Consider the following 144,179-nt stretch of genomic DNA (forward strand, 5'->3'; position numbering starts at 1 on the left):
CTGGTACTGTTCTCCACGCTGATCCGCAAACACCCGCATACAGTCACATCTCCCAGGCAGGACTGAAACTTCCTGCTCTTGGGAGGCTTGAATGGTCCCAGATATTCATATGCTACTCTTTGGGAATTGTAACCAAAAAAAAGCTACCTTGTCATTTATCTCCTTACAGAGAAAGAATTCAATGAGGATATTAATGCTTTTTTTTTGAGAATTTAAGTTTTTTATTGTGACCCTCAGAAAGATATCTGTTAAGTTATAACCCAAGACAATACACACACACACACACACACACACACACACACACCTGAAATTAAAGTTACATGGAACAGTGTTAACCTCTACTAGATACATTCTATTTTCTATTTTACTCTGCAATTCCATCCCATCCCATCCCATTCTATTCCATTCCATTCTGTTTCTCTTTTTTAAATTGTTGGTCAGGGCTCCCTGCTCGGCAGGGAGTCTGCTTCTCCCTCTGACCCTCCCCCTCTCATGCTCTCTCTCTCTCTCTCATTCTCGCTCTCAAATAAATAAATAAAATCTTTAAATTGTTGGTCAGAACACACTAAATCGATTTCCCAACCCCTCCCCGCTCAGTCTGAAGAACACTAGGCTAAAGGAAAATGACTCTCCCCTTACCCTGACTCCCAAATTTAGAATAACTAATCATTGTACATCATAATGCATGTGAATGGACAATAGCCATTCAGATCTTTGAGGAAGGCTGATAGTATGGAAGAAAGAGACCAAATGGGAAGAAAATGGGGAAAGAAGTGTGTGTGCATGCATGTGTGTGTGTGTGTGTTCTGGAGGTGGTAAAATTCTTATAACCATAAGAATAACTAATAGTGAATGTCTAAAATTGATATATCAAGTATTAACAGCATAAACCCATTATTTAGAAATACAGAGAGGGGCACCTGAGTGGCTCAGTCAGTCAAGCATCCAACTCTTGATTTCGGCTCAGGTCATGATCTCAGGGTCCTGAGATTGGGCCCCACGTGGGGCTCCTCACTTAGTGCAGAGTCTGGTTGGGATTCTCTCTTTCCCTCTCCTTCTGCCCTTCCCCTCACTTATGCATGCTCTCCTAAAATAAACAAATAAAGTCTTTTTTAGAAGAAGAAATATAGAGATAAATGTGAGAAAAAATTGAAATTGGTTACTTCTAAGAAGCAAGACTGGTGGATAGAAAAGATATAGAAAAATGGACTACTTCTCAATAAAAGCTTTTTAGTATCCTAACTTTTGAGCTATGTACAATATGGCTGCAATATTTTTAAATTTGATTGTATTGTAGGAAAATTTTGCCATTGGTTCCAATAGCATTCTCTCTACCTCTTTCTTACCCGTTATGTCGCACATGTAGTCCCTAACTCTGACTTTCCTATAGCACCCCTCCTAGTTCCACTTAAAACCCCTGTCAGGTTCTGCCCCTGGGTGGGATTACATGGAATTAAGTGTGCAATACTGCACATACCATGTCAACTGTATTTTCTTTTCTGCATTCACTTACCGTTTACACTATCTCAAGCCAGGATAAAAAGCTGTATCAGCAATTGAAAGTATTGAAATGATAACTAAGTTGAGAAAGGAAACATTTTGGGGACTGAGGACACCTCTTCTGTCCTGGTGGTCTCTAAATATGTAGGTGGTTGTATTTTCACATTTTTGTCTCAGGGAGGGTTTTTCTTTGAACTAGCCCAAGCACCTGGAACGTCTCATGCACCCATCAGGAAACTCAACTTGCCATCTGTTTTGCAGTAATACTGGGGAGGACATTACTGATGAACACCCTGGCAGCCCCAATTCCCAAATACTTTTCACTTAAGAAACATTAAACATTTTGAAACAGACTCTTGGAGAAGAGCACAACAGCCTCTCTGGCAGCTTTCATGGTATTCCTCAATGGTTATTTTTGTTCCTCCGTCTAAAAACAACAGCACAGAGGGAGGAGGAGAACACATGGGCTCCTCATGGAGCCAGAACACTTCTTTCAAGTTGCCAAAAGATCTAGCGGCAGCTGTGCCCATTGGAAGACAACATCAACTTGTGTCACCTGCCCAGCCCCCCCAAATAACAAGGGGTCAAATGTAACCAGCCTCTCAAACGGTGACTTGGATTATTTTTTAGGAAATGACTGAGATGAGCCATCTTCCCTTTCTTCCCTTCTCTATAGAGACAGGGGTCTTTAGGGGGAGATAGATATATCTATCTATCTGAGTTAAAACCCAGACAGTAAAGGACTTGCCTACAAGCCCAACTTTCATATGCAAAGCAACCAATCCAGAGCCCATAGCCCAACCAGCCTGAGGGGCCAATTGCCCCTCGCCATCAGTCACCCCAGGGCCCAGTACCAGACAGCCAGAGACAGTCTCTATACATATATGTGTGTGTGTATATATATATACACACACATATATATCTTATGTATCTATCTATCTGAGTTAAAACTCAATCCTGAGAATTCCAGGGAAAAGAATATGGCAGTAACACCTTGAAAAGCAATCCCATTGGAGGGGTCATGGACCACTTAGACAGCTAGCATGTCACCTGCTCAGATGAGGGATAGCCCAGCTGCCTCCCTACTCAGGCCTTTCAATTCCTGTCCCTTGGGGTGAAACTGACTGCCCTCCCACCTCCTAGTCCCGTCATCAATACAGCGTCTTATTCTTGATTCCCTTTCCTGTCAATTCAGATGACAGAAGGACCGGGGAAGCGACATAAATGAGTGAACCAGCCTAGGCGTAGAGACATGTGGCCACCCACAGACAACCCATTCTATTGAATGCTCGCATTACTCAACATCCAAAGTTAGTGGGTCCTCCAGTCTTTTTTTTTTTTTTTTAAAGATTTTATTTATTTATTTATTTATTTGACAGAGAGAGACACAGCGAGAGAGGGAACACAAGCAGGGGGAGGGGGAGAGGGAGAAGCAGGCTTCCCGCTGAGCAGGGAGCCCAACGGGGGCTCGATCCCAGTACCCTGGGATCATGACCTGAGCCGAAGGCAGACGCTTAACGACTGAGCCACCCAGGCGCCCCGGGGTCCTCCAGTCTTTTAAGAGAAAATGGAAATCTGGTGTTATAAGAAATCTTTGAATGTTGAAAGGTTAACCGATAATTTTTAAATGTTTGAAACATCATGGGACCAAACCAGAAATATTAATGCACAAGCTGAAGGTCTGCAATCTCTGATGTAGGCTAACTCCTGTGTTTTGTCAAGTAAAAATCCCCAAGCCCTAAAAACAGCACAGTGTAGTTTGAAGACTCTGTACTCCGAGTCAGAGAAGATCAGGGCTCACATCTCTCATCTGCAGAGAGTTTACTGTATGATTTTGCGTAAGTTTCTTAGCCTTTTTACATCCCAGCTTTCTCAACTATGAAAGGGGGAAATTATATATCCTTCATAAAGTTTTAAAGGAAATAAATAAGATCATAGATAATACATAAAAATCACCTGGTGCATAATAAGTGCTCAGTAGCAGCTAGCAAGTTGATAAAACTATGCAAGAATCCATAAACGTTTATCTCCTGAATCCAGCCGGGTTCTTTCCCCCACTGTATTCCCCACTGTTTCCTTACCTCTATGGCTCCCATTTTCAGTTTGTTACTCAAAGGTCCCAAGAGGGAGCATACCATGCCATAGCGGCCACATAGGGAAATGCCATGGTCAGTCAAGAGGCAGAGGGAGTGAGGAAACATCAGCAAGAACCTTCATCGTAGTTTCCACAGGAAGGAACAAGCAAGACAAGGTAAGCAGGTTTAGGATTGGCTAGTTTGAATAATCTCAGTGGGCTCTCCGGGTATAGGGACTGTCCCTGGCTGTCTGGTACTGGGCCCTGGGGTGACTGATGGCGAGGGGCAAGTGGCCCCTCAGGGTGGTTGGGCTATGGGCTCTGGATTGGTTGCTTTGCATTGAAAGTTGGGCTTGTAGGCAAGTCCTTTACTGTCTCTAGGAATTGGCTAGCCCTGGGAGGGGCAGTCCCTCCTGGGTCTGCAAAGCCCCAGATGCCAAAGCATTAGGAATACAGAAAATATAAAGGCACGATTAATACAGAACGTTCTCAAATCAGTGAGTATTTGCCCCCTCCACTCATCACTGGACAGATTCCAGCATGTCGAAAAGAGGGCTTCCATAATAGGCTCCCAATATAAGGAAAAAAGAGGGAAAATGTGTTACTAAAAGTTTTTACAGGGAGAGGCCCCCTTGTGTTTGAATAGAAGAGAAGGTCAAGGTGCTCAGAGGGGAAAGGCAGCAGGAGATTAATGCACCCGTGAACCCAAAGCAGGGATAGTCATGCTGCTTTAAAAAAAAAGAAAAAAAAGGTAGTTTTGCAGGTAAGCGCAGTCCATGGCCTTCATCTCTGAATATCCTGGGTACTCTTTTTGAGGCTAAATGAAGCCCCACTCTCTCTGAGTGGAGAAATTAAATTTGAACGCTGAAATTGCAATGGAATGATGATGATTCTGCTTGAGTGCATTGACCTTTATCAACCATTTCATTAGGATTTCTGGAGCACAATGCTGGGCTAGGCTTTCCCTGCAACTGTCCATCTGAAGAAAAAGCCTTCTCTCCTGGCTCCAGCCCAGACCATATTCCCCAGCATCCTGAGATGGGGAAAGCAGTATCAAATCGGAAGAATTCTATAATCTAGTTAGCGCATAGTTGTAGTAGACAACGAACATAGCAGTCAGGCGGCAAAAGTCTCTAGAGAACGCTGTTTTTCTTCCTGTGACTGACTGAGAAAAAATTACATTTCTCAATATTCCTCCAACGGAGGCTTGGATTTCAGTCCTAGCTATCAGACAAATTGCCGGTCGGAGGCTCTTCTGTCAGTTCAACTAGATAATCAGAAAAGAATGGTTAGGCGCACATATACAAAAGCCACGCTCCTCAGAAAAGCAAAATGCTTTTAAAACCAGATTACCAGAATTTTAAAGACTGGACAACATTTTACTAATTAAGAAAAAATATTTTTATTCGCAAGAAATGGAAATACAAAAGCATAACAATTTCAGTTCATCTTTTTTTCCAAACTAAGTACAAGTACCCCTTTACAAAGCTTTTTTTTTTTTTTTTTTAAATTTTTGGCATTTACTTAGCTATGATAAAGAATAAAAAGCCATAAAAAAAAAAAAACCCAGCACAATATGACAGGTAATAGACTCACAATCCATTTAGACTTAAACACTGCTAGTCTATAGAACTATTACAAAAGAGAGGAGAGGTCCAGCCTGTCAGCACAGACATTAAAGCTCACGGTTGATTATAGTCTAGGGTCTGCTCAGCATTGTTTCAATAGGGTCCCTCACGATTCGTCAAGGTGTGCTGGTGTTTTCCATAGACTCACAAAGCATTTTATCTGCAAGGGAGAGGCTCTAAGCAGTGCAGGCCATGGGTCCGTGGTGCAAGAAGTTCACGTTCTCACTTAGCTGGTGAGCAAAGACAGGAGAGGAGGAACAGAGCTAAAATCCCTGTTTTTTCTTTTCCAGGATGCAAAGCCTGCTAGTCGGAATTCACAGAAGACTAGATGAACAAGACAGGACATGAGCGTCGGGTGGATACCTCCAGCAGGAAGCAAAGAACTAACATTGCACAGTGGGCCCAGCAGAGGGAATGGACACTGTGTTTCCTGCCTGGACAACCTTACAAGTTCCCGGAAAGTTCTGCCTAACCAAACCCACAAACTGCACTTCCCATACCACTTAGTGGTTTATCTATCTCCTAGTAGCTAGTTGCCCTGTTTTCTCGATAAAATTAAAAGCCAAAATGTATTAAGCAGAGTACGCAGCACTTAATAAGTGCTCAAGAAATATTATCTCCCTTCCTTCTCAAAACCAAGACAAAAATAAAGCGTTCCTGAATTATGATGCCCCAAAAGAACAAAATGAAACAATACCTAGATTTGTCCTGTGCTAAGTGCAGGCTCTTTGGCCACAGAGAGAAGGAGCATCAATCCCCGAATGGGCCAGATTCCTTGGCCCTGAGAACATGTTCTGCTGTGAGGATTTATAATAACTTTAATCCAGGCTGGCCAGTTTTAGATGTGACTGCAGCTCTACAAAACGGGATTTTCCTAATGGGCAAAACCTCATTTCTTTTCTCCCGATGTGCAAATCTGATCGTGGCTCACATTTAGGAAACCATTTTAGGGCCTCCGGAAAAAGTTCTTTCCCCACACCCACTTCAGTCTAATACTACAAGGCTATCTGTAACATCTCCCAGGTACAACAGAATCTTCAGTTATCCTGGAGGATATATAAAAGGCACATTTAAGGCAGACGAGTGTTTGAAACAAGGGGGAAATTTGTGTGTGTGTCAGAAAGAGGGAGGGAGAGAGAGAGAGAGACAGAGAGAGAGACCTAGCTCTTTTGTCTTTTGAATAGCTATTGATTGACGAAATCTCCTCAGACCCCTGACTCCCCAACAATCCCTAGGGCTCCATGCAGAACTCTGCCTCAGTAAAACTGAAAAGTCCTAGGACTGACTGACGGACTGACGGACTGACTGAATGGGAAATGTGAAATCCGTCTCTGGCTCCTTCACAGCCTCCCACTCGCTCCTGTAACTGGCCTCCCAGAGGGGCTCATGCTATCACATTTCTCCTAATTGTCTCAGTGGAAAAGCATTCAAATGAAATGGCTCTCACTAGAGCACTACCTCCTAATGGTTTCACAGGTCCCGTCAGCCTGGATTCGATAGAACCAAAGCAGTGACTCATGCAGACAAGGGGGAGGCCAAAAGCCCTTCTCCTCGGTCTCCAATCTCCCCGACGTGAGCAAGACCAGCACGGATGGTCCATTTCCTCCACAAAGAGCAGGAGGTCTCCATTTATGCGTCATGCTCAAGTACACGCCCCATAGGACATGTGTGCTCAAGAGCGGGCTCCAAGATGCCTCTGATGCTCTCTTTGTGGTTTTGCTTGGTCTGAGGCCATGGAGGAAAGGAGCCATAAGTGTTGAAAAATTTTAATGAAACACATGTGACCAAAATTCTGGACACCGCCTCAAGGCTAGAATAAAAATGAATCACTTCAACACTCCCGCTCTATGGGCACAGGAGATTCACCGCCCCCTTTTGGCATTCAGGCTAAACTGAGAGATTTAGGAAGAAAAAAAAACATGGTAATTATAGTTGGTTTGTAAATAAGTTGAGCTAAAAGCTGCTCTCACAACCTACAAATTAGTTCTCCAAATCAAAATCATTTTAATTAGCAAAAAGGTTATCTAATTTTGCCTGCGCTGGTGTCAAACCTCACCCCCCCACACACACACAAAAGGAGCAACCTAGTTCAGCTGTCAGATATTTACATAACACTCTCTTTATGTGACCGAGGCTCCAGAGTCCTAACACTTCACAGAAATTCTTTCTTAAACTGGCACCGAGGCCTTTCATCTCCAGCATCCATTTCTAAGCACAGAGTTAAGAGCTGTGGAAAGGGCCAAGCTGGTGGGGGGGTGGGGCGGGGGGGGGGCCTGGGTTACTCGGGGCTCAGCCAGTGAAAAAGTGCTTGTTCTCGGAATGTTTGCAAGACATCTCCTTCACCAGAGTAATCAAAGACAGGGGAGATGAAACACTCTTTACCTGATGAAAAATAGAATTAATGTCTTTATGAGTAGCCTATTTATTATTTATGGTTTACGGTGATGCTAACAGTCTCATAGTATTCAAAACTGAAGTTCAGAAGCCAATGTCTGCCTCTATTTGAAATCTTCAGGGTTAACCAGGCATTACTGACTGGTCTATGGGACTGCTCTATGGGGGAAAGCAAATCCAGCAAACGAGCACACATCCCTTAATTACTTGGCATTATCCGACTTTTCTGTGTCCTCTTGACCCCATGGCATCCTCCTAAAGGGATATGTGTTTATTCCCTTGACTTGCCCAAACAGGGAGTGGAGGGCAGAGGTTTTTCGCAAAATAGCAGCAAGGTTGGTTCTTGGAACCCCCTTAACATGGCCATTTGAGCTCCCAGGCTGATGTCTCCTGTCTCCAGATAGAGCTTCAGTTCTGGAAGAAGAGCTTCCCAGAGAAAACAGCCTGCTGTTTGGAGATCCAGAGATGGAGATGACAAGCAAAGGCAGGTAGGGGAGAAAATAAAATCCTCAAGGTACTAAGGACAGGTACTGGACTTTTGCTGGCCAGTTCCTTCTCCCGCCTCATTCAGAAGAGCAGGTTTCCCACCCCTGGCTAATCCAGCAGCCTTCAAAACCTGATCTGGTTCCACTGCAGCAGGTGGGTGGGCTGACCCATGCTCACACTTCTGCCCTTAAATATAAAACTTTCCTTTCTCATTGACCAAACACTACTTGAGCTCATTCTTTTTACCTTTGTAGGCCCCCACAGGTACCTGTGCTTGATACTTACATGGCATTTTAAAGAGAAGGATGGGTCAGCAGCGGCCCGTGGCTACCTGACACCAGCCAGGCCCAGGAAAATCTAGAGCTGAAGAGAAGGAGGGAATGGAGAGGAGAGAAGCAGGGGCAAGGGGCACATTAGTAAGCCCTCTTCCTACACAGCTCACACGGCTTCTGCTCTCCCTGGCCAATGTAAGGGGCCCTGAAACTGCAGACAGCGGCAGCCCCAATCCAGCTTTACACATGGATGAGAAGACACACTTGGCATCTCCTAGTCTTCAACTCTCTCCATCACAGCAGAGAGAGAGAGAGGGGAATCACTCACGGCGAGCCCCAGATGTACCTAGGCCGACAAAGCAGGGATCTCCTTATGAGGTATGATGGAAAAATGCTAATGACACCAAATCCTGCATCTACTATGGAATGGAAGGCCCAGGTATGGGCTTAATCACTTGTAAGTACAGGTTTCAATGACAGTGTAGACCAAAGAGAGAGAGAGAGAGAGGAGTTAAAGCTAAAGGTCCTTCAGCTACTACTAAATATAAAATACAAAATGTAAGCAAATTTCTTACACAAAATCTTTCACAAGCTAGGGAAAAACACTTAAAGTGAATCTTCTACATTATACAGTGAAAAGGCAATTTCCATTTCTTATTTGTATGAAAGAAGAAAGAATTTTTTAAACTACAAAAGTTACTTTTAATCATTAAACAAACAAACAAAAAAAAGTAGGTTGGGGGGTTAGGTTGTATCTCTTTGGGTAAGCTGCAAAGTAGCCAAACCTGACTATAATATAAAAGGTAAGACTGTGGATACACAAATGTCACCTACTCCAACCCCAGGCCTCAGGCCCCCTGTGTTGAGGCAGAAGAGGAGGGTAAAGCAGAAGTGGGGTGTGGGGGTGGGGAGGAGGGGGCTAGGAGCAGGTGTGGAGAGGCAAGCCAGCAAGGCTGTCCGAAATGCCTGTTGTCAGGGACAAGGATTCCCTTCTCTTATGGGAACAGGACAGAAAAAGCCTCTGACCACAGAGCCGCAGACCTGATTAAGGCATTTCCCTCTGACTTCATTCTGTAGGAGGACACAAGCTCTTAAGGGGACTTCCCAATTACAGTGATAGGCCTCCAGGTGAAGAAGGAGAAGGAAGAGGAAGAGGAAGAAAAAGAAGAAGAAAATGTAAAAAAAAAAAAAAAAAAAACCAAAACACCATCTGGAAGATTGGGGATCCCAGAGCTTAGGGTGCCCTCCTAGCTCCAAAGGCCACTTTGGAGGGAGGCATCGGATCTTTTCAGTGTGATTGCTAGTGGGGAAGCCTCAGCGAGCTAATAAATACTATTTACAAATGGGGAGGAGAAGCCAGGGAGGCAGACCTATGGGTACGTGGGGAAGCAGGTTGTGGGGATGCCCTACAAGCAACAAGATGGGGCAGGTTCGCCTGGAGTAGAAAAGCCTGATTCTTTCAGGCATTGCACTTGCGGCCTGAGAATGGGGAAGGGGGAGCCCTCGCTCCAGTGCGGGGAGGACGATCTGCGAGGGCTCTGATGGGGCAGAGTGTCAGGGGTGCTCACTGAAGGCACTGGCACCTCCGGGTTGTCGGGGGCAGACACACGGGAGCCCAAGGCTGAGGAAGGCAGGGCGTCAGTCAGTGCTTTGCCAGATCCCAGCAGGCATTCTGGTATTTTTGTGGCTGGAGTCTGGGGTCTCACACGAACAAGAGTCATCTCTTCTTCAAAGAGGTGGTCACACCCCACAATGAAAATCAGGCAGTATCTTTTTGGCACTATTGGTAGAAACGAGCCTGCTTGTCCCAGCCACGATCCTAAAATAATTTCCTATGGCAGTAAACAGGAGGGAGGGAGGGATGCCGGGCTCCCCTCTTCAGGGGGGCATGGAATGGAGGGGAAGGTGCTCTCTCACCGCAGGTGGAAATCCCAGGCTGTCCTCCCATCCAAAGCCACGACCGCTTGCCCATGTCTTTATCCAGATCAAAGGCAAAAAGGAAAAGCTTATGACAGAGGTGGTTTGGGGATGGGAAAGCAGAGTGAAGAGAAAGAGGGAGGTGGAGACAGCCTCTTTAGAAGGTGGCGTTCACTCTTCTGTCGAGTTCTACAACTTTTAGTGTCTCGTTCCCCTCCAGTTTGGCGCTGACCCTGGAAAGATACCAAAAGGAAAGAGTCTTAGCCACCAACTGACAACTATGATTCTCACGCTTGGGAGTACAATACCATCATTCCATGACTGCAACCTTGTCAACTTTGTGGGTGGGCCCAAGCGGGTTCTTGTTCTAATTGCTTTAACTGAATGTATCTACAGAGGATGGTTAGCCTTATGCTAGACTCTGGAAAGAAGAGAATAAAAGGATAAAGCCTGATCCCCGGTCTAGAATACTAATCATTCAGATAAATTAAAAAAAAAAAAAAAAAAGCTAAGTTGAAATAACACTAAACATATAACAGAAAATAAACATGTTATTAAATTGTGTAACAGCCTAGAAAGTCTCTAGGCACTCAGAGGGCTGAGGGCTTTGGTGTCAGGGAGACATCCCAAAACAAGTGAGGGTTTCAATGGGTCCCTGAACAGTTGAGCCAAGAGGGGAGAGGACTTGTGGCATGAGCCACGTAACCAAGCAGCTGAGTCTTCCATAGCTCCCAGTGGCACTTCTACAAATTTCTCTATAATGGAAATAATAATGCCTAGCCTCTTAAAGTATTTAAAAGGATTTATATATCACATTTGCATAGCTGCCAGTAAAAGTCCAATATGCGTGTATTATGTAAACATATAAAAGTACATGTAATTATGAACCTTCCCCACAGCTTTAGGGGAAAAAAGCTGCAGAATTTGAAGTAGAATCTTCAAGTGGGCGCACCTGCATTGGAATAGCATCATTTCTGGGAAGCACAGGGGTGAGTTCAGCGAGATCCCCACCCACGCCAATGCATTGCCAGGGGTGTGCACGCAGACCCTCCTTCCTGTGCTATTTGGCATTTTCAGGAACCACCCCCCCCCCCCCCAGCACAATAACAATATCTGGCCATCCTATAAGCCTTTATGTTTCCCAAAAGACTTTCCCCACTAACGATCTAAAAGAAACAACTCACGGAGAATTGGAACCCAGTGTTACTTTCAATATAGAAACATGTCTATGCACAGTGCCTCTCGAATGACGTCCCTCAATGTAAATATGTAATTATAATTAATACATGTTTATTTACATAAAATCATAAAACTCTATATTGGCAAACAGCATAACATATATGTATCTCTAGTTGGAAGGAAGGTAGGGCAGGTGTCCTAAGGCTGCATCTGCATGGCAAGCACACTGCTAAGGCCGTGCTGCATGGTTACCTACGAGGCTTTGAGGGGAGGAAGGAGGGAGTCAAGCCCTTTGCCCACTTCTTGGAGCCACCACCTCTCCAGTGACAAAGCAGACATGGGGGCAGCTCATCCTAGATCTCCCCCACCCCCCGTCTCTGCTAAGGGCAGCTGTTAGCAAGTAGTAGACTCTCCAGAGTCCCAGGGTCCCAGAAATAGGTCCTGAAAGAGCCCAGGGGCTGGACTGGGCCTATGGGAAAGTCTACACCCTACATTCCAGGTTGCTGACTCACAACCCATCATCAGTGCATTAGGGGAGTTGCATCTGTGTGTACTTGACTCACAAGTGCTGCTGTAGCTCCAACAGCACTGATTTCTCCAGGCTGGTCTCATTGGAGATAATGAAATGGGGGAGATCCACATCAGGCCTGGTCTCCAACCCTGATGCCCTGAGCAGAGAGGACCCTCTGTCCCAATGCCCAAGCTCCCCAGCTGAGGCTGGGCTGGACGGCTCCTCCAGGGGAGAATGTTCCTCGTAGATCAGCAGATTCCTGGATTTCACTGAGGACAGAGCAAAGTAACAGGTGTTAGGGAAAGACCATAGGGTTTATCCCATCCCCTCACTCAACGCCCAGGGCTGGGAGCAGATGAGAATTTGTGGGTTCTTTTGCCCAGAACTGAGGGTGCCAGCTGGAGTTGGCTTTCCATAAAGGCTTCAGGGTTTCAGAGTTGTGTGCATTGAAAAATTATACCAATTATACAGTGCTGGAAGAACAATAGAAAAGCAAATAAACATGAAGCAAACTGCCACCCCCACTGCTTTGAAAATAAAACTCCCCTCCTTGCCCACCCAAAACCATCTGGGGGAAACAATTCATGAAGAATGGGAGTCAAATGCTTGGAGAGGTCCAGACCAGCTAAAATAAGAAACATTTCCAATGAGTTGGTCTTGCATGGAGAGAAGGTACAAGGGCAGAAAATGGCATTTTCATTTAGAAACCGAAGAGAAGCCACAAAGCCAAAGCCATAAATCAAATGAGAGAGACAGTTTCTTTGTTTTATAGGATAGTTGCAGAGCTAGATGGCTCTGCAGCAATTTTCTACAACATAGAAACTCTACTCTCATTGGCTTCCATTTAAATTTACAGATCCATTCCCTTATGGAAAAAAAAGAATTTCCCAAGAGATCACTGAAATTATGTGGTTGAAATGCTAGCATTTCTGTCATAAACCTGGCAGAGATATAACCACCTGGTGAAGACCAGAGACCTTTCAGAACTGCAAAACTGTGCCTACCCCGAATCTGGTACCCCCAACTTCACACTTGTTCTTATTAGTGTATATGTGTATTCATGTATATATTATGATCCCCACAGGCCACTTCATTATTTCCTACATACTTAAAAGGGACCATTGATCTAGGTGAGGTTATCACACCTCTAACACTTGAATCTCTAAATTCTCTAGATCTTGGTCATAATGTGTTGTAAGACAGATTCATTTCACGAATTCTTACTATGGTAACATATAATTCCACTGAGTGCAAGTAGAAAATGTCACGGAAAGCTTAATGCCCCCCTCCATCTACTCCCCTCCCTGACCAAATCCACATCCCTCCCCCTTATCAGAGCTCAAAAGGAGACCTCAGAATTTGCCAGGGAACATAGTCTAGAGCAAGAGTTTGGAAACTGTACTCTTCTCTAGAGAATTCCCAGTGGTGCCTCAGGCCAGTGGGTGAGGGGTACAAGAAGGGGCCCAGACGCCTAGGAACCAGACCCCCCCCCGTGTCCTTCTTCCCTCCCTTCAATAGAGAAGCTACACTTTTACCACTTTTTAAAGATAAGACTTTCTCAGAAGGCTTCCTTCAGAAAGTTGAGCTTTCAGAAAGCTCCAGAGAACTGAAACAAAATGCTTTAGAAGTTGCCGAGTGCTGTCTTACCGACAGAGGCTGTATACGGCTCCTGCACAGAATGCTGGCTGGGCAGAGCCATCTTGGTGGCAGAAGGATAGGGCCCGTAGCCCTGAAAGAAGCTGCCAAATGCAACAGCAAAGCATAGCACAACCACCTGCAGGGGGAGGAGAGAGCACAGGGAGCTGTCAGTTCCACGATCCACAGAGCAAACCTCTAGCCCTACAACACCCAGACTCCCCTTCATCAGGCCAGACTGCACCAACAGGTCAACCCCTGTAACATCAGAGCAAAGGAACTGCCTCAGAGTGAGCTTCATCGCTCCTCCAACCCCATTTGGACATGGCAAATTGGGGAGAGACTGGAGACTTGGGAGAGGGAGGGCAGGGCACTTGCAGCACTGTCCCTTTGGGAAACTCACCATGAGGCACGTGCCAGTCTGCGTGCCCGCCAACTTGCAGGTGCGCGAAACCTTGCCCATCACCAAAGTCTGAAGCTTCTGTAGTTGCTGCAGGAGAGTTCTGCAAACACAGCAAATCAAAGCCATGAGGAGAGTCTGAATCAGGAGAGAGTGCTTTCAGGTGACGTCTGCCCCCGTGTCCCGGGGAAGCTGCTGTAGCTTCGTGTCTGAATTTGAACACACAGAGCCGAGGGAAAGTCTTGTTTGGAGGGAGATACGGACACCAGTGCCTTCGAGCACCAGTGGTGCAGAGCTCCCCAGAGTTTGGAATGAGCCCCCCCACTTTAATAGCCTGTCCAGTTCTTGTGCTGTTCTGAGTAAGAGGCAAATGCCCCGAATTATCCCTGACATGCTGGGACTTATCTGTCAGCCACCGAGACAAAACAAAACAAAACAAAACAAAAAACAAAAAGAACAATTCGATGGGCGGGTGATGGTGGTACCAGGAGAACTCATTTACCTACGTACGAGAAGGGAAACGCTGACGAAGACGTAACAAAGAAGAAAAGCAGAGAACTGAAGGAATGGCCAGAGGTGGTGGCTGTCATTGGAAATGGTGGAAGTATCCGTGAGCCACAGTCACTCAGATGGCAAACTTGAGGAGAAAGAGAGCAAGAACAAGAATGGCAGGGGAGGCAAACAGCCAGGGGCACCTCACACCCGTGGTCTTTGTAGGCTCACGGCATCTCTACAATCAGAAATGAAGCCAAAATATGACAGAGCAAAGAAGTCTGCTCAACTGGACGCATGCTCAGAGCCAGGGATCTCGGAAACCATCCTCCCTTATAGACTCTGATCTTTCTCCAGGAAGAGGCAGGGAGCAGGAGCAAAAAAGAGTTGTTCTCTCCCTAAAATTGGACAACTGTGCATACCCTTAAAAGGGAAGGGTTTGGGATGAGAATCCTATATTCTGGTCTGTGTGACATCAGGTCACAGAGAGAGCAGATGGTGACATTCTTTGCAAATTCTGAACACTGCAAGCCGCAGAAAAGGATCTTACAACACAGCCTCCTGAATCAGAGCCTCTGGGATAAATCCGTGTGAGCAGCCTAGAGCTGAAGCTCCTCTTCGTCTCACTCCTTTCCCCAAGCCCCATGCACATGGCAAAGTGGAACGATTTTATAAGCAGATGCTTTTTCTTGAGTCTTAGAAATTTTCAAAAAATTCATGCTGTGATGTCACATCAGAAAGCCAGACAAGCTCATTGGGAAACATCAGCAAATCACTCATTTGCAGAATTCTGGGCTCTCCCAGAGAACCTGCCTCTAGACACAATCTACCTCCTGAAGAGCTTTCAAGTACTAGAAGGACTAGCTAGTCTTTCCAGAGTTTGCAGCTTCCACCCTGACAAGCGCCAATGACACGAGTTCTCCTGGGGGTTAAGCCAAGCAGGGACAGGTTGGCCATAGGATGACACTGCTGTCAGCAGCTAGCTGGCTAAGAGTGGGGACGGAATTGGGGCAGCCCACAGCACTTGGGGCAGAAGCCTTCTGAACTCAAAAAACAAAACAAAACAAAACAAAACCCAAAAAACCAAAACAACAACAACAACAAAACCAATACTGTGTGGTCCTGGTAAACTTAAGCAAAACAAAATCATTCATCCCATTAATCAATATCATTAATTTAAATTCTATTAATATGGAGGTCTTTTTAGTACCTCGTACATTTTTTTTTTTTTTTTTTTTTTATTTATTAAAGATTTTTATTTATTTATTTGAGACAGAGAGAATGAGAGAGAGAGAGAGAGCACATGAGAAGGAGGAGGGTCAGAGGGAGAAGCAGGCTCCCTGCCGAGCAGGGAGCCCGATGCGGGACTCGATCCCGGGACTCCAGGATCATGACCTGAGCCGAAGGCAGTCGCTTAACCAACTGAGCCACCCAGGCGCCCCCCTCGTACATTTTTTTGTTCATTGTTATCTAGAAGTATAATCACAGTTGTTTGGACCTGGTTTCTGTATATTCAGGCAACATGTTCTTTAAAAGGTTCTGTATGTTACTCAAGGCTGAGAAATACTGATAGCATGATTATTTTAAATTCCTCTTGCAGAGAGCCTGTCATCTGTGACAATATGGATGATGAACCTGGAGGGCATTACACTAAGTGAAATAAGCCAAATAGAGAAAGAAAAACACCATATGGTATCACTTATATATGGAACCTTAAAAAAAAAAAAATTATTTTTTTTTAAGTTGAACTCAAGAGTAGAAAAGTAGTTGCCCAGGGCTGGGGGTTGGGAGAAATAGGGAGAGGCCAGTAAAAGAATACAAACTTTTAGCCATAAGATAAATAAGGTCGCAGGATCTAACATACAACATAGTAACTCTACTCTGTCACGCTGTATGGGATGATTGAAATTTGCTAAGAGAGTTGAACTAAAATGCACTCACTAGAAAATTAAAAACAAAAAAAGGTAAACATGTGAGGTGATGGATGCATTAATTACTATGAGGATTACTTTCACAATGTATGCGTATATCAAATCATCATGTATGCTTTAAATATCTAACAATTTTGTCAATTATACCTCAATAAAGCTGAGAAAAAAGGGAAAAAAAGAGATCATATAATTCAGCAAGCTTTTTCCCCCAGCTCTTTTGAAGAGCACTCCATTCTCAGCTGCTAGCATAGCTGTCTTTCCAAAACTGGGCGCTAAGTGACCTAATGCACACCCACTTCCTGGGTGAGCATTCATTCTCACAGTGCTAATATGTGGTTGGCAGTAGCTTACATTTTATTGACCACCATCTGTGGTGCTGGCCCCGAAGCCTTCACTGGGTTCTCTCTGCTGTATTTTGGGATTCCTAGAACAGATACAGGTGAGCCCACAGATAAGACCTGTACTTGACCATAGGGCACAAACCCTTTTCTCTCATATTCTGGCCTCCTTCTGTGGTACTGATTCATGTTTTTGTTGCCTGCTAGACTATGGAAAGGGGCCTCCCAGTTTCCTTGCTTGCTGCTGAGGAACCATGTCTTGAAGCTGGCAGCCTGAGGTGCTCAAGCTCAGCTGTGCTCTGTGCAGCTTTCCAGATGTTACCAAAGCCATTTCCCTTTGCTCCCAAGTCCTAAGGTGATTTTAAAGTGAAACCAAATTCCCTATTTTACCAACCAACCTTATTCACCCACGACCATCCCACACATCCTTCCTGCCTGTTCCCTGCTCCTTGCTCCATCTTTAGAGTGTGAAACACCAAGAAAACCAAATCCACAAATTACTTGGAATCACGCCTCCCTTCAAATTTATGGTTGCGAAAACTAGCCCTGGTACCCCCTTCCCTAGGCTGAAGAGTCTCCCAGGAGGCTCCATTGTGCCCCCCGAAAGCAGACCTCTAATAGACCAGACACACCTAAACACCAGCGGCAGGATGTCTTAGCCTCAGGTTGGGACCCCTAACTATGGAGGCAAAGTGCTACAAGTTTGGAAGAAGGGCCATTGAAGTCTGGCTGGGTGAGCAGGGAAGGCTTGACGTTTTCCAGTTGTATGGCAGTTTACTTGGCATTCAGCAGCACATCTCCAAACTCAAGATAATTACATTCTGAATCCACTGCAAATGTAAATAGTTGTTTAATGGTCCCTGATTTCTAACAGTTTATAATCCCACTCTTTGAGATGAGCAAACATGTAGTTTTAAAATAGATTTTTTTTTTTTAGCTTGAAATGTTGGTTGAAAGCAACAGTGATTGATCATATGCTATTTGCTGCTTCTCCTCCTCGGATCAGTGAAGGTGAACTGAGCTGATGGTGCAAATGATGACACTCTGAAGCCCATCCATCAGCAACTCCGAGTGATTTCACCCAAGGGAAGTGATTGAGCTCGTCCAGCCCAAATCTAAACAGATTTCTATGATCCAATCAAGTCTGGGAAATTCATATATATTCATTCATGCAACAGAAACACTCATTTTTGTCATAAGGAAAGGAAATTAACAGTGACTGAGCACCCACTGATTGAGTTCTAGGAACTCCATATATTGAGATACCAAACAACTGTCAGAAGTTGAAGACCTCACCTGTAAACTAAAACCTGATTCTGTAGTTCATGGACTTTCCAATGCATGACAACATGCTACCCTCGTTGATAACCTAATAAAATCAATAACCTAAATACCTCTTAGTTAGGTAGATTTTTCTTAAACCCAGGGACGTTGACATCATATCAACAACAGCCCAATGAAGAGATACGTCCACCATTAGATAAGACAAGGTTACTATGGGGGTGCCTGGGTGGCTCAGTTGGTTAAGAGTCTGATTCTTGATTTCAGCTCAGGTCATGATCTCAGGGTCGTGAGATCGAGCCCCACATCGGGCTCCATGCTGGGCATGAAGCCTGCTAAAGATTCTCTCTCTCTGCCTCTCCCTCTGCCCCTCCCCCCATACACTCACTCTGGAGCTCTCTCTAAAAGAAAAAAAAAGAAAAGGTTACTATCAACAGGGGCCAAGCCACAGATGGCAGAGCCACAATAAAAATCAGTCCAATGGCAATGAGATACATACTAACAAAGTCTCCGTGACAATGATACAAATAAAACAAGGGCACATGAACATCTCCTGGCACATCTCCGGCCATACCAAAGATACAATGCCAAGTGAGAGGTAAAAGAATCAAGGGTGCTCCCTGCCCTATGTCAGGTGTCTGGAAGTCAAACCTGGGCTTTGTTCAGTAAAATGGAAACTACAAGACCTGTCCCTCTGTGAGACACTGGAAGAGTAGATGAGATGGCGTTAGGATTGGTGCGTCTGCATTGGAACAGGGGATTGGCTGAGTTTAGATCTTGGTACCACTGCTGCATACCTTTGATAAAGTTATCTGGGTCCTAAGTTTAGGTGGCTAATCAAAGTGAATTCCTGTGACCTCATCAGCTAACAAAAGAATGAGAGAATCCCCCCTCCTGGAGTACTCTGGGTTTCTTAAAGCAAAGACACCTTTCAAGAGTGCTTGCTGTCCCTTCCCACTGATGACTGATGAAGCCAGCCCTTTACAGGGAAGCCTGGGGCCTCCTAACTGAAACAGTGGTCTGAGATGGTGTGGGATTCTCCCCGATGCCCCTGGGACAGATGCCACAGCCCGCAGCACTGGGAGCGTGGATAACAGCTCTTACCCTGCTTGCACGAAGGGCTGGCTGAAGGAAAGGCAGCCATCAGATGAAATGGAAGAATCATTTTAAAGCCAAAGCTATAAAAAGCCAACCATAGGACAGACCCAACAGTGCATTCAAAGCCCAGGATAAACTTTTCCTTTATTACTGCATTTTAAATCATCAGTGACCGTGGCTAATTACGGCTTAATGAATTCTTGGGCTTCCGGGAGCAAGGTCTCAATTTAGAGAAAGGAGTACTCATAGCAAACATTTATCTGGGCCAAAAGATTTTTCACAACCTGTTAAACTGGAGTATTCAACTCTTGACTGGAAATGTGGATTTTGTCCTGTGGTGAGATGTACAGATAAACTTAGTGGCTGTCCTCACGCAGGTCCTAGCAAAAGAGCAGCCAAAGGTGGCGGCTGGCCTTGCCCAGCAAAAAGCATCACCCTGTATCACGGGAGGCGGATCAAGGGAAATGAGGCAAAACATTCAAAAGCAGCCAGGAGGGCGAGACCTACTCTTAAAACAACTAGGAAATATATCACCAGCCTCATGGTTTTCTTTGTCTTTCATTTAACTTTGTATTCTACTGTTTCCTTTATTTATGTATTTATTTTTAAAGATTTTATTTATTTTTTGACAGAGAGAGACACAGAGAGAGAGGGAACACAAGCAGGGGGAGGGGGAGAGGGAGAAGCAGGCTTCCCGCGGAGCAGGGAGCCCGATGCGGGGCTCGATCCTAGGACCCTGGGATCATGACCTGAGCCGAAGGCAGACGCTTAACTGACTGAGCCACCCAGGTGCCCCTGTTTCCTTTATTTATGAGAGACAGAGAGGGAGAGGGAGAGAGAGAGAGAGGAAATGGTCATATAGTTACCGCATGTTATACATGGAACATTAGGTACCTGATTTCCCATTGGAGTGACAAATCAGAACCCAGGAAAAAGAATAAACTGGGGTTTCCCAATTACTTGCTGTACCAGAAGCTCCAAACCAGGACCTCTTGATAGATGTACTTTCCATCAAATCTTGTCACACACCTTACTGAGAAATGGAAGTAGCTGGGCTACGCTGTGTGTGTGTGTGCACACGAGTGTGTGTATAGAAACCACTCTCTGGATAAGTCAGCCTCCTACAGAGATGCAGGACCTTTTCTCACCTTCTTATGGAACTATCAGAGTAGTATTTTCCAACTTCCCAATCATGAACCATTAGTGGGTTGTACAAACACTTGGGTTGCCAGGGGTGAATTTTTTAACGAAACAATCAACTGGAACACACGGTTATCAGAGGATATAATTCATGGTAAATATGCATTCAGTTGTGAAGCACTCATACTAGTTACGCATGTGGTGTATTCGTTCCCGTGGGATGTCTGGGTCACTACATAAAATGCAAAATGATTACAATCAAAAAGCTTACCTAGTGCACACATGCAAAATAATTATATATAGGTGCATATCAGGTGGCTTCATGATGGAAGAGCCGAGCATCCGTGTCCTTCTGAAGAAAAAAATCCCACACGAATCCCTCCCCAACCCCACGCCCAGCCCGGTCTTTTAGAGATATGGTCTCTAAGTTTCTGAGGGTTAGGAGGAGGGTGTCCAAAAGCTAAACCATCGACCTCAAAGTCCTGGGGTGGATTTGGAGAGGTGCTGAGATACAGTGGAACACAATTTAAAGTTCCACAGGCTGCATAACAAGATGTAAGGAGACTCGTGAACCATCTCCCAAGACTTTTAAATACTGAAACGTGACATATGCAAATAAATGATAGTCACAAGGTGCTAAAACCCTAAACTTTGAATAATATTTATTTATGATCTTTTACTTAAGCTTTGAGGGCTGTTCATGGGGCTTTGGCCTAAGTGCAGGGGTGAAAACAAACAAGGATGCATTTTCTCCTTCCTCTTCCTGTGTAATTGCTGTATCACAAAGGGTTTGTTTTGCAGGGACCAGAGGAGACTTCTGAAATATTCTATTACCAGGACCAGGAACAAGAGAGCTCTAGAATGTTTTCTGGGGCTGTGGAATGGCTGACTTGACCACAAAATTATACTGCAATCCCTTCCAGGCTCTCTGGGGAACTCTGTCTGGTCCCCAAAGATCCACTGGAGTTTGAAATATTTTCACCTGAAAAGAAAGCTTACACTCCTCACACAACCAGAAGTAACAGATAATGGAGAAATGAAAGCAAACTGAAGCAAGATCAAGGTCTGCAGGGGGCTAAGTTGCGTCGTTCACTGGTACTCCAGTGGCCTCTCCGGGTACAGCAGTAGGTGGGATCAGCAGTGACAGTCAATCTACAGAGAACAGGGGAACCCAGGGAAGAGGGTAATAGTGTGTAGTGCAAACGGGCACAGCCGTAGGGGCCAAGTAAACACATGAGGAGAGGCGGGACACAGTGAAAGCCCAGCGCACTTAGCTGGAAAGACCTGTCCCAGGAACTGTGTGTAGGTTCCAAGAACAAGACAAGTGGAGTTAGACAGAGAGGATTATAGCTGAGAGGCCCTGATACGCCATGCAGGATTTCAGGCACATGGCAGCCAAGGTTCAAACTCCTGACACACCCCATCAGCTTTGGGGGTGCCCCCCTGGTGGCTTGGTCTATCCTTCCGAGAAGAGACTTGGGGTAGAGACCCACACAAGCCCTGGAGATGGGCCAAGGCCCTTGGGGCAGGGAATTCCACAATCCCAGGTACCAGGGTAGGGTCTGAAGGGGTAGAGTGAGAGCTCCACATGCAAACTTCGCCTTGGACCTGCTGACTACTCTTTCCATGGAGAGACGTGTGGCTAGAGGTGAGCCAGAGTGGGGTCCTCGAAAACGCAAGGCCCTCCTATTCAGGTTGAAGTTAGCCCCGTGCTGATGAAAGGCAGTGGTCCTTGAAAGAGAAAGGGGCACAGCAGAAGAAAAATCAAGGTATGCACCAATTTAAAACTTAAAGTGGCTGAGGTCTAGTCCCTGTTCTACGTCTAGATGTTTGGATGACCTGAACCTCACTGCACCTCAGTCTCCTCTTCTATAAAATGAAGTGAGTAGAAGTCAAATCAGGCGGTCTCTGCTAACACACAATTCAGGTCTAAGCTCCCACACACGGCTCCACACATCAGGGTGGGAGGAGAGGACCTGCGGCTCACAGCCCTACAGAGGCAACAGAGCAAAATACGAAAACGAGAGGAGCCACCTGAACCACCAACACCAGAACTGCTGGGCTGAGCAGTGTGTGTCACCTGCGCAGGATTTCTCTGGAATGGGACGAGGGTAGGGCTGTCCAGAGAGCCTGCAGCTTAGAGGGGTGAGTGATGAGCGTGGGAAAGCACTATCGTCCAGCAGCCACGTGCGCGCGTATGCGCGCGCGCGCGTGCGCACACACACACACACACACACACACACGGGCCTCGCCCAGACTTTGTAAGTGAAAATGTATTTCCTGATTGAGCCCAGGAAGACAGGCCCCCTGGGAAACTGTCTCTCTCTCTCATCCCACACATTTCCTGATGGCACGCAATTAGGGGATCACCTTAGCAGAGCGAGTGTGAAGGTGCTTTCACACTGCTTGGCTCTGCTCCGAGAGGCTCCCGGGTAAGGCTGCAGAAGTGTTAAGAGCATTTCTTCATTTTCTTTCCTGTCCTCATCCCCTTCCAGCTTCCTGAGTGCAAAAAAAAAGGGGGGTCTTTACACCCAGAAACCAACAATACGCTATGCTAGGCGGTGGCTGCTAAGTCAGGACTGACTCAGAATTAGAGTGCTCATTTTCATCTAGAGAGGCAGAAAAGTCCTTCGTGGGGTGTAACACAGAAGTGGTAAAATGTAAAAATAGTCTTCCTTTAATTTGGTCAGCGAGGAAATATCGCCTCACTTTTCCCACCATGTCATGTCATATGACATTATGGTGCCCAAGGTCTCCCACCCCACCCTAGCGACACAGGATCCTGTTCATGACCAGCTATTCTGTGTCTGTCCAGCTACCGCCGAAGGACAATAATCCAAGAAGCATGGCCAGGAACACAAACACAGGTGTGTGTTCATTAGGCCCAGCCCTGTACTGAGTTCAAACACCGCATCACTGACGCAGTGTTATGTGAGCAGAGGGACCCAAAGTCTCCCCTGCCACATGCCCAAACCACCAACTCCTCATGACAGGTGTAGGGCGGGAGACTGCCAAGGTTACACTGCAGTCCCGGCGGTGGGTGCCGTGTCCTCTGAGCAGGGGGAGGCCCTCGAGGAGGGGAAGACGCCGGAGGGAATGCAGACCCACCTTCCCTGTCCCAACAAGAACAGCACTGTTTGCATTTCTTGACCTCTCCGGCTAAAACACATTAAAAATTACTTAGAAGTTATAACCCCAGGAGTCCCCTGATAAGGTTATCTGTGGGAAGACTACAGATCGGTCGCCTGTTAGCCACCACAGAAGAAGGGCTGTCTGCCCGGAGAGGTGAGTTGTGAAGGAGGAGAGCACACACAGGCCAGGCAGGGGACAGAGCAGGATGCCAACAGTATGAGGTAGGTTGTTGCTTCAGTGGAGGTTCCAATAGGCTAAATGCTGGAAAAAATTTCCACACAGTCCGTGAAGAAGAAAAGAAGAAAATCATCATTGACTCCCAGGGAAGAACATGAGATATGCTGACCCCAAGCTCGAATATACCATATGTTCCCATAACACATATTCTATAATAACCAATATCACTGAAATCACTATGGCCATTATTTAAAAAGATAAAAATAGGGGCGTCTGGGTGGCTCAGCCGGTTAAGCGTCTGCCTTCAGCTCAGGTCATGGTCCCAGGGTCCTGGGATCGAGCCCCGCATCGGGCTCCCTGCTCTGCGGGAAGCCTGCTTCTCCCTCTCCCACTCCCCCTGCTTGTGTTCCCTCTCTCACTGTGTCTCTCTCTGTCAAATAAATAAACAAAAAATCTTTAAAAAAAAAAAAAGATAAAAATAATTGGCAAAACACATTGTTGTTACACAGGATCAGATGTACCTTATGTCAGTGTTCCTCACGTGATAGCTCTTTATCAGATTCTGATAGAAATAAGGATTCTATAGAAATACACTGATATGAAAATATGTCCAGTGCATTCTTTTAAACGGAAAAAGTTCTTAACAAAAGAGGATGTGTATATGTATAAATACGTATGTATGAAATATTACAAAATATGAACATCTCTGGGTGAAAAGACTGCAATTTTTTTTTCTTTTTTAACTGTAGTTTCTGATTTTTTCTGCAATGAGGAATATATTACACGTGTGGGGTTTCTTTTTTTTAAGTTTAAAAAATATGGGGGCGCCTGGGTTGCTCAGTTGGTTAAGCGTCTGCCTTTGGCTCAAGTGGTGATCTCAGGGTCCTGGGATCGAGCCCCTGCTCAGGGTGAGTCTGCTTCTCCCTCTCCCTCTTTTTTAAAAAATATGATACAGCATGGTCAGCCTGGAGAGGGGAGGAGAGGCCTTTCCCAGGAGAGGCGGGGAAGCAGAGCACTTCTAATCACAAGCGGCCGGCTCCCCCAAGCACAGCCCATACTGCGCCTCTGCTGCCCCCGTGTGATTGAGAGAAGACCTGGCACCCAGAGCCCCGAGACAAGGAGGAATCAGGACCAAACTCCAAGGTTATCTTGAATAAATTCCTCTTTCCCTTTTCACCAATTCATGGTGTAGATTTGTCCCACTCGTGAACATGGGGCACGGGGCTTCTGCAACAGCAAGCGCTAGGACGGGCATTCAGGATGCTAACAAGATGGACACAGACTCTGGTAGGGCTTCAGAACCCAGAGATCCACTAGGGCAGGAGTGAAGTTGGAGGTAAGAAGGGTCAAAGCCTCGGGAGACTACTGACTACAGGGAACCATGAAACCAGAATCCTAAAGCGGTACTGGAAACCGCCTCCTTTACTGCAGGGGATTAAGGTGAGAGCGCCTCAGGCTGGTGGCGTTTACTTCTTCTGCCATCTGTCAGCGGAGCACCTGACCTGCTATTTGAGCATATACATTCCCAGAAATGCAGAGGGAAGCCCAGTGGGGTTAATATGTCCAATGTTCCCACTGATGGTAGTTTTAACTTATGAGAAGAAAAGCCTGCTGCCTGAGCATCAAACCATGAAGATGGAAGCCAAACTTAATGTTATTATCAAATGACAGCCAAATATATTTAACCTGATCCCTTAACAACTGCAAAATCATTATTAGGCATTAATGCTAAGCCTTAAAATGATTAAGTAATATTTTTCTTACCTAAAAGTCTATTTTTCTGGGCTTGCATTGTTGGATCTATAACAACTAAGGGGAACAGGATCCCCTGACTAATGAACATTTTAATTTTTAAAGCATAAGTAGGCACTGTGTATACACACACACACACACACACACACACACAAATTCTGGATTAAACTCCCCAACTCTTAACCCTATACCTTACCCCCTTTTTCTTAACCGTATACTTCAACCCCATAACTTGTGTGTTACCCAGGATAATGCTCAATATGTTTCTCCTATATTGAGGCTCCAGAGCCAGACTGCCTGCATTCAAATGCAGCTCTAGCATTTACTGTGTGACCTTGGGCAACTCACGTAACCATTCTGAGCCTCAGTGATCTCCTCTATATAATGGGGATATTAACAGGACCACCTCATAGGGCTGTTGGAAGGTTAAAGGAGTTAATATCTGTGATGTACTAAAAACAATACCAGGCAAGAAAGTGCTAGAAGAGCCCATTAACTCACTCTGTCCTATAATTACTTTTTAAAATGGGTTTGAAATGTCATTAATTTTTATAAGCAGTAATTTAAAAAGCAAACCTAGTCTCTTTTCTTTTCATGAATAAACACCATTTGTTACTAAAACTGGGTGACGATGAAGAGGCCAGTCCCTCCCTGTCCACCTCTAAAGTTGAATGTCATTTTCAGGAGAATCAGACTTACCATCCTTACTCTCCTCCAAGCTTCCTGCCATGTATTTTAGGAAAAGTAAAGAACATGCATGTGCGTGTGCGTGTGAGTGCGTGCATGTGCAAGTGCACGTGTGTGGCAGGAACAGGTGGGTGGAATATGGCCGTCCCGAGCACCTTCCCACAACTATGCTTTCAGTGTGATCTCCTCCACTTTCCTCCCGCTCTGGTCCTGGATCTGCACCCCCTTTTCCCCCACCTTCCATTAGGCAGTTTGAACAGCTCCTTACTCCAGTGACACTCACCTGTTGGTGTTCTCCAGAACCTCTACCTTCTTCCGAAGCTCCAAGTTCTCAGTTGAACAAGACTCCACCCTACAGAGGAGCAAGAGAGAAGAAAATTAGTTGTATCACTTGAGCAAATGCAAAGCCAGGAGCTAGGGTGGAGGCAGGTGGGGTTTGGAGAAGGAGGACTGGGCATCAGCTACTCTAGGGAAATGAGGGACAGAGCCTGGCCAGCCTGAGTTGGGAAGAAAGGTAAGAAGACAAAAGAAAAAGAGAGAGAGAGAGAGATGAGTAACACATGCCTCAGGACCAGAAAATAAATAGGGATGGTACAAAATGTAAAGTCCTTCCAGGGTGTTCCAACCTCAATTTCTTTCACCTCATCCCTATTGCTCTCAATGCCCATCATTCATCTCCCCTATACTACAGGGGCCTGGATGCTGCTGGCTGTAGTCTTGGCCAGAAGGACTGATAGGAAGCCAAGGGGCTTGGGACAGACAAGAGGGGAGGACAAAAACCCAGCACCTCAAGCCAAGGAATCCAGCTGCAGGAGCATGCAAGCCCCCAAGACCATCTTGACCCTGAAGCCTACAGAAGATAATGGAACAGAATGGGACTACTTCATGCTCAATTACCAATACCTAAACTAGGATGTAGAGACATGAACTTTCAGTAGGAATGTCAACAACCAGCAAGGATCCACTCCTCTCCCCAGACACACGGGAAGATTCATTTCTGGGTTGGGGGCCTCATTTCCATCTTAAATGATATTTGTTGGCCAGCCAGAGAACTATATTCTAAGGCTAATACAAAACTGCATTTCATTCATGTTTTTCTAATAGCCCTCTTGATGTTTTGGACTATTCAGAAGAACAAAAGCTGCCTTCGAGTGTTTTGTGGGAAGTCGCTGGCCTGCAGCATGAATTATAGTGGACGGAATGTATAGAACACCAGCCCGACTCACTGTACTGCCTACACTCCTTCTCTAGGGTGTGAGGGATTAATTAGCACTGCTCCCTTCGGCTGAAACAGTGCCTCTCCTCTGAGCAGAGTTCCAGGAACAGGAACGAATGTTACTATTTGCACTTGTTTGAAAGGAAGCCTTCGAGGACTTACTCTGGTTAGAAATGGTGTGGTACCAATGCCTGCTAAGAAAGAGTGTATTTTTTACTTAAGGCCATACTTATAAGGCCTCCCCCTCTAAAAACCACTAGGTGGCAGGCAAAACATAGCTGATGAACCAACGAGCTTTAATGGTGGCCAGAATGAACTTCATCTACTTCTGGAAAACAGAAGCTTCGCGCACTCCCGTTTCCCTATGCAGACTACCCAATAAACACACCCAGTTTCGCAGGAGCCTTACTTTTTCTCCAAGCTGTCCATGTATTCTTTCTTCTTTCTCCTACTTTCCTGGGCAGAAATCTGAGAAAGAAGGGGAGAAAAAAGGATTAACTTCCTGCCATCTCCATAGGTCAGTTATGTGTACGTGGAAGAGAGGAGTCTGTTAGCACACAAATCACCAGGGTCCTGCTCATTTCTGTGGCCACTCTTCATTTAGATAACCTGCTGGCTCATCTGTGAGTCACCTCTTCTGACCTCCTTGGTTCCAACCAGCCTGTGTGGTCACTAGTTCACCAAACTGGGCCCCGCGTGGGAAGCATGGCAGGCCTGAGTCAGAACAGAACACGTGGGTCACGAACCATCTGTGTGGTCTTAGATAAATGATTTCAACTCTGTGGCCTCAGTTGGCTCAACTATAACTTATACACAGAGACGGTTGGGCTTGGTCAGACATAAGCCCCCTACTGGTTCTGCACATGGACCAAAAGTGGTAACTGGACTCTCTTTTTCTTTCTTTCTCTGCCTCCTGCCTTCTGGCCTGTCTGTGCCCTAGCCATGCCCCTCGGCCTCACCAGTCCTGATTTGCAGTGTAGGGACCTAGGGCTAGGAGACTCCTGAATCCAGGTATACAACAATAGACTACAGAATTTTTTTTTTTAATCAAAAACCTAGTAAAGAAAAAAATTAAACACCCATAATGCATTTATATCTCTTTATAAATTATGTACATGCCCACTAGAAGGAAATATTGTGTACATCATAAAACAGAAACTTAAAAGGCTGAGATAAAAAAAATTAATGGGAGTTCTAATGTTTTCCTGTCAGCCCTGAATGGATCCCCTTGGGCACCAAGGAGTATGCACACCCAGTTTGGGATCCACTGACCCAGAGGATGGGCAGAGGGACTGGAGGAACAGTCACCACTGAGGGGAAGGGCAAAGCTGAGCTTTGTCCCCCTACCCCCACCCCCATGAGATTGGCCAGTGTTGGCCACCGGGAAGAGGGGGAATGGGGGCATGAAGGCTTAATTCTGGTCATGGTCTCTGCTCATAGAAGCACCTAGATTTGAAGGGCTCACCTTGTTCTTGATTTTCCTCCGAATTTTCTTTAGAGCCTTCTCCTCTGATTTTGTTAGAGGCAATTTGGTGGGGATGGGATAGCCCTCGGCGATCAGGGTCCTTTTCTCCTCTTCTGTCAGGACCAGTGGGCCTGATCCTTGCAGTTTCTGTGCAGATCAAGGGGCAGAAAAAGGGTCAAAGCAGAACAACTGGGCATACTCAAGAAACTTGCAAATGTGGGGCGCCTGGGTGGCTCAGTCGTTAAGCGTCTGCCTTCAGCTCAGGTCATGATCCCAGGGTCCTGGGATCAAGCCCTGCATCGGACTCCCTGTTCCGCGGGAAGCCTGCTTCTCCCTCTCCCACTCCCCCTGCTTGTGTTCCCTCTCTCGCTGTCTCTCTCTCTGTCAAATAAATAAATTTTTTAAAAATCTAAAAAAAAAAAAAAAGAAACTTGCAAACGTCTGAGAGAAAAGGATGCTCGTCTGCTTCTGGTGAGAGATGAGTAGTTTGAAGGGGAAGCAAAGACGGAGAACACACTCTCATGTGAAGGTTACAACCCAAGGATTATCATTCAAGGGAAAGGGTGAAGAAACCTCCACCCATCCGTTCCCAGAAGGTACCCCACTGGCTAAAACATCAAAAGTAACATTACAGGATTCATTTCCCACATCTCTTGAGATTTCATGGCCTTGGAGTGATGGAGGATTCACTTGGAGCTCTGATGATGAAAGAGTTTTCTTGTTCTCCCAAAAACACAATTTTTCCAAGATGCTCTCCACACACCAGGGGTCACTTCTTGTCCCCCACTGAGAGCTAAGGGGCCAGGGCTCCCAGAAATACACCTACAGGCACATCCGATGGAAGTCTCTGGCTTGGGACAGTCTCAGATTGTCCATCATCAGTGAAGAAGAGGACTGTAGCTCATCTCATCCAGGCCATAATAGAATAATGTGTTTATACATAGTCAAAGAAGCTGAGCGCTGACTACATTTGAGCCCCACATTAAATGTCATGGAACACTCAAAACAAACTGCATTTCTCAAGTCATAACTTGTAATCAAGATTGAGACTGAATTAATACACATGAAAGGCTGAGGACAATTAAATGCTACACTGTAATATCAACTCAAGGTGCATTCACAATCTGGGGAAAGAGACACATGAGTGTCTCTTTGGGTAGGAGAGGACACTTGCATTGGGCCTTTTGAAAGGAAGGGGATGATTTACATAGAGAGAGGAGGGCATTCCAAGCCAAAGGCCATATTCTGAAAAGCACTCGAAGATGCTACTCTGTCTAGAATGGATAAGAAGTTCTTGAAAGAGGGAAGGGTCAAGGCACCTAGTACTGAGCAGAGGTATTCAGATTTGATACCAAGAGCTAATTGAGAAATACAAAGAACACACTATGGGGGTGTGACATTGGGAGGATTTCTTAACATGGCCACAGATCCAGAACTCTGGGACACACTGACTTTAAATCATCAAAATTATATTAATTGATAGATGGTTCTTATAGAATTTTTAAATATTCAAATTTTCTCTATGTGATATAAATTCAATAAGGTTGATAATAATTTTATGATTTTTCAAATTTCACAGAGATCAATGAACTCTTCAGAACAGTAAAATGTTAATTATCTGTCCCTATTTTTATTTGGAAAAAGGTGCCCTTAAGGATGACTCATGCTTTCTAACTTGAGTCTCTGGATTGGGAGTCGTACCACAGGAAAAAAGGGTTAAACTATATTTCTGAGCTTTCAACAACAAAACATTTAATCTCAAAGTTTTGAGTTCATCAAAGATTGTTTATTTGAAAAACAAGTTATTTCCTATTGTAGGCCATAGGATCATCTAAATTGATGGTAAGTATTTGGGACGTGATTTTGAGGAGGAAGGCAACACAACATTTTTACCCCTCATGTTTCTGGCTGTGTAAAATAAAACATACAAATAATAATTGGAATGTGCACAGGAAAAGGAAGAGGATTGTGTTAAGCATGGTGAGATTATAGGCAGGTCTTAAAATAATGTTCTTTAAGATGGCTAGCACCCTGTTTTAGCAATTAAACCTAAGACCTCTTTACAAGAACAAAAGTCAAGTGGCCTTGAAGGGCACCCACTCCTAGTGAAGTTCCAAGTGACCAAAGGGAAAGGGTTTGAGCCCCGAGCTGCCCGCGGAATACTCACGTGAGGCGCCGTGAGGAGAGGAGAGCTGGACAGGGCCGAGGGGGCCCGCGCCACGGCTCTGGAGGGGCTGTGGGTCTGAGGCAGGCTGAAGGGGTGCAGGCGCGGGTTGGGGCTCAGGCTGCCCTCCGAGTCACTGCTGTGGCTGCTGGGAGGGGTGGGAGGTAAGTGCAAGTGTTCCACGGAGGCTGAGGGAAAGAAAGTGGATTTCATCCATCAGACAGCAGCGAAGCAGGACTCAGGGGCGGTTAAACAGCTGGACGTCCACATGGCCGAACTCAGGTCAGCCGAACAAAGGGATGAAGATTCTGCATGTGCTGATATGTAAAGATCTCCAACAGATATTGTTGGGGGGGGGGGGCGGCATCAAGGTGCAGAACCGTGTATAAAGTAGCCCTCCTTTTGTAGGAAAGAGGAGCGGAGGCAAATATAGACTCATATTTGCTTGTCTCTGCATAAAGAAATACTGGGAAATATATAAGAAATTAATAAAATTGGGGTGCCTGGGTGGCTCAGTTGGTTAAGCGTCCGCCTTTGGCTCAGGTCATGATCTCAGAGTCCTGGGATCGAGTCCCATATCGGGGTCCCTGCTCAGCGAGAAGTCTGCTTCTCCCTCTCCCACTCCCCCTGCTTGTGTTCCCTCTCTCGCTGTGTCTCTGTCTGATAAATAAATAAATAAATAAATAAATAAAATCTTTAAAAAAAGAAAAAGAAAAAACAAATTAATAAAATCATGATGTCTTGGGGGCAGGGGAAATTAGGGTAGACTGTGGTAGTGCCTGCATAACTTCTCATTGTATTCACTTCATATCATTTATATTGTTTGACTTGTAAACCATGTTAATGGATTAGGTACTTAAAAAAAATTAGCAAAACTTGGGGCCCAAGAGCATTTCCAATGGTTACTTTGAGAAAAGCTCATTTGTTTCTGAAGGAATGTGCATGGTAGGGCCCGCAGGCAAGACACCAGACATTCTTCCTTCAGAAAATTCTAAATCCATCTGTAGATAGGTAGGCAGACACTGGAAAAGAAGTAAGTGCGTGTGTGTGTATGTGTGCGTGTGCGCGTGCTGGTGGCCTTGCTGCTCCCCGGTCCCCTGGCCTCCCCTCAGGGAGTCACAGACACGCCGTGTCTGCTGGAAGCCGGGAGCCGCAGTCGGTGTTATCAATCACACATCCCCAGGGCAGCAGGGATGGGCTCCAGTAGGGAGAATCCACTCTGAGCTCAACCTTTTTGACAAAAGAGCTCTCCTTTTTCTGGTCTCCTTTCTATTCCCGCTAAACCGAAATGCCTTGAGCGCCAGCCACTGATACTGAGCCCAGGGGCATAACCTTGGGTAAGCCTTTCACCCCACACCCCCAAGGGGCCCCCAAGACAACCGAGCCCTTTAGCATGGAAGCTGCAGCTCGGCCGGAGGAGTGCTTGGGGCCACAGAAAGGCTTCGACCTCTTCTTCTCTCCTGTAACCAGAGACTGCCCGAGGAGGGAAGGGTCTTCTGAGGCACAAGTGACCTACCAGATCCCACCCAGAGCTGCCTTTGCAGGTGACAAGCAACGACCAGGTGGCTCTCTCTTGAAATCCCTGAATATCCGAGGTAATGAGTAACATGTCTTCCAGCCGCCCCCCCCCCCCCCCCCGGCTATTCACAGCACACAGCTCTTTCTTCTCTTATTCTCTTCCTCTTTTTCTAACATAGTACCTTTCACTAGATGCTTCCCTTTTTCTCTGACAAAGTCTTGCCAAAGAGCTCCCTGGGTTTTTTAGAGTCTGTGGGTACTCCGCAAGCTAACGAATATTCTAAAAAATCCTTGTATCTCTAGTGCCAACATTCCTGCCAACGGTTCCTGGGGCCTCAAATATGTGCCCCCCCAGAACGGAGTCCTGAGAGTGTTAACCAAGTAGCAAAGTATCAAAGTCTCTCCCTGAGCTCCCATTGGTGGAATGTTCCTAACCCCTTCTGGTTTGGCACTGCCAATTTGAATACACTTTTGCTCAAATAAACTCCTAAAGATTTTAATATGCCTCAGTTTATCTTTTAACAATGGTGGGAAAAAAAACAAAAAAACAACCAAACCCAAGAGCAAAACCTATTAGGGGCTCCCGTTGTCTGCCACACTGTGCTGTTATATTCTGGAGAACTAGCCAAGTGTACCTAGGGCTTACTTGTCCCTTTCACTTAGCACCATCCAAATTATTCTAATACTTTTCTCCTTTCCAAGCAGAAGGTGCTCCACAAAAAAAACCAGACACGGCATGATGGGAGAAGTGAGGGAAACTCGAATCCCCTCTTTCCTGCTTATTAAGAGCTACTGAGCTGGCTCTAGGTGCCTCGGTATCAGATTTCTAAATATCACTTGAAATGCCAGTCTCAGATTACTTGAAAGGTCTGGGGACAATAAGTTACTTTGCCTAGAAGCTCCACTGCATACAAGGATATTGAATTTCCTCCTCTCTGTTTATCTAGGATAATGAAGAAGGACTGCCTGCCACTTACTTTACCCTTGAAATGTTTCTCCTCCAGTGATCCATTCATTGTTACAGTTAGGACACTTTCTGAAGCATACTGCAACATAAACTAAAAGAGCAAGATGTATTTGATAGTGTTCATGAAAATGAAAGGAATTACTTTAGAAGAGTATGTAAGCTGAAAGGCACTAATGGATAACACTCGGTAAAGGCACTAATGGATAACACTCGGTGGAAAGAAATATTGTCTCTATATGGATTCTAGTGGGTATTGTTAATTTCAAAAATGTAATCGTTTCTTACTGATAATAAAGGCAAATACCAACCCTGATTAAATTGTCACAGATAACATCCTGAGTTCGTTTCTAGTGGAATGAAGGAGGTTATGCTTTCATGAGAACTGCTCATTTGTAACACCCATACATTAAGCATACACCATAACACAGAGGCCTTTTCTATGACAAACGCACATACGAATTTCTTATTTGTTGACCACGCTAATGAACTGTCCTTCTAACCTCATCCTGAAGACGTAAGTAAAAATGAAGATGACAGCAGCCCTGAAGGCACAAAATTTAAAGCACAGGGGCCACGCAGGGGTATCTCAATTTAAGAAAAGGCAAAGAAAGCTTCCTTCGACTCTATGACACTTGGGGGGTCGGTGTTCAGGATTCCTACTTATGGGCTTCATCTGAGAACAAGAGGGAGAAATCAGAAAGAAACTGACACAGAGAAAGAAAAGGCGAAAAGTATGACAACTTTGAATATGACATTATTTTGTTCTAAATGGATGGCAAGACGCCCAGTGAGATTCATGAACTAATTTATAAATAGGGAAGAGGCTCCTTGTAACTATTGTCACCTAAAATCAACATTTAAACACACTGAATGATCAGACAAATTGTGAATTCACTTTACAAAGGGCAAGGTGCCTTTGTGGATGTTTGTGTCTTGGCCTCTACTGCTCACCACAGTGGAACAGAGAATGGGGCTTGATTCACACGTTCACACCCAGAAAGAACACTTGCCTTGTTCACCAGCACCCAAGTCATAGCTGACTATAAAGGTTTGGAAAGGTTTGGGGGAAAAAAAAAAAAACACCCCTGCTGGGAGTAAAAGTAAAATATAAGATGTAGCATAAAAGCCTTAAGCACATACACCTATTTAGATAAAAGATTTAAGCATATAACATAGACAGGAAATTAAAATTTAGCTTTCAACATCTGTACTCAGAATCAAGGTTTTAAAGAGCAGAGCTATTTCAGAAAGCAGGCGATGCCTATGGTACAAATTAATCCCAGCACTTTCTCCCACATTCCCTTTGTGCATGGACATCTGGGAACCCGAAGGAAGGCAGGGAGAGTAGACAGACCTTCTTTAGGAGAGAAGTTGAGGAACTGATCCACTTCATGAGGCTCCAGCTTAATTTTAGGAATAACGGTCTGGCACAAGGAATCAACCTAGAGGGAGAATTTCAAACACAGCATTTAAAAAAATAAAAATCAGTAAGAAAGGTCAGGGTCTTGGCCTTGCTCCGAGTGGACCCAAGACCCTGACCTTTCTTACTTACATACTAAAAAATCAACTGAACTAACATCTTGTGGGGCAAGGAGACTAAGACACACTAGGAGCCCAGTGCAATGAACAGATCCAGGCAGTGAACGAGAAAGGCATTCTAGAGCGCAGCTGCAGAGGGGCTCTGTCCACAGTCCCCCATCTTTTCCAAAATGGATTGTAAAGAGCGCTAAGAACAAGTGTGCACCGAAGCTTTGGCAGCTCTGCTGCTTCCATGCGACCTCTTCCTAAACAGGTATAGGTAGATAGGACACCTTGCTCAGAGGAGATCTGACTTAACATCAGTGGAGTCACTGCTTATAAACCTTTGGCTCTGAACTTTAGGAAACTCAGGACTGGCTTCCAACATCTGGAAGAAAATGTCCATGTATGACATCTGGTCTATCACTGGACACTAGAAACACCCAGAGAGAAGGTGGGGTAGGCATGTAGGCATGGAATCGAATAAGGAAGAAATGCCCAATTTTGTATGTTTTCCATGCATAATACAATAAAAGTTGGTAAGTGGGAGATCCCCGAATTGGGTCAGGGCAACTCCACACTGCACAAGAAAGGGAAAACATTACACAGGACAGACACTTCCATCAGCCCCGGCATACAAGCCAAGGATCAAATTATCATTTAACCCCTCTCTTTCCACTGGCCTAAAAATCAATCCCATGGGTAGTTTGGGGTTTTTTTTAACCATGGATATCCATCTATTTATCTTAATTTTGTAACAGCAATCATTGGAAAAATGAAATCGGACTTGCTACTAGTTTTCTGAACAATGCCTTTAAAGGAAGTGGTATAATCAATGCTGATCCCAAATCAACATATCCTTGATATATACATACATACATATGCAATTACATATTTGGAAACATCTAGAGCCACTAGTTCCAAAAAAGGTTAAATGCCTTATTGGAGAATGAGGATCCGTGTCTTTTGATCCAATGTATGTGTAGGGAAGAAAAGTGAGTATACCTCAGTATTCATTTCCAGGGGGGGTTCCTCCTTCTCAAAAGGGGTGGAGATGGCAGTGATGGTCAGAGTGACAGAGGGAACAAGTCCTGGGGGCGGCTCCTCTGTAATTGGCTCTGTCTTGATGGTTGTTGATGGAAAGTCTGTAGACAGGTACCATTTCTCACTTTCCACTTCATCTATGGGAAGAAGACAAGCACACGTATGAATCTGGTTAGGGGTATCAGACATAAGTAAAACAAATGACCACTGATCTTGCTCCTCAAAAAAAGAGCTCCAACCAGGAGTTACTGAGCATAGAATAAGAGGAAATAAAGTGAGGATGTGAGAGAGGAGATCAATGGATAAAGAAATGAATGGCGAAGTAAGAATCTATACTTGTATTCACTTTGAGTGCATGTATGCCTAAAGGAACCTCAAGGGTCCATGTAAAAGAAAGAAACCTGCCTTCCTGGTCAGAGCAGGAAGGAGACTGGGTAGACAGGGAACAGGACAGGAGGGAGAATCTCAATGTGGGATGCTTTACACTTTTTGGTTTTCAAACCAAGTGACTGTGTTATCTATTTAAAAATAAGTACACTTTTTAAAGATGTATTTATTTATTTGAGAAAGAGAGAGAGCGTGGCTAGGAGAGGGGCAGAGGGAGAAGGAGAGAGAATCCCAAGCAGACTCCCCGCTGAGCACAGAGCCCAACATGGGGCTCGCTCTCATGACCCTGAGATCATGACCTGAGCTGAAATCAAGAGTCGGATGCTTAACCAGCTGAGCCATCCAGGTGCCCCAATAAGTACATTTAAAATTAAGAAACAAATGGTGTGCAACCAGAGTCTCAGGGAAGAGGACTGGAGACCATGGTGAGGTGGGCTCTATTCTTCTCCCAGTGGACAGTTAGTTGGTTTTCTTTTTTTTAGTTTCTTCTCACTCCCTGTTTTTGTCCTCGTTTCCCTATGACCCCACTTATGCCTTAAGCCTGACCTAGACTTCCAGAACTTTACTTAGCCCTCTGCGAAACTTCAGAGTTTGTAACAAACACCTGCCTTTACTGAAATGAACCAAATATCTAGAGAAAAGAGCTGGATTTTGTCAAGTGTAGATCTTGGCTCACTACTGGCTTTCATGATGATCACAGGCCTGGGGATCGGGACAAAGGAATAAGAACAGACAGAAGCACCTCTACACTTAATGCACATTCTTCTAGGAGCTTACATCCACCTGTTTCTTACCAAATTACTTCAGAGCTACTAGCCAAGCACAGCCCAAAAGGAGGGAGATGGGCAGGAAAAGAAAAGACAAGGAGATTGCAAACAGATATAGAACAAGAAAAAACAAGTCAGAAATTCCCCAAGTCAGCATTCCTTATCTGAAACCATGTTTACTAAAATGAGGCTAAAATAAAGCAAAAATACGTTCCTTGCTTTATGAAAATGTTTAAACACACACACACAGACAGACACGGTTAGTGAACCATTACTGTACAGAAGAGCAAAGTCGTTCCCATTAGGCAGTGATTTTACACTCAAGAATTGGACTCAAGCTTTCTTCAGGAAAGGTACATGAAGATCATTTAGAACTGCTAGAGATGGGGAAAGAGTGGGCATAGAAGCTAAAAACGAAAGTTCACAATTATTAAAACTGTGTTTCCTAAGCAACTTCCTTGAAACCCAAGAAAACGTTAGATTCACATGTACAAAGGAAAATGATTTGCCCCTCCAAATCCAGTTTATAATTGACTTGATTAATTATCCCAGCCCCGATTTATTTCCTGAAGCAAAGTAAAGATGGGCAAGATTTCGGTTGGTTGAAGATGTTTTGCTTTTGGAACTTGTTCTATAAAGCTGCTGCGTGCTATGGTGTGATGGGAGAATTTCCATCATTTGCAGGGTGCACACCACATCCTGGCTGAGGGGGAGGGGTAGGAAACAAAGGGCCTTTTGATGGCGGCCAGAGGAGAGAGACCATACTGTACTTGACACAGAATTCTGCTGGCCAGATGGGCACCCCGCTCAACTTAAGAGAAGCAACTGGATGAAGAGCCAAGTGAAGATTCTAATGCCTCTCCTAAAATGAGCGTAAGAACAAGAAAATTCTGTCACCAGCAAGGAAGACACACTCAGGACAGATCTGGGAAGAGCTAGAGAGACGGAGTGCGCAGATTACACTTTCTCTATTCAGCAATGACATATGGATGCCTTTGCTTTGTGAAGTCAACACTTACAGCCTGTCCACACTGAGCAGTATTTATCCCTGCCAGAGACTGGAAGAGAGATAGTAAGATGCAATACAGCCTCAGTATATATTAAAATTAACAGTAAGGAGGCATCATTGAGAAAAGGTCACACCAAGAAATTGTGAGATAAGGCCAGATCCCCAGGCTGTGCACTTATATGACTACTGTAATGAAGCTTAATTCACAGGGGGAAAATAGAGGCAAAAATAAAAACAAAAAGCAATGCAAAACTCTAAGACGAAATGAAGACAGGTAATGCAGTCAGTTCTTCCAGTGTAGCTAAGCAATCCTCAAACATAGGACAGGAGAGTTGATATTCTTAATGCTCAGTGTCCTACAAGCCTATTTTAAAATTATATATATAATCATTGCTATATCAGGAATGGAGACTGAAGGATGAACAATGATACTTAAACTACGAAGCAAAACCTCCTCTCTCAAAGACACTGAACTCTTCCAAGTGAGAAGCCCAAGGAAGTTGCCTCTTTTCCCGTGAGTTTTGTTGAGGACAAAACACTGGTGTTGCCTTTATGCTTCCACTCCAATAAAGTAATTTATTACTCTAACTTGAAGATGGTTTTTGAATCGGAAAGAAGTTTAAGGCCATCAAGCTCAAATACATCATTTTATAATGAGGCAATTGACACATAGATCCAGGTCACACAGCAAAATTGTGGCAGACCCAGATCTCTGCACTTCCAACCAGTAGTCTTTCTGTAAAAGAAACAACTAAAAATGTAAATAAGGATTTGTGCACAGAATTGCTTACTGTTGCATTATTTATAATCACAAAACACTGAAAATAACCAAAATAGTAGAGAACAAGGGCAAGGTGAACAAATTATGATGCATCCATATGTGGAACATTTATGCAGACAGTAATATTACACATACAAAGTCTTTTTAATAACAAGGCAAAGAAAGATTTATTATAGACTATTAAGAAAAAATCGGGATATTAATTTATATACTATTAATGAAGAAAGTGATAGAAAAAAGGCTGAAAGGAAGTATATCAAAATAGTAAAAATATTTCTGGAAAAGAATTCAGAACATGAATGACTTTTTTTTTCTTTAGATTTTATACGATTTCTAAATTTCCTGTACTGGGATATACTGTCCCTGGATAATCGCACATGGACATGGCCTGCTTCTACCTGCTCTATTTTACGATGCTTTATGATGGTAATTATTATTAGCTAGAAGCCCCAGTGGCTCAAGGGGGGCCCATTCAGAGTCCCTTGACTCAACAAGAGTCAGTGACTACTTTCATATTTGTTATAAATTGCATAATTGGCTTCAGGTCTATAGTCACCCCTCTATCCATGTCCACTGCCATGCAGTTTTGCAGTGCCCTCCCACTGTGGACTAATCCCCACCTCGGACTGGCCACATGACTTGCTTTGGCCTTAGGGATGTTAGCTTCCTAGCACAAGTAAAGTCTTAAAATGCACTTGCACAACTTCTACTTTCGACATCCTAATGAAAAGGATGTGCCAGGACAATCTACTGACCCCGGGAGAAGGAGGGCAGACATGTAAAACAGAGTTTGTCCCCCAAATGAGCCTGACCAAGATCAGTCAACTCCCAGCCTTAAATATGTGAGTGAATCTGGCTGAATCTAGGAAAATTCCTCAACTGTCCCCCACCTAAAGCAGCCAACCTCCAGCCAAGGCACAGACATATGAGCTATAATAACAAATGATTGTGGTTAAAGCTAGAGTCTTGGGGTGGTTTAATACACAGCAATATAGTTGACTTACACAATCTAGCTGAATGTGTAAACAAGAAATTAAATCCATTACATCAGAACCCATTGCGACAAAATAGCTGCACCTACTTGCCATAATAATTCCTCTAAACCATCATTTGTGAACCACATCAATAAATTTATAGATCGGCTGATTAGATCTACCAGTTACATCATAAAATAATTGACTGCACATGAACAGAGTCAGCCAGTACGAAGTTCGGTGAGAACAGCATTCCATTGGCAGTTGACATCAGAGAAGAGTTTTCATCCTAAACTACTAAGTGTTGGCTTGTCCTCTGTTCCTCACTGGAAATAAACATCAAATCAGAGAAAACCAAATGACAAATGTAACCTCTGAGGCAGGGGGTTAACAAAGGGTAGAGTGAAAGGGAGTGAGCAGAACACGTATTACGATTTTCCACGTGACCTTATTTGTGTAGTTTTATTATTTGGGCAAAAACATCAGTAGAGCCACCATGGCTTAGAACTGGAATTATCCTTAGATGTTTGAGTTATTGGCTAAACTACAAAAACAAGAGTCAATACACTCTACCCCCTCCAGTTTCTAAAACCTGAAGCTCAGATATTGAGTGAAAAAAAAGGTGTTTTTTTTCCTAAATTGTGTTTACCTGCCTTTTAAGTTTCACTTCGGAAGGAAAACATCACCCAATAAGGTCAGTAGTGCATACCACGGGGAAGAAGAACAACCCCCATATCATCTGATTTTATTTATAAACAGCTTCCTGTCAAACTCAACTGGCACATTTCCTCAGCATCACCACTTAGCTATCAGCAAGGAAATAAAAACAAGCCCCTGTCTCCTGGTGGTGAGCAAGTCCTTCCCATCCAAGGACAAAATGGAGCTGCTGTGAGAAATGAGGCTAGACTCAGACTACTCACACAACAGGATGCCCAGGGGGCTAGAAAAGACACAGAATTGAAACAACGTGGAGGCAACAGCACAATGAACATCCTCAATCATTCCCATATGTACTGCATCAGTAACTGCATTGAACGGATCCTGATTCCTCCGGAAGAGGGGAAAGAAAAAGGTTAAACTCTGTATTAGGATTAGGCAGTATCTTTACAAATATGGTATATATATATATATATATATATATTTATATACGTATACACACATACGTATATATAGTGTGTGCATATATATTCTTAAAAAGTGAAATCGTATGGGGCAAATACCACTTATAGGATATATACACCTAGATATCCATTTGCTATTTATATAACAGGGCTAACGTGAAAAGGAAATTTTTGTAAAGTATGCCTCATATAAATCCCTCAGCGTTTGATAACCGCATTTGCTCTTTGAAATTGTTCAAAGGAGTTGGCAAATCTTGACTGATTTTTGATGCAAGAAGCTCTTAAAGGAAGAAATGCTAAGGCTGGGTTCTGGAGGCTGGGAGAAGGGCAAGAATTGAGTTGAATGTGTCAGAATCCTATTAAACTACAGCCCACCACATGAGGGAATGAAAGTTAGAGGCCTGTCTGTCCATGGTCCCCTCCCTGAGAGCCTTGACCCTGAAATAACCTTCAGTCATGAGTGATGTGATGAAGTGGTAAAAACAGTAAAAATAGCAAACACTCCACTGTGAGTGTTTGCTGTGTGCTAAGTATTGTTCTAAGAGCTTTACATACATTAATTTAATCCTAAGAGCAGCCAGGTACAGCAGGCACTTCTATTCCCCACAGTTGCTAGACAGGGAAACGAAGAGATTAAATAGCTCACCCCAAGTTGCCCAGCTGGTGTGGGGCAGACCTGGGATTCACAGCCTGTTCTCTTTGCCACCCTCGTATATTGCTTTTCGACAGATCAATGATTAAATGGGTCTCTAGCCAAAAGTGACTGTAGTCAGTTAATGTGTTTTGAGCCCATAATTAGCCACTACAAAAAGTGCAGTATTGGCTCTCGCTATATTTGTATAGAATTCGAATCTAGTGTTCTGCGGTAAAGATTGCCAGGTTAAGACCAATGAATAACAGCTGAAATGTTTTGACTGTTTGCAATGTGCCAGGCACTGTTCTCAAGGTTTTCACGTATCAGACGGACCTCTGAGAGCAGCACGCTTTCTCTTGGACAACTCCCCAGCTCTGTGTCCTTTCTGTGTCTGCGTACGGAGAACCTCTTTCCCTTACTCCAGTCATTCCTACAGCAGCCAGCTGGTGCACTATATATTTAATTACGCAGTAATCTGCTTAAGGGCAACAATATTTACTTAGTGCTCACTAATTGCCAGGCCCTGTTGTAAATATTTCATACACATTAATTCATGTAATCCCCACCACAGCAGTATGAGGTATGTACTATTATCATGATTTTCATTTTAAAGATCAAGAAAGTGAGACACAAGAGCTGAGCAACTTGCCTAAGTTCACCCCATTAGTAAGAGGCAGGGTCCAGGTTCAAATCTAGGCAATTTGACTCAAGAGATTAGCAGGTGTTCTGCATTGAGCAGCTCTGGTCCTCCTGTAGGATACCATGTTTAGAGTATGAATTAAACAAATATCTGCGGAACACATGGTTGACTTCAAAAGATTCATTTAATACACACAAAACAACGTCTCCTGTACACTTCTCTTCCTTAAGCAAAGTTATGACTCTCACACGTGAATATCCAAAGTAATTTCAATTGCTAGATGATGTGCACATTGTTTTCTTTTGCCATTCTAGCATTGCGGGGGTTAGGCAGACAAAGAAGTCACTCATTCTTTCTTTTTTCTTTTTTTTTTAAAGGGGAAGACTCATTATCCTTTTTGCCTGTTAGAAAAAGAAAGTAAAGGCAATACCAAGAATGGTGATGAATAGCGAAAGAGCTTCTATCATAAGTCCAGGCGCCAGACTCAGAGAGGACAACCACTCCTCTGCTTGTCCAACCCCACCTCTGAGTCTGCAGCCCATCCACATCGGAGGACCCAGTTCCTCTCTGTGGGTAGATGAGCAACACAACTTCCTTTCTGACCCCTGAATCCACACCCTCTACACTGGCCCTGAGTGATGCTCTTGTCCGTAGACCGAATGAAATGTGACAAAGATACAGCTGTTTGTTGTCTTTCTGTGACTTTCTTCGAGGTCTCACCTCCTTGGAACATCTCAGCATCGAGACGTCTTCAACACTGCACACTGCAAACCCAAATCACCTAGGACTCATCTCTATCCTTTCCTCTGCATACCAGATCCTGTGCTAATCCTGCCATGAGCTTCATCCAATTATTTCAAAACCCATTATTTCTTTGCCATGCATGTTACACACCTTCCCTTTCCTCCCTGTATTACTGACCCATTTCCAGGCCCACCTTCTGTGCTCTGGCATCATCAGCCATGCGACATTATTTTCTTCCGCTCTTCCCCAAAACACCAGCTGGCTTTCCTAAAAATCTGTTTCGCCCCAAACCCCAAGTCTTGGCTTCCACCAGGCTTCACATTTACCTGCAGCACTGTTCATCATTAGCTCACAGACTATAGTATTCAATCCCGCCTGTGAAAACAGCTCCACAAATTTAGGGTCTCCATACTAAGCCACCCTGCCCAGCCAACCCTCGCCCTTGTTAGCACTAGAAGCCCAACTGGCTTAATCAGAAGGAGGATAATTATTATTTATGTCCTTGGTCCCACCCTCTCTAGAACCTAGAACAGCCATGGGTACAATTCCTTATTCCACCTGAAATAAAGTTACCTTGGCTCATGTGTGGTAGAAATACTGTATTAGATCACTTCAGTACTCGTATATTTTTTGCCGAGTCTGTTGGTATTTTATGTATGTTCTAATTTTGTTCCTATATCATCTGGGAGGATAGTGGCTATGTCTAGTTCTCTCTGAACAGACTTACTTCAGCACTACTAAGTTTCTTCTTTAGGAAGAAGACTGAAATTGAAGAACAAAGCAAATGAATACCTAGCATCCCAATTTAATTATAAAGGAAGATGACTAAAATAGAGTAACTCATGAAGATACCTTCCATGTGGTAAGGCGCAAGACTTGGTCATTCAAATATAAGCTTTTTTCCTTCAATCAGAGTATAAAAATATCCACAGACATTTTACTTGGATGTTTCTGCTTATCTCTTTATAACCTTCTCTCTCTCTCTCTTCCTCTCTCTCTGTTTTTGTAGAACAGAAAACCCTGCCTGGCATATGGTTAACAGCCTTAATCATGGGGAGAAATGAATGAGCTGGATGCAGGATGTCTTTCTGGTGGTTTTGAAGGCCAAGCCCACATTCTAAGGGCTGGTACTTGTGGTTGCTGAGCCCACATGAAGTTCTTTAGCTCTAGTGTCTCAGAGAAGTCTATAGTCAAATTCAGTCCTGAAGATAGATGACTCCTATGTAATCTTAGACCAGTGTTTCTCAACCTCTTTTGGGGAGGGGGGTGCGTCACAGACTCTTTTGAGGATCTAAAAAAAAGGTATAGATGCTCTCAGCAGGAAAACTGACAAATGTAGATAGAGCCCAAATGTTGTATATAATTTTAGGGATCTACAGTCCATCTGGGTCCATGACAAGTTAACAGGATTAGAGCACTACATATGCCCTATGTAACTGGCCTGGGGCTCAAGGAGGGAGGTAGGGGGAGAAGAGAGAGTTAGCAGGGAAAGAACAAGGAAGGACAAAGAAGAAGGAAGACGTGGCAGATGGAAGAAGAGCGGGTAAAGGGGAGAAAGAGGGAGAAAAATCCTAATAAACTAGGACAGGGTCTACTCAAACTGTTACTACTTTCTTTTAGCTTAGAGGCAACTATAGAAGAATTCCACTTAATCTAAGGAAAATTGGACAAGGAGATATGAATCACTAGCTTTCCCAGGTATAATGAAATAATTGACTCACTATCCGTCCCTAGAAACAAGGACTCCTAGTTCTGCTTAAGCTGTTTCCCAATGCAAGAGAAAAAGAATATTGCATTTAATGTGAACAGCAATTTTTAAAGGCTGCCTCCTGACGCACTGCCTAAAGAGCTATCCCCCTTCTCCAACAGGGAGGGAATCTGCTTGACAGAGCACGTGGCACAAGAGGGATCCTTGGGATTGGTCCTCCCTCAAGGCAGATGCAAATTGGGGTTCAAATGAATACAGTAATTCTGTTCCCAAACATCTGCCCCTTCACCCAAAACTCAGAAAAACACTGGAAGCTGAGACCTGGACAAAGCTTTCCCAGGAAAGTTCCCCATCTACTCACGTACACTGTCTAACTTTGATTTTCCCACAGTCCAGATGATCACTCTCCTTGTTCATTATTCCCTACTGATACAAGTGCTTTTGCTGGCTGAGAAAGGTGTCTTTAACTCAGAGAAATACCAATATTTGAACATCAACTGTGGATCGGAAACCCTTTGCAAAATATATTTGACCCACTATTAACTGTTCTCAGCAAGTTACTAGCAGAGGCCTGTTGCAGCATGGGATCTATAAATAGGACAAGTCACGAGGTGAGGGCACTGAAAGGTATGCGCTTTGGCCTAATGATAAGAAAGCCTTCCTGGAAAAGACGCACTGATTCTTTTTCCCCAATACCATTGGCATAGGTGGCACTCATGAGTTCCCCTACGTTACATTTCTATTGATTACAATTAAAATACGAAGAAATCATTTCATCATGGAAGAGGACGAGACCCTGAACTTTCGGAAACCTGCTTATTTGCAGTCATTTCACTAGAGATCTTGCTTTAGAAGAATCAATGTCCTCGCCCTCCATTCTCCCTCTGTTGGGAGTGGCCACAGCCACTGTTCCAACTCTACTCAATGCTTCAAGGCCCCAGGAAGCTCTGCCTCATTCATGCAACCTTTCCTATGATCTTCCTTGGGCGTGCTCCCTCTGCTCTGAACTTCTACAGTTTCATTCCCCTTGGGACATTGCTTATACTCCGTCTGGTAAAGTACGGAGGTACGTGGCATTTTCACTAGACTCTGAGTTACTTAGAGGTAGGATCTAAGTTTCACTATCGTGTCCTTTAAGTAGTAGGATGGCGCCTGACACACAGCAGGTGTTCAACAAACATACGTGGAACTGAAGGGGAAGGCCAATCTGCCTAGATCACTGAGGACTTCTCTAGTCTGCATATTCTAGAACAGCAAGTCTGCAGAATGGCTGCCGACTCCACAGATGCTAATGTCTCACTGTAAGTGTGGCTCTGTGGTTAGGACTCCAGCCACACCACCTCTGCCCTCTGCTCTTGTTGTTTCCTCTGCCTAGAAGCCTCTTCCTGAGGCATCTAGTTCTTTAGCTCATCTCCTGCTGATCTTTGCTCAGACACTACCTTCCAAGAAGGGCCTTGGCTCTATCTATCCTATTTAAGATTTCAATTCCTCCTCCCCTGTTTGGGTGTGAATGTTTGTGCTCCCCGCAAATTCTTACGTTGAAATCCTAATGCCCCATGTGGTGTATCAGGTGGAGGGCCTTTGGAAGGTGCTTAAGTCATGAGGATAGAGCCCACACAAATGGAAACTGTGCCCTTATTAAAGAGACCCCAGTGAGCTCCCTCACCCCTTCCACCAAGTAAGGATAGCACAGGAAGTCTGCGACTGGAGAGGGCTCTCACCCAACCCTGCTGGCACCCTAATCTGCGACTTCCAGGCTCTAGAACTGTAAGGAAGAAATTCCTGTTGTTTATAAGCTATCTAGTCTTTGGGATTTTTGTTAAAGCAAACTGAATAGACTAAGACACCAGCCCACCTCCCCCAGCAACTCCCTGCCCTTTTTTCTGATTTATTTTTCTGTGTATCGCTCATCACCATCTAATAAACCATATATTTTACTTCTTTCCTTTTCTTATTTTCTACTCCACCCCTATCTCCTAGAATGTAAACTCCACAAGGGCAGAGATCTTTGTTCATTGTGTTAGCTCTTTTACCCTCAATGCTTAGGACAGTCCCTGGCAGGTGAAGTACAAAGTAGTTACTCAATAGATCACTATGAAGTGAATTTTAAGAGTGAATCATAAAGCATTTATAAAATATCTGCTTCTCCATGGCACTGTGTTTCCTTCTACACAAGACAGCTGCTAAAAGCCAAGAAATACCACCTGATCAAATGCTCACAGCCCAGTGTATCTGCATCATTAGAGAGCGAGCAATGCACGGAAGAAGAGAACAGGTGTCTTCCCTGACGCCATCACCAGAGATGAAAAACGTGCTTCAGTCTTCCATATCTTCTCCCTTAACAACTAACTGCACAATTAATTCAATGAAATAACTCTTCATCAGATACCTTCAAAGTGCCAAGCAAGTACAAGGAACACATAATCACACTTGCTCACAGCCAGCTCAAAACAGAGAACAGAAAAATAAATAATAGCTGAAATATAAGGACGAGTGTAATAGTCTTCACAAAAATGGCAAAAATGAAACAAATAAACATACAAACAATAATAGTGCTATGAAAACATTAAGACTGACAACTTCCAGATGGGAGAGTCAGACACTGGATGACATGGAGTTGAGTCTTGAGAGAGTGGTGGGAATTCGACTAGTGGGGCTGACAAGAGGGTGAGAGAAGGTAATGGAAATTCAGAGTAGAGAAAGCAGTGTAAGGCATGGAGTGGAGAATTCAATGCCAGAGCCACGCAGACAGGGAGCAATGGGACAAGGTGGGGAAGGGAGGTAGGATCAGCCCACAAAGGGCCTCAAAAGCCATGTCGTGAGGTTGGCTTCATTCTATAGAACAATGGAGAACTGTTTGAGATTTTGCAATAGGGAATGAATATGAACAAAAGTGAATATTCTTCTTCAATTTTTTTATATCTTCATCCCATATAACTCCTTGGAGTCCTGACTTTATGAGTATCCTAACTACTATCCAGAGAAATATTTCCATTCATTAGTCCTAAGAAACCAGCTCCATCAGATTTGTAGTTTGTCCCTGCCCTCTTAAAGATTATAATCTAAAGCAAATTCGCTGAATCTAACAGACATATGAAGACTAAACTAACAAAAAGAAAATAATCCCACAGTAAGTTTAACAGGAAGGAACCCACTATCATATTTCATTGGAGTACATAGCCTGGGAAATTGAGAAATCCTCCACAAAAACTTCCTGACCACCTAAGGTCCTGCCATCCTCTTATAGTTCCTGGTTTGGAATAATAGTGATTGCAACAGCAGCTAAGAACAATATCCTTACTATGAGTCAGGTCCTGGGCTAGGCGCTGGCATAGATTCTCATGTTTAATCTTCACAACAGGACATGAAGTCGATGCTGTTTTTATCCTACTTTTACATATGAGGAAACTGAGGTTTGATGATATTAAGTAGTTTGCCCCTAACTAGTCACTGACATAGATCTTAAACTGAGGTCTGACTGCAGATCACATCACCTTCACCACCCCCTTAGCATATTTCAACATTGTTACTGTCAATTGTGTAGATTTCTCATGTTCCCCACATGATAAGTTCTAGAAGAGCAACGTGCACATTTTTTTTTTATATTTCCTTCAATGTCTCGCCTGTGAACTCAAGAACCACAAGGTGAATGAATGGCTATACTTTAAGGCACTGATAATATGTGATAAAGGAGCTCAGACATGGAAGACAGTCACTCTACAGATAAATGGCCAAACAGCTTAATACTCTAAAGCCAAGAAAACTAGGTCTTCAACAAATACCTTACTGACGGCATTGATGATGGGCAAGAAAGGGTCACCAAGAATACTAGGAATGCTCATCAAGATCTCACATACATGTGGTCAAGGGAACATAGTGAATATGGGTGAAGAGGATGCCCAAGAAGCTTCTGTGGAGAAGAGTGGTCAGAAAAATTCTTCCTCAGAAAAAAACGACATGACCTCTTAAAACAATGGACTTCCTGGAATTATCAACCAGATAGGCCAACCTGATTTGCAAAAGGATGCTCTGCTGCCCAATCCACAGGGTCAAAGAAAGCAACGACTACCATCAGAGATAGCAAGTTCCCAGAGGACTCAGCCAGGGGTAAAGAAATGCGCCCCACGCCCCTTTGTATTTCCCCACAGCCCAAGCCCTAGGCTTTACACGGAGCAGGTATGTGGCTAAAGTGGGTGCCAACAAAAGCGTAACACACACTGCACACCCCCGAGGAGCTCAGAGGCAAAGGTGCTGTGGTCCCAGGTGCTGCCCCTGCTCTGGGTTTACCGTCATTGACGCTGTCACCGGTGGTAACGTGGGTGAATGGTGACTGGGCCCGAGGCTCCTCACATAGGGAGTAGCTGTGCTCTGCCTGGATGAGAGGCGCCGGGGACGTCGGGGATGGCTCCACCTCCATCGACACACTCTTCTCTGAGAGGAAAGGGTCATTCAGGAGCTGACCCAACACGTTCTGGGAAAACTCATCCAGGAGTTCTGAGAAGTGCTACGAGAAACAAAGGAGGAAGAACTCTTAACCATGATCTGATAGTTACACAACATCCTAAGACAAATACATCGTCTACTGCTTCAGATGAAGTCACTTACATATAATGTCCAGTTATCTATTGCTGTGTAGCAAACTACCCCAAAGTTTAGTGGCTTCAAATAACTACAATTTATTATTCCACACTCCTCTGTGGACTGGCTGGGCACACAAGCTCATTTCACGTGAGCTCACTGAGCTGGGAGGTTGGCTGGGAGCTATGTGGGGCCGGGCCAGCCGAATGCCTGACTGTCAGGCTGAGATTGCTCACATGATGGCAGAAAGGCTCTAACAGGGAGAAAAACAAAGCTGAATGGCCCCAAAAGTCACCCATCAACACTCTTTTGGTCAAGGCAAGTGACAAGGCTAGCCCAGACGCATGGGGTGGAAAAAGAGACTCCACCTCTTGACGAGAGGAATGGCAAAATCACAATGCAGACAAGTGTGGGCGGAGGACAGCACAACTCACCAGAGGCCATCACTGTAACTACCTACCACGTTTTTCATTGGGAATATTTTTAAATACCCTATCCTGTATTTCTATAGCATGAGGGTACTATTAATAGCAAGGCTGAAAGTTCAAAGGCATCAGAGGCAGCTTCTCTCTGCTCTCCCCACCACCTGGACTCTGTTCCTCTCCAGTTTTTCCTTAATCTCTTCTCTTCCTCCATCTCCAATACCATTGACTCCTTAGCCCACACCTTGCAGTGAAGATGATACAGGAATGGTCTATACACATATTCACAGGGCCTCCTGTATCCCTTGTTTCACAGTCCCACACTAACAGAAGTACAGCCTAATCACTCTCCCTCACTGACAGGGGGATAGTCATGTTATGAGGATGCGTAGAACCAGGTTTTTCAATCTTGGCACTATTGACATTTTGGACCGGCTAATTCTTTGTTATGGGGGGGGGGTAGGGTTTTTCTGTGCATTATAGGATGTTTAGCACCTACCCAATGGTAGTAGCACTCCCCCAGTTTGGAAACCGGAAATGTCTCTAGACACTGCCAAATGTCCCCTGGGTTGGGGGGAGGGAGGAGGGAATCATCCTTAGTTTAGAACTACCACTACAGACTACATTAAAAAATAATAACAACAAAATTAAGTTAAATTTGAAAGTCCATTTTGGCACCAGCTGCTAGAGCCATTTCGTCCTTCTTAACCTCCCTGAGTCACAGACTAATAGGTGTCATCCTTATTGATTAAATTTTAGGGACACTTCTGGTATAGAAAGAAGTTACAAAAGCAGATACAGCAACAAGAGAACTGATTTCAAATGGTGATTCTTGGGGTAGGCAAAGAAAACTCTTGGGATCCACACGGATACTAAGTCCTTCCACTGAAATGTCAATGAAGGTGTTCTGAAAATAAATGCACCTTGGGGATGGGGAGGCAGGAGGTTAGAGCTCTAAGATTATGGCAGTTGTAAGATAGAACTCCTTTAATAAAGGAGAGAAGGAGACAACAGGGAAGAGACCCTTGTAGGCTAGGTCCTCAAAGTAGAGTTAGATTGGTGGGTTTTGCCAACGTCACCAACATGAGAAGTGGCTGCATCTCATCAGGACAGAACACAAGGAAGCCACAGGCCTTGGGCACAGCCTGATAGGCATCCGCCATCTACAAGAATAAGAGAGGTGCTTGGGGGAGAGTTCTCGGCACACAAACACACTTAGAACTGAAAAGCCCCTAGAAGCATCAACGGCAAGAATTCCCAAAGGTCAACTGCCTGCATCACAATCACCAGGAGACTTTTGTTTTAATCATTTTATAATGAAATATTTAAAACATTTGGAACAATTGTAGAAAACAGTATCATGAATAATTATGTATTCATTCCTTTGGGGAAAATCTTGTTTTTCCATGTTTGCTGCTGCAATGTTTTTTTCTTTACTCTTCCTTTTTTAAGAAATAAAACATGGGGCGCCTGGGTGGCTTAGTCAGTTAAGTGTCTGCCTTCGGCTCAGGTCATGATCCTGGAGTCCTGGGACTGAGTCCCACATCGGGCTTCCTGCTCAATGGGGAATCTGCTTCTCCCTCTATCCCTCACCCCACTCTCGTGCTCTCTCTCTTTCTCACTCTCTCTCTCTCTCGCTCTCTCACGCTCTCTCAAATAAATAAATAAAATCTTTTTAAAAAAGAAAGAAAGAAAACATGAAGGGACTATTAAAGCTCCCACCCATTTCCCTTCCTCCCTCCCAAAGTTAAACAATACGCTGAACTTGGTTATCATCCCCATTCCTCTTCACATTCTTACTACATATGCATATTTCCATTACATACATATGAACATTTTAAACTTTAAATGAATAGTACCATCCCTCACACATCCTTCTGCAAATTTATTCTCTCCAAGAACTTTGTTTAGATTTATTCATGTTTATACATGCAGCTCTATTTCATTTATTTGAACTTCTGATTTGTATCCCACTGTATTTATCTATTTCTTCCTTTTTTTAAAGATTTTATTTATTTATTTGACAGAGAAAGAGAGACAGCACAAGCAGAGGGAGAAGCAGGTTCCCAGCTGAGCATGGAGCCCAATGTGGGACTCAAGCCCAGGACACTGGGATCATGACCTGAGCAGAAGGCAGACAACCGACTGAGCCACCCAGGTGTCCCTTTATCTATTTCTTCTTGAGAGATATTTAAATATCTTATTATTATATGTGATAATATAATAAACATTCTTGAACATAATGGTAACTATTTCCCAGCCACAATTCTGTCCCCTGAGCGGCAATGTCAACTCCGGCCAGCTGTGCTGACCCTGCTAAACCTCTGGAATCCTGTTCTACCCTGAGGCAAGGCTCTCTTTGACTGCCCTGCTTTCCCATGGAAGCCGCCAGGTTGGGCTACTCAGCTGACACCATTTTCTTTCTCCTGGGCAGCAGTAATGAATGTTTTTGTGAACATCCCGCAAATAACCAGTAATAAACCTTCTCTGCTAACTACTCTGCTAACCATCCCTGAACTCTCCCTACTTTGGGTTTTGTAGTGATTATCACGTTGCCAAACAAAGTAACCCTAAACGATAGGCAGTCCTGAAGAACTCTCAGTGTTACTGAATGCATTATGCTAACCTCCTCTCTGGAAAAACAACCTCCTCAGGAGAAGGGACCAACTGTACCTGACCTCCACCCATACCTCGGAACTTTGCAAGGTGGTGAGCACTGAGTAGGTCCCAGGGGGATACTTGTGATTAAAAAGAGATTGTCCCAACTTGTCCCAACCAGATGCTGTGACTCAGCCCAGCAGATCAGCTCCAGCTGGGTCTCCTTGGCAGCTGTGGGCTCAGGCGCTCAACAGACAGGTTAATATCCCACTGCTGGTGCAGGGATGAGGCCAGAACTGGCCCATCACCACTGGCAGCCAGTGAGAGGGGGTCATACGGCCTTGGAGACCAAAAACCAGACAAAGAGGCAAAGTGAACCTCCTCAAACAGGGAGCCTTCCTGGATCCTGCAAAGGACTACGCATGGGAATCCAATTTATGAAATTTTAGTTGACATGGCATAACAGCATTTTACCATTCTGCCTAAGAGTCTAGTCAAGCTCTCTGGATTTACAAGGTATTTTCACAGCTCTCCCCTCAATCAATGCTCACAAGGCCTCAGTAGCCTACTGCTTGAGCTGGGCCTTGAACCAATTTCAAACTGACCGAACTTTCCCCACAGTATTCCTCCTAGGAAAGAGGTGTTTGAGCTCCACGGTCCAACTTCATGGAGAGAAGTTCTATTCAGTATAACACCATAAAGCTGCTGCTGATCATTGATGATGATGTAGATAGGACCAAGTGCTAGGTCATCTGGTGGAGAAGTGCTTCACCTATTAGACTCTCAGAGTGCAAGCGCGGTGCTGTCCTATAAGGCAGGCACGTGCCCATTCGCCAGTGAGAAAATGGGGGTTCGGGGCAGTCAGGTGCGCTACCCAGGGTTGGGGCCACAGGTTCTGAAGTCCGTGCACTCTCTACTACAGAACGCTGTCTCACTGAAGTCTATCTCCAAAGCTGACACATAGTGGGGGCTGGAATTTCAAAAATACTCATATAGATTTCACCGACAGCCCGTCCACTCCTCCACACAAAACAGTCTTCCACATTCAGTGTAGAAACGTGCCAGGGAGGGGGGGACCTGGGTGGCTCAGTGGTTAAGCAGCTGCCTTCAGCTCAGGTCATGATCCCAGAGTCCCGGGATTGAGCCCCTCATCGGGCTCCCTGCTCAGCGGGGAGTCTGCTTCTCCCTTGGACCCTCCCACCTCTCATGCTCTCTCTCTCAAATAAATAAATAAAATCTTGAAAGAAGAAAGAAAGAAAAGAAAAGAAAAGAAAAGAAAAGAAAGAAAGAAAGAAAGAAAGAGAAAGAGGGAGAGAGAGAGAGGGAGGGAGGGAGGTGACAGAGAGTTGTTAGACGGGAAGGCTCCTAGCATCACACTAGCAGTAATGATGATTACTGAACTGATTTCAAATGGTGATTCTTGGGGTAGGCATGCACTTGCCCTTAGTGCGTCGTGCTGCCAAAGGGTTCACGGTCCCATCATAGAATCTCCGGGTTGGAAGAAACCTCCTGACAGGGCTGAACCCCTGCTTCATGACAGAAGTGTTCCTGGCCCACCTCAGTGAAGAAGGCAACTTGCTTAAAGAACCAATGTCAAGGTCTCATCTCCTCCTTATTTAACATCAGACATTTAATATCCTCCAGCCTGGCCCCAGCTGTCCTGTAAAGTCGTGTCCCCCTTGATTCTAACCCGTGACACTTTCATTCCAACCCTAATCATTTCCATATGACATTGGGTGCTACAGCTCTAGAACCAGACAGCTCTGAGTTTGAATCCTGGCTGCTAGCTGAAAAGGCCTGTGCAAGAGAACCTGAGGTCTCTAAATTGCAGTTTGCTCCCCCTGTAACATGACTAGAACAACAACACCAGCTTCCTGTTGTGAGGATTCAGTTAAATAATGCATGTGATACACCAATCAATTTTTTAAAAAGCTCTTCAGGGAAAAAGGAAAAAAAAAACCTATAAAAATGAAAACAGTAAAATGTTGGCATTTGTATTTGCTCACTGGCTTTTCACAGTGTTCTTGCTAGAAGATCCTTTCATTTTCCTATCCATTAGGAAACTACCTAAAAAAAAAAAAATCTATTTCTTTTACAGTCATCCTAGACAGACATAGTTGCAATAGATCTTTTACTTCCCTGACCAACTTCAGCTCTTGGGTGTAAGTATCTCTGAATTTGACACATTTTTACTCTTCTTTGATGTCCCTCTCATTGCCAAGTTACTTAAATCCTTTGCCCTTGGGCCTTATAAACTCCATAACCAAGATGTAAACATTTTTAGCCAGCCCCCTCTGAGCCCAGTACAGACCACAGATCATATGCATTCAACAACTGTCTCTTGTCTCAATTTATTATCATTCTATTCCAGCCAAACAGTAAACAAATCTCAATTAAAACCTAGACCTCCCTACAATTAGAAAGAAGTGCTATCAAATGTTTAAAATATATGTCCATGTGTACAGATCAGATAAATTAAGAGAAATGCTTAACTTTACATAAATTACTTCCTTTATAAAAAAAAGGCTGAAGCACTGACGTTGTGTTTGTAGGTCATTAACCAGCCGTCAAAGGAGCACGAAAGGAAAGAGTGGTTTACAATCTGGGCAGCCTCCTGGGGCTAACAATCGCCCCAAGAACTGAGGTCATGGGCGTGAGGAAAAGGGAGGAGGAGAAACACAAAGCATTCATAATTCTTGAGCTCAAATAAAAGGACGCATACAGCTACTGAGCGGTCTTCCTTGTACTTCTGCACACCACTAAGTTTTGCTCTTTCACCAAATACAGTGAGCGGCTACTCTGAGCCAGGTGCCTTATTTATAAGATGAATAAGGGTCATCTTATAAAGAGATCACTGACCTGAGATGCCATGCGAGTTACCTGAAATGGATGTCCTGTGTCCCTATGGAGCAAGGTGCTCAGAGAGTGTGTTCAAAGCAGTTTTGCCCTCCCGAGGTGGGCCGGATGGCATCTTCTGTGCTTAAGCTAACACGAGCAACCAGTCCCAGCCCTGGGCTTCTCTGTGTCACAATCATCTCTTCCAGATTCAGTTTCCTTGTTGGTAAACTCTGTGTGTGTGTGTGTGTGTGTGCGCGTGCGCGTATGTGTGTGTTTAGGGGGTAGGGAGAGTTAATGACCGGATTTTGGACTTGATTTCAGTGGTTTCTCACCTCTTCTGATCTCTGGACCCTTTTGGGACTCGAATGAAAGCTTCCTACAGAAACAGGCCCACAAACGCAGATTCCCAGTGGCTCCCCACCTCCTCAAGCCTGTCCAAGCATAGGAGAGGAGGATTCCATGGATCTGCAGTTATAAAACCTCCAGTGGCGTTAACAGTAACAACACACATATAGTTATAGGTCATTGCTATCAACCTATTAGCTCTAGAAAACCTATAATTTTCTAAAATGTTGCAGGCACACAAAATGCAAAAGCTTTTCAAAACTTAGGAAAAGAGGGGAATGTCCTCTTTCTGCTTCTTGGGTTTGTCTGCCCCATGTTACCCTGCCTTGGGCATTGTAGCTGAGGAGGCACAGAGAGGAACCCACTGGAAAGCAGCACCCAGCAGCTCCCTCAAGAGGCGGGGGGCCCGAGGCCTGCCCCGGGCTCCAGTGAATGTGCCCAACAAAGGTTCTATTCTCCAGGCCTCCTGCCTGGAATGGGGCTGGCTTGGCTGCCCGCATCTGGCTCAAGGCTCACTCTCAGGCAGAGGAAGAAGGATTTTTAGTGAAAAATTGCAGCTAGGAGCCTTGCCCAGAGCACAGAATGCTTCAAAGACTTGGAGCCACGGACAGACATAGGGGACGTGGTAGAGGCAAGCTGACAACTCCCAAAGCCTCAAAGAAATGCAGAGAAATAATTTTGAGGGCACACCTCAAATTCACTTTAGAAACCAAGGCTTCCCTCCAGCAAACACACAGTTGGCCAGTATTAGACAGGAGGGATGGAAGGAGGAGAGAGAAAAGGAGGTGGGAGAGAGGGAGGAGGGAGGAAAAAGGAAGAGGGAGGGTAGGGGAAGGAGGGAAGAGGAAGGTGGGGAGGGAGGCCACCTTCATGGAGAGTACTCCTTAGACCTGAGTGGATCTTGCCCTGCAAACAGGATACAGCCAGATGCCTAGTAGGAAAGAAAACTAGCTATTCTGTCAAAAATCACAAGAAAAAAAAAAATGGCTCACAACTCAAACCCTACTACAGTAAAACTTCAAGGGCACTCCATTTTTTGCTGGTACCAATATTAAGGTATAATACATATGTCTCTAAATAAAGAAATGTGGGGTTGAGCTTTAGAATTCCTTATTACACAGGCAGTTTGAAGGGGTTTTTTTGGGGGGGGCAGTATTTTCAGTAAAGTGATATATGCTTTACTGAAATTTCATAAGCAGTAGGAGAAATTGTTTCTTAAAGAGCCCAAACATCCAACCGTTGGTTTGTAGTATCCAGATGTGCCTTTCTTTGTAAAAAATAAAAGGTACGTGAAATAGGCTAGACCAGGCATTGGGGGAATGTCTATGTAAAGGAACCCTATTATAAATCCATTGGTAAGGTGTATTCTATTTTTTGTAAAAAGAGTCACCCCTAATTTATTTATTATGTAAATATGAATTTTTATGTGATATTTGTTTCCAGGGAAACACACCAATACTAACTCCTTTTAAATGACATAATTTTTCATCATTAAGACAAGTAATGATGCATTTTCTCCAAATGCAATCCAATCTTGACGGTCTATAGCAGGTCTTCTTGCTTAATGATTGGGGTGAAAAAATTCATTATTTCATTTTATACAAACAAATCAGCTAATGAGAGTAAGGGAGAAACACCATGTGGGTGGCTCCTGCTGGCAAAGGAGAGCACAGAGATTCAGAGTTAACGAGCACAAAGAAATTCAATCTGCCTACTTCTTAGTTCATTCATATATATATATATATAGCTGCAAATGCCCGAAATGTGCTTCTTAGTTCTTCTGGAACCCAAACCAGCCTTAGCCTGGTAGAAGGCTTCTCCCTTTATGGCTTAACAGTATCTAACCAGTTCCTACAGGAATAAAAATTATAAGAAAATATAATAATTAATAATAATAATATGCCATGTTGAACACATAGTGCTTTACACAGGACAAAACACTTCCACATCATTATTGTATCTGATCTCGACAAGATCAAGAATTATCTAGAAGGTGGGGATGGGGGCTGTGAAGAGGGGAGTAGGTCAGGATTCCTGGTTTCCAGTTCTGTTCCCATTTACTTTCAGCATCGCCTGCTGCCTCCTGAACACTAACACAGAGAACTCAGTAACCAGATTCCTGATTCTCAAATGCTTTTTGAATTGTAATTTGGGCCTGAGACCAGGACATCCCCTCAAATTATGGGAGGAAATTCTTAGGATCCTTTTAGAGCAAGCAGAGCTGTTCCAGAAATAACATATAATCCATATCAGATGGACTAGTCCTCTTTGATTTGTTTTAAGAAACTCAAACCATCCCCTGGAGTCCTTCTCTTGCCTCTTCCTTCTGCCACAACAGACAGCTGAATCTCCCCAACAACAAATTGAAAAATCATGATCAAGCCAACCACCCGAGGTGGAGGCAGTACAGAATCGGCTGTTTTGTTCTCTCCATCCGTGGTGGAGCCACAGAGACCGGGGATGTTGGTGGCAGCCATCTTGACAGCCATTTCTTCCCTCACTCAGTCCCTAAGTCCAGACTCTGCCTCCGCATTGCCAGTGGGAGCACTGGTGACCCAGCAGGGCTTTCTGCCTGATCTATACCACATGCCAAAGCCAACAGGTTTACTTTTAACCTTCCCACACTTAAAATCCCCAATATAACACAGTCTAAGTCCAAACTCCCCACAGAGTTAAAATAGATTTAAACTTCTTATGCACCATCTCCCAAATTCTCTTGTTTCTTCCCAATTGATGTTTTTTCCCTTGTGGATAATCCTCCTTCTGTGCCCTACCTTCAATTTGCAGTTTTTACCCTCTTATGTTCTCATTATGTAATAAGCCTCCCAGCTGGCTTATTTTGGCCAGTCTCTTCTGTGTCTCCTGCCTCCTCCACAGACACAAGTCCTCCTCCTCTTAGGTGCCTTCTACTCTAAACAGAAAACAACTCCATCTCTCTACCCCATCACTCACCTTCCACTCTTCACCAGGAAACAGCCAGGGCATTCCCTCAGGGCCTTCAACTTTAAAGAAGGCATAAGATAGTCATTGTTTCTATTCTCTTGGGTCTTACCTTAAAACAACTAAAATCTGGTATTTTGCCATTCCAGAAAAACTTCTGATTATGACAACAGGCTCCAGATCAGAGACTGATGAAGCTTGAAGAAATATTGGAAATCCTCTGGATCTATCTGGTCATTTTAATTTGAGAAAACTGAGGTTTGGGGGATTATGTGAAATCTTTACACTCTTGATTCTGTAAGGGGTGGTGAAACAGAAAGATGGTGACTATCATAGGGATCACCAAACAACTGACTGAAGAATCCCACAGACTTCCTTCATGGAATTCTTTGACTAAGACATACATTTTGCAATGGGACAATTCTGTCTCGAGTTAAGATCCAATGCCAAGGATGTCAGGTGTGAAAAATTAAAGAAGCCATAAAGTTTTCATGAAAAAAAAAACAACCCTATTTATTTATGAGCCAGATATGTCATCAGATTACCAAGATCATCTCATCCCTAGAATGCCATGCTAGGAAAAAGGGAAAGTGCTTCAAGAGTACAAGATACTATCTGTCTTCTTGTTCAAATGCACACAGAGTGACTCACTGCAAGGAGGCACCACTTCACCCCCAGATAAGAGCAACAGGAATCCCACAGGTTGCCAAACTAGGAAACCCAGGCAAGATCTGGCTTAAAGCCACTTAGACTTTTGCTCTCTCAGATCTCACATGCATGCTCCACCTCCCTGGAATGCTGGCCTGCTGAAATACACCAGAGGCTCTTAACCATGCGAAGCAGTGTTCCATCCACTGGAGTCATGAGTCAGAACACATATATTCTAGATCAGATCTATAGTTTTTAGCAGTAACCTTGAGCAAATCACTCATGCTTTCTACTCCATCTGAAATTAGGAAAAATACAACCTGCCTTTCAAAACTGTCACAAAGATAAAAAAAAATTTGTAGATGGTCTGATCCAGATATAATACGGTGTTATGGCAAATAAAAATTGGCTGAGAACCATGAATGGGCTATGACCATGAAAGCCACAGCCACCCACATAGTTATTTCTTACCTCCTCTTGACCAGCCGGTTAACAACTGCAAATATTGGGAGCGTGGCACCTGTTGGATGTCTGCTCCTGAATGTTCTTTCCTCTTATGAAACCCAACCAGCTGAGGTAATGAACCCCCTTCTATCTCCAAATGCTATTAGAATCCAAGAGCTCAACAGCTTGGTCAGGACAGAAATCTTGGGACATGAGAAGTAAAGAACCACCAGTTAGTTAGCTCTCTGTTAATTGTGAGATTGGAGAGAGATTGGAAAGGTAAGCTCCATTATTTTTTTTAAAAGATCTATTTATTTACTTGAGAGAGAGAGAAAGAGAGAGCATGAGCAGGGGAGGAGCAGAGGGAGAGGGAGAAGCAGACTCCGAGCTGAGCGCAGAGCCCAACGCAGGGTTCGATCCCACGACCCTGAGATCATGACCTGTGCTGAAATCAAGAGTCAGAGGTTTAGCTGACTGAGCCACCCAGGTGCCTCAAGCTCCATTATTTTAAATGAAGAAGCTAAAGCTAAGAGATGCCAAGTCACATCCTTAGAAGCAAAACTTGATGTTTATTCACTTGGAACAGTTTCTTTCACTAATAAGAACTCAATAAATCCTGTTTCATTGTTATCATTGCTACAGACTTTGCTGAAATTGGGACAAATTATTAAGCATTTCTCTGACCTATCAGGCTATTAACACTATAAAAGACTGTGAGGCTCATTTAGTCCTGGTGATCTCATACTAGATTCTAGTTTGTTCATTCACTTACTAAGGGGCTCGGTGTTCAGTGCATCAATTCTTAATTGATAAATCTTCTTCTTCCCCTTTTGAAAACCAGGCCCACATCTCCAGTCTTAAACCCTGATATTCCTCCATAGATCACGATTATGAAGAATCATGATTACATCCATGTTCCTTCCATAATTCTCCATAGATCATGATTATGGAGAATCATGATTACATCCATGTTTCTTTAGTGCTTTTTCATTTTATCCAGCAAATTTTCATGGAAACTCCTCACTCAAACTTTTATGAGAGAACTGGTCAGAGCCAAACTGGATTATCAAGTGTTCACTTGGTGGGGCACTGACAAGAAAGGCCCAGAAAACCCAAAGTAAGCCTACGAGAAGAAAGAGATCATCACCCAGGGGGCTACTGAGAAGCCATGACAGAGCCAGCAGAAGGCAAGAAAAATAGGGCAAGGTGGTTGTGAAAAAATGTCCTGGACATGTTCAAAGACACCTTGCCCTGACTGCCAATAGCAAAAGCCAAAGCTTCCCCAAGATGGATATTTCTAGGTTCTCAAGTCTTGCTCTGGAAATGGACTCCAGGTGCCCCAAAAGGTATCCGTCTATGGGCTTTGGCCAACGGGCTGATATTCCGTCACATAGCTACCACCACACCTTTCCTCTTCATTTGACCTCAGAAGGCTTGGAGAATGTCTAATGAAGGTGAAAAATGAAAGCCTGCATTCTCTTTCTAAGAAAGACCATGAATGGAATGTAGCGATCTCAGGGTTGTTATGAGAATAAGCAAACTGAAGATATTTTGCAGTCCCTCTGGGAAACAACGTACGAACCCCACATGTGAAAACTTAAACAGCTTAATTGTGTATTTTTCTCCCAAAAGACAATGTAGGGCAACACTTCTACAGTTTTTTCATTATTTAACAGGAGTGGATACTTGCTTCCTGAGTCACAAACAGGGAGCATGTGCTCTCCAGTCATAAAAGGTGCTTTTCCCTTATGCCTGAAGCCAACGGTCTCAGAAATTACAGAAGGTTTGAAAGTAATGACGATGCAATGCTTTTGTGGGGGCAGGGAATGTTTTGGAAAGAAAGCCAGCAAAGTTTCATTAATAAATAAAATAAGAAGTCCAAAGGGCAGCTGCTGGGGTAGTAGAAGGAATGCTCTATTTGGAATCAAAAGGTCTGGGTTTAGACCTAGCTCTGTCACAACCTGGCTCTGTAACTTCAGACAAGTCATTTGACCTCTCCGGGTCTCTTTTCTTAGAATACAAAATAAAAGACTAAAACCAGCTGGTCTCCCAGGCCTCCTGCAGCTCTGACATTCTGAGATCAGTTATGACGTAGGCGGCCTCTGTTTCCCCTCACCAAGGGGAATAAAACAGCCTGAAAACAAATCTTAAGCCTGAGTCAGTGTTGCCTGCAACTCCTTCTCTCTGGCCTTTTCTGAGGCTCTTTTGGCAAAGAATTCGTACCCCTGAGGATGACTGAGCTAACAGCTGGACGGTACTTGGCTAATTCCTGCCTTTGAATAGCTGGCCTAGGAGACAAACAACCAGACAGGATTTTATCAGAAAAAATGACTCAACTTTTGCAGGCCAACTATAGACGGAGAGAACTATCTAACCTAAAAAGTGCTATACTGCTTTTCCCTGGCCCACACTCCCTCCCATGGACCAATATCCTTCCAGCCTTGGCTATGCAGAACCACTCCAAAAAAAGGGGGACAGAGAAAGGACTAGACAATTTCTAGGAAGCCCCAGAAGAATTCATGGCTCTGGTTTCATGTTTTCTGCTCCATTCCTTAGAAGAAACCAAACACTGTGAACTGGTGAGAATTTCTCAACCAGACCATGTTGTTATTTTAGGTAAAAAGATTCTCCATTGATTGGAATTGTCCGGCATAACCCAGGGCCCCTGAACACTAAATGCTAGGAGCTTCTCACTCCCCATCATGACGCCAACCCATGGATTTCGAAAAGCCAAAGAAGAGAACTTGTGATATATAGACTCAGGCGGATCATGGAGGATGTTTATGTTCATCTGGGTTCTTCCGTGGGTCTGTTTTCATTATTCACAGGAAATGTGGCAGTAGGTCAAAAAGTTCTCTTGATGGATGTCTGGGTCATTGAATTATTTTCCCTCCACTGCTCAACCACCCACCAACATCTAAGGGCCCCTCTCCCCACGAATCCTCATACTCTCAACATACTCTCAAAAAGCTCGGTTTTCTAATAGGTGAAATCTCTAACTAACTTTTAAAGTCCCGATCCTTCGCTCACCTTTTTTAAACAGATTTGGGCCACCAGCAGCCCCTCGGGAAGGGCAAGGGAAAGAAAAACAGCAGCTCACAAAGCTGCACAGAGAGTCTGTGTGTGGAACGGAGGGGCCGCTGGGGTACCTCACTGACTGCAACTGTGCAGTAAAATTAGTAAATCGTGCCAGGGCTAAAACTCCTGTCCCAACAAAGTGGTTTGTTTATTAGGGCTTCTTGCTCACAAAAGAGGTATTTAAAAATTTTACCATGGCAAAACTTGGGGATGGACTAGGGAAAAAGTAAACATAGAGCCCAAGTTTTGCCTTTGCAAGCCAGGGGAGCCCCTAACACACACAGCACTGGGTGAAACCAAAGGATCACAACCACCAGGAAAGATGTCCTGATCAAAGGCGGATAACCCTGACTTGATATTTATCATCTATCTGAAATGTAAAATAGCCCCTATGAGATTGTTTCCATAAAGGAAGGTGAGTAGGGAATCTAAGTAAGTAGGTATGTAAAATGTAATTGTAGAAAGCTGTTTGTGAATACACTAAAATGTTAAAAAATATATACATCAAAGAGCACACATATTACAAGAACTGAATGCCCTTTATTTTTCAGTTGTAGAGAATGATCTACAAATGCTGTAACGTCTGGGGAGATATCTGACAAAACGTTGACAAGTTTCTGCTTAGTAACAGATGTGTAACTAGTAATATAGCACAACAGATGTGGGTTGTTTATTCCTATTTATATTTTCTACGCTGAAAATCTATGAGTTTATAATGGGGAGAAAGCATTTGTTTTTAAAAACAGACTCCATTTAATCAAATTAAGTGAGACCTGGATTAAATAGTCCTCAGGGAACAAAGAACAGTGAGGAGAGCTGACTAGAGACAGCATGGTCTGCCCAGAAGGCAAGATTTTCCATATTTCGTTCCTGATAAAAAAATAATATTAATAACCCATTGGTAGACCCAGGCTTACAAGACCATTCTGCAAGAACAGTAATAAGGGCAGTAATACCCCAACTCAAAGAGTTGGGTTCCCCCCACACACACACACCAGCACTTTAAATGTTAAACACACAGAAATCTCTTCAATTTTGCCTTCCATGTTGAGGACAATCAGGCCCCACAACTGGGCCTTTCTCCAACAAGCACGGCTACCTACAAGTGAACGTGAAGGGTTTGTTTTCAAAAACAGTTTCAGTGGGGAGCTCTGTATGCCACAGAATTTCAAACGCTGAAAATGAGTTCCCTTTTATTCACCATCCCTTCACTAGGGTGGGCCTAGAACATCTCCCAACTATGGGAGCTTTTATCCTTAGATTGTATTTAGCAGTGGTTTCTGTTCTCTCGTGAATTAGGGCCACCAGCCATAAATCTCTAAAATAGTATCTTCAGTCCTTGCTCTCCAGCCCCATGTCCCCTTCCAAAATTTGGTGTGCTATATGGAGAGAACAGACCAGCACTGGCCACTCACTCTCTCTCAGCCACCGTGGGAGGCTGAATTCTTAGACGACCCCAAGATTCCTGCTCCCTGGTGTACACACCCTATAAGATCCCCTTCCCCTGAGTGTGGCTTGTATGACATGAGAATATGATGGCACTTCAAAGAAGGCAATTTCGCAGATAGAATTAAGGTCCCAATTCAGGAAAGCCTTTTCAAAGAAGTTCTAGAAGTCCAAAAGAGATTTTCCTGCTGGCCTGGAAGAAGCAGGCCACCAAGAGTCCTACAGATGCAAGAAACTGAATTAAGGCCAACAGGGGACCCAGCGAAATCGTGCCCAGACTCCTGACCAAGGGAAACCATGAAAAATACATGGTGTTGTTCTAAGCCAGTGAGTTTGTGGTAATTTGTTATGTAGCAATAGAAAACTACTACACCCACTCACTGGCTATGTGTCTGTCCACTCCCTTGCCCACACTCTTCTTGTCCACATCTCTGAAGATGTTTTTGTGGAGGAAAAGTCAATCCTGAGGGAAAATGTGGGGGCTGGCGCCTCTGTGAGCCTTGTAGGCAGCCTCAAACTGAAGACGGTGGCCCTGCCCCTGACTTGTCCAAGGCACTCCACCCCTGTTTCTTGAACCTGACGCTTTGCTCACCTCCCTCTGTTCACTCCTTCTGGGAAGTGAGGCCAAGATGGCAGCTATGACTTCACACCTGGCCTCCCAGACCACAGATCTAGGTTTGGATAAGTCTCTTTTTCCTGGCCAAGATGAAGTTGACTTTTTTCTTTTACAGAAACTTTTACAAGAAAACCAAGAGGAGGAAGGAGAAAGATTTTTTTAAATAAAAAAATAGACACATTTACTTAGGACCTATTTCTTGCTCTACGTTAACTAAAGGCTAGTCACAGCCTGGGTTGGCTGGTGTCGCTTTGGAATATTCATCTCCACATCCGCTTCCCTCCCCGGCCCTGTCTTTACAGGAGGTTTACAACTGTGCCAGCTTCCCTCTGGCCTGACTTGCATTTGAGTTGGCACCTTAACTAGCTCTGGGGCCTTTCCACTCTGCAGCTTCCCTCCCAGGCCCTCCTCTTCTGGTTTCTGGCTCCATGGATAACCAGGTACCACCCATCTGACTCCAACAATTCCTCTCCTAGGCTTCACACTGGGGACCTCACAAGATAACACTTTTGTGTCACTCACTGTCTCTAGGTCTCTTTGCTCCTATGTCTTACCCTTTTCTCTGACCTCATCAGCTTTTTTTTTTTTTTAAGATTGATTATTTATTTATTTATTTGTCAGAGAGAGAGCACAAGCAGGCAGAGGGAGAAGCAGACTCGCCACTGAGCAAGGAGCCCGACACGGGACTCGATCTCAGGACCCTGGGATCACGACCTGAGCCAAAGGCAGTCACTTAACTGACTGAGCCACCCAGGCGTCCCTGACCTCTTCAGCTTTAACTCAGCTAAGATACATTCACAATTCACTGTGTCAGGCAACTGTGCTGAATTCTGGAGATAGAGAAATGCTGTCATGCAGCTCAAGGCCTACTAGGACTGCCTAAAACATGCTCAGTAGTCCATGATTGAGGCTGGTACTATATTATGCCAAAACTCGATTCATGGTCAAACTACTTTTCTCGGCTAGTGCCTAAACTACATCTTGCTAGTAGCCAGAAAAGCAGCATAGTGGCGACCAAAACTTACCTGCAGCTTCTCTATCTCCTATAAATATGCACTATAGAGTTGGGGGGGGAAAACAAATATAATAGGATTTCAGTGTCTAAGTTCCCTAGTAGACTTCTCACTATTAGACTGTCTACTTGTAGGTGCCCATTGCCAGTAACAGAAGGAAATAGAATACTGACTTGCCTTGGGGCAACATGAATCAGGAGAAGTAAATATTACCTCTAAGAGGGTTCTCTTGACTATTCAAATGTGTGCTGGGCTCAACACAAGAATTCCTGAGTTTGAATTCTCCTATGGAATCCACAAACATGAGTATTAGCGTATTACTGAAAAATAACTTCATGAAAACAAGCTGACCATTTACCAACCACGTATCTATCTTAGACTATCAGCTCCTAGAAGGTATATGAAATGCATTTTGTTGTCTTTGTTGTCTGACCTGCACAACATGATGAGAACTGGCCATTCACGTGAGTTCTGGCGATGACAATGAAAACCAGTACGATCCCTGGAAATTGCCCATGTCAGCTTTGTTAACTCTGTCCCAGGCTTAAGCATGGCTGTGTATGAGTCATCAGAAATATAAAGGGACATTCACACAAGAATGGGAAAAATATCCCAAACAAGTTATACATGAAGGTACCCCTCTATCTAGTTGAGAAATGAGTCAATAGCTCACATCAGTGGCCAAAGATCACTGGTCTCAGGGTAATCTCAAAGGCCCAGCTAGCAAAAACAAATCTCCCTCAGGGAGATACCTACTATCAAAGTTCAGGAAAAAATAGCCACTTAGACCGGTAGTTTAACGTCCAGATTGCTGACCCCATCACCCCAAACACTATAAGCTTCCTGGTGACCTTATGAGAGTACTCTAGCAGTTGGGTTCCATCTTGTGCTAATGTCACACAGAAGTTAAAAAAATAATGCCAGAAACATACACCTACACTGTACAGCTGTAAACTAGATCTCAAAACATTTTATGAAGGACCTATATATTCTGACGTCATTGCAAAATTATCAGAATAAAGGGAATCCTTTTAGACTTCCCTGAAGCAGGCTCAAAGGTTGGCTGCTTGGGAACACCTTATCTAGTTTGGGGATCTTATTGTGCAAGTCACCTCTTTATATTTCACTTTTCCCAACAAAAGAATGGGTGCCTGTGTCGCACTAACCTCTTCCCACACCACTTGCTTTAGCTGGGTCTGTGATATCAGCAAGCCTCTTCTACCACTTCATTCAACAGCTGACACATACATAGAGCTGGTCAACATCCCAGTCAAGATTAGGAAAAAAATCGAAGGAAGACTTCATTAATGTTTATTTTGAAACATTTACATTTCTTATACTAGGGGAAAGTCATGTGTTACAGAAGATTAAATAGTGACGTGAGCTTAGACACTTACTGATGCAGAAGCCAATGTACACTGTTTATTTGATAATGGTGCTGGTGAGGGTGGTGATCTCCAGGCAGAGTTGCCAAGAAGCAAAGGTCACTGTCAAGATTACTTATTGATTTTCTCTAAGGATCTGTCTCCTTGTCAACATAGTTCTCATCATCAGAGGCATAATGAGGAGAGTGGCTACATATATTACTTTGTTAAAGCTTCACAACAAACATGTGGGTTATGTGATATCATTATCCCCATTTCACCAGTGAAAACATGCCAGCTCAGAGGGGTTCTGTAACTTGGCCAAGTTGCACAGCTGAGGAAGGGGCAGAGTCGGGAAATCAAAATCAGTTCCTCTGACTGTGAAAACTACATTCTTTCCAACACGCCCCTTGATCCTCCATGGTAAAAATGTGGGTGGATGGTGTCATGCATTTGTGGGCCATATGACTGCCACTGTGTTTTCCAATGGGGATAGCTATTCTCACAAGCAGGCAGCTTTCACAAAAGGAACAAGACTCATTCTCTGGGCCTCTGCTGAAGGCAAAACACCAGACAGTCATTTCAGAAAGACAGGTAAGGTCAGGTATGTTTACCATCAATTCATATTCATTTTTTTCTGGGAAAATGAAGGTAACAATGCCATCTCCCTCAGTGGGGCATTGTAAAGATCAAATTACATAGACCACATCAAAGAACTTCTCAAATGTGAAAGCCCTGATAAATGGAAGGTGGAATTATTTCCCTTATCCCCCACTGAGACTCAGAGGGCTATTTCCTACTGCATGCTTCTGAGCTACTCCCTAGTAGTGCTTTTTTCAGTTTGTTTGTTTGGGGTGGGGAGTGAGGAAGGATTATGAAGGCTCCACAAACACCAGAGAAGCCTGTTGGTACCTTTCCAAAGTGAGTCATTTATGGTTCAGTTAATCATGGCAAACCCAGTCAGTACAATAGCATACACAGCCAATCCTCATTATAGGCAGATTCCCTATTTGCAGATCTGCCTTCTTGCCAACATTTATTTGTGACCCCCAAATCAATACTTGCGGCGCTTTCACAGTCATCGCAAATATGCACAGAGTGGCAACATTCTGGGTTTACTGAAGTGCACATTCTCAGCTGAGCTTGAAGCTCTGCCTTTTTTTTTTTTTTTAAAGATTGTGTTTATTCATTTGAGACACAGAGATACAGAGAGAGAGAGAGCATGAGCAGGGGGAGAGGCAGAAGGAGAGGGAGAAGCAGGCTCCCCACCGAGCCAGGAGCCCAATGCGGGGCTCCATCCCGGGACCCCAGGATCATGACCTGAGCCGAAGGCAGACGCTTAACCATCTGAGCCACCTAGGCGCCCTGAAGCTCTGCCTTTTTGCTCCAGCTCTCAGACTATAAGCAAGTGTCCTTTTCATGGACTATTTACTGCCACATTTTTCACATTTTTGTGCTCTTTTTTGGTGATTTTGCTGTTGAAAATGGCCCCCAAAGGCAGTGCTGGAGTGCTGGCTAGTGTTTCTAAGCACAAGAACGCCATGATGTACCCTATGGAAAAAATATGTGTTAGGTAAGCTTCATTCAGGCATGAGTTACAGTGCTGTTGGCATGAGTTCAATGCTACTGAATTTTTAAAATATATTAAATAAGGTGTCTTTATACAGAAACACACATAAAACAAGGTATGTATTAATCGGTTAATGAAAACATTGGGACCAGAGGCTCATAGGAACCTAACCCTACATTTTCCCCTATGAGCAATGATTTAGTACTCATTGACTCAGTGTTCACAGTGACTTTATAGAACATAACTTCCCCCAAAATGAGAATGGACTATGTTTAGTCATTAAAATTTGTAAGCACAGAATATAAATTTGAGGAGGTGGGGGAAACTGCCTGCTATGCATTTAAAGAGCCACGTATTAACTATCTAAAGTCATATATTACATAATGAAGACTGAGAGGGAATATACAAAGTAGGTAATAGCGCCTCTAGGTTAGCAGAATTACAGAAGATTTGTTTTTTCCTTCTCCAACTTCACTAATACTATTTTCACGGCTTCAAAATAAAATTCTAAGTGCAAAATAATTCCCCCCCCATTAATATCAGTGAGAAAAATACAAAAGTCCTTCTTGTTAATTCTATGACTAATCCAATATGAGGCAACACTTCCAAACGTAATTAAAACCATCTCGGGGACTGGTGAGGTTTGATTCACTTTCCTGAGAAACTTGAAAATGATCTTCCTAAGATGGATGGGACTTACGGTCCAGCAACATCGAAGGTTCTGTGTTCTGATTTCAATCCCTACCGTATACTCAGCCTCCTGCCCTACTTCCCCGGGGCTGATAGGACACTGCTCCAAGGCCTCAGATTCTCAGCCCCTCACCTCAAATGTCAGCCCAGAAAGGCAGTGCCTCTGGTCCACCTTGTATTGCCTGACCCCTGCCCCCTCCCTAGAATATTGAGTCTGTGTAGCTCATTGTTTGCAGTCACCTCACCCCACCCACCCCCCACATCTGGAAGGGCCAGATAGAAGGAGCTCAATAAATATTTGCTGACTTACTGACTCTCGGGTTTTCCTGATTCCTTTTTCTCCTTTGACCCCAAACCAGTGTTCATCATTTATCTACCCATTATCTTATTCCAGGGGTCTAGGAATATGTCAGTCATTTCATAAGTCCTTTCCATGTATACTCCTCTGTGCCCCTTGACTCCACCCCGACTAATTTCCTGGGAGACAGCAGGGTTCAGAGTTAGAGATTTAGTTCGAACCCAGTGCAGTCAATACCAAGTGGGATTGGCCACTGGTGGTGTTTTGTTGAAGACCTGTTTATCACTTAGCTGATTAATTGCTACTCCACATCACACATTCCTTCTTCATGACTAAATTACTGCAAAAGCCTCCTAACTTCTCTGCACACACTCCAGTCTGGCTCAGGTTGAGGGGCTGATGGAAGAATAAGAGTGTGTGAGACCTGCTGTTGGTTTATGTTAATGTTCTTCTACCAGCGCCAACAATCCCCAACACATGACCCCCCTGAAAGGGAGTTACTCGTGGAGTTGTGGAGGAGGGGAGATTTGGGCTGGTGGTGAGCACCTGGAAATGTGCCTATGGAAAAATCACTTCATCTCTGTTGAGAAATTCTTTTTTCACTTATCTGTGTTTTAAGGCCGTGAGGGGGGTATATATCCTGAGCTATTGGTAACGTCGCATCTTAAATCAGAAAGCAGCTGTAATACAGAAAAAATGCTTTACCTAATCCTGTTTTCGTGATGGTTTCTAGGCAACTGCCTGATGCTCAGTATGATCCCGGGTTTTCACACAGCCCAGTCACATCACACAGTCATGTAACTTCACCAGGAGGAAAAAGAAGCAGGGGTTTGTGAGCAGCAAACATGGAAGGATAAATGGAACTTTCTTGATGAATCATAAGGAGCAAAAAATCCAGTCACTCTAAATGGAAAGAAGATCAAAATCTTGAGAGGCCCCCTATATGGGCTTCTATCTGGGATTCTGAAGTTCCAGGAGCATAATGAGAATTCAGCCCTTTGATCTTGAGATAGAGGTTGTATGTGTTCTCCTGATGCATGAGGAATAGCTAAAATGACAACTAAAATTATGTAATGACCTGTAGCATTGAACAACTTCTGGGGACAAAAGTAGAGGATTTCAGTGTCTACTTAATTTGCTCCAATTGTATATTATTTTCCTGAAAAAAATAAATAAATAAAAGAGGAGCAAGCTAATCCCAGGGACACAATTCACAGCTTACAACTATAGCTGCTCTCCAGGTGGAGACAGCTGATAGCACCCAGGAGAAACAGGAGTGGAGCTGGGTGGGAGGGGTCATCTCGGGGGTGCCTGTATGCTCCCCTCTCATGGGACCTGCAATGGCCCCCACCTGCAATTTTCATATATGTTCAGCAAAAGGAAAAAGCAATGCAAAGAAATAATCAGGACATTGTGGGTGGTGTCACCCTCTATGAAGACAGTCGGTCAAACTTCAGTCTGAACTACTTCAGCAGCACCTCTGTTTTAAAACACAGATTGTCCTGTTTTGCCCAGCTCCCCAGCTCTATCATGTGTGGAGTTCACCTGGAATGCTGCACAAAGGTGTTTGGGATGCTCACTGTTCTGTGTGCAAGTGAGAGGAGGCAGCAGAGAGAGAGATGGGCAGGGGCCCAGAGGGAGGGTGACCAGCTGCCCCAGTTTGCCCCAAACATCCCTGGTTTTAGCATTCCAAGTCCTGCATCTTGGACAACTCCTCAGTCCCAGGCAAACTGGGACCATTGCTCAACCTACAAAGAAGTAGAAAAGCGCAGACATTGCCTAAACACAGGCGTACTTAGTCATTCAACACCCTGAGTCACGAGGAATCCAGACTCAGGAAACCCTGCTCTGCTGGTCCAGGTCCCTGCTCTAAAACAGCAGTGAGCCAGCGTCTGGGATGCTGGAGTTTCCCCACCCTGATCCCTGCACCTGCGTTCTTCTTTGACACCATATAAACTCTAAAGGGCAGGATTCCTTTGACAGCCGCTGACAGAGACACCAGTCCTCCCCCTTTTTACCCTACATTCGGAGGTGAATGATGGATGGCGATGGTAAACCCGTTGTTCCCTGCTTAGAAGTAAGTGGAAATGAAATCAAAAAGCAGCAATTGTATGAAGTGCATAAGATATAACTAGAAGCATACAATTTCAATGTAATTGAACATTTTCAATTACAAAACATCAGATCAAAACGGAGCTCCTTCCTGTTCACATAAGCTCTCAAGCCTGCCTCAGCCCCTCTCAGTTTCTTCTATAGTTTCCTTCTATAGTTTCCATCTTTGGGGCCTTGACAATCTATCCACATGCCATGCTGAGCAGCTCTAGAGAAGCCAAAGGCCAGAAATGCCATATTGAAACAGCACAAAATCACAGTGACAATTATTTTAATTTGTATTTCACAATCCAGGTTCTAAATGTTATGATCAGTATGGACAGCACAATGCTTCGCCTGGAAAGTCAAACCACTCAAAAAGTGAAAGAACATTTTCCCAGGGCTAGCTGAACCCGAGTCATCTCTTTTCTAGGAAAAGGGATCTGTCACTTGCAGCAAAGTGGCAAAATTCAATGAACCCGGTTGTTGAAAAGCTGCTTTTAGAGAACAGGTTTCATTTTATAAAATGGAGGCCTTTCGAAACCAGTGTGTGTGAATTTAATCTAGTTTCCCTCTGGTGTACATTCAAATTCTCAGAATGTTTGTCTTCCTTTCTTCCTGCCTGTGCACTCACTCGGCCCCAGCTCTGGTCTAGCCAGACATAACGACATGGATTTCCTCAAACACGCAGCACTCATTACTCGTCCTGGCCTTTGGACACAAGGTCCAGCATCTGGGATTCCCTCCCTCCCTCCCTCCCTCCCTCCCCACTTCATAATCCAGCCTCTTCCTACTCACCCCGGGAGTCCAGCTGCTATGCACCCAACATGCACCCAGAGCCCTAACGTGTACTCCTCCTACTGCATTTATCACTTACTTTGTGCACTTTTTATCTATTTCCTGCTCCCTCTCCCTCTGTGCTCTCTCTCTCTCAGGTAAATAAACAAAATCTTAAAAAAATAATAATAAAGAACACTCCTGGAGAAAGATGCCTGGGTATAAAAAAAGAATGGTAAATGCAATGACTTTTACCTCTTTCCTCTGCCAAGGTAATAACTGATCCGTAAGTCAAAACATTTCGGATGAGCTCTTACTAATTTTTGCTGTAACATAGGGTGGAATAATGATCGTAATACAGCATCTCCTCCCAGAAAGTGAAAGCATCATGTCTGACATCCTCTGTAGTAGGCCTGACCCACTGACATCTTAAGGAGCTGTAAACCAAACCAATCACTTGTCAGTTTTCTCCTAAATCCAGGCCATCACTATGCCTAACTTCCATGGTCACTGAAAAGCAGGCAGCTCCCAGATCTTTCTTCTTTCTTCCTTGATCATGCAGTTCCCTGGGGTCAGAGGGAGTATAGCTGAGTTTAATACTCATAGGCCAGAAGACAATTCCCAAAGTTCCTGTTACCCAAGGCATACGGGCCAAGGGTACAGCTAACAGACTTTATGATCTAACACAGGTTAGAAGAGGATTCATATTTAAAAAAAGGATCCTATTAAGTTTAGGACGTGTAGACAAACCACAAAGATCTCTGGTGTCCACGGAAGATAAATGGAATTTCTATTCCCTCAAAATAATCAGAAAATAAATCCTTAGCTACTTAAACCCAAACACTTGAGATCATCGGATGGATTAAAAAGAGTTCAAAACAACTTTATTCAAGGAACTGCCTTATCTGCCTAGCATTTGCTGCAATGCAATGTCTAAACGTTCCAAGAGATGCAGTTAATTAAGTGAAGAGGCTCTTTTTCCGAATGTCATACCTTCTGCATCAAAGGACAACGAATAAGCTGCTCTTGAGCCAGGGCCCCTTGAGCAGCCTCCAGCCAGGTCATCCAGCTGACTGTCCCTACTCTGCCAGCCCACTGCCTAGATTTGGGTGAGTGGATCTGGTCATGGATGAAACCCAAGGAAGGTCCTAGAGGGTCAGGGTCAATCTCTGGTGCCAGCACTTTACAAACTTGAGCTCTGGCTGAAATATAAGAGAAGTAATAACTTAAGCATCTCTTTTCAGTCTTGAAAATATCAATTCATGGAAAAAAAAAAAAAAAGGATGAAAATTAAAGAGAAAGAATCTGTTGACTCCAAGGAACTACAATTGACTTATCAATGAAGATGAAGAGCATAGAGTCCTCATCTGGGGAGGGTTGCAAAAATGGTCTCCATACTGTGCAGTCCCTTTAATTAACAGGTGGTCTCTATTTCTCTACTTGTTGATTCTGGAAGAGCCTTTTGAGTCGTTTTGGCCAACAGACTGTAGGGGAAGTGACATTGTCCAAGTTCTGAAGCTGGGCAGAATTTGACCTGAGAGTCTTTGACACTCCCAATCTCCCTCATGGAAATGAGCTGCCATATGACTAAGCCAGGGCTAGCCTGTTGGAGGATGAGAGACCCCAGGTCCTATACCCCCACCATTCCCTTCCTCTTCTGCTCCTGCTGATTGCCAGTCACCCTCAGAAGCAACTAGCTGACCAGCAGCTGACCACAGACTCATTAGTGAGCTCAGCTGACATCAGCAGAACTACCCATGTGAGCCAAGTCCAAATTGTTGGTCCACAGAACTGAGGGCTAAATAAATGGTTGTATGTTTTGAGTCACTAATTTGTTATGCAGCAAAAAATCATACACCATTCCCCAAAACTTTCTGAAAGAGAAGATATAATCATATGTCCAAATGACATTCAATTCCTTGGAGACAGGAAACCAGACCAATAATTTCCCAAATATTCTACAAAGTAGGGCAAATGAAATCATGATGAAAAATCAAAGTCCTAAAGACCAAATGAAATTATCATTTGGAAAATTTCATCCTTCACCACTGGGTGAGGGAATTGGGTATAATATTTAGAAAATTTAAAATAATTTTATTATTGAGCTTACCAGTGCAACAGAAAATAGAATGATAAAATCCTCACCCCAATAACTTTCACTTCCACTCCCTTGCCTTTCTCAGAAGTCTACTTGTCCACGTTACAGGGTCCTAATTTTTATAATTCCCATTACTTTGTATCCCCATTGTAGTCCTCTAACAAAACAACAGAACAGCAGTAACTTCCACTGATGGAGACCCTTTACTGGGTGCTTTATACACATTATACTGCGAATTGTCACAACCATCCCATTAGGTGAGTACAATTAGACCCATTTTATAGAGCAGTAAACCAAGGCTCAGAGAGGTTAGGTAACTTGCCACAGTCACATGGTCTGAATGTGCTGGAGACAGAATTTAAACCACCATCTGTGTGATTTCACAGCTCACGAATTTTCCATTATGTAATGCAGCCTCTACGGAATAGTAAGTACTGAGCTCATAACATAGACTTCTCATGAGAGTGCAGGCTTAAAATACAGTGACTATAAATAAATGCAAAAATAAATACACACACACGCATAGGGTAGAGAGAGAAAAAGATGCAGCTGTGCCAACTGCAATTCTGCCCCAAAAGTTGGAACCTTACTGACTTTGGCCAAAGACTTTCCAAGACGTAGAGAGAGAAAGAGAGAGAAAGCGGCAAAAATATAAGATGGTTAGGATTATCTAGTTATCTAATTGTCTAATAAAAGACATCACTGGTCATCAGTGGTCTCTGAACCCAAAGCAGACACTTGTGAAGGCATCAGGAGGGGAACTACCTGAAATTCACAGAAATGCAACCGGCTAATTGCACATATTTGTGAACAGCTTCCTATAGTACAACCACTACTAAAGTCAAACATGGGTTTTATTTAAACGAACAAATAAATATAATCTTATTTATCAATTATTTTAAACTTAAAAGTAAACTGTTATTTGACTTTTATTTAAAAAAGAAACGTAGCCTTCAAAAGTACACCTGTTTTTGTAAAAAACTTACATTTTCAAATTAAATCTTTATGCACTTCATGAAATTCATTTCCTTCTTCCAAATTATTTATAAGCCAGAGGAGAGAGGGCACCTGGGTGGCTCAGTTGGTTAAGCGACTGCCTTCGGCTCAGGTCATGATCCTGGAGTCCCGGGATCGAGTCCCACATCGGGCTCCCTGCTCGGTGGGGAGTCTGCTTCTCCCTCTGACCCTCCTCTCTCTCATGCTCTCTGTCTCTCAAATAAATAAATAAAATCTTAAAAAAAAAAAAAAAAGCCAGAGGAGAGAGATAAGAATTTTAAAATTTCAACTGCCCTTAACTGTTTTGATTTAAATTAATTCCTCCAGTGTCCCTGAGATCTGGCAAGCATATAATTAGGGGAACGTTTGGGGGAAAGCACACTCAGTCCCCTGAATCAAAACTGGGGAAAGACCACCACCATTTTTTGCCAAAGCAAAGCAGAGTCTGATACTCTCTGGTTGGGTCAGCTGTCACTCCCTCCACCCAAGGGCCCTGGAGCTGGGGTGGCCTCTCAGCCTTTTCCTACTTTGCCCTCTCTGGAGGAGGTCTTTTCTTCCCACCTTTGCTGTAACGGAACGTCCAGATGCTTCTGTGGACCCAGCTGCTAGGCCTCACCTCTGGCTGTGTTATTCTAGAGTCACTCCTCTGTCACGCCACCCCTCCACCTCATTTCTACACCAGGGGTCCCGCCTTTCTCTCTGGTGAGCTGGTCCCTGGAGCACTGATGCTTTTCCTTATCTTGCCCAGGTGCACACCTCACGAGCCTCTGGAGTGCCACCTTGACTGCAGTCTCTATGCTCCTTCCCTGGAAATTCTCAGGCTCATCCTTCACTGTTTCCCCCCAGTGCCTACCAGCCAACACACTGTCCAGGCCACTGTCGCTTGATCTTAGGATGACACCTTCCTCAGGCTCCCCACTGCCAGCCGCCGGTCCCCCCGAGGCCAGACTCCCTCACTTTTCTGGACTCAGACGGCTTCTCATGTTTCCATGAACCGGTCTCCAGCCTTCCTTCCTCCTTCCCGTTACCCCCACTCACCGCCATGCCTCTGTCCCACTTCCCCATGTGCCATCCCACCGAAAATCCAGGCTAAAGTCAGGAGACTCTTGCTCCCCAAGGGGGAAGAAGCAGAATGTTCATGGGATGCTGGCGGTTTTCAAATTTAAACCCGTCTCAATGCAAGGACACTGCATACAGCAACTTCTGAAGATCAAGACCACACAGACCACCGCTGAGCAGCCAGAACTGCTAAGTGGTCACGGGCTGAACGAAAAGCTGCCTCCTTATCACTTTCGCTGGGTGGGTGTGGGTTGGACTTTGGAACTTCTTTGAAGACTGTCAGCACGGACTCTGAGTTTTTACTCTCAGATCTTGTCACACACTTGAATGAACAGCTGGCTCCCAGGCTCTCCTGGGTGGGCCTTCCACCGTCTGTCTTCTCCAGCATCATCTCCCCTCTTCCTCTGACTTACTCTGCTCCGGGCACACCGGGCCTCCGCAGGGTTGCCCCAGGCCCAGCACACACCTTCGGGAACCACCTTCCCCACCTTCCCTGGGTTGAGTGCTGCCTTCAGCCTCAACGGCCACAATATCAGAGAAGCCTTCCCTGACCACCCCAGGTAAATGAGCCACCCCACCTGTTCTGTTTCCCATAACTCTATCACCTCCTGAGAAAGTATGGATGTGTTTGCTTTCTACCTCCCTCACGAGCACGGCAGCTCCAGGAAGGCTGGACCCTTGTCTGCTTGATTTCCTGCTGCAACCCCAGCGCCCAGAATATAGTAGCTGGCACCTAGTAAGTGTTCCATAAATATTTATCCAATAAATGAACTCCCACCCCTTCCCATGCTCACCATCGCCATTGCTTACATGCTTGCTTGCTCTCACACTGGCCTGCATGCCCTACTCCCGGGGTGATTTTGAATATGGACTCTGATAGGGGCACCTGGGTGGCTCAGTCGTTAAGCGTCTGCCTTCGGCACAGGTCATGATCCCAGGGTCCTGGGATCGAGCCCCGCATCGGGCTCCCAGCTCTGCGGGAAGCCTGCTTCTCCCTCTCCCACTCCCCCTGCTTGTGTTCCCTCTCTCGCTGTCTCTCTCTGTCAAATAAATAAATAAAATCTTAAAAAATATATATATATATATCTTTAAAAAAAAAGAATATGGACTCTGATAGATGAGCAGTCCCTTCCTGCTTTGAGTCCCTCGGGTCTTCAGCCCTCCATCTCCCCTTTCTCACTTCCCTCCTTGACGACAGCCACCTCTTTTCCTCCCCTTCCCACTCCAGAACCTTCTACCCCAACAAAAGCCTGGATAAGCACATGGCCTATGTCATCTTCTAGACTGCCGATAAGAAAGATGAACAGAGACAACCAGAGACTCCTCTCTTCTTCGGTTTTAAGCTAGAATCTACATTCTCTTGACTACCTCTTAGCCAACCCGTGCTACCACTAGGCCAGCACTGCTCTCTTCCTATTCACAAAGGATCTATTCCATAATCAGCTGTAGATGCTTTCCAGATATTAATGTCAAGCTTTTCACTTTTCAAAAATCTATACTATACTCACTTCTCTCTAGTTTTCTTGTAATACATGCTTCATTTTGGAAATCCTTATACTGTTTTTTTTTTTAATATTTTATTTATTTATTTGAGAGAGAGAGGAGCAGAGGGAGAGGGACAAGCAGACGCCACACGGAGCACAGAGCCTGACGTGGGGCTCTATCTCACGATCCTGAGATCATAACCTGAGCTGAAACCAAGAGTCGGATGCTCAACCAACTGAGCCACCCAGGCGTCCCCTTACACTGGTTTTTAACAGTCCTTGCAACTTTTATATCTGTCCTCCCATAGACACCAATCCTTCTATATTCTGGATATATTCTTTTGCTTTATTGTTCATTTTTTTTTTTTTGGTTGGATTTAAATTTTCTTCTAACTTCATCAACTATATTTATAGTAGATTCCTTGGTCAGAGAGCTTATCTAATTTTTTCCCCTGGATCCTTTGAAATCCTCCTCCCTAAATTTCTGATCCAGGGATAATGATGTTCAGGTGTTACTAGGTTTGTTTTGATAACCTTAAAATAGAAATGGTCATTCCCCTCTTAGTTTTGGTAGGGTTTTTGTTTTAAGCCTATTTTGCTGTGTGTGGCGTATCTGTTGAAGAAAGAAAAAACAAATATGAAGGAATGATGGCAACACCTAAGTAAGAATTTACCACAATATGCTTTCAGCAGAAACAGATCCCTAGAAAGTCTAAATGTCTCCTTATCCCCTTTAAATTTACCACGTTAAAGAAACCCTCACTTAACCTACCAGCAAGTCTGTCTTCCCAGGCTCCCAAAGCACTTGCCACAACCAAATCCATCATTATTTGTCGACAGGGGAATGTTTTCTTCAGGTGTTTATTCTTCCCACCACTCTGCACAAATACTGGAGCACCTGGGGCTATGGACTCAACAAATACAAGAATTCTAAGCCATCCAGAAAAACCAGATCATTGCAGTAGAGGGGAGGAGGGGGACAGCCCTGACATGCAAGGTAGTCGGGACACTGATTTATCTAGACAACCTGCTTCCAAATTCTTCCAAGGCTACCCTTTCTTTCCGATTACAGAGATTCACAAACCAGTAGAGAATAAAATCCAGTTCCACCACAGAGATTATCCACTAGGGGAAAAGAGATCGATAGGTAAATAGTCTTTGTGAAGACACTGGAAAAGCAATGGTCTCCAAAACCAGAGGCGGGTCAGGGGACACTGCGGTGCACAGTGCCCCACAACAGCTCAGATTGTTGCTGACTCCACCAATCACACCCTCTTCAGATAACTCACAGTTGCCCTATAAATAGGAGCTTTGAGGAGCACCTGGGTGGCTTAGTTGGTTAAGCATCTGCCTTTGGCTTTGGTCATGATTCCAGGGTCCTGGGATAGAGCCCCGTGTCGGGATCCCTGCTCAGCGGGGAGCTGCTTCTCCCTCTCCCTCTTCCTCTGACCCTCTCCCCTGCCGTGCTCTCACTTGCTCTAATAAATAAAAAATCTATAAAAAAAAAAAGAAGCTCCAGTCTCCTCCCTCTCTCCCAACACACATCATACACACACACACAGCATGAAAATACATTTATATTCATTACAGGAGAACAAAAGCCATAAAAGACAGAAAAATGTGGAATTGTGCTAGTGTAAGCAATTGGGTTTTTTCCTTTAGAATAATTAAATGAAATCAATGACAAAAGCTACTTGATTCTGAGGTTTTGGAGTCCACACATGAAATATTAGATTATTATTAATATTGAAATATTAAGAGAACCCACAAGAGTTTAGGCCAATTTGAGTGGTTCTTCTGGAATATTTCCTTGGGCCACCTTACAAAGAATCATGTTCTCAGAAAGCATTGATTAAACGGTCGTTAGAGAAGGAACACGGCCCATGTCAGGAGCAAGGAGCCCAGAACAGGAAGCCCTAGGTTCCCATCCGAATGACGCACTCTTTGCAGAGCTTTGGCCCACAAGCTCTCTCCTACGGGAAAGTGAAGCTACCAGGATGACCTCTAAAGTCTCACTCCACCTAACCCTGTCCAATTCTACATCTAAGGAGGAACAAAATAAAATGCTGTTATTTATGCCAATGTTGTAACTGGAAGATAAGTCCACTGAATCTAGTCACCTAGCCTAGGGCAGAAATTCTGCACTTAGTCCATTCAGGTCACTGTAACAAAATACGGCTGACTGGCTGGCTTACCAACGACAGAAATTTATTTTCCAGAGGCTGAGAAGTCCAAGATCAAGGTGCCACCAGATTCAGTGAGTGGTGAGAGCCTCCTTCCTCACAGACTACAACTTCTCACTTCATCCTTACATGGCAGAAGGGGCTAGGGATCACTCTGGAGTCTCTTTTACACAGGTGCTATATCTTTTTTTTTTTTAAGATTTGTTTATCCATTTTAGAGAGAGCATGAAGCAGAAGGGGCAGAAGGAGAGGGAGAGAGAATCTCAAGCAGACTCCACACAGAGCATGGAGCTGGACGCCTGGTTGACCTCATGACCCTAGTGGAAACCAAGAGTTAGATGCTCAACCAACAGAGCCACCCAGAAGCCCCTACATGGGTGCTAAATCTTAATTCACCTCTGGAAGGCTCTACCTCCAAATACCATTACACTGGGGGTTAGGATTTTCACTTATGAATTTTGGGCAGACATAAATATTCAGTCCATTGCAAGCATGTATCACTGGAGGGTTTAATAAGACCCAAATGCCTGGGGCTCACCCCTGGAGTTTCTAATTCAGTAGGTCTGGGGTGGGGCCAAGAAATATGCATTTCTAACCAGCTGTCAGATGCTGTTGCTGTCCATGGAGCAGATGTTGAGAACCACTGGTCTCCAGGGAAGGCACATGACATTCACTGATGGGATGGATCGGGGACTTTGGGAGCTGAGGTTAGGAGGGAGTACCAGCCAACCAAGGCAAAGGAGCCAAAGAGGACACAGACCAGAGAAAGGGACAGCCATGAAATTCTTCCAGAAAGTGAAAACAGGGCTAGTTGCATCTTCTTAAGTTTTATCCTAATGTATATTTTCTTATAATTTGTAAAATATATGTTATTTTCATCATATATCTTGTTTCAATACTTAAAAAAACAAAATCATGTCCTAATAATCTTAGGTTGTAATTTGATGCTCTTTCAGAAAGCAGGTAAAAACAAAAGCAAATTTAGTCAACAAACAAAACTGGAAATTCACTGATGCTCAGTGCTCAGGAGAAAGGAGGGGCTGTGACCTTGGTGTTGAATGTGAATATTTAAGAGGTGTATGTTGATTCTAGTTCTGGCTCAGATAAAGAGAAAGCTTGGAACAAGCTAATCTTTTGGAGGGAAGAGGGAGAATGTCTCACTTCTAACTACCGTAAGTTCAGTGTGGAGATTTCACAAAGAATCAGCAATAACATATTGTGCTTCAGTTTCATGCCTCTAGAGAAAAAAATAATAAAAATTAGCAAATTATAAAAAAAAATTGGAGGCAAAAGGGAAGCAACTATGTAATCTGAGAGTTAATTAGAGCTCCCCTGAAAAAGCTTTTTATTGACAAGCTGCAAGAGATCATTTTCCTGCTTCCAGATGCTACATGTGAGCAGCACTCTCCTCGAGGTGACACCTCTCCTTACATACAGACTCTGAAATGTCTGGGAATGGGAGCATGGAAAGAGGTTGCCATGGACTGAATGTCTGTATCCCCCTAAAATTCATATGTGGAAGCCCTAACCCCCAATGTGATGGTATCTGGAGGTGGGGCCTTTGGGAAGTGATTAGGTTAAGATGAGGTCATGAGGGTGTGGTTCTCCTGACAAGATTAGTGCCCTGATAAAAAGAGACCAGGGAACTCGCTCATTGATGCTTGCTTGCATGCACTCTGTCTCTTCCTCCCCCTTGATCTCTTTCTCTCTCCCTCCCTCTCTCCCTCCTCACTCTCCCTCCTTTCCCCTTCCCAATCCCTCTCCCTCCTTCTCTCTCTCCCTCTCTCTTCATCTCCCTGCCCACCCCCATCTCCCCACATCCAATTGGGAGAAATGAGTTTCTGTTGTTTAAGCCATCCAGTCTATGTATTTTGTTACAGCAACTCAAGCTAAGTCAGAAGGGGAGTGAATGTAGGTCAGCCCAGCAGTTTGGGCTGGGTATCAAAATCAAGGTATCATCACCTACCTAATGACAATTTATCTAACTTCAGGCAAGGTACCCAGGAAGGAAAGAGCCTTTTTAATATAATAATGTCATCACACTGATAGCAGATCTAAGATAGAATAAATGCCAAACTTGGTTTGAGTCCCAGCTCCCCTCCCAGAGTGGCTCCACTCCCTAGCCCTAGTTCCTCCCTAATGCTAATCTCAAACAAGAGATGCTCTCTACTTGGCTCAGCAGCAAGTCACCCTTGCTATTCACTTGAACCTGATGGGATAGTTTGGTTCTGGCACTTGGATTCTCTTCCAGATCCCAAACGCCATGCCTTCTAACTGGAGTTTAGCTTCTGATCACTGTTACCTGCCTACAAGTTCCCAGTAACAGGAGGCCACCCTGAACTCCATTCCAAAGGACCTTCTTCCACTGACAGATCACCCTCACACTGGCCACCTGCATGAACTTACAGCCATCACCTACCTACGATTCCCTAATGGCTACTGTTGATTGATCACCAACTGTGTTGAAACAAGGATTTTTGCTTTAACATACAATATGCCTAATCCTCAACACAATGCTGCAGGTGGATATTACTCTTCCCATTTGTAGGTGAAGAACATGAGACTTAAAAAGTTAAATAATTTAACTATACCCAAATAAAAATAAATAAATACATAAAACAAAAACCAAACAAACCAAAGTTAAATAATCTTACCAAAATCATACAGCCAGTCAGTAAAGACTTGCTATGTTAACCTGCCTGCTTGATTTCAAAGTCCTCGTCTTCCTACTATGCCATAGTGCCATTTCCACCCCATCTGGGTACACCCCATCCTTTCCTTGTCCTCCATGGCTGAGGCTTCCCTGGACCAGAGCTGGCCACCATTATATCCATCCTCTTAGCCTCATGCACTGCCATCCCAGCCTCCTCCAATAAGGTCCACAGCTAGGTCAGCCCCCCACCCCCATCTCCATATACCCCCTTAATCTCATCACCTGATCTCTGTCCCAACCTATAAGTGAATCCAGTTTGGCAGCTCCCACCCACCACACCACAAACTTTCAAGTTGAAGCACAAAATCAGAACAAGTCTTCTATATATCATATGGGGTGGGGAGAAAGTAAGGACAAAGGAGAGGAAGGGAAAAGAGAAAGGAAAGAGAAGAGAGAATAAAAAAAATTAGCGCTGAAGAAAGAGAAGGAAGAAAGAAGAAAGCCAACCACATGCTGCCCAGTAAAACAACAAATGTCAAATAAGGACATTTGTGAGGCTGCTTAGTCAGGAGGGACAGGAAAGTCTGGACCTGTAGCACAATCCCTGGTCTTCCCAGTTCAGCCAAAGCAAACTGTTCCTAGTCTGAGAAGAGAATGTGCCTGATATCAAGAATTACAAATCGTAAAAGCAATGTCTGATCTTTCATCAGACCCTGGATGAGAAAAGAATCCAGCTGTAAAAGACATTTAGGGGACAACTGGGGCAATATGAACATGGACATATTAGAAAACAACAGGGCATCGATGTTCAATTGTTTTGAGTGATAGAAGGTTGTTCAGGAGCAGGTCTTTGTTCTTCAAAGAACATCTGCTAAAGTTCTTAGAGATGAAATGTCATAACGTCTCAACTAACTTTTCAAGGGTGAGCAACAAAACAGCACACACGCATACACACACACACACACAGAGATAAGCTAATATGGTAAAATGTTAACAAATTGGTGAATTTAGCTGGAGGATATATATGTCTTCATTGTACTATTTTTACAACCTTTCGCAGATCTAAAATTTTTCAAAATAAAAAGTCTAGGGGAAGAAAATACAAATTAGCCCCAACCTGAGAAACAAAACTTCCATTAGCCTAGGGCATTTCCACTGACCCAATAAGTTCCTCCCACCAATGCTGAAGGTATTATTATGTGGGGATTGAGGGGCCATGGAGCTCTGGATGCAGGCTGCCTGCATACCGTGGATGAGCAGAACAAGTTTCTTAACCTCCTCAAACCTCAGTCTCCTCATCTGTAAAATGGGGCCAAAAACAATACCTAACTCAAGGGGTTAAAGAGTTAAATGAGATAATTCACAATAATTATGAAAGATAATTCATAACAATATTATTATTGATATGAGAAAGGACAAAATAACACTATCCCCACTTAAACTGCCCAAATAGAATCCTGAAGAATACACCGACTATTTGGTTTTAGAATTTTTTTTCTGTCTTCCTCCTATGTAAAACACAGAGAAGCAACTGCAGAAAGATGGCATGTGCCAAAAACCACAGATATTGGAATGGATCCATATATCACCTCTGTAATGGGAGAACAGGGTGATGCCTCTCTACCAAACAAAGCTTCCTATATAAATGCTGTGTTTAACTTGACCTTCAGGGTAAAGCACTTGCAGTGAAGAAACAGCAACTGTAAGAAAGAAAACTGAGACTCCTTCTGTAAGCAGGGCCGTTCATGGAGCAAGGGCAGGGGCTAGGTGGGAAGCCCAAAGTCAGAACAGATTCCTTCTTTTGGCGAGAAAAGCTCAGGCCGGGGACCTGGAGGGCTGGCTTCTCCCCTCCCCACAGTAACTGCCCTTGATGACTGGGAGTGCCGCCCAGACAGAGCGCATTCCTTGGGGCTGGAGAGTGGGCATGGGGCCAGCAGCCGTTAAACACCACTTTTGTATCCTCCAGCAAGAATGTCTGGAACCAACAGCATGTGCCTTGTTCTAAGAACAGATTTCTCCTCGAGCTATTTCTCCAGTGTACAGAAGAACTGTTATACAGCGTCCATCCACCTCTACTGCGCTTATTTTAAAACTGTGTGCCTCAGTGCGAGTACTTTGGAATATCCGTATTTTGTACAAGCCTAGCCTAAGACATGCTTCCAACATCAGTAGGAACGGAGTCCCCGAATTCAGTTAGCAGGAATACCGAAACACACAAATTTAAAAGAAAACAATGAAGTCTACACAGAGGCCCCCAGGTGCCCACGTATTCCTGGAATTTGAGTTATATATAAAAAAAGATGTTTTAGAAGACACATAGGTTGTTACACGGGACACAGTGGGGAACTGCAGACACTGCAGAACCTGAACCCGCTCCCTCGAGGGGCAATGCTCTGACGTGTGGGAGCGCACAGAACATACAGCCTTACGCTGTGCGTTCAGAACACCCGGGGCCTCCCCCTACCCCCCATCGCAAGCCACCTGACCCTGTGTTCTTCGACCTTAATCATGGACTTCTCGGGATAGTCACAAAACCCACGGAATGTTTATAATGTGTAGTCTGGCTCTTCTCACCTTTCTAATACTATTAATTAAAAATTAAGCAAACCTATTTAAAAGAGAAAAAAAGGGGGGGGGAGACACCAAAATTCTAACATTTGAATATTAGTTAAGAAATACAAAACGTAAAAAAAAAAAGAAATACAAAACATACAATGAATACCGCACAGGCATTAAAAAGTGATAGGTAAGAAATCAAGAGAACAAACAGGTGGTCTCCAGAAGGGAGGGGGGTGGGGGGATGGGTGAAATAGGTGAAGGGCGTTAAGATTACATTTATCACAGGGCGCCTGGGTGGCTCAGATGGTTAAGCGTCTGCCTTCGGCCTCTGCCTTCAGCTCAGGTCATGATCTCAGGGTCCTGGGATTGAGCCCCGCATCGGGCTCCCTGCTCAAGTGGGGAGCCTGCTTCTCCCTCTCCCTCTGCCATTCTCTCCACTTGTGCTCTCTGGCTCTATCTCTCTGTCAAATAAATAAATAAAATCTTTAAAAAAAAAAAAGATTACATTTATCGTGATGAGCGCTGAGTAGTGGATAGAATTGCTGAATCGCTATATTGTACACCTGAAATTAATATGATACTGTATGTTAATTATACTGGAATTTTAAAAAACATAATAGGTAAATATTAAAATAAGAAAAATGTCTATCACTGGATGTAATAAAGTATGACAAAAGTTATATGAAGAATATTAATTATAGCTATATAAAAGAAATATTCATAGAAGAATGTCTGAATGCTAATGCAACAGAAATTTACAGCCGTTTTAGGAGGATATAATGAGTTTTTGAGAGATGTCTTTTTTTTCCGTTTCTGTAATGGGGTAGTATTCTTTTTGTAATAATAATAATAGTTATTCTTGACTTTAAAAAGGAAAACAATGAATAAGGGCAGATTTCTAATTATGAACCTATAGTTATCTAAGGGAATTAAATACCGTAACATTTAATACATTCAATAAATACATTGTGCATCAACCAACACAGGGAGTATTTTCACACTAGCAAGTTCCCACATTCACACCCTGGCAACAAAGTTCTCCTATTTGCTTTGGGGAGTGTCCCCAGTTGCCAACACAGGGATAGAGGCTTCAGTGCCTCTGCAAAAGTATTTACGTATGAGACTACACGGCCACACACACACACACACACACACACATACACACACACACCAGAAAGTTAAAGAAATAACCTATGTGAAAGACTAAAATGATTTGAAATTCCTCAGCTAACAGTGGACTTAGTCACAGGGAGCCCTATTCCCATTTTTTGCTTTGTGTAAAAGACTTGGGTCCTCAGGGGTAGAGATACTCACAGTGAGTGTGTGCTCAAAGTTGATAAGCTTTTTTTTTTTAAGATTTTATTTATTTATTTGAGAGAGAGAATGAGATAGAGAGAGTATGAGAGGGGGGAGGGTCAGAGGGAGAAGCAGACTCCATGCTGAGCAGGGAGCCCGATGCAGGACTCGATCCCAGGACTCCAGGATCATGACCTGAGCCGAAGGCAATCGCTTAACCAACTGAGCCACCCAGGCGCCCCAAAGTTGATAAGCTTTTACTAAATCAGCTTAGTACTACACCAAGGAACACACAACACAGTTTTCTAGACAGTGACCCACAGGTGCCCATTCTCTGTGAACACAATGGAGATCCACGTGTCCCTTGGAAGCCAGAAGAATGCACAGCAAGGGCAAGTTAGTCTACTGTGTTCCTCAGAGGGAGTAAGCAGCCAAAGGTAACAGAAGACTCTTATGGCCAAGAAAGTAGGAGCATGGGGCCCATCGGCACCAGATACACTATTATGCCAAGAGACTCAATATGGTATATCGGGGACACCATCAGAGACAGGTTATTTTTCTTAATGCCATGCAGGTGAAAAGGAAAAATGGCAAGAGGGGTCTCAGTCAGCCATGGCTTTACAATTCAGTCTCAAAATCCTCCCCTTAGAAGCCCACTTTCATTGTTTAATGATCCACAGAGAGCTTCTAATTAATGACTCTCCTATCCATATTCACAGTTTAATTCTCCAGTAGTTAATCAAGCAAGTTTTCACAAGATTACTAGTGATCTAAAAACATTTTATGAGTTGGCATTTTATGTTCTGAAAGGCATTTCCAGACCAATGATTGCTCCTCATTGACTCTCCTGCGGCAAAGCTAGAATCAGCTAGGAATGAGAAATCAGAGGAAGAAACTGATGAGAGGCAGAAATACCCATATTATAAAATTAGAAATAAAAGTGAAGAAATAAAAATAGAAATAATTAGAAAGAAAAGTAAAATGCCAAGTATAGGCCTTAAAAAGAAATCTTCTTGTGTTAAAAAAAGAAAAAGTGAATAAAAAGACCTGTCCTATCTACCCCATTGGGGTCATCCACCGAACAAATATTTCTGCATGCTGGGTGCTGGGGTATAATGGTGATGAGAGAAGCAAACAGATCCTTGCTCTACTGGAACTTACACTAACAGGTGAGAAGATGTCCATCAATCAAAATAATAAACAGAAAATATAAAAATGTTATAATCCCCCTGAAATAAAGGCAACCAGATCTCCAAGAGCAGGGAAAGTTTCCATAAGGCTCAAGCTCAATCTAACAGATAAGCAGCAGTTAACCGGGCAAAGGGAGAGGGGAAGAGTGCTCCAGACAGAGAGAATAGTATGTGTAAAGGCCCTGTGGCAGGAAGAAATAGATTTTAAATACTTTAAAAAGGGAATGGAATTCTAAGGGCTGGAGCACAGATTGCCAGGGAAAGGCTATACAGAGGTCAAGCCATGAGGGAGATGCAGGCCTTGTTAGGATTTTTTTTTTTTTAACCATAACAACAATATAAAACCATTGAGGGGCTTAAGGAATGACAGTGACCCAGGCAGATTTGCATTTTGAAAACATTTCTCCTAGACCTGGAGATAATGGGAAGGAGAAGACAGAATAGATGCGAGGAGAGTGGTTGATAGGTTATGCAGTAGGTCCTGGTAAAAGATGGGGGTAGCTTTGTCCTAATGAGGCAACCAAGGAGATGGGAAGAAGTGGATGGAGTCAACACATTTAGGAAGAAAGGTCCACAGGAGACTAAGTGACTGAACATGAGGGTTTCGGGAAAGGATGTCGAGGATGGCCTGGAGGTACCTGGTCTGCCCGAGTGATGAGTGCCTGCACCCGTTCCTAAGATAGGGAACAGGTTTTAGGCAGAGCCTGGGGGGAGAGAAGCATCACAAGTTCAGTGTTTGACATATTTCAGTGAGAAATCTCTGAGATAGCCCAGTGGAGAGGCAAGCTGGCAACTGGACAATCAGGTCTTAGAGAGAGATCCAGGCTCAAGATATAAATTATAGGCCTATCATAATGTAGATGGTAATTGAAGCAACAGAAGTTGCTCGAGGAAAGGTTACAGAGTGAGAAGAGACATTTAGGCATCACACCCTGAGATGCTCAAACTCTTTTAGAAGATTGTCTGACCCCAAGGAGATAAGGTAGAATAATGTATTTTATAAACTGCGAAGCATTATAAAAAGTAGTTGCTATAAAAGCCCTTTCAAGGGCTGGGAGACCAATATTTCTCTGTATTTTATAGGTGTAGAAACTGAAAGAGAAGTTACAGATCAGGCTCGACAAGGCCATTAGTTGTGCAGACAGACTGGGCAGGAGTTTAATCCATATCAAAGCTTCAAAAAGTCCAGGAGAACACACTGTCTGAGTTCTCTGTGAGCCTCAGAGGCTCTGGGAAGGGGGCTGAGAGTGACTCATCATTGGCAGGGTATTTCTTTTCGGGAACCCACAAACGAGTCCCACCCTTGGGCCTCTGCAACACGCTGGCTGCAGCTCCCAGGGGACTGGCCGACACACTGTAACCTCACATCTGCAGGACTCTTGCCCCATCTCGCTCCCTTAAAGGGCCTTTGTTGTTTGTTCCCCAACAGGCCGGACAGAAAGGCCTTTGCCTCTGTTACTCCTTAAAAGCAGCACGAAGTTTGGGGAGCAGGGAAGTGAGAAAGAGACTTCATTCTGCACATTTCAGGGAGGACCAGGACCCACGACTCAGTGGGACATAAAACCCGGGCAGCATGCAGCACCCTCTCCTTGAGGCACTGTTCTGTTGCCAGAAAACTCGATTGTAATATAGCAGGAAAAGAGAGAGGCAGTCAAGCCTTGCACAAAACAGCTTTTATTTTTCTCTTAGGAAAGCTGTTTTAAACTATATCCATTTGCTAGAATTAAAAGTGATTTCACTCTCAAAAGAGCGACCTTAGAATCACTCAGCCCAGCTGCACAAATCAAACGCAATTCAGCTTAGGCCATTGAGAAAGACACAGAGTGGGAGGCCGGACCAGATGACCCTCAACGGCTCCTCAGCTCCAAGATGATTTGGCTCCCACATCGAAGAACCAGATGTTCCTACAAAAGAATCAGCATCTTTCAAAAACGTCTACTTTCTTTTTTTCTCTACTAATATGTGAGTTAATGGCACTCAGAATTTCAATTAATCAAGCTTGGGTTCAACATGGATATTTTATCAGCCAGGAGTTTGATCTCACCTACTTTCTCTCTGGGGCTTTCTTGGGGTCCCTTTCCTAAAAATACAGTGGCCACCCAGCCACCAGGCCTGTGCTCAGATCTGGTGATCCAACACTCCTTTGCACAGAACGGATGCAGTCTCTCTCCACCCATCTCAAGTATCAGGCCTTGGGTGGCATCGACCCCAAATTAATCATCAGGAGAAGTGTGGGAGGTTTTTTTTCCTTCAATATTCTAATTTGAAAAATGTCAATCAGAACAAAGTTGAAAGAATTCTATAATGAACACTATATGCCTACTTCTTAGATTCTACCATTAACATTTTATTGTTCTGCCTTATCTATCCACCAATTTATGCATCCATCACCCCATTTTATTTTTTATGTGTTACATAATAAACTGCAGACCTCAGTTTAAATACAAATCTGATCTGGGAACTATTTTAAAAACTCCAACACCCTATCTTTAAAATATTTCACTCAGTTAGTCTTGAAGTGGGGCTCAGGCATCGGTATTTTTTGAAAATCTCCTCAGGTAATTAAAATATGTAGGCAAAGGGATAGGCAAGAATGCATCTGCTTCCCATGAGCCCTGACCAGTGGGAGTGGGACAAGCCAGAGGGTGGAGACAAAAGAATTCCACAAGCTATGCAGCTTGCAGTGCTCAGCCTTCCTGTATGCGCACACCAACACACACAACAAACACAAAGGGCAAAAGATGCGGAGGTGGGGGTTGGAAAGATTTGCTTTTATTCTCTTAGAATGAAGGCCATAGCAGGGGGAGTGGGAGTGTGGGGGGAGAATTTGGGTCTAAAGACACTCCCTGAACTTGCTTACACACTGGTACATCACTCCTGCCCAGCTGCCTCCCTCCATCTTTGCCAGTTTCCTTCTTCTCCCTACACTGCCTCCTATCTACAGCAGAAGGCTGCATGGAAAGGGGCTGCAGGTCTTCTCAAAATCTAGCAAGAAGAAGAAGAGGATTAGCAATAAACTCTGCCTAGGTTTCTCAGTCCAGACAACCCAGAAGGAGAATGCTTTGGTGGCAGCAGCTGCTGTAGTAGCAGCATATCCCTTTTTGCTCAGAGACCCAGAGCACATACATGAGGTGGTGATGTAACAATTTCAAGATAAAACAGTAGGGACAAATAATACCTATAGGAGTTCAGAAAAAGGAATGACAAGTAGTGATTATGAGAAGAACCTTGGAATAACCCACTGGGCATCTAATCAAATAATTAGTAGCAATATCAGAAAACTCTGGATATTAATTTAATGATGAAGACAACAAATAGATAGATCAATCATATGCAGCAACACCAATAAACCTTGTTGCGTTTTGTTTAAGAAATGTAGAAGCAGTATCCTGCAGTGCCTTTTAATTTGAACTTAATACTTTAGAATCAGGGAGCACTCTTAACATTTTCTAAAGTGATTCCACATTAAAAAAAAAAAAAAATCTCATTTAATCCTCATACCAACCCTGTGAAGTCAATGGGTATTATCACTCCACTTTACAAATGAAGCAAATGAGGCCAAGATAAATAAAATTAAATCAGAGACTATTGAGCTCCATGAACCCAGAATGTAATTACCTGACTTCTAGCCACATTTTTGTAATCTGAAAGCACTTTACAGAAAAACTGAAATCAAGGTCAGATAGAATAATCTCTCTTAAAACAGACGAGCAATGGAAAAGATGAGCTTGAAAAGCAGTGAGGACACAGCAAATAAAATGTCCTAATGCCATTTCTGATTCTAATTCCAGCAACATTTCAGATGGGTGCAGAAACAGTACTCTTTTTATGAAATGCAGATAAACCAGAACGCCAGAGAGCTACGCCTTGATCTGGACAATCTCAGCACAGTTGATGTGTGTTGGAGCATTTGTTAGATTTCTATGGATTTGGGGAGAGTCCACGATTTATCTCTGAATGGCCTATAAAGACATCTACTTTGGGAGTATCTCTCTATTTGCTAGATGGAATGCTGCCTGATTCATGAATCACTTAATAAAGCCAATCAGATCTTTAAAAAAAAAAAAAAAGATACCTACTTTATGGTTTTTTGCTTTAATTTATTGGCAGAACATAGGGGAGTAATTTTTAAAAAGCAAGAGATTCACACAAAAGTCTATATTCCTAGCTTCTTTTAAAGTCAGGTACCTGCCAACTCTGGGTCTAAATTCCTGTCTATCAGCTATTGGGGCTGAGTGACTGCTGCTTCCTGGGAACAGGTCCAGAGTTCTCCCAGTCTCTCTAGTCCCTCCTGCTCCCTATGACCCCCCACACTAGCTTTACTCCCTGACAGCTTCACTCTCCACCTACCTGATCCCTGAGCTCAAGTCAACATGAAGGCTGATGGTCCAGGAAGGTGGGAATGGTCAGCCCTGATGCTATATGAAGGTTAGTAAGTCGTGACATTATTTTCCAATAGCAGGGAATAGGCAATGAATGCAGGACACTGGTCAGGCCTTGACACTGGGAAGCAGGAAGCCGAATGACCCAATCCACTGCTATTCCCACCAAATGATGAGGAATGACAGGAAATGAGGCTGTTTGAGGAGGGCAGCAGGGGTATTACAGCTGAGGTGGGGGCTGGGTCCCTACTAGTCTGTGCTTCCCCAAGTCCTGGCCCATTACAGTACTGGGCATGGAGTGCTGCTCGAGAAAGACGTGTGGAATGGAGATGTGGATGACAATCTCAAGAGACAGGAACACTCAGTTGACCAGTTGTCTGAGAGGGCCTAGAAAGAGTGGCAAAATGAGGAGAGAGGTGTTGGTGTTGTCTCAGAGGTTATTGAGAACTCAAAGGTTGTAAAATGAAACTGAAGAGTCACAATACGAGTGGTAACTGATGCTACTCTGGGAAAAAGGAAATGCAGAATAGTTGCATCTTAGGCGCACAATCTGAGGAACTGGCAATGTCTGCCTGGAATGCCCTTTTGAGGACTAGGGTCAAGCGTGAGTGGCAAAGGGAGAACAGCAGGGTTCAAAAGCAGGTGTCTGCTGCAGGTGAGCAGGGGGAAGAACACCATGGGTGCTGTGTACCCATCATCTCTGGTCCAGCCATCCCAGCTCTAGAGTGTTTTATTCATTATCTTGAAACTTTAGTTTTTAGTTTTATTCTCCTAGTTCCACCCCAGGGTTAGGGCAGGGCAAACTCTGCCAGGGAGACTAGGCAAAGTGCCACAAGGTCAAGGCATCAGGCCAAGAGATCCCAAAGCACAGGCTGCAGCCAGCCCCACTGGACCTTAATTTCAGAATAGGATTGCTGCCTAAACCCTTGTACCCAGATGTAGAACTGACCCCCAAGGAGCTCATGGTGAGGAGGGGGCCAAGTCAGTTTCTTGGGCTCTGTCTGGCTTGACCTGGCATCAGCACTTGGTGTGGTATGGCAGGGTTAGGGTCCAATCAGCCTCACAGGAAGGGCAGCAGGACACCTTGCCAGTGGTTCTCAAACTGCAAGGTGCATGGGAATCCCCTGAGGAGCTGTAGATCTTCAGCTTATCATCCAGAAAGTCTAGAGTAGGGGCTGAGATAATGGGTCAGTGACAGAGTCCCAGGGGATGTGGATACAACTGGTCCATGGACCACACTTTGAGTAGCAAAGCCCCAAGCCAGCAGTTCTCAACCTTCATTTCATTTTGGAATCACTAGGGAAGCTATTAAAATTTCCTGCTGCCCAAACCTCATCCCAGAACCAATCAGATCAGAATTTCTTGGGCTGGGACCCATGCAACAATATTTTTTTAAGCTGTCAGGTAATTATGACATGTAGCCAAGATCAAAACCATCGCTCTAGGCAGTGGGATGGTCAGAGCTGGAGGCTCATAGTTCCACGTGTTCATCTGGCCTGAAGCTACTCAGGGGTGGGGTCAGGAACAGAAGTGACTGTGGCCTAGTTAAGGTCTCAGCCTAGAGGGCCGCACCCCGAGGCCTGGATAAACACAACTGGAGAAAGGGGCTGGAGGGCCCTGGGCTTCCCCCCAAGCATTACAGACACCTATAAATAGAAAACCTAGATCCAGATTTCCCAAACAAGGGAGCAGGGTCCTAAAATACATAACTGGCTCGCTCATGTTTGCTCCAGAACTGGTAGAGCCATAGGCTGGAAGTTCTCAGTATTTCAACTGCAGGGGCAGGAGACAAGAAAGACAAAATAGGGCAGATGTTTTCCACTGTTCACCAAAACAATTCTTCAGTGGCGTATAAGAGTGACTAGCTCTTCTCTTGGCTACTCCTGCTCTTTATTTCTACGTTGGCCCAGTTACTCCACAATGTAACCTCTCCTGGGTCCCAAACTACCCCATACATTTGGAAAGTCAACTCTGTAGTTCCCAGTCTCCCCCAGAAGACCCTTCACAATGCACAGCACTACTGTGACCACCTCCAGAAGGCCATCATCGGCCAGAGCTCACCAGTCCTTGCAATGAGGCAGGAGAATCTAAGAACGGATTCTAAACCCTGAGTTCGGGTCCGCTTGCTGTCAGGCCTAAGGAAAGCTCTAGAAACAGTGGCAGAGTCAGAGTGCAGTCAGAGAAGAAGGGAAGGGCCTAGATGAGAGAAAGAAAGGAGGAGAGCAGAGGACACAAGAATGGAACAAGAGAGACAGGAAGGCGACAAGAAGAAGAGGCCCGGATGGGGAAAAGGAGATGTCCCTCAGGGATGGTGCCCAGGTCAGGAGTGAGCCAGCCCTTGGCTAAGCCCAGATTCTAGAAAGTTCTGTGCTTCTAAAATTTCTTCATGTTGACCATGTTTCAAAAATGATTTCAATGGCTTAAAGGAAACCTACAATATTAGCGCAAATAAAATTCAAAATGGATGTAGAGAAGAATTTGTGATGTGGGAGGACCAGGAAGTGGAGGAGAACAAAGTAAGGGTGAGCTAGCTTTAGGACTGGGTGTCATGAATGAATATGTGGGCTGGAGTCCTCCATGTATGGTCAGAAAAGACAGCTTCAACTTTTGCCTGCTTTGAGTCAGTATCTTGAGAATACTATGAAATGTCTTTCATAAGTAAGATTTTTTTTTCTCTTTGGCTTATGATGTAAACCACTCAAAATTTTTTATGCTTTCTCCAAAAAAGCGTCAGGCGGTGGAGGGAGGAGTTTGTCCCCCAGAAGACAAAGACAAAGGGTTAGGTTTAAGGGACAAACAGCGCTGCTTACCTGTCAGCGGTCAGGGTCTAATGAGTACCCAGGAGCAAGAGGGAGCGGGGCTTCCCTGGAACATTCTGGGGGACGGACAGCAGCACAACAATGGTTCTCGGCCATGCACACAGGATGCTGGCAGTGGGCACCGCCGTGCACAGACCTGAGCCCTTTCAGCCTCCACAATCTCCAGGACACTAGCTCTTTAACATTTTGGGGGTCATAAATAACTTTTGAAAATGTGATGAAAAACACACATTTGCACTCCACCTCAGTAACCTGGAGAGCGTTTCAGGAGGTTCCCAGACCCACCTGGGTCATGGACCCAGCTTCAGAACAGCCAGGTGCTCACTTCTCGTAGGTTTCTTCCAGCAGAGAGCACATTGCTCTGGTCACCACCACTTGTCACCTGGGAGCCTCATGAAACTCTAGCGAACCCTCATTGCTATGGACTGATTGTGTCACCCCAACATTCCTATGATGTCCTAACCCCCAATGTGATGGTATCTGGAGGTGGTTGGTCATAAGGGTGGAACCCCCATGACAGGATTAATGTTCTTTGAGAAAGAAACACCAGAGCTCTCTCTCTCCACCAGGTGAGGACACAGTGTAAAGAAAGCCAAGAAGAAGGCTAGAGGAAGAATTGCTAATCCCTTGATCTTGGCCTTCCCCGCCTCCGCTGTTTTAGCCACCCAGTCTATGGTATTTTGTGATAACAGCCTGAGCCAAGACACCTAGAGACTCCTCAATGCCAAATACTGTCCACCTGCTCCACTGTGGGGGAGAGCCCGAGACACCGGTCTCCTCTCCTCATTGTGGCCTCCTCTACCACATGGCCCCAAGGCAAGGGTGGAGAATGCCCTCCAGAGTACTAGCAGGCACACAGATCCCGCGCTGAGGAGACTGGCTGGGCCCCCAGAGAAGTGGGCTTCTTCACAGCCCACTCACATTCCGGGCACAGGAGAAGTCAGGGCAGAAATGAAATGTCAGGGCTCCTGGGCGGTCCTAGGAGATGGGGGAAGGGAAGAAGAAGGCTGAAACTGAAAAATCAAAGGGAAAGCTGCTACAGAGCTAGTGGCCTTTCAGATACGTTCCAATAAATCTGGCTAACTTCATACTAGCTCTGCGAGGAATCCATAAACAGGGTCGCCTTCAGGCCGCTCTTCTAAAGAAAACACACCAGGCTTCAGGAAGCCGTTAGCAAATGGCTACAACCAGGCAAATGTTGCTTACTCTCAAACCACTGTTTTTAGACACCACTGCTCTCCACCAAATAGGCCTTTATACATCCCTACTCACGGCCAGGTCCTCCAAACCACCTTCCTGGCCTGGCTACTCTGTCTGCCCCGGATTTTCTTCGTTGTTAGCCTGAGTCTCTGCTTGGTCTTACACTTGTGATTGCTCTGGAGTCCTTGCTAGGCTTGGCTCCTCAAGGGCAGGGCTGAGCTTCTATTTTTTTGTGATCATTCCAGGAGGCCAGATTCCAGGTTCTGTACTCAGAGGCACCCAGTAATTTCTGTTGGCCAGCTGCTTTTCCTGAGAAAGCATAATCAGACCTTTTGATTCCCATATACAAACCACCTGTGTCCCTGCCACTCTCCTCCCTGGTGAAAGGGACTTGACAGCCCACTCACATTCTGGGCACAGTTTATACATCTGGGACGAGCCGCTCAGCCCAGGAGTGCCAAAAAGCACAATTGGGGGTTTCTGGCACACTGAGCAGAGAAGTAGAAAGGAAATATAGCAGTTCCCTTATCTGTGACATGAAGGGGTTGTGCTCAGCCATATCAAAGGTCCCTATGAGATCTCTGACTCCTCTAAGTTTGGAAAAGTGTTATTTGTAGTGAGGCAGACTACTGCTTGGCCACTTAATATCCATCCTGTCCTCCCTCCTCACCACCAGGCATGCCCATCTTGTTCAGAATAGCAAGGTGTCTGGCTAAACCACTCAGCTTCCCGGATGCTCTGTGACAGTGAGGGATAGCCAGCGAAACCCTGCTGGGACCGCAGAGCAAGCCTTAGCTTTTCTAATACAGGTACTACCTCCTTCTCCTCTGCCCTCCCATTTTCTTCCTGCCAGGGAAGGCTGATGTGATGCTGGAGGTGATGCAGTCATCTTGCAGTCATGAGGCAATGCCCAGGAGGACAAAGGTCTACCTGCTAAAGATGGCAGAATGAAAATGTGAGACGATCCTGGGACCCACTGGCACTGTTCAGCCACTACACTGGTCCTGGAAAGCGGAGCTCAGGACTTCTTGGTTCATAAAGCTAAGTTCATAAAACTAAACTAATGTTTAACAGTGTATTTTGAAGCTAAGGGACATATACAGTTCCAATCCTGAAACTTTGGTTCTTGTTCTTTTTTTGTTTTTTTGTTTTTTGGGGTTTTTTGAGAAGCAAATTTGGCACAGGTAATAGTTTCTCAAAAGGGCAAGGAAGAAAACTAAAGCTACCTACCAGGATATTTTTCTTTTGGTTGGCAAATACCAAAGAACAAACTTGTCATGATAGTCGTCTGCATCTCATGAAAAACCAGCAAAGGGCTAACCAGGCCCTCAGTGGACAAGGTGCTTTGCAGTAATGCAGCTCCACAGAGAAGAACCATCGGGTAACTCATCCAAATTTGTTAGCCTCTCCAGCCGAGGATTTTCTCCCATTGCCAAAATAATAACAAGACCTTATGGGAGGGGGTCCATTCACATGCCGGAATCTCTGGAACTTCTATCAGATAAGATGCTGGCTAGTCCAGATAAAAGGCAGGCAGAGAAGACCGACTTAGAACCTGCTTCCCAAGAACGCAGGCTCAGGGCAGGTTCTCTCGCTCAGTTGTCCCTACATCAACTACTCTGGGAGGTCAGAGGCCGTATGCAGTCAGGCCATGGGTCAGAAAGAGAGCCTGTGGCTTATATGCCAGCTGCTGTGACTTATCAACAGCATTTAAATTGCTCTGCCCAGGAAGGGGACAGAGAGCCCTTCAGGTTTCTCCCTGGTGCTACAGCTGGGCCCCACAGGGCTCCCCCTTCCCACTCTCACGCTAATGGATTCCTCAGCATCTCACAATTAGCCCCAGAAACGTTATTCATGTTAGAAAAACACTGCAAATGATCTTAATATCCTCTCATAAATAGTTGCTTCAGGGGATGGCAGGGACAGGGAATGGGCCAGACCCCCTTGCCTTCCCTCTTGCAACTTGAGAAATGTTAACACCTGACACCAACCCACCCCCCAAAACCTCCAAACAATTTCAGTTCTGCAGAAGCAGGTGCCTGAAAAATCCAAGTGTGAATTTAGTCATGCAAATCAATACCAGGCCTTCAGCCTAAAAAGATTCAGATAGGAACTAAAAAAAAGTTAAGGTTTTTTATCCACCACCCCCAAATGTCTAGTCACAATCAGGCCATATTAGGGTGAAGGGGGTCGAAGGTACAAACTTCCAGTGATAAGACAAATAGGTTCTGGCAGTGTGATGTACAAGATGACGACTACAGTTAACAGCACTGTATGATATATTTGAAAGTGGCTAAGAGAGTAGATCTTAAAAGCTCTCATCACAAGAAAAAGAATTTGTAACTATGTGAGGTGACAGATGTTAATTAAACTTACTGTGGTGGTCGTTTTGAATATATACACGTATCACATCATTATGTTGCACGCCTTAAACTTACACAATACGTTAGATGTCAATTATATCTCAATAAAACTGGAGAAAGTAAATACATACATACATACATATAATGAGGTCACATTAGAGGCTTTATTCTGTTTTTTTCCCCTGACGTTTAGAACTCAGCAAGGGTTTTCTTCCTCCACATCCCTGAAATTACTGAAGTTAAAAAAAAAAAAAAATGGAGAACAGAGAACTAGTATCTCCTATGCAGTGGCCACACACCAGGCACAGAGAAAGACACATTATTCATATCATGTCACTCATCCTTGCTCATGGCCTTGTGAACTAGCCTCAGAAGGGTGTCCGAAGTAGGGAATGCTAGCACCAGACTAAGCCCAGAGCCATGGATTCAACTCAAGCAGCAAATATTTTATTGAACACTTGTGCTGTGCTCAGCACTGTTCTGGTAGCTTCCCAACCAGTGTGCCTATAAGGAGGATGTGCCCAAGCAGAGGATGGAGCTGACAGAGCCCCTGGGCTGTGAGCAGCCTCGCCCACTGCTTTGGTGCACCCCACGGATAACATCATTGTCCGTGAGTGCCAGGCCAACAAGGCTTGGAAGCACTGAATAAATAACTGCTTGCTGGCAATAAGGGCTACGAAGTGCGTGCTGACTCCAAATCCCTGCCTTTTCTACTGACCCCCTGCCCCCAGTGGTTGAGCCATCAGCAGACATCAGGGCCTTCAGGATCCCACATCAGAGTGAGGAAGGGTGGGAATACGAAAGCTGAACATGCTCAGTTACTCAACCATCCCACCTCTCAGCTGGGCCAGGCTTAATTTCAGTTTCCTCCTATAAGTGTGTATTTAAATCAGAAGGAAACACTGGTTTTCGACCCACCTCATGTTCCGAATATGTAAACACAGCTGAAACACCAAATGGTTTCCTGGCTGCTATTTTTCTGCTTCTCGTTCTCATTACACACAAAAATACCCACGTTCAAGATTGCTGGGGTTGGTGGGCACCTTCAGTTAAAACGCAGTGCCCTGGAGGCCAGGGCGGGGAGCAGGTTTGTGTCCACCTGGGCTCGGTCATCCTCAGCCGGAGAGCCAGGCCTTGTCCAGGGGCTTCCATGACTGCCAAGAGCCCTGGAAGGAAAACTTGCAAATCCGGAGCAAAACCGGAAAAACAACTCCTGGCCGGGCCTCATAAATGAATACCATCTCAGGCTAGGAAGTTAAAAGTCACAGCTACAAAGATGGGCTTTGGGCACTCTGGTTACAAAAAAATACGGTATTTCCCCCCATCAATCCCACCCTCCTTTCCAAAGGACAGCGTCCAGTGCCTACACCATTTGCAAATGGAAAACTGGGGGTGGGAGAAATACCACATTTTAACTTTTTAATTGTATTCTACTGAAATCCATAGGTCTGCTCCTAAATTGTTTGTAGTTTTTATTAAAACAAAACAAAAAACTGCCTATACACACATATACACACACATTTAAGGCCCTTGTGGGCCAATTTGGCCTCTTGTTGGACTACAAAAGGAACCTTGTCTGTGACTAATCTTATTTATTTATTTTTATTTAAATTCCAATAGCCAACATATTAAAAAAAAAAAAAGTTAAAATCAAAAGCTGCCACAGGTAACCCCAGCCTATGAATCCATATTCCAAAGTTCATAGCAGCGGGATGTCGACAGTGGGGTAGGTTGTGCGTGCTGCAGATGGGACTCAGAAAGAACCGACAGGAAAATGTGCAGAAAATCCAGGAAAATCCCATCACAGGATGGGCAGGGGTGTATAGGACTTCACTGTACATTCTAGTCCATTTTGCTGTGAACCTAAAGCTATTCTAAAAAATTAAATCTATTTTTTTTTTAAGTTTGTACACGTAGGTGCTTCCAGCGCACAAGACATTTCGTTCCTGAAATCATGGGATGAAAAAAATCATCCATTTCCCGGTCAGCCAAGAGACCACTCAACCTACACTGCAGCTGAACTTCGGGGGTGGTTCCCAAACTTGGTGTCTCCTCACAGGTGGCTGAGAAGGACCGCCAGCTTCCTCCCTGGGCAGCAGGGGAAGTGGAATTCTCCTTCCTCCCCACCCCCTCTTCCTTTGGCCCTACGGTGCCGGCCCTCAGTCCTGGCTGCAGAGCGCCCCCTCCCATGCCTGTTCCTCGGGGCTGAGGGAGCTGGCAGCACAGTAGAGAACAAAGGTTGGAGCCGGCCTCAGCATGCAGGGGACACGTAAGGGGCCGGGGGAGGGCTGCAGGATGTCCCGCCAGAGTCCCCTTTGTAGGTCCCAACACCCAGGCACTGCGTGTAGCTGCACATTTTCTTTGAAGCTGCATCATTTATTTGAATATTCCTTCCACTGGAAAACCCTCGGGCTCCTATTCTTATAACAAAACCATTGGTCCTCACCTGCCCCTATTATTATATCATACAAAAATGGAGGCAATTAGCTTTTTTTTTTTTTCCCTATTGCATATTGTTGATGTATCTGTGATCAAACCCGTATTTGGCCATCAGTGGGTCTACCCAATAGTTTCTTCGTGGGGAGAGTCAGAAGAAATAGAGAAAGGAAGGCTCAAACCTCACAGGCATTTGGCAAACCCCAACACTCATACAGGTGTCAGAGTCCAGAGGCCAGTCTTTTGCATGCCCCAAAGCCAGAAGTGGCACGTGCGTAAAGGGACACATGCACAAACTCCTGGTCGCCAACCAGAAGGACATCCAGGGACAGATGGACTCAGCCTGGAGAGGAGAATGAAGGAAGTACCCTCAGAAAAGGGCATGGGCACCGTGACAGTCTCCAAGGCCAATATTAAGGATTGCTTTCAGGTTTGTACAAAAACAAAGGAAAGAAAGAGGCAGTGTTGTCTGGATTACCCACCAAGCCTCTTTACTCCTAGTTCCTGTCTGTCTGCCTTCAGCTCCTGCCTGGAAGCCAGGCCTCGGCTCCCGAAGCACAAGGCTGCGGAGTGTGCCATGGGCTCAGACCATGGGGAGGCCACTGTAACCCCGAGACATGGGTACTCTCCTGAGCCGACATGCATGTAGTCCTTGAAGCCAGGTGAAGTGCACACTCAGCCTTTATTTATATTAACCACTCTCTAGCAATGCTCTCTTCTCTTGGATCCTGTGATGGGATTTTCCTGGATTTTCTGCACATTTTCCTGTCGGTTCTTTCTGAGTCCCATCTGCAGATTCCTGGTCCCCGGCCAACACTTTTAGGGCCCCCAGGGCCCCATCCTTGGCCTTCCCCTCACTCTTCACTCTCACCTATCCTCCCTGGACCAGCCTCTGCAGGCTGTGGGCTTCACTGATCCCCACTAGACTTGCAGCATCCCCAGTCTACACCTCCAGATCAGACCTTTCTCCAAACTCCAAACCCAAGTTCTCAAATGCCTTTGAAGTAGAGCTCCTGGATGTTCCATGAACACATCAGACTCACTATGTGTGAAAATGAACTCATTATTTTCCCCACCAAACTCATTCCTCCTCTCAATTTCCCCTTTCAGATCACTTGAAGCATGGCCAACTCAGTCTGCCACTTCAGAGAACGGGAGGTCTCCCATTCCCCCTCCCATCCCCCAAGATCACCAAGTCTCCCAGTCTAGCTCTTAGCCCCTGCTTGATTCATGTGCTCCTCTCTGGCAGGTTCAAGGCCCTCACGGTGTCTTGTTCAACCTCATGGATGAAAAAGCCAGACACAGATCATCTTGCCACCATTAATTTTACCCTCCAAGCCGTCCTTCATAACCACTAGGGTTTCCTTTCTAAAACACATTTTTGTTCCTGTCCCTCTCTTCTTAAAAGCCCTAACAGCCTCCCACTCCACTGCCCACAAAAGAACATCCAAATGGTTAAAAGGCATGCAGACCTTTTAGGATCTTATATCTCCCAACACCCCCACAGAGTACTCTCAAAGTACATAAAACTATTTGGGATTTCTAGAATCAATCATGACATTGTACACATTCCAACTCTCTACTTGCTATTCCCACTGCCTAGAGAACTCCTATTTATACGTCAGGACCTGCTGTAAATATCACCTGCTCTGTGATGTGTTCCCAAACTCTTCATCTCCTTTGGAATTGTGATCCATCCTCTGTACTCCAGAGATACTTTGAATACAGCTCTAATGCAAAATGCACACCAGGTATTTAATGACTTGTTTATATAGCTTCCTTCCCACTCAACTAGGAGAGCTACAAGGTCAAGAATGTATATCCTCCTGGGGCGCCTGGGTGGCTCAGTCGTTAAGAATGTATATCCTCCTGCCTAGAACATGCACAGGTTTAGAAAAGCAGTTCATTAAGTTGCTCAAATTGGAGGAAGAACCAGCTATGAGAGATGTTTCCCCAGGATGCATGAACAGGAAGCCATGGGAAGGAAGGAGTTAATATTTCAACCTTTACAATGCTATGATTGGTAACCTTGGATTTGAATTTCTGTTTAACACAATTGGCCAGTGAGAAAGCAGCTTCATCACAAATCCTTATTTCCTCCAAGTTTTCTAAAAACATCACCCTATCAGTTTGAATCCTGCAGGCTCTTTCTCAGCCAAAAGGAATTTCCCTTTAAACAAAAACTATTCAGACATTTCCAAGATATGAAATGTTAAAAACCAGGATTTTCCACTCAGACAACTAGGAAACTGTTTGTGGATTTTTTTTCCCCAGACTCCTCTTATTTGCCAAGAAGTCTGAAGTGGATTTTTTTTTTTGTTTCTGATGTTAAAAAAATGTTTCCTACCTCTGTGCCTCTCTGTTTTTCCATTCTTTATTTTGTCTGGGTTTTACTGAAGCAAGGTCTTAAGTCAGGAAAGAGAGGCCACAGAGTGCAACACATGGGCCAACTGAGTTGCCTCAATGATATAAGCAATCAACTAAATCTTCTTGTTGGTATTTTAAATCATTTTTTAAAGCTGAGAGCCTTTCAAAGGTAGGAGCATGATACCCAGAACAGAACTATGGGGTTAAAAGAAATTCTGGGGCCATGTGATACAAATGCAGTATTTTACAGCCAGATAAAGGGAGACCCAGAATGTCAAGTAACTTGCAACACAACGAGTTCACACAAAAAAATGACTTACACTCCAAAGAAAAACTCTCTTCCAAGAGCTGCCATTGAAACTTCGAACAAGAGGCAGGCAGAGGAATGTGAGTGGCTCAGAGTAACCCATCTCGATTCTTTAAAAAACTTCAAAGCTCTTCAGTAATGTCAGCACAGTTTAGGTAAATAAATTACTCCAGAATAGAGCAATTCAGAGGCAGGCAGTTCAACGTAAGGCAATTGCAACTGAGCTTGACAGCAGCTGTACACAACAGAAGCATATATGGCGCATGATTCTAAGAAGTTATGTCTGATTTTTGCATTGACCTTCCACGCAGTCCTAGAAAAATTTAGACACACCACCCCGGAACACCACAAAGTGTTTCCCAAACCCAAAGAATAAGCACAAGCCCAGCCAAAACACAGCTTGCATCTGATGGGTGACACTGACTCAAAAGTATCCCAGTAATGACCTGTGAGCCGCTCGTGGGTCTATACTGTAGGAGAGCTGAGTCAGTAAACATTCCCTGAGATAAATGAGGTGCAGTGATAAAGGGGGTTCAAAGTTTCCCTTACTCCTTTTAGAGTGATGCAGCATGAAGACTCAAGGATTATCCAGTCAGAGCTTTTCCAGAGCGAATGAGAGCCCAAAAGAAGCTTCAGTCATACCAAAGAGCTCCCACTTTCTGTAAAAAGACAAATAATAGATACAAAGATCTGAGAACCAGCTGTATTGAAGGTGACACAGGAGCCCGGGGGAGTGTACAGAAAGGACACAAGGCCAAGTACCCAATGCTCACATTTAATAGGTGGCAAGGAAGCCAGTGAAGAAGGAAAAGCTGAGCCCACCAGACCGTCATGGAAGCCAAAGCAAGAATGAGTATGAGATGACCTTGTATTCAATGCTGCCGACTTACTTCCATGAGGCCTGGAAGGTGAGGACAGAGAAAAGACTGGATGCAGCAGTTAGAGAGAAGTTGGAGGACCTTCTAGCAACAGTGGGAACCAGAACTGACAGGGTGCAGAAGTACGTGGAAAGGAAGGAAATGCAGGCAGTAGGTATTGACTACTTGTTTGAGAAAACCTGGCAGTAAACAAGAGAGAAAAAAAAAATGAGCAAGAGGGGGCAACAGCATCTGGCAAACATGTGTTCAAGGCAGAGACCTGTGTTTAACAGCCGAAGGTAGAAGCTGGGGAGGGCAGGAAATGAGGATGTGTGAGAGAGACTAATAACAGGCCCCCGTGCTTCCTGAGTGATGTCAGACTCCCGAAGTTGGTGCATCTTTTCCCCAGAGAAAAGACAGTTAACTCAGGGGAGAAGGTGGAAAAGCGTGTCTATTATGGGCCAAGCAGTGACATGTAAGGTAACTTGCCCAAGGTCACTAGAGAACCAGTGGTCCTTGACGCCGAATCTGCCTGGCTCCAAAGCCCACCCTTTCCACCATGCTGCCCTCCACTCCACACTGGTGGAGACCAGGGTTCGATTGTTTGAAATTCACCCACACACCCACCTTGTTCTCTATAAACTAAACAAGAAAAGATATTGACACTGAATTACACTGGTCGCTTTCACACTAAATTTTCAGATTTCCAGAAGCATTTACAAGAATTCAGAGTTTAAAAAATATATTAACAAAAGAGGTCGAGGCCAGCAAGCTTATCCATTCTCCAAGACTGCCTCACTCCACTTAATTAGGCATCAAGCAATTATTTTGTATCTCTGAGCATCCTGCACTTGGCTAAGCATCATGGGAATACAGAAAGCCAAAGTCATGTCCCCTGTCCTCAAGGAGCTTGTGTTTCAGCTGAGCAAATGCTGTACTGATCTGGGCCCCAGATTCTCGGTGGATAAAATCGGTAGATAAAACAGGCTAATGCGTCCTATGTGCCTCGCAGATGACCTATAGGATTCGATTACAGGGAAAATCGAGGTCACTTAGAACTTCAGTTGAAAGAGACGGAGAGCATATGATGAGCAGGAAGGGAGAGGAACAGGTTCAAAGTTGACCCAAAGATCGTGGGTCTCATCATTTTCTTTCAATCCTGACTCTGCACCGACAGGGAACATGAACACTCCCCTCTTCCATAAAATTACTCACTTGGACAATTCAGACATCTGACAGCTGTGGGCTCAAAACCCTACTAAATGCCCCACCAAGGCCTAAGGCCATTTGCCCCAAGACAGCAAACAGGTCAGAGCCATGCCAGGCTGAGGCAGGCAGCTCAAGATGCCAGCAGGCACACACGGGCTTATCCATATGTGAATGGCCATAGGCAACTGAAAAAAACAGCTTCTTTGAAAACTGACATTCAGCTTTCCACCTGCTGATCTGAGATTGTGTGGACCTCGAACGAAACAAGTCATTCTTTTCTTGCATGATAAGCACGATTACAGGCTTAGTGAGTTACCTCCGGCCCCAATATCTGACCCTGATACAGACAGGTCAGATAATATAGTTAATTCTACATTTCCTAGTCAGTGGGTTGGGACACCGCAGCACACCCTCCCTGATAGCCTTTGTGTGCGTTTCCGAGGCCAGTTCTGTCTCTAGAGTCTTCCTTCACTGGGCGCTATTAGAACAGCTAAGTAACACTCTTAGAGTTTTGCAAGTAGTACAGGACTTGGGTTGATCTTTTGCTTCCAAGGCTAATTATTGTGGATTTTAAAACATTTTCCATTTGCTAGCCCATCTCTGTGAGGAAAACAGCCATTGGTCAAACAAACACACTACAGAAAGGACTGCCAACTTGGACTATTTTTCTGATGATCATTACAATCATGCTGGTTGAGCCACCAATAGCTCCTCAATCCCCAAATGATTAATCTGAGCCAATCATGTAAATCCCTTTCCAGTCATTGGTTTTAAAATGGTCAACTGACCCAATCCTTGCGGAGGAAGCTCAAAGAGAAATGAGCTGGTGGGCTTCTGAAAAAAAGTTTCTTCCATCCTAAAAAGGGACACAGGAAGATTCAACCTCTCTTTTTCTTCTGGATATTTTTTTTCAAAGATTTTATTTATTTATTTGACAGAGAGAGAGACAGCAGAGACAGAGAGACGGCAGAGACAGAGAGAGAGGGAACACAAGCAGAGGGAGTGGGAGAGGGAGAAGCAGGCTTCCCGCTGAGCAGGGAGCCCGATGCGGGGCTCGATCCCAGGACCCTGGGATCATGACCTGAGCCGAAGGCAGATGCTTAACGACCAAGCCACCCAGGCGCCCCCCTTTCCTCTGGATATTGTCATTTTGAATCCAACACCCGAAACTCATCTGGGAATGAGCTGTCTTCCGGTTGCATCCAACCCAAAGATGAAACCTGCACATAGATGGATGGCATTTAGAGGAGTTGCTGAGGATACCTGGGTGGCTCAGTCAGGGCCTGCTCTGTGGAGAGCCTGCTTCTCCCTCTCCTACTCCCCCTGCTTGCTTTCTCTCTCTCTCTCTCTTTCTCTGTCAAAAGTAAATTTTTAAAAGATTTTATTTATATATTTATTTGACAGAGAGAGAGAGCACAAGCAGGGGGAGTGGCAGGAGAGGAGAAGGGAGAGGGAGAAGTAGGCTCCCCGCTAAGCAAGGAGCCCCATGCGGGGCTTGATCCCAGGACCCTGGGATCATGACCTGAGCTGAAGGTAGACCTTAACCGACTGAGCCACCCAGGCGCCCCAGTAAATAAAACGTTTAAAAAAATAAATAGATAGATAGATAGATAGATAGATAGATAGATAGATAGATAGATAGAGGAGTTGCCAAATCAGTCAAACAAGGAGCTATACTTCTAGGCCTCTTACGACATGACATAATAGTTCACTTATTGTATAAAAAGTCTGAATCAGTTTCACTTACAGCTGCAAACATTATAATTTAATTCAATTATTAATCTAGAGGCAATGCCTCATTTCTTGCAAGAGCAACTTCTCATCAGACCACCCTGCTTCCATAGAACATTATTATTTGGGGGTCTTTCAAGAAAGAGGGCAAGTACAAAACTCAGTACTGCCCTCTCATCTTTCAGAGCTGTGCCTGAGTCTACCTTCCCCCAACCTGTGTTATCACCATGAGAACAATTTCAGAGACAAAAATAGAATAGGTCCAAGAAATTTCACCAAGCCATTGAAAATCCTTTAGATCGCAGATAAATTAGCAACACAGGTACCTGGCTGCCTTATGAATAAGGGCCACATACATGGAAGAGAAGAATAGTGAGCACTCCCTCCACTCCCCTACAACCAATAGGTATTGCCTTAAGTTCTCCATTTAGAGATTCACCCTTTTGAGCTGAAGTAATTACTGTTAAATATAAATGCCCATTTAGGGGTCATAGGTTTAGCCTTACCAACATTTAAATGTTCAGTGTAAGCTCACCAAATCTTTCGTGAGAGCAAAATTTAGGATGGGGAGTTAGAAAGGGAATACTATTACAGTGAGTACCTGGGGCCCAAGAAGGGAGGAAAACATGAAAACAAAGGTCAAGAAAGGTGAAGCGAGGGCCTTGAAGACAAAGTGTATTTGCTTTGCAAGTCTCCTACTAGAACTCATTACTCATCCTTCAGTTTGTAGAGATCAGGTGACAAGTAATGATTTTCTCAAGCCAGGAGGGGCCCAGGTTCCCCCTCAGAACCTGGCCAGGGCCAACAACAGGAGCTGTCTCCAAGGTGGAATATCGACCCAAAGGCTTCAGTATCCCGTTGGAGACACACGAGTCGCTGGGCCAGCCAGGAGGAAGGAGGAAGCCAGGAATCTCACCAGCCTGTGAAATTAGCCAACTTCACCCCAGCATCAGGGATAGATGTGGAAGCCAGATGACCTTTGCATCCGGATACTAGGCAGGTTGAACATCCCCTTAACTCTCTACCTTCCACTGTCTGGAATTGGTCATTTCACTTTAAGCACCAACTAGATATAAAATTTTAGTGCATAACCACTAAATAACCTTACAAAGTATTGGATTCATATGAATAGCATTGAAAACAAGCAGAACGTCTGTCATTATCTTTGTGAAGACTTCGCAGTTCCTACTGTAGAGTTTTTTTTACAGAGAATAAAATCATTGTGGGGCGCCTGAATGGCTCAGTCGTTAAGCGTCTGCCTTCGGCTCGGGTAGTGATCCCGGGATCCTGGGATCGAGCCCCACATTGGGCTCCCTGCTCAGTGTGGAGCCTGCTTCTCCCTCTCCCACTCCCCCTGCTTGTGTTCCCTCTCTCGCTATCTCTCTCTCTGTCAAATAAATAAAATCTTTAAAAAAATAAATCATTGCAAAAATTGAAAAAAAAATCCCTATTTTCCAGATCGTTAAACTGAGATATAAGAAAGTTACCACGATCATAAAGTTTATCAGACCCAAACTCACGGTTAATCCTCCATCCTTAGAGCCCCTTTCCACCAAGCACTCCTGCTTCCTCCTCTCTTCACCCAAGGCCTCAACTGACTTGGGAAGTGTTGAGCTTTAATGGAGCACCAGATCCCCCCTTCCCCTAGAGAGACTCAGGCTAAAATTACTTCTAGTCCAGTGTTACATGGTGCCTTTAAGCTTTAATTTTACATTTTCTAAATACATTCAGGAGGTAAAAATTAGAACAGTACAAAAGGGATAGTATATAAATAACTCCCTCACCCCTGCTCCCTCTCTTGACCTCCAATCTCCAGGTTCCCTTGCCAGAAACAATGATCCATTTCTTGAGCATCCTTCTGAATATGAACTGTGTATATATAAGTAGATAAAATGCATAGCCTGTTTTGCTCTTTAAATTATAAAATCCCGCAATGAATTCCCAGAAATGTAATTTGCATAGAATCTTAGAGGAACACAACATATGTCTTAGAAATGCCCAACATCCAGGCAGGTTTGGGGTAAGGAACAAGGTTTCTCACAATGATTTCAAACCAGAAAAGAGACATACTCCGCATTTTTAGATCCACCACCTTTTCTAAACCCACTTTTAGCCTGTACATACTCCAGAAACAACAGCGTTCATAAAAGTACTACTCACTGATTTAAAATCATATATTGTCATCTGTATAGAAACTATTTTTTAAGCTTCAAGAGGAAGCCCAAAGGTCTCATAAGTCAGGACCTAATGAGCAAGTGCATATTCATTCTATCCACGTACTTCATTATTTTGTAGACTTCTATCCTGTCCCCTCTAAGCCTTTGTCCTTCTGAACCAAGGAGTCTTCTTCACAACTAACCAAATGAGAAAAACATTGCTCCTGATGGTTCACAGAAGTCACCAGAGACGGTACAATCCCAGCCTCAGGCAATCTGAAACTTCTATGTTTTTAAAACCAGGCAGGTGACAGGTTTTGCTAAAACAGGGCATTAGCAATCATGCATGTGGTAACTAAATCCCTATTTAGACCTGGAGGTCAGGCTATTCCACATTTTGGACGAATAGCAATAATAACCAGCTCTGCAACTGGATACCCAACAGAGTTCAAGAAACAGATGGGAAAGTTATCTATTTTCAAATCTCTGCCAAATTCCCCTTAGTTTAGAAGGAATATAATCCAGTCGTCTGTGCTACTAAATCCAATACCTCTTTCAACACTAATTCATATACACAGTGTGTTGGCAACTACTTGTAGCAATGATGAGGTGGCATTTTATATGAGTGAGCTTCCCAGAGGAGAGACACACCCCTAAGTGGTAGACATAAAAGTCGTTAAAAAAAAATAAAGTTAGAAGAAAAATAATCACACATCACTGCTTCATCACAATAACAGAAAAACTGAGCCCTTAATACCGAAAGGAATGGAAGGTCTCTACCCCTGAAACTGTGCATAAAGATCTTCATTAGAGCCAGCCCAAACTGTTCTGTCTGCACTTAATGTCATAGTCACAGGTAGCATCTCAAATCCTAGTCCATGATCTCACAAATGCAAGTCACAAATGCAAGAAAGGGAATGTGTATGCCTGTGCATAATTCATGCCACCAGCTGAAAGACAACCCCAAAGCTGTGGCATTACAGCGGCTGGGTGAGCCATTTTCACAGTATGTTTAAGAACAAAAGAGAAGAACTATCCCCCACCCATACACACAAATGGTTAAAATGCAGCCAATGTCAGTAGAAACACCTGGAGCACCCAATTACCAGAAGATATTTGAGGACCAATGTGCTCTAAGTTCTGTACTGACAACAGGAAGCACATCTGGGCCCTCAGTCCAAATGCAGCCCACGTGGTCTCCTCAGGGAAAGCCTCAGTAAGCAAAACCCAGATCGCACTACACATCTGGCTTTTGCCCCAGCATGAACTACCACTCCCTCTCCACCGGGCACTCTGCATTTTTTCAACAAGCCATTCTCAGCCATCACAAGTGCCTTGGTGGGAATCACAGGGAGGCCCTCAACCCTTTTCCCAAAATAACGTCAACCAGAGGCAAAGGCCAAGGAGGTGGAGCCTGCAGGCCATTTTGCAAAAGTTTCAAATATCCTGGCACTGACCCCCTTAAAAAAATCATGAAAGGCAAACAGGCAAGCTTCTCGTTTTCTCATTAGTGTTCTCTCTCTCTCACACACACTCTCTCTCTCATTACAAACTCCTGCATTTATAAGAAACAAAAAAACAGATCTCACATAAAATCATATTAACATTGCTGGCTGTTGGAAACAGAATTTCATTTTGCAAATTTAATACCCAAAATTTGAAATTGAAACTTTTAAAAGAAATGTGCAGTATTCCTGTTACAGTTCAATCCCCAACGAGGTCCCCGAGACATAAGACTGAACAAAGAACTGGTGAGCCGTCCCACCTTCTCCAAAGCTTTTCTGAAGTATGGAACTGCCTCAGATTTTCCATACTCTGCTGATCTTTCCTCTGAAGAGAGAGGAAGCAGATTTCTTGGCTGTACAGTTAAAGAAACCAAATAACGTAGTCTCTCTCCTAATATCAAAGGGGCTTTTCCAAAACACACACACACACACACACGCACGCGTGCGCACGCACACACACGTGTACTTCCTGAAATATAAACAAAAGAGAGAGAGAATATGACAACGAAGGAAAGAAAATGCCACTTTGTTTAGTTTTTTAAAACCTTCCCACAAAATCAGTAGCAAACTCAACAGTGGCATATTTTTCCCCACCATCTCCCCTTATTCCCCACCATCTCCCACTTCTGCTTTACAGTACTGACAGCAAGAGCAAATGATATTGCAGGTGTGAAAACGACTCGGGAAAAGAGTATAAATTGCCAAAGAAATAGAAACTGTCATTACTGTTACTGAAACTTCAAAAGGGCCAGTGGCCCACATTTATCTGTTCGGATCGAAAAATCACACCTCTCCCTAGATCCTCACTCCGGGCATGCCTGCCTCTTCCCAAATACTTCCTTCCCAGGTCCCTGTCCCTAGCGGTTCCTTTAATGACAATACTCCCCCCTTGCAAGCCGCCCCTTTCCCGCCCCGCCGAGTCCTCACCGTGTGGTACATAAGAGCCTCGGTTTCCCCGGGCTCTGACAGCTCGCTCAGCTTGCGGTCCCACTGCAGAACGCTCTGCTCCCCGCTCTCCAGCACTTCCATGCTGGTCCGAGGGACGCTGGGCCGAGGATGCTGAGGGCAGGAGGGGAGCGGGCAGAGCCGCCTCGGAGGTTAAGGTCCGGCTCCGCGGGGTGTGTGCACGTGTGTGCGTGTGTGCGCGTGTGCGTGAAGCTTATGCACTTAGAAAGGAAAAACGTTCTCTGCTCTGCCCGAGGGAGAACTGCCAACTCCCGTCCGGTGTCCTCGGAAGTCGGAGAACTGCCGGGAGAGACAGGCTGTCCAGGGATCTGGCTGAAGGCTGGGGGCGGGGGGGCGGTTAAAGCAGGGAGCGCATCCAAAATGAAGGCAGGAGATCTGCTCTCATCCCAAGAAAATCCCTTCGCAGTAAGCCCACTTTCCACTACCGCTCCAGACACAAACTTTGTGACTTCCCAGGGCTCCTCAGTTCTGCTCCAGGACCCACCTATGACTCCACCTCCCTCTAGGGCAGTGACCAATCGGATACTCACTTCGCCCGCCCTATCCAATCAGAAGTCTGGCTTTCCGCCCCGTCCCGCCCGGAAAGACTGGGCAGCGGGAAGTCTCCGCCCAGGCTTTGGAATGTGGGCGGGGAGCGCCTTTGTCGTCACCGGGGAACTCCTTCTGCCAGAGCGCAACCAGCCACCGCTCTCTGAGGCAGCGGACCAATGGAGTGCTTGAGTCTGGGAGTGATGGACTGGAAGCATGGCCAATGATAAAAGGGCGCCTGGGAGGAACAGCCAATCAAATAGCGACAAGAATACATTTCATAAAGAAGGGAGGGTGAACTCGGTACCTTCGCTTAGAATCCGCAAAAGTTAGCGCGAGCTTCTGGAAGGGAAGGGAGCCGCTTTGTGGGCGGATTTATATACTGTATTAAATATTATATATTTATATATGGTCTTAAATATTTTCTTAATGTAGATTAGCTCATTTGAGTTTCGAGATTTTTTAAAAAATGAGTTACATATTCACAAATATAAATATTCCCCATTGTGTGTGAATTTGTATTAGCACAGTTCTAGCAAATTGTCAGTTTGTTCCTCACATTTTTCGCCCTAGTTCGGCTATGCTCCTCTCCTGACATGTTTTTTTTTTATCACTTTTTTTTTTTTCTTTCAGTTCACTCTACAGACACTTGATAAAAGCCAATGGCTGGCTTTTCCAGGTCCTAAAGAGCTGTGAGTTAAGACCTTGAATTCAGGGACACCAGGTGGCTCAGTCAGTTAAGCCTCTGCCTTCGGCTCAGGTCACGATCCCAGGGTCCTGAGATGGAATCCCGCATCAGACTCGCTGCTCAGTGGGAAATCTGCTTCTCCCTCTGCCCCTTTCCCTTCGTTCTCTCTGTCTCTCTCTGATAAATAAAATCGTTAGGGGGAAAAAAAAAAAAAAGACCTTGAATTCACAGAACTTATATCTCCATGGAGGAGTCAGGCAATAAACAGATAAAGAAATAAAGGCATAATGCAAACCTTTTTTTTTTTTTTTAAGATTTTGTTTATTTATTTGAGAAAGAGAGCACGCAGTGGGGGAGGAGCAGAGGGAGAAGGAAGGACAAGCAGACTCCATACCGAGCCCAGAGCCCCACAAGAGGCTCCATCCCATGACCCTGAGATCATGACCTGAGCTGAAATCAAGTCGATAAATAAAGGCATGATGTAATTTCAGAAAGTGGTAACTGGTATAAAGAAAAATAAAAGCAAGGTAAGACTATGGGGCAGTTCCATGCTATTTTAGACAGCAGTCAGGGAAGCTCTTTCTGGGAAAGTGACATTTGAGCAGGGACCTGAATGAAATGAGGTTTGGGGAAGAGCTGGTGTTTTGCCCACTGACAGGGAGGCCCATTTGGCTGCAGCAAGACTTGCCAGGCAGTGAGTGATGGGAGAGGAGGCCTGAGAGATGGGCAGGGGGACCAGATCACCAGCCTGCGTAGATTAGGGAAGAGAGAGCCTATTCTAAAGTATTTTCCCCCAACACTGTGATTTTTCTCCCTTTTTAGACTCCTCCTTTAAGGGAAACAAAGTCATTGAAAATATAATTTGCTCATTTTGTTTTTGGCCTTTTTAATTACTTCGCTCATTTTAAATATAAAGGAGTCTGCCAATTGTCTCTAAAAGTTTCTTTCAATGGCACATTCAGATATTAAGTATTACTTCCTCTCCTTTGCAAGTATTTCTTGGTGAGTGGGGTCAGTCAAAGGTCTTGGGACTCTGTGTTGTCTTTAAGCAGCAGATTGTCATGTGAACTATTCCATTTGTCTGGTCCTATCTCCTGGGACTTTTGAGAATATTTTAATATTTGAGTAGAAATTCCAGTTTATGGGCATGTACCTTCTTTGTGTAATAGGTTTGTCATTTTTCTCTTGGTCCTTGATTTTCATTTTTCAATCTGCTACCTCCTTCACCACATCTTTTTAGCATAACCCTCACGTAAGTTAGAAACATGTACATCCCCCTTAATGTTGGGATACAAACCTTTATCTATCAAACATTTCTGCTTTTGACAAAGTCAGCCCCTAGTTATGCCCCATGTGGTAGGCAGCTTCGAAGATGGCTCCAATTATTCTGCTTCTTGGTATTTATACCCTTGTGTAACTCCCTAACCTTCAGTGTGGGCTGGACTTCCTTCAAACACATAGAATATGTCAAAAGTAATGAGCTTTCAAGAAAGATTCTGGCTCCTCACTTGCTTGACCTCTCTTCCTCTCCTGCTTGCTTACTCCAAGGAAAACCAGCCACCAGGTTGTGAGCTGCCCTGTTGAGAAGCCCACATAGCAAGGAACTGAGGAAAATGTCCAGCCAATAACCAGCAAGGAACTGAATCCCTCAGTCCAACAACCTTTGAGCAACCACATCCTGCTAATAACCATGTGAGTGACTCTGGGAGCAGATTCCTCCCCCCAACCCCAGGCTGAACCTGAAGATAACTATAACGTTATCAGAGACCCTGAACCAGAGGACTCAGCTAAGCTGCATCCAGATTCCCAACCCACAGACTAAAGGTAATACATGTAAGTTGTTTTAAGCCACTAAATCTTTTCTTCATAAAATAAGTCATATAATAGTTGGAACCCTAAAATGTTTGATGAAATTTACCTGTACTCCAAAAACAGTCACAATCCCTAATGGTGAGTTTTTTCATCCTACCTTTGTTTCATGTTTCCTTCTTCCATTCAGCGTACACAAGACTTCGCACTGGCTCATTTCTTGTTCTACACTTGAGTCTAGCATCTGTCCCTTTCCCTCTTATTCTTAGGACTTAGCAAGTGCGTTGGCTTTTTTTTTTTTCTAGCTTCTCTGTCATCCTTAAAAAGCAGCAGCACTTACTCCCCTGTCTTTTTTCTTTTCTCCTTTTTTTTTTTTTGAGATATAATTGACATATAACATTACATTAGTTTCAGGTGTACAACATAACGACTCAATATTTGTATATATTGCAAAAAGATCACCACAATGTTCCGGCTATAATCAACATGATGTATGTTACATTCCCAGGACTTATTTATTTTATAACTGAGGAGTTTATACCTTTTGACCCACTTCACCCATTCTGCCTACCCACTCCTGCCTGTGGTAGTCACCAGTCTGAATACTCTATCTATACATTCAGGGTTTTTTTGTTTTTGTTTTTATATCCCACATATAAATGAGATTGTACAGTATTTGTCTTTCTGTCTGACTTATTTCACTTAACATAATGCCCTCAAAGTCCACCCATGTTGTTGCAAATGGCAAGATTTCCTTCTTTTTATGGATACATAATATTCCATTGTGTATATATACCACATTTTCTTTATCCATTCATCCACTGATGGACACTTAGTTTGCTTCCATGTCTTGGCTATTATAAATAATGCTGCAATGAACATGGGGCTGCAGATATCTTTTCCAGGTAGTGGTTTTGTTTCCTTCAGATGAATACCCAGAAGTGGAATTGCTGGGCCATATGATAGTTCTATTTTTAATTTTTTGAGGAATGTCCATACTATTTTCCACAGTGGTTGCACCAATTTACATTCCCACCAGTGGTACACAAGGGTTTCCTTTTCTGCACATCCTTGCCAACATTTCCTATTTCTTGTCTTTTTTGATAATAGCCATTCTTTTTTTCTTTCTTTCTTAATTGAGTTTTTATTGGTTGTTTTGAGGATCAGTACAGACATTTCAGTTTGTACACAATTCTTAACGTACGTACCGAAAATCTAAAAAAACCATGTAGTTGTGATTCTTTTCTAAAAGTTATTCCAGTGACCTTCCAGCTTAAAATTTGGAGGCAAATTTTCCTTAACAGTATATCAAGTACCAAGATCTTCAAATGCTGATACACTGTTACATTGTTAAGTCCCATTAATTCACAATTTAATATCATATACACTACATACTCAAATTCTCAATCTTGCACAGCACATTAACAGAGTTACTAGGAAAACTGGACTACCATGACCAAGATGTTACAGAGTGCACAAGAATTCTGACTGGGAGAGCCAAGACCTAGGAGTGGTTTTCTTTAGGAAACAATTCTACCAAAAACCACATGGGAATAGAAGTAATTTAAAATATTCAGGACATAGTAAATGCACGACTGACTCCAAATTGCCATTTAGTATGCTTGGTATTATAGGATATAAAAACTACCCCATCTATGGAATGTTGAGCTGACACCCAAGACAGTCAAAGCCTCCCACATTCAATATCCCACTATTTCCTGGTTGTACCAAAAAATAAACAACCAGCAAATGATTTCACCTCTTAAAAAAAAGCATTTACACTTAAAAAATGGGATGAGGTGGGATTCCCTCCTTCTTAAAAATGTTTCTAGAGCTACTAAAAAACTTGCATTTACAAAATAGTTGATAAAAATATTCCTCTGGATTGTACAAGAAGGGCGACAGGGACCACTGATAAGACATGGTTTATGGTATTAATCAGACTTGGCTTCTTTCTCTCCTGCGTCATCGGAGGCTGGACTCTCCTCATTTTTAGTTTCTCCGTTTTCTGCAGGTGAGTCTTCTTTCGTTTCTTGGTTAGCCACTTCAGCCTGTTTTGCCTTTGCTCCCCTTTTCCCCTTTGTTTGCACTTTTTTGTCTGAAGATTTATCCTTTCCTGCCGCCTTTTTTGGCTTCGTTTCCACTTTTGCAGGAGCGGGTTTAGCTGACAACCTCGCTGACCTGCTCTTGGGCTTCCTCTTGGGCATCGTGGCGGCGGGGCGAGCGCGGGCCGGGTGCCTGCGGGCCGCGGCGCGCCGAGAGCCTTCGCGAAGCTGGGCTGCCTGGCCGCTACCGCTCCTCCCCCCCCCGATAATAGCCATTCTAACAGGTGTGAGATGGTTACTCGTTGTGGTTTGCATTTGCCCTTCCCTGATGGTTAGTGATGTTGAACACCTTTTTATGTATGTGTGTGTGTGTCTGTGTGTGTGTGTATGTGTTATATATATATAAAATAGAGAGAGAAAGCGTGAGTGCGGGAGTCAGAGGGAGAGCGAGAGAGAGAATCTTAAGCAGGCTCCACACAGCACAGAGCCTGATGCAAGTTTCGATCTCACAACCCTGAGATCATGACCTGAGCCAAAATCAAGAGTCGGAGGTTTAACCCACTAAACCACCCAGGCACCCCAGTTCTTGATATATTTTGGATATTAACCCCATATCAGATATGTGATTTGCAAATATTTAATGCCATTTAGTAGATTGTCTTTTCATTTTGAGGATGGTTTCCTTTGCTGCACAAAAGCTTTTTGGTTTGATGTAGCCCCATTTGTTTATTGTTGCTTTTATCGCCTTTGGTTTGGGTGTCAAATCCAAAAAATCATTGCCAATACCAATGTCGAGGAGCTTACCACCTATATTTTCTTCTAGGATTTTTTTGGGTTTCAGGTCTTACATTCAAGTTTTTATTCCCTTTTGAGTTAATTTTTGTGTATGGTTTAAGATAGTGGTTTTGTTTCATTCTTTTGCATGTGGCTGTCCAGTTTTCACATTACCATTTATTAAAGAGACTGTCCTTTCCCCATTGTATATTTTTAGCTCCTTTGTTATAAATTAATTGACCTTATATGCATGGGTTTCTTTCTGGGCTCCCTATTCTGTTCCACTGATCTATCTGTCTGTTCTTATGCCAATACTATAGCTTTGTAATATAGTTTGAAATCAGGAAGCATGATGCCTCCAGCTTTGCTTTACTTTCTCAAAATTGCTTTGCCCGTTTTGGGATTGTTTGTTCTATGTTTGTGAAAAATGTCATTAGAATTTTGATAGGGATTACATTGAATCTCTAGACCACTTTGAGTAATGTGGACATTTTAACATTATTAATTCTTCCAATTCATAAAGCAAGAAATATCTTCCTATTTATTTGAATTTTCTTTAATTTCTTTCATCAATGTCTTAGTTTTCAGTTACAGGTCTTTTACCTCCTTGATTAAGTTTATTCGTAGGTATTTCATTCTGTTTGATGCAATTGTAAATGGAATTGTTTTCTTAATTTCTCTGATAGTTCATTATTAGTGTATAAAAATGCAACAGATTTTGTATGTGGATTTTTGTATCCTGCAAAAGTCTTTAGGATTTTCTATATAAAATATTGTGTCATCTACAAATGGTGATAGTTTTACTTCTTCCTTTCTTATCTGGATGCCTTTTATTTCCTTTTCTTGCCTAATTGCTCAGGCTAGAACTTCCAGTACTATTATGAATAAAAATGGTGAGAGTGGGCATCCTTGTCTTGTTCCTGATCTTAGAGCTTTTCCCCACTGAGTATGATGCTGGCTGTGGGCTTGTCATATATGGACTTTATTAGGTTGAGATATATTCCCTTCATAGCTACTTTATGGAGAGTTTTTCTTATAAATGGATGTTGAATTTTGTCAGATGCTTTTTCTGCATCTATTGAGATGATCATATGATTTTTATCCTTCATTTTGTTAATGTGCCATATCACATTAATTTATGAATGTTGAACCATCCTTGCATCCTTGGAATAAATCCCACCTGGTTATGGTGTATCATCCTTTTAATGTATTGTTGGATTTGGTTTGCTAATATTTTGTTGAAGATTTTTGCATCTACATTTATCAGGGATATTGGCCTGTCATTTTCTTTGTCTTTTGTGGTGTCCTTGTCTGGTTCTGGAATCAGGGTAAGGCTGGCTTCATAAAATGACTTTGGAAGTGTTCCCTCCTCTTCTATTTTTTGGAAAAGTTTGAGAAAGATTGGTATTAATTTTTCTTTAAATGTTTGGTAGAATTCAACAATGAAGCCATCCGGTCCTGGATTTTGTTTGTTGGGAGGTTTTTTATAACCAATTAAATTTCTTTACTAGTAATTTGTTCAAATTTTTTCTTTCTTCATGATTCAGTCTTGGTAGGTTGTATGTTTCTAAGAATTTATCCATTTCTTCTAGGTTGTCCAATTTTTTGGCATATAATTGTTCATAGCAGTCTCTTATGATCCCTTGTATTCCTGTGGTATCAGTTGTAACATTTCCTCTTTCATTTCTGATTGTATTTATTTGAGTCTTCTCTCTTTTTCTTGGGGAGTCTAGGTAAAGGCTTGTCAATTTTTTTTTCTTAAAAAAAAAAAACTTAGTTTCATTTTTTTTGCATTGCCTTTTAAGTCTCTATGTCATTTATTTCCACTGTGATCTTTGTTATTTCCTTTCTTCTACTAACTTTGAGCTTCATTTGTTCTTCTTTTTCGAATTCCTTGAGGTATAAAGTTAGGCTGTTTAGTTGAGATTTTCCTTGTTTCTTAATGTAGCCATTTACTGCTCTTCTACCCATTTTGATGTTTGTGTTGTTGTTGTTTTTTTCTCATTTGCCCAATGTATAGGAGTCACTCAGCTAGTTTGGGGATTTCTTTCAGAAGAAATTGTTCTGGTAGCTTCAGTGGGTCCATGGTAGAACGTGAGTTCAGGATTCTCTTACACTGCTATCTTGAATCAGAGCCTCCTGTCTGTTCTTGATAAATGGCACCTGAATGATTGGAAGTCATATTTTCCCAAAACCAAAATCAAGTACAAAGCCAACAAGATATTTTCCTGATTTTTTGATATTATTTACTATATTTCCATGTGCCAATCTATTTACAAATTTGCTCTACATGTTATCTATGCCTTCATCCTAATTAGTAAGACAAATTGTGTCCAGAATTGGGCACTTGACAGATTGCCCCATCATGAAAATAAAACCCTCCTTGGAGGAACGCATGTCCCAGTGCATCCACATGCTTTCAATCTGAGTATTCAATAAATATTAGTCTATTGATTTTTTCTCTTTTTATGCCCTATAATTTCTTCAGTTGATCCACAAGAATTTGCTAAGTACCTTTTGAATTCCAGACATAATATGTCCATATTTCCCAGGTATAAAACTTTCTCAAAGAAAGAAATGGAATCTCACCACTTACCCTTTTCCTAGACTAATGGTTAGGGGAAGAAAAGGCCATGTTCAGTCAAGTATGAAGATGTGACCCAGTGGCGGATGTGTTCCAGTCTGGTGTTTCTCAACCTTTTCTGGAGTTGGAGATTAACTTTGACCTCAAGGCTTAGCCAGTAGATGAATATCACAGCACCTAAGGAAATTTAAGTTGGTGACAGAAAGATATGGTTGTTTTGGTTCTCTGTCCTAAACTGTGATCTTTCCTCCATTTCCCATGAATCAGAGAAAGAGTTCAATGGCAAGCCTGTTGCCTTTCTTGCTGAGAGGAAAAATCTGCCTAAGCCCACATGAGAAAGCTATGCAGAATAATAAACAAAAACATCCCTAGAGCCATATCCTGATACTGATACATGACACAAGCCTTGAAGAGTTGGTCCTCCCAAGTGAAATTGTATGCCAGAGAATATGTGTGAGACTGGACAGCAGTTGGCTTACAAAGGTCTCCCTCATCAGTGGTGAGAACTATGTGAAGAGGAGGGGCAGGCAAGAAAGGATGCCATCACAAAAAGGTGCCTAACTCTGTTAGTCAACTCGGGTTGACATAATAAAGTACCACAAACCAGGTAGCTTAAAGCAACAGAAATTGTCTCACAGTTCTAGAGACCAAAGTTCTTAAATCAAGGTGTCAGTAGGGCCATGATACTTCTGAGACTCTAGATAGAATTCTTCTTTGCCTCCTCTTAGCCTCAGGTGGTGGCTGTCCAACCTTGGTATTCCTTGGCTTGCAGCTGTGTCATTACAATCCTTGCTTCCATTGTCACATGGCATCCTCCCTCATCTGTCTGTGTCTTCACGTGGAATTTTCCTACCTATATATCTCTCTCCCTCCTCTTCTTTAAAGAATACCAATCAGATTGAATTAAGGGCCCACACTACTGTGGTATGACCTTATTTTAACTCATTGGATCTGTAATGATGGTATTTCCAAATAGGGTCTCATTCTAAATTATTGGCAACTTCAACATATATTTTGGGGGAACACATTTCAACCCATAACACCTATCAAGCCATCATCAACATTACCTCATGAGTTCCTAGTGCAAGCACAGCCCTTTCTTGATCATTTTAATGCCCTTAAACATGTCTTTGATTCTTTGGTAAAACCATCATAGCCTTAAAAAAAAAAAAAAAAAAAAAAAAGCAGACTTCATTACATTTAGAATTTAGCATCCCTGTTGTTACTCTGCAAGGTATATGCTATGCCCTTATACTCCTCTTCTGCCTTCTTTTCATACATGTCATTCAAGAGCTCACTCTAATACTCCCCCAACAAACACCAAGTTCTCCAAGTACAGCCCCCTTGCCTTCTGTATTGAACCATTTGTGATTATGTGATCAGATTTGCATTTTTTAGAACTTCTCATTCCTCTTGAGCAGTTTTCTCTTTTATTATAACCAACCATGTGATCCCATCTATCTTGTATCAACATTGTTTTAATGGATTCTGAAGATGCACCTGTCTATTTTGTTCTATAACACCCTTGGCTTTCTACCATCCTTTGAGAGTTTTCCTTCTATTTTAACATGTTCTATCCTTTGGTTCTAATTTGGAATGGAATCACACCTTTACTATCATTTGACATTCCTTCTTTTAATTCTTCTAGTTCTGCCTTCTGTAGAACAAAGAAAATTCCCAGCTTTAAGGAATTTCTTTCAATTACCATTACTTAACCAGTAATGGTGTCTTTCTATTTCACAGTGGTTTTTCTTTTTTTTTTTTTTTTAAGATTTCATTATTTATTTGACATAGAGAGAGACAGCAACATTATTTATTTGACATAGAGACAGAACACAAGCAGGGGGAGTGGGAGAGGGAGACGCAGGCTTCCCACTGAGCAGGGAGCCAATGAGGGGCTCGATCCCAGGACCCTGGGATCATGACCCAAGCTGAAGGCAGATGCTTAACGACCGAGCCACCCAGGTGCCCCTCACAGTGGTTTTTCCTTCTTGCATGTAGAGCAGGGAGGAGAGAAGATACTGGGAGAAGCTACAGTCACTCCCTAGGAGATCCAGGGTTATAAGGTAGACTTGGGAGTCCTGTTAACGCTGAGGGATCTGAAATAAGTGGTAATGAGAACTCTGAGCACTGAGATGAAGAACCAAACAAAAGGATTAGGTGAGGGTTACTGCTTCCAACCTCTGAGACGTATGCCGTGGGCAGACAGTGATCTGGAAGGAGCTAGAAGTCACAGGGGCCTTGGCTACAGATAGGATTGCTTGCTGATAGAGAATAGCCACTGGAGTGGGTCCTAGATGGGGCCACTCTGCCTGAAGCCAAGGAAACATGTCTCTGTCCCTCAATTTCTGAGAAAGGGGACTATGGAAGGGCTCAGTTGGTTAAGCGTCTGCCTTTGGCTCAGGGCATGATCTCAGAGTCCTGGGATCGAGCCCCACATCGGGCTCTCTGCTCAGCGGGAGCCTGCCTCTCCCTCTCCCACTCCCCCTGCTTGTGTTCCCTCTCTCAATATGTCTCTCTCTGTCAAACAAATAAATAAAATCTTTTTAAAAAAGAAAATCTAATAAATCTGTAACCTCTCCCCATCTTAGCAAGATCAGAGAGATGGCAGGAGCCACCGTGAACAATAGGGGTTGCACAGGTGTGAGCAGCTACAGCCACGTGTCCTTGGCCCTGCTTTACCATTGCTGTCCCCAGAGGTCTTGATCCCCACCCTTCCAGTGCCACAAGGCAGCTTCACAATCACGTTCTTAATCCATATTCATGCTGTTTTGCTGCTGAGACTGAGCCTGCCAATACACTACAGCTCCTTTTAGAATGTTAGAGAATATTTTCTGAGTCAACTGGCTGTTTGAAAATAAAATTTTGTTCAATCCTTACCTTACAACTTATATGGAAATAAATTTCAGATGGACTAAGGACAAAAATATAAAATAAAACTAGGGGAAATAGTGATAAAATATTTTTATAATTTTAGTGTGAGAAAGGACTAGACATAATATAAAAGGCAGAAAACATTTAGGAAAAACTAGATTTATTTATACATAGATTGATGTGTTATACGTATGTGTGTGTGTGTGTGTGTATCTCCACACAGAATATGTAATTAAAATAGTATCCATGCTCTTATTAACCTGTCTTTTTTTTTTTTTAAGATTTTATTTATTTATTTGAGAGAGAGAGAATGAGAGAGAGCACATGAGAGGGGGGAGGGTCAGAGGGAGAAGCAGACTCCCTGCCGAGCAGGGAGCCCGATGCGGGACTCGATCCAGGGACTCCAGGATCATGACCTGAGCCAAAGGCAGTCGCTTAACCAACTGAGCCACCCAGGCGCCCTAACCTGAGTCTTTTTAAGAGAAAGTCTTTTTTACTTCTTTTTCCTGGTACTCCCATCTCATCCCAAGTAAACGGTGTTAATAGCCTAGTATGTACCTTTCCACACATTTCTTTGTGTCTGTGTCATTCTATATTAATATACAGACAGAGGCGCTTAATCATTGTTGTATTATGCATACTTCCCTGCATTTTGCTTTTCTCACTTAACAATAGAGCTTGAAAACTCCCCCTAGCCCTCTGATATAGATCTAGTGCATTCTTGTTAATGACTAACTGAAAAAGGACTATTGAAAGATAAACTGAGACATATTAAACATTTTAAGAGTTTATTTGAGCAAAAACTGATTGAATCAGTCAGCATCCAGTCTAGCAAATACAAAGGAACTCCAAGGAGCTGTACAAAATGAAAACTTCCATAGGCAGAAGGGAGCAGAAGCAAGGAAGTTGCACAAAGCAAAAAAGCAGGTTAGTTACTCAAGGTTACTATCCTTTGGGAGATGGCAGGGGTCTATCAGACAAATTACTAAGAAGTGCTGGTCAGGTGGCTCTTGATTGACTGATTCCATTTCTGGGAGCACTGAAACTGTAATTAAGTTAAAACTTGGTTTGGTGATGTGGGGCTTAGCATAAGCAACTCCATTTTGTGCCTATTTCCTGTTTTTAACAAAATAAAGCACTTTTTATTCCCCAGTTGACAAGCATTTACTCCATTTCCAAATTTTACTTCTGGAAACATCAATTAGATGACATGGGATAATATGCTTTTATCTTTTGAATTTCCCTGTAAGTGACCTTCTCCCAGTAATGGAAGATCAGGCTCAGGTTGTTGAATTTGACAGCCTATGAGCCCCAAGTGCCCAAGGAGTGGAGATGGGGTTCCAGGAGTGGAACTTAGGAAGGAGTAGGGAGCTGAAGTGGCATGAAGGGCCAAGGAAGGGACACAGACTACAAGGATATTCTTTGCCATGCCACAATTTTGCCTCTGACCAATGTAGGGTCCTCACTTTAGGATACTGTTCACACTGCATCACAAGAGAGGCCATAAATTACTTAAAGGAGGATGGAAGACAACCTGAAACTAAAGATCTGAACTAGAGAGAACAGGGACTTAAGGCTCAGTGAGAAATTTGGTCATTTCTACAACACTGCCACCATGTGGCTGTAGAACATTGCAGCTAGCAAACCTGAAGTTTGGGTTGGAAGAGCTTAGTTATTAAATAGAATCAGTTCTCATGTTCTATCTTAATTTGTACCTCCCAGGTCAAGGTATAAATATTTCCATCAACTCAAAGAGTGTCGTTACGTTATTTCCAATCAGTACTTCCCCATCATCATTTTTCCAACTGCCATTAGATTTGCTGTTCTTGAGTATTATATAAATGGAATCCTATAGTACATACCCTTTTGTGTGTGGCTCACAGTGTCTTTAAGTTTCACCCATGTGGTTGCATGTAGTCAATTCTTGGTTATTCCCAGTAATGGAATAAATTCTCCACAAACATTGAATTAGTAAATACTGGGTCATTGCTTCTAGGGGAAATTGCTTCTAGGGGAAATACAGCAGTAAGATCCTGTGAGTCTGTCTTAACTCACTTCATTAATACATATAAACAAACATACCAATATATATAAATGTATGTCAACTGATTAATACATGTAAACAAGCAAAATCAAAACAAATACTTTATGTGTGTTTCTGTTTAAAGATGCCGTAATATATATTGTTGATTCATTAGCTTTGAACTCACTGCCAACAGCATTATATGAGCTATGTGCCTGAAAGAAGCTTATCCAACCCATACATTTTCTCTGTAAAGCATGTCACAGCCTTCTTGCACTGAGAAGCACTTAGCACTTCAGCACTAAAATTGGGCCATTTTGAACAGTGAAATCACCATCAAAAAGCATAAAAATATGAAAAACATAGAACTAAATAGACCACAAAAATAAATGCATGTTTACAGTATGAGGGCTGAAACAGAAAGACAGAGCATAGCTTTATTCATCCTCACTGGAAACCTGCACACCAAGCAATTCATAGTTTTCACTACTCTGTGCATGTCCATGAATGACCATGAGTGCCATATTGATTTTATCCATTCACATAGATGGAATTTTGGGTTGTTTCTTATGCAGGGCTACTATGAAGTAAGGTTCTAGAAACATTCTTGTAAAAGTTATTTTGTGAAAATGCACACATTTCTCTTGGAGGTGTGAAATTACTGTGCATGTTCAGCTTTATTAGAAACTTTCAAACAATTTTCCAAAGTGATTTACCATTTTATACTCTCATCAGCAATATGAGAGTTTCACATGTTCCACATCTTCACACCTACCATTGATGGTCTTTTTAATTGTATTTGTTCTGATGGGTGTGCACTGTGGTTTTCATTTGTATTTCCCCAATGATTAGTAATGTTGCTCACCTTTTTATACATTTATTAACCATCTGGATATATTTCTTTATGAAGTTCCTTCTCAAGGTTTTGTCCATTTTTAATTGGGATGTTTATCTTTCCTATAACTGATATATAGGAGTCCTTCTTATATTCTGCATATAAATCCTTTCTCAAATACATGTATTATAAGGGGGTGGGGGAATGGGGTAACTGGGTGATGGACATTAAGGAGGGCACTGTGTGTAAGATTGGTGAATCACTGAACTCTACCTCTGAAACTAATAATACATTAAATGTTAATTAATTTAATTTAAATAAAAAAATATGTATATTAAAAATACATGTATTTTAACAGGTAATGTGACTATTTTCTCCCAGTGTGTGGTTTCCCTTTTCATGTACTTAATGATGACTTGTGATGAGTGGAAGTTTTACATTTCAATTAAGTCCATTTTGTAAATTTTTTATTTAGGGTTAATGCTTTTCATGTCCTAAGAAATGTTTGCTTACCCCTAGGTAATGAAGTCGTTCTCTTATTATTCCTAAAAGCTTTATAATTCTACCTTCTACATTTAGGTCTATAATCCATCTCAAAATAGATTTTCTGTATGATGTGAGGTAGAGATCAAGGTTGATTTTTTTCCCATACAGACATCCAATTGCTCTAGTACTGAAAAACCCTCCTTCTTGAGAAGAAACTTGCATCATTAATTTGAGATCTTTCTTCATTTTAATAAATGTATTACAGCTACACATTCCCCTCTTAATACTGCTTTAACTGCATCCTATATATTTTGATATGCTTTGTATTCACTGTTTAGTTCAAATACCATCCAAGATCCTTGTAAAGTTTCCTTTTACCCACAGGTTACTTAGAAGTGTTTCTTCATTTCCAAATATGTTGGAATTTTCTGAATATCTCTTAGTTATTGATTTTTAGTTTAATTCCATTGTGGTCAGAGAACATATTGTGTACTTTTTCAGTCTTTTCAGATTTTTTGATACTTGGTTTATTTTGGTGAATGTTCCATGTACACATGTATGTGTCTCTCTACCTCCCCCTCTATCCTTCACCCACTTGTGCTCTCTCTCTCCTCTCTAAAATAAATAAATAAAATTTTTTTTTTTTTAAAGATGGTAGTTCCTAGAGCACACTGATATAAAGGTATGTTTTTCTCCCTGGGGTGATATTTTGGCACAGTGCCAATTATCTTGTTGCCCAATATACTTGGAAGTAGAGCCAATCACTGTGATATTCACTTAAATTGGTATTTAATGGGCATTGCAAAATGGTGATATTGTAATTCTTACATGAATCACCTGCATCCTTCAGTCAAGAAGAGTCATCTCTCATCAAGTGGAGATGAACTGTTGTTCCTTGCCAAAGGCAGAATGAAAGTTTAATTATTTTTCTTTAACTACGAATTTCTATTGTATCTTATATAATAATTGTCTGCAATGGTCATCTGTAAATCTTTTCTGCTCTTCTTCCTTTTCTTATAACTTTGGACTTGTGAAGTTGTATTTGTTTAATGTTTTTATAATCACTAATATTTTTGACAATCAAATTGCCCCAAATTTTACCAGTGGCAGCTTGAACAAACTGACTTCTGTCTTTCTGATGTCACCACAATAGTCTTTGATGCTTCCTTCTCTTTGGCACACCCAGAAGTGACAAGCCCACCTTATCCTTTCCCAGCCCCAGTCCATATTCAACCAGGTCTCTGAAGAGCCCTAATTCCCTAGAGTGGAGAAAAGTATGTAAATATCTAAATCTGAGCTCCAGCAAGGCTCACTGCTAGAATGTCATTGCTTTTAGACCCTTTCAGTGTGCAGAATATACGTATATATTTTTACTTGAATTTATCTTGGTATATCTAACTCAGATTTAACATGACATGGCATGATTTTATATTTATAGCTCTCCAACACTGAAAATCTTGATTCCTAATAATTTTAAGATATTTACTTATTTGCTTTATCTTAAACATAAAATACTTTCAAAATTATAATACCAGTATTACTACTAAAAATAAAATTATTGACAGAGGAATAAGGTTTATTTGCAGTTCCCTCACTCTCAGATTCATTCCTTTTTTTTCTTTTACCCTTAATGTATATCTCACTAAAGATGTACAAAGTTCTGTGTTCAAAGGTCACTTGGAATAATTCTTTTTTCTCTGAAATTATGTTATCAAGTGGACGTACAGTTAGGTTCATTTGTTTACATTTTTTTCTATTTTTAAGGCTTCCTTTTTTACTTTTATGACCTAATTTTTTAACATGAAAAATACATATCTTTAAGGTGGAAATTATGTAGAAAAAATGTACTCATGAATTTGCTTTTATTCCAAAGCCTTTCACCAGGACTCCAAACTACCGCCATCTCCACTAGAGGGAACTATTTTTATTCATTTCTAGTTTGTCATTCCAGTGTTTCTCTTTCAAAACTTTTTCCTCAGCTTGCATCTTCTAATCAATGAAATGTAGAATATCTGTGCCAAGCAATATACATTTTAGTTCTGAGGGCTTCTGAACTTCATAGAAAAGATATCTTACTATTTGTTGTCTTCTAGGACTCTTTTGGTCGCTCAGTATTCTATTGAGATTTGTGCATGTTGTTCTCTGTAGCTGTTCACTCATTTTCATTGAGGTATACTGTTCCATTGTATGAATACACCACCAGTCATTTATCCTTCTGTCAATAGCATTTGGTTGTTTCTGGGGTTTTTTTCCTATTATGTATATACTCTCACAAATATTCTATTTCAGACAAAGTGGACTGCAGAGCAAAGAGAGGCATTTCATAATGGTAGAAGTGTCAATTCTCCAAGAAAATTTAATTCCTGATGTGTGTGTACCTAACAACAGTTAGACTAAAGTTTTTAACAAAAAAGCCACAAAATACATGATACAAAAGCTGATAGAGCTAAGAGGAGAAATAGACTAACCCACTATTGTATTTGGAGACTTCAACACCCCTCTATCAGAAATGAACAGATCAAGAAAGTAGAAAATCAGTAAGGATATAATTGAGCTGAACAGCACCATCAAACACCTGGATCTAATTAATGTCTATAGACTGTGTCATCCAAAAATAGGAGAGTGCACATACTTTTCAAACTCACACAGAATATTCACCAAGAGAAATCACATTCTAGGGGTGCCTGGGTGGCTCAGTTGGTTAAGCATCTGCCTTTGGCTCAGGTCGTGATCCCAGGGTCCCCAGATCAAGCCCCATGTCGGGCTCCCTGCTCAGTGGGGAGTCTGCCTCTCCCTCTCCCTATGCCCCTTCCTCTGCCCATGCTCTCTCTCTCTATTCTCTATTAAATAAATAAATAAAATCTTAAAAAAAGAGAGAGAGAGAAATCACATTCTGGGCCATAAAACACACCTTAACAATCTTTTTTTTAATTCAACTAGCCAACACATAGTACATCATCAGTTTCAGATGTAGTGTTCAACAATTCATCACTTGCATATAACACCCAGTGCTCATCACATGCCTTCCTTAATGCCCATTCTTAAATGAATAGAAATTACACAAAGTATGCTCTCAGACTATAATGGAATTAAACTAGAAACTAATAACAGAAAGATAGCTGGAAAACTTCTCAAATACTTGGAGATTAAATAATACATTTCTAAGTAGCACATGGATCAAAGAAATCTCAAGAGAAATTTTTAGATATTTTGAAATAAATAAAAATAAAAGTACAGCTTATCAAAATTTGTGAGATGTAGCAAGAGCAGTATTTCAAGGGAAATTTATAGCATTGAACACATATGTTAGAAAAGAAGAAAGATCTAAAATCAATAATTTAAGCCTCCACCTTAGGAAACTAGAGAATAACAGCAAATTAGATTCGGGGCACCTGGCTGGCTCAGTTGGGGGAGGGTGCAACTCTTGATCTTGGGGTGCAACTCTTAATCTTGGGGCCATGGGTTTGAGTCCCATGTTGGGGGGTGGAGATTACACTAAAAAAAATAAGAGAAGGCAAGATGGCAGAGGAGTGGGGGACCCCATTTCAACTGGTCCCCTGAATTTAGTTGGATATCTATCGAACCATTTTGAACACCCATGAAATCAGCCTGAGATGTAAGAATATATATCTGGATCTCTACAAGCAGAAAAGCGACTGCTTTTTGCAAGGTAAGACATGCGGGGTCGTGAATCTGTGGGGAAATATCAAAAGATAAGTGGAAGGGGGAGGGAGCCTCCATAAGCTGGCTCCTGGAAAGTGATATAATAACCAAGTGCAAAATAAGAACCCTTGGAAATGTGCTCTAGTGAGGGACATCGCTCTCTGAAAGAGGCTCTGGAAATGAAAAGGCAGAATTCCAGATGGGTCACTGTGGTCTCAGGATCCAAGGAGTCAGAGAGTGAATGGGGGTGCCTGAAGTGGTAGAGTGCCTGAGCAGTGGAGCTGGGAAGCAGGTTATGGTCAACAAGTCCAGGAGGGGACTCTCAGCTCAAGTGGCTATAAACTGAGAGCTGAGCAAGTTGGTAATCTCTCTTGTCCTGAGCAGCCTGAAAAGGACTGGAACCTGGGGGCCATTTGGCATCCCCTGGGAGGGGTGAGACAGCTGTGCCCACAACTGGGCAAAAGCTCACAGGGTGGTAAGAGCCCAGAAAGAACATTAGGGGGGCACCCAGACACGATCCAGGAGCTTCGGGTGCATGTGTGAGCCCGCGGCTGCTTGCAACTTTAGAGTCACAAATGGCAGTGGCACTCCTGGGCCCCGTGACTACCTCTGAGAGAGTTGTAGTGAGCATGCACCATGGGAGGCTATGGTTTTCCATGCATACAGAAGTGGAGACTGTTTGTCCTGGAGGGTTTATCAAAGAGGACAGACTGCAGTCTTTCTGCTCTGGGCCAGAGGTTTGAGCATGGCCATTTTTGCTCTGATCCTCTGAAGAGGTTTGGAAAGCCTCCAGGGAACAAAAGCCACACAGAGGACCAGTTTGCACTGAGCCCATCTCCCTGACAGGGGGTGGGACAACTTTGCCAATGCCAGGGGAAATAATATATTGAGCTCCAGGTGTTGCCCCACGACTCATTTATTTTCAGATAAAATTCTCCCTTTTTTCTTTTTCTTACGCTTTTTCTCTTTCTTTCCTTTTTATTTTTTTCCAATTTCAACTACGTGCTTATTATACCAACTTATATTTCATAGTCGCTTTTTAACTTGTATTTTTTCACATCTACATTTTATAGATATATGCTTCATTTTAATCCTTTTTTCACTCTATTCAATTTTATATATACATGCATATACATATATGTATAAGTTTTTACTTTCCTTGCAATTTTGGGATGTAGTGTCTTCTAACATACAGACCAAAATTCACCCAGGAACAAGTGGATCACCCTACTTTGTCCACACTGCAAGATTATATTCTTTCTTCCCCTCCTCCCGCACTTTTAAAAATTTTATTCCTGTGTTTCATTTTGGCTTTGTTTGTTTTTCTGTGGTGACTTCCAACCACTCTGGATTTTTCTAGGGTGCATCTTGCTTGGGTCGTGGTTGATATTTTGGACTCTGTTCATTCACCCACCCATGTTCTCTGGGCAGAATGACTAGAAGAAGGAACTCACACAAAAAAAGGAACCAGAGGCAGTGTTCTCCGCCACAGAGCTAATTGATATGAATATAAGATGTCAAAGATAGAATTCAGGATAATAATCATAAAGTTAATAGCTAGGCTTGAAAAAAGCGTAAGTGACAATATAGAATCTCTAAGGGTGGAAATGAGATCTAATCAGGCCAATCTTAAAAATGCTATGAATGAGATGCAGTCTAAACTGGGTACTCTAACAGCTAGAGTCAATGAGGCAGAAGAGAGAATAAGTGATCTAGAGGATAAGCTGATAGAAAGGAAGTTGAGGAAAACAGAGTTAGACAACTAATAGCCCATGAAAAAAGGCCTGGAGAGATTAATGATGCCATGAAACATTCCAATGTCAGAATTATTGGGATCCCTGAGAGGGTGGAAAGAGTGAGAGCACTAGAAAGGATATTTGAGCAAATCATAGCTGAGAACTTCCCTAATATGGGGAAGGAAATAAGCATTCATGTCCAAGAGGCAGAGAGGACGCCTCCCAAGATCAATAAAAATAGACCCTGACATATAATAGTGAAGCTTGCAAATCATGAAGACAAAGAAACTATCCTGAGAGCAGCTAGGGAGAGGAGGTTCCTTATGTATAAAGGGAGGAACATCAGAGTAACATCAGACCTATCCACAGAAAACTGCCAAGCCAAAAAGGGCTGGCAAGACATATTAGGGTACTAAATGAGAAGAACATGCAGCCAAGAATACTTTATTCAACAAAGCTGTCATTCAGAATGGATAGAGAGATAAAGAGCTTCCAGGAAAGGCAGAAACTGAAAAAATATGTGACTCCCAAGCCAGCCCTGCAAGAAATATTAAGGAGGGTTCTGTAAGTGAAGAGAGACCCCAAGAGTAATATAGACTAGAAAGTAACAGAGACAATCTACAGAAACAGGGGCTTTACAGACAATACAATGGCACTAAATTCATCTTTCAGTAGTTACTCTGAATTTAAATGGGCTAAATGCTCCAATCAAAAGACATAGGGTAACAGATTGGATAAAAAAGCAGGACCCATCCATATGCTGTCTATAAGAGACTCATTTTGAACCTAAAGACACCTCCAGATTGAAAGTGAGGGGATGGAGAATAATTTACCACACAAATGGACCTCAAAAGAAAGCTAGGGTAGCAATTCTCATATCAGACAAATTAGATTTTAAACCAAAGACTGTAGTAAGAGATGTAGAGGGATATTATATCATACTTAAAGGGTCTATCCAACAAGAAGATCTAACAATTGTAAATATCTATGCCCCAACATGGGAGCAGCCAATTATATAAACCAATTAATAACCAAAATAAAGCAACATATTGATAATAATACAATAATAGTAGGAGACTTCAACACTCCACTCACAGCAATGAACAAATCATCTAAGCAGAAGATCAACAAATCAACAAGAGCTGTGAATGACACATTGGACCAAATGGACTTAGTAGATACAGAACATTCCATCCTAAATCAACAGAATACTCATTCTTCTCGAGTGCACATGGAACTTTCTTGAGAATAGATCACATACTGGATCATAAATCAGGTCTCAATCAATACCAAAAGATTGAGATTATTCCCTGCATATTTTCAGACCACAATGTTTTGAAACTGGAATTCAGTCACAGGAAGAAATTTGGAAGGAACTCAAACACCTGGAGGTTAAAGAGCATCCTGCTAAAGAATGAATGGGTCACCCAGGAAATTAAAGAACTTAAACAATTCATTAAAACCAATGAAAATGAAAACACATCAGTTCAAAACCTATGGGACACTGCAAAGGCAGTCCTAAGACGGAAGTACATAGCCATCCAAGCCTCTCTCAAAAAATTAGAAAAATCTCAAATGCACAAGCTAAACTTACACCTAAAGGACCTGGAGAAAGAACAAAAAATAAAGCCTAAACCAAGCAGGAGAAGAGAAATAATAAAGATTAGAGCAGAAATAAATGAAATAGAAACTAGAACAGTAGAATGGATCAACAAAACTCGAAGCTGGTTCTTTGAAAGAATTAATAAGATCGATAAACCTCTGCCCAGACTTAACCAAAAGAAAAGAGAAAGGACCCAAATTAATAAAATCATTAATGAAAGGGGAAAGATCATGACTAATACCAAGGAAATAGAGACAACTGTTAGAATTTATTATCAGCAGCTATATGCCAACAAATTAGGCAGCCTGGAAGAAATGGATGTATTTCTGGAAACTTATAAACTACCAAGACTAAAACAGGAAGAAATAGACAATCTGAATAGACCAATAACCAGTAATGAAATTGAAGCATTAATCAAAAACCTCCCAAAAAATAAGAGTCCAGGGCCAGATGGCTTCCCAGGGGAATTCTACCAAACATTTAAAGAAGAAATTATACCTATTCTACTGAAGCTGTTTCAAAAAATAGAAACAGAAGGAAAACTTCCAAGTTCATTCTTTGAGGTCAACATTACCCTGATCCCCAAACCAGACAAAGACCCCATCCAAAAGGAGAATTACAGACCAATATCCCTGTTGAACATGGATGCCAAAATACTCAACAAGATCCTAGCCAATAGGATCCAACAATACATTAAAAGGATTCTTCACCACGACCAGGTGGGATTTATTCCTGGGCTGTAAGGGTGGTTCAACATTTGCAGATCAATCAATGTGATAGAGCACATTAATAAAAGAAAAGACAAGAACCATATGATCCTCTCAATTGATGCAGAGAAAGCATTTGACAAAATACAGCATCCTTTCTTGATTAAAACTCTTCAAAGTATAGGGATAGAGGGAACATAACTCAAAATCATAAAAGCCATGTATGAAAAGCCCACAGTGAATATCATTCTCAATGGGGAAAAACTGAAAGCTTTTCCTTTAAGGTTAGGAACACCACAGGGATGCCCACTGTCACCACTGTTGTTCAACATATTACTAGAAGTCCTAGACTTAGCAATCAGACAACAAAATAAATAAAAGACATTCAAATTGGCAAAGAAGTAGTCAAACTCTCTCTCTTCACAGATGACATGATACTTGATACAGAAAACCCAAAAGACTCCACCCCCAAATTACTAGAAGTCATACAACAATTCAGCAACGTGGCAGGATACAAAAATCAATGCACAGAAATCAGTTGCATTTCTGTACACTAACAATGTGCCTGAAGAAAGAGAAATTAAGGAATTGATTCCTTTTACAATAGCACCAAAAATCATAAGATACCTAGGAATAAACCTAACCAAAGAGGTAAGGGACCTATACTCTAGAAACTACAGAACACTTATGAAAGAAATTGAGGAAGACACAAAGAAATGGAAAAACATTCCATGCTCATGGATTGGAAGAATAAACATTGTTAAAATGTCTATGCTACCCAGAGCAATCTACACATTCAATACAATCCCTACCAAAATACCATGACATTTTTCACAGAGCTGGAACAAACAATCCTAAAATTTGTTTGGAACCAGAAAAGACCCTGAATCGCTGGGGAAATGTTGAAAAAGAAAATCAAAGTTGGTGGCATGGTTGGTGCCATGGCTTGGTTGACTTCAAGCTATATTTTAAAGCTGTGATCATCAAGACAGAATGGTATTGGCACATGGGTGCCTGGATGGCTCAGTTGGTTAAGCGACTGCCTTCAGCTCAGGTCATGATCCTGGAGTCCCAGGATCGAGTCCCGCATCGGGCTCCCTGCTCGGCGGGGAGTCTGCTTCTCCCTCTGACCCTCCTCCCTCTCATGCTCTCTGTCTCTCATTCTCTCTCTCTCAAATAAATAAAATAAAATCTTAAAAAAAAAAAAAAAAGAATGGTATTGGCACAAAAAGAGACAAATAGATCAATGGGACAGAATAGAGAGCCCAGAAATGGACCCTCAACTCTATGGTCAACTAATCTTTGACAAAGGAAAGAATATCCAATGGAAAAAAGACAGTCTCTTCAATAAATGGTGCTGGGAAAATTGGACAGCCACATGCAGAAGAATGAAACTGGACTACTCTCTTACAGCATACACAAAGATAAACTCAAAATGAATGAAAGACCTAAATATGAGATAGGAATCCATCAAAATCCTAGAGGAGAACGTAGGCAGTACCCTCTTCAACATCGGCCAAGCAACTTCTTGCAAGACACATCTTTAAAGGCAAGTGAAACAAAAGCAAAAATTAATTGGGACTTCTTCAAGATAAAAAGCTTCTGCATGGCAAGGGAAACAGTCAACAACACTAAAAGGTGACCCACGGAATGGGAGAAGATATTTACAAATGACATATTAGATAAAGGGCTCATATCCAAGTTCTAGAAAGAACTTCTCAAACTCAACACCCAAAAAACAAATAATCTAGTTAAGCAATGGGCAGAAGACATGAAAAGACACTTTTCCAAAGAAGACATACAAATGGCTAACAGAGGGCGCCTGGGTGGCTCAGTTGGTTAAGCGACTGCCTTCGGCCCAGGTCATGATCCTGGAGTCCCAGGATCAAGTCCCGCATCGGGCTCCCTGCTCGGCAGGGAGTCTGCTTCTCCCTCTGACCCTCCTCCCTCTCATGCTCTCTGTCTCTCATTCTCTCTCTCTCAAATAAATAAATAAAATCTTAAAAAAAAATGGCTAACAGACATGAAAAAATGCTTCACATCAGTAGCCATCAGGGAAATACAAATCAAAACTACAATGAGATACCACCTTACACCTGTTAAAATGGCTAAAATTATCAAGACAGCGAACAACAAATGTTAGTGAGGATGTGGAGAAAGGGGAACCCTCTTACACTGTTGGTGGGATTGCAAGCTGGTACAGCCACTCTGGAAAATAGTATGGAGGTTCCTCAAGACATTAAAAATAGAGCTACCCTACAACCCAGCAATTGCACTACTAGGTATTTACCCCAAAGATACAGATGTAGTGAAGAGAAGGGGCACATGCACCCCAATGTTCATAGCAGCAATGGCCACAATAGCCAAATTGTGGAAGGAGCCAAGATGTCCTTCAACAAATGAATGGATAAAGAAGATGTGGTTCATATACACAATGGAATACTACTCAGCCATCAGAAAGGATGAATACCTACCATTTGCATTGACATGGATGGAACCAGAGGCCATTATGCTAAGTGAAGTAAGTCAAGCAGAGAAAGACAATTATCATATGGTTTCACTCATATGTGGACTGTAAGGAATACCACAGAGGACCATAGGGGAAGGGAGGGAAAACTGAATGGGAAGATACCAGAGAAGGAGAAAAACCATGAGAGACTCTTGACTTTGGAAAACAAACTGAGGGCTATAGACAGGAAGGGGGTGGGGGATGGTATAACTGGGTGATGGATATTAAGGAAGGCACATGATGTGGTGAGCACTGGGTGTTATACACAACTAATGAATCACTGAACACTACATTAAAAACTAGTGGTGTTGGGTGCCTGGGTGGCTCAGTTGTTAAGCATCTGCCTTCGGCTCAGGTCATGATCCCAGGGTCCTGGGATCGAGCCCTGCATTGCGCTCCTTGCTCAGTGGAAAGCCTCCTTCTCCCTCTCTCACTCCCCCTGCTTGTGTTCCCTCTCTTGCTGTGTCTCTCTGTCAAATAAATAAATAAAATCTTAAAAAAAAAAAACTAGTGGTGTTTGGCCAACTATATGTTGGCTAATTAAACATAAAAAAATAATAAAATAAATTAAAAAATAAAGAGCAAATTAAATTCAAAATAAAGAGAATAAAAAATAATTTAAAAAAATTAGAGCAGAAATCAATGAAATTGAAGATAAGAAATCAGTAGAGAAAATCAACAATTTTTAAATCAATGATTCTTTAAAAAAAAAATCAATGAAAGTGATAAAACTCTGACCAGGTTTACTCAGACAAAAAAGAGAGAAGACACAAATTACCAATATCGGAAATAAAAGAGGGGGCCATCACTACTGATGCTATGGGAATAGATGCACTAGACCCAGATGATTTCAGTGGCGAATTCTATCAAACATTTAATGAACAAATTGTACCAATTCTCTACAATCTCTTACAGAAAATAGAAGCAGAGTGAATACTCCCTAACATATTCTATGAGGTCAGAATTACCTTAATACCAAAACCAAAGACATTACAAGAAAGGAAAACTACAGAGTAATATATCTCACAAATTTTAATGCAAAAATCCTCAACAAAATATTAGCAGTTTGAATCCAACAATGTGTAAGAAATTATATACCATGACCAAGTGGGATTTATTCCAGGTATGCAAGACCTGTTCAACCTTCAAAAATCAATTAATGTAATTTATCACATAAACAGGCTAAAAAGGAAAAAGTATAATAGATACAGAGATAGATACAAAATAAGTTTGCTTAAAACTAAGCAAAATATCTGAACAGACACCTCACCAAAGAAGGTACACAGATGGCACAAAAACATACAAAAAGATGCCCAACATCATATGTAATTAGGGAATTTTAAATTAAAACAAGATACCATTACATATGTTAGAAGGCTAAAACACAAAACACCAACACTAAAGGCTGACAAGGCTTATAGCCACACAAAACTGCACAAGAATGTTTATAATAGCTTTATTCTTAATTACTAAAACTTAGAAGCAACCAAGATGTCCTTCAATAAGGGAATGGGTAAGTAAACCGATATCCATACAGTGGAATACTATCCAATGATAAAAAGAAAAAAACTATCAAGCCACAAAAAGATGTGCACATTGCTGAAGAAGTCAATTGGAAAAGCCTACATTCTGTATGATTCCAACAATATGAAACTTTGGAAATGGAAAAACCACAGCGATAGTAAAAAAAATCAGTGAAAGATCAGTGGTTACCAGGAGTTCATGCAGAGGGTGGAAGAAGGAATGAATATAGTTGGAGCACAGAGGATTTTTAGGGCAGTGAAGCTAATCTGTGGGATACTGCAATGGTGGATACATGTCATCATGCACTTCTCAAAATCCATAGACTATACAACTCACAGTGAACCTTAACATAAACCATGGACGTCAGTTAATAATAATGTATCAATATTGGATCTGTTATAACAATTGCATTGGGAAAACTGGGGGCAGAGGCTTAACGTGGGAAATCCGTACTTCATGCTTACTTTTCTGTAAACATAAAACTGCTCTAAAAATAAAGTCTGTTAATTGAAAAAAGTTGTAGCCACTTAACCTTCATATTTCCAAATGTTTATAAAATTTATTAATTCACATTACAATTTTTTTAAATTGTATTATGTTGTGTTAATCACCATACATTACATCATTAGTTTTTGGTGTAGTGTTCCATGATTCATTGTTTGCGTTTTTGTCTGATCTTATAAACTACCTATATATTATAAAAATCAAAGGCAGAGCTAATCTAGGTTTATTCTGATGATTGATTCTTTCCTGAGTTATTGTTAATAAAATCCATGCTTGCAAACAAGAATAAAAATCCTTTGGTTCCACCACTACATAAACCACAAATGAAAAGATTGCTACATATAAAAAATCCATAGGTAATTAATTAATTTATGGGTAATTGAACAGTGTGATATTGATGAAACAACAAATCAGCAGAACAGAATCAAGAGCCCAGAAATGCACCCGCACAGACACGGTCAGCTGATCCTTGACAAAGCAGCAAAGGTAAATCAATGGCCAAAGTCTTTTCAACAAATGACACTAAAAAAACTAGACACCACATGCATATGGAATTGGAAGGGACAATGAATAGTCACCAAAACAATCTTGGAAAAGAACAAATTAGGAAGACTCATACTTCCAGATATCAAAACTGACCATGAAATTGACATAGGACACAGGTTTGCCTTCCTTGCTCACAACACTTCTTTCAGAAAGTGGAAATTTACAGAATACTTTATCTATTGCAATCATTTACCAAACAACAATGCCTCTGTCCAGAGATCACATTTATTGGCAAAGATAGAATGGCAGTGGGCTCATGTCCACACAAATCATGGTCTAACCTTCAAGCAGAAGCAACTGTCAAATGGGGACACCTGGTGGCTCAGTCGCTAAGCATGTGCCTTCGACTCAGGTCATGATCCCGGGGTCCTGGGATCGAGCCCCACATTGGGCTCCCTGCTCAATGGAGAACCTGCTTCTCCCTCTCTCACTCCCCCTGCTTGTGCTCCCTCTCTCGCTGTGTCTCTTTCTGTCAAATAAATAAATAAAATCTTAAAAAAAAAAAAAATAAAACTGTGGAATGGACTACTGAAGAATCAGCTCTAGGGCCAGCAATATAGTCTTTGTGAAGTGGTTCTTTTGCATTTTTCCTAGTATTTTGCAAATATGAATAATTTATACAGTGAATACTTGTGCACACATAATTTTATGCTTTTGCCAATGTCACTATGGATAGATTCCTAGAGCAGCGATTTCTGGATCAATGAGTAAATGCATATTTTATTTTACTAGGTGATGCCAAATTTCCCTCCATAGGGGTGTACCATCTAGCATTCCCATCATCAAAGCATGAAAATCCCTGCTTCCTCATATCTCCATAGAGCAATTTTTTTTACAGTCTAATATGTGAAAAATAATGTCTCAGTTTAGTTTTAATTTTCATCTCCCTTATTATGAGAGAGGCTAAACAACTTTTAACGTTTAAGGGTCATTTTAATTTCTTTTAATCTGAACATTCAATTTTTTTAAGTAACTGTGTTGTTACTCTTCTCCAGTTTTTAAACACTGTTCATTCATTAGGAATACTCATCCAATTTAAACGTCTTAAATGTGTGTGTGTACACATATTTTTATTATTACTGTCTTTGGATTTTGAATATAGGAGAGTTTTCTTCTATATTTGTAAGGTCACCAACTTTTTTTTAACCTTTTAAGACTAGCTCCCCTCATTCCTGTTCTTGAAGTGTTTTCTTAGCTACTCAGATATTTTCTACATGGCTTTTATAATCAATTTGTCTGGCTAGAGGAAAAAAAAAACATACATCTTTGTTATGAGTATATTAAACATATAAAATAACTTAGGGTAAACAAGATGTAGTTGTAATTATTAGCACATTTTGTAATATTAGTTTGCAGTTTAAAAATGTTGATCACATCTTTTTTTCTGGTGTGATTTGTATATGCTGATATTAGGCACTTCATTTTCATCATGTTTTCCTTTTGACATCTCTCTATGTGGTTTGATTACAATCCTTTTCTGTTGTGCATATTTAAATAAGATGTTTTCTTGTACTTTTTGTCTGAGAAGGATTCTGTATTCAGTATTTTTGCAGAGGGTGGGAGTAAACCAGAATAGTTTTCCTATCTTCACTACTGGGGGAAGCCTCTGTTGTTACCATCAAGAATCCAAAAGTATGATCTCCCCATGAAGCCACTTCTCCAATTCTGAGATCTGCTTTCTCTTGATCCATCCCACCAGTAGCTGGAACACTTTTCTCCCTTGTTCTCAGTGTTTTACTCTACTCCCAGCAGTCTTTTCCTCAAAATATATTTCTGTTTTTATTGAGGTGAGTTTTTCCTAGATATTGCTGAGGTCCTTAAAGAATTACACTATCTCAAGGCTTGCTGATCTTCCTGCAGCCCTTAGGGAGTATTCATGGGCTTTTTGTGTTTACCCACATACCAGATGCTCCATTTCTCAGTTTCAGTGATTATCTTTAGATTTGCTTTCTGAGGCTTCCACTCAGATGTAGGTGCTCTCTTTGATGACTCAAGAGTTTTGGGGGAATTTCTGCATTCTGGGGACACTCTCTGGACACCAGAACTTCTCTATCTTCTCCATCCACAACTTCTACATAGACTAAATCTGAGTTACACAGGATCCTACATTTTTAGGGCATAAAGCCCCACCCACTAGTGTTCTAGGTTTCATGGAGTTTACTTTGTCACCAATTTTGTTGATGTTGTCTGTTGTCTTTTTTTCTTTTTCCATCCTAATTGCTCTCTCTCTAGTCTGAGGACATTTGGAAAGATTCAAACACTATATTGCCATCATCATTTTCTCTTTCTAGAAGTCTCTCATAAAATCTCAAGCAAAATGGTGTCAACCAAGAAAGAATTCACTAAGAATTAAAGTGGGCAGGGTTTTATTCGGGCAATTAGAATTGCAATTCAGGAAACATGGATTCAGATAGAAACCTAAATTTTGTTACAAAGAAGACAAGAGAGGGCAGGGTTATAAAAGTGAAAGGTTACAAGAGAAGTTCTCAGTCAGGTCCATTATACAAAATAGGAATTGAAACTAGGTTAACTGGGATGGTTGAGTTAATATGTGAATAGACTGAAATTTGTCCAATTGTGTTGGCTTCTTTCAATGGGAAGCTTGGGGACAATTCAGGTGTCACGGTGAGGAGGGAGTTAAGTCCAGGCTGAGGGCTTGCAGTTGGCAAACACTTCATGGTTCCTCTGATAAGACCATGAATAAGTTCTTTCTCCCTTATGATCTCCTGATCCTATTTTAAAAGAGATTCTTTTAACTAGGCTTGCTTGTTCCATTGTGAAATCTCCTTTTAGATTTCCTCCCTCTGATCAAGATCTTTCTTGACAAGAAAGCATCAATGATCAATCTTTTGGTTTTGGTCCCATTGTGTTGCCAGAGTGGTTAGTACCTGCTCTGGGTCCATCATGTCCCTCAGAGTGGGGAGTCTCATATTCTTACATATCTTTAAGCCTGGGACTGCATTTGAGTGACAAGGAGACATTTTTGGGAAAGGAGCTTTGGGCTACATCAGTTGAAGTGTCATTTTCTATTGTCAAAGCATAGAGCAGATGAGTACTCCTCCTTGCTCAGCTAAAAGATAATCAGGGACTATCTTATTACCAAGAACTTTGGCCAGAGAGTCTAAGGATCTTTGTGGGGCTGCGTTGCTTTAGCAGCAGATTCTGCAATAATTTCAAGAAATAAGAAGAAGTTATTCATTATAGCCTCAATTACATTTATACCTAACCACGGAAGTAAGGACTTACCAAAGAAGTGAATCCTGAATCATGAACACCTCCTGCTAGGTCCTTTCTAACCTAACAATATAAATTCAGGGATGGGAGCTGACCAATGACATCTCTTATTTTGCTTTTGAAAGTGAGGGGCAAAATTAGATTTTTCTCCTAGCCTAAAATAAAAGGTTGTTCTAAATTCCAGAGGTCACCTCTGCTTCGGAATGATCTGGGAGATAAAGACTAGGGTGTTACCTTTACAGGCCAATGCCAGAGTAAAGGAAAGGAAAAGAAGGAGAAAGGCTTTCATGTTTAGTTAAAGTATGAAGTCTTGATGCCTCGTCTTGGGCAGAAGCAGTCTACCTCAGTGTCAGCTACTTCTCTTCCTGGTCAATTTGATTTAGGGATCTCCAGCACCCGTATGGGACCAGCCTTTTTCAACTGTGAGATGTGTACCCAAGGCTCAATACCTTCTAGTTTTGCAGCACTGTCTGGTCAGGAGCATTTGATAAGTTTCCTTTCAATAGGGCTTGAAGGTTTGAAGACTGTCTTCCTCTGATGACATTTCTTTTTTTTTTTTAAAGATTTTATTTATTTATTTGAGACAGAGAGAATGAGAGACAGAGAGCATGAGAGGGAGGAGGGTCAGAGGGAGAAGCAGACTCCCTGCCGAGCAGGGAGCCCGATGCAGGACTCGATCCCGGGACTCTAGGATCATGACCTGAGCCGAAGGCAGTCGCTTAACCAACTGAGCCACCCAGGCGCCCCCCTCTGATGACATTTCTAAAATACCCGGTCACCATGCTCTGTAGAACAAAGTCTTGAGCATAAGACATTAGAGACTTAACAGACGCTGGCCATATAGCACAAGACAACAAGGCATCAGCGGAAGGTTGTATACGGATAGAATTACAAGGAGTTTGCAAGAATTCATTACGGTTCGTGTGATTTGTCCAGTGAAGTGAGAGCCTCCATCACTGGAGATTGTGGAAGGTGCATCCCAGGTGGGAAATACATTCTCTAGCAGTTTTTTTGCCACCAAAAGAACATCAGCCTTGCAGCAGGGGAAAGCTTCGACCCATCCAGAAAACAAACAAACAATAACAAGAACATCTCGATAACACACACTAAGTGACAGTTGAAGTCCAGCTGCAAGGTGTTCAAAGGGTCTAGAGGAAGGAGGTCTAAGGCTTCTGGGAACAAAAATAGCTTTTCCAGAATTACAGAATGCAGGATTCCAACAACACTGAGATCAAGAACTGAGCTGAGATCAAG

General features: G+C 43.1%; 1 protein-coding gene across 1 annotated transcript; it reads right to left on the bottom strand.

Moving 5' to 3' along the window:
* Positions 1–10,195: 10,195 nt before the first annotated feature.
* CREB3L2 (cAMP responsive element binding protein 3 like 2) lies at positions 10,196–112,676 on the bottom strand. The gene is made up of 12 exons (XM_021692912.2): positions 112,215–112,676; positions 48,969–49,185; positions 35,878–36,053; positions 34,709–34,796; positions 30,873–31,057; positions 28,706–28,852; positions 27,650–27,708; positions 26,308–26,376; positions 14,000–14,099; positions 13,609–13,735; positions 12,014–12,230; positions 10,196–10,504 (listed from the first exon to the last, which is right to left on the bottom strand). The coding sequence occupies exons 1-12, from the start codon at positions 112,314–112,316 to the stop codon at positions 10,429–10,431; spliced, it is 1,563 nt and encodes a 520-aa protein (XP_021548587.1). The 5' UTR covers positions 112,317–112,676; the 3' UTR covers positions 10,196–10,428.
* Positions 112,677–144,179: the final 31,503 nt, after the last annotated feature.

This window comes from Neomonachus schauinslandi, chromosome 12 (genome assembly GCF_002201575.2).
Source record: "Neomonachus schauinslandi chromosome 12, ASM220157v2, whole genome shotgun sequence".
Lineage (NCBI taxonomy): Eukaryota > Metazoa > Chordata > Mammalia > Carnivora > Phocidae > Neomonachus > Neomonachus schauinslandi.

Excerpts from the sequence above, each read along its gene's own strand:
- CREB3L2 (XM_021692912.2), bottom strand. The coding sequence starts at position 112,316 with ATGGAAGTGCTGGAGAGCGGGGAGCAGAGCGTTCTGCAGTGGGACCGC. Across the intron at positions 49,186-112,214 it reads AGGCTCTTATGTACCACACG|CACTTCTCAGAACTCCTGGA; the intron begins GTGAGGACTCGG and ends TGTTTCTCGTAG. Across the intron at positions 13,736-13,999 it reads AGACTGGCACGTGCCTCATG|GTGGTTGTGCTATGCTTTGC; the intron begins GTGAGTTTCCCA and ends CTCCCCCTGCAG.